The sequence below is a fragment of the Phyllostomus discolor genome, chromosome 8 (genome assembly GCF_004126475.2).
Source record: "Phyllostomus discolor isolate MPI-MPIP mPhyDis1 chromosome 8, mPhyDis1.pri.v3, whole genome shotgun sequence".
NCBI classification, from domain to species: Eukaryota; Metazoa; Chordata; class Mammalia; order Chiroptera; family Phyllostomidae; genus Phyllostomus; species Phyllostomus discolor.
The window spans coordinates 580279-721942 of NC_040910.2; the positions used below are offsets into that span (position 1 = coordinate 580279).

Below are 141664 nucleotides of genomic sequence, written 5' to 3' on the forward strand. Positions count from 1 at the left end.
TGTATGTTTAGTTTAAATATATATTGTCTTAAATCATGTAGTAATTACCAGGAAAGCGTCAGTCCGTCTACCACACAGCCACTAGCAAGGGTACCGGGGGGAGGCGCCGTGAACGCAGGAGCTGGGGGGGGGCAGGGCCGCGGGTTCGTCTCTGCGGGAGGGCGGGGCCGCGTGGAGGGGCCCGTGTGCTGCGGGGCGTCCAGGGTGCGCGGACCCCGAGTGACGAGGGGTGAGACACAGAGCCCGGCGCCCCCGTCACCCGTGGGGCTGGGGAACCCTAACTCCGTGCAGGGGCGTGGTGTCGCTCGGACAGGCAGAGATGCTGAGAAGCACACGTCACGACAGTCGGGTGCAAACACGGATGAGAGTGGAAGCGCTCGTGGCCTCTCTGACTTCCGACAGCAGCCACGGGGAGGTGCCCCGCCCCTGCTGCCTGGGTCCCCCCTGGGGTCTCCGTGTGCCAGCTGGAGCCCCACCGGGACAGCCTGTGCCGTCCCAGCGGAGCTGCTGGGGGCCCGAGCCCTTGTTCTGCCTTCGCTGTGCAAACTGCACCCTCCCCGCTCCCCGCCGTGGAGAGGAGGCGGAGAGGAGCATGGGGGGAAGCCAGAGGAGGACGGGGTGAGACGGGGAAGCAGCAGACTCGAGAAACACAGGACTCAGTCCCACGACTGAGTCCCACGACTCGTCCCCCAGCGCGGAGACAGCGCCCCGCCAGTGACCAGCAGGGGCGTGACGGGGGCTTCCCGCTGCGGTCTGACCAGAACGACGGGACTCTGGGGGCCGCCCCCACCCCGTCGGGGGACGGTGCCCCCAGTGCGCCCCGTGGGCCAGCAGCGGCGCGTTCAGGCAGAGCCCCACCTTAGCCGGGGTCTCGCCGGGGCACAGGACGTGCCGCTGCCCTTGTTGTCAAACAAGCCAACACAGATCAGCAGCGAAGAGTTTTTAAAAATTTACATTTTCCTTACAAGCCGTCCCCGTGAGAACAGCCGTGGGGGTCTGTCCAATCTTGGCATCGACAGAAGCGACGAGCAGGCTGGAGGGCGGGGTCCGGGCGGCCCCTGCGGTCTGCACGGCGCCCGCGGCGAGGCGTGGACGCGGGCGGGAGGGTGGCGGCGAGGCGACACGCGTGTCCCGCAGGCCCCACGTCCAGCCCCCACGCCTCACGCACGCGAGCAGGCAGGCAGGGGTGTCCAGGGGCCCGGAGACACGACGCCGGCGTGGCACTGCGGACGCTCAGCTGCGGACAAAGGGGCGGACGGAGACACGGGTTAGACGGAGCAGCCACTGCTGAGCCCGGCTGCGGCCTCGCAAGCTGGCAGAACTCGGGGTGCGAACACCTGGGCGCACTCAGCCGGCGACCGCCGACAGGCAAACGCCGTGTTGAAGGGAGACGGCGGGGACACAGGGGCCCGCGTCCCCCCAGCGCTGAGCTGCCAACGGGCCGGGGCCAGGCTTCAATCACAGGGTGGCTGTGAGCCCGACCACACGTGGGAGCCACAGACTCGTAAAGTCCACCAGCAAGTTCACAGTGGACACAGCTCAAGGTCAGCCCGAGCGCCTGTCCTCACCCGTAGCTCCAGGTGCCCTGACCCCGTGGAGCCCTGGCGGGGAGGCTCACAACAGAGCCACACAGCCCTGAGCCTCCTGCCTGGGGAAGCAGCAGACCAGCAACGGCACGGGCGTGCATCTGACCACGGTCAGCACTCAGCTGTCCTCTGTAGCTGCCCACTGGGGAGCTGGAGATTTCGGGCAGATGAAGGGACAGGCCGGCCTTGGCCAGAGCGTGTCGGGATGGGAGGATGCAGGGGAGCCCCAGGGCCCGGCCCCAGCGAGGCCTGGACGGCCAGAGTTGCCTGCATGTCCTGGCGGCCGCACAGCAGGGACGCCCGTGCAGCCTGAGCGCTGCGGCTGGGAGCCCGGGGCTGCCGGGAGCCCGTGCGGGGACAGCCACACTGCTGATGGCACCTCGTCAGCCTGGAGCTCATGCAAGGGTGCCGGGGGTTCAAGACCCGTCCTGGTTCCCAGTGACTGTGAGGTGGAGGAAACACCCTCGAGGGGGAGAGAAACAGCACACAGCTCCCCAGTCGCCCCACCCCCCGCCCCGACCCCAGGCACCACGGACAGGGTGCCGCTCCCAGGACCTCGGAGAAACAGGTTCCTGCCCCAGAAAGGTGCTCACTGGCAGGCCGTCGCTGCCACCAGGGACACAGGGAGGTGGGCCCACTGGACACACGGGGGGCCCAGGGACGGGAGAAGCCCCGCTCAGCCTCCGTGGCACGGGGGCTGCGTGCAGGGGGCTGCACCCCAGGGACCTGCGGGTGCTGTGGGGCCGCCACCTGGCTGCATTAACAGGCCACCTGTCCTGCGCCTCCCTGGGGTGGCCAACACACAGGACGGGGTCTTCAGGATTGTGTTCCTGCTGCCTCTCATGCACGTGCTCAGCTATTGTTTTAGACTGAATTTCAACCTCTTGTTTCTTCCTGGGGGCGCACCTGCCACAGGTCCAGCTCTCAGTCTGTGTGGGTCGTTGAGGCCACGGAGCTGGGCGGCCTGGGCAGCTCTCTGGAGTGAGCTGAAGGGCCACTGTGGGACCTTCGCTGCCCCCACCCCAGATGTCAAGGGGCGAGCCTGGTGAGGAAACCAGGGTGGGAGCAGCAGGGGCCACACCTGCCCCGAGAGAACCACCCTCTTGTTCCTCATCAGCTGCGGCCCCAGGGACCCCGCCCCCCCCCCCCCCCCGGCAGTGGGGCCAGGACCCCACACCGGGCGCCGTGCCTCCCAGCCTGTCCCTGGCCTGGCCTGCCCCCCCGCCTCCGTCTGCCTCATCGTTTGGGAGCTGCTCTGGGGTCCACGGCGCCCACGAGCCACGCCTCCGCACGGCTGCACGCGCTCTGCCCCGCGCCCCACCCCCCCAGCCGCTCCCCTCGGGCCGAGAGATCCCGTCTAGAGCCACTCGCCGCTCTCGGTGGCTTCAGCCCACAGGGGGCCGGCGGGGGGGCTGCCCAGAGAACCATGGGCCACTCTGGGCGTCTGCTCCCGCCAGGGTGGCCGGGCGCTGTGCGCGGGCCGAGGGGACACCTACTTGGTGGGCACCGTGGGCGACCCCGAGCGATGGAAGTGCACGTTCTGCCACTTGCCGTCCCGGCGGTGCCACACGCGGGTCTCCTCGGACTGCATGGTCCGGGGCAGGCCGCCGCCGTCCAGGTACTGGGTGAGCCGCACGTAGGCGATGCAGGCGGCGTCCTCGCCCACCAGGTGCACGTGGGGGTTCAGGATGATGGTGTGCACCGGCTTGCTGCTCTTGGACAGGGCTGCGGGGAGCAGGGCAGCAGGGTCGACACAGCACCCCCCCCACCCCCCCAGCTCGTCTGCAGCCCCCACCGCGCCCTCCCCGGGGTGTGCTCAGCCGACACGGCTCTTCCCGCAAAATCAGGTGTTGTTTCAACACACACTGACGCCTTTAACCCCAACAATGCTTTTGTTTCAAATACTACAAATCCTCACTGCGTCAAGGAGCCAAAGGATAAGCAAACTGGGGAGAAATTCAAGGAGCATGTAGAAAAGGCACGTTATTAAATTTGGAGTACACATACCATTTTCAAAGTAGAATCGGTGGAAGTCCATTCCTTCCACTAAATTGCCCAAAGCCTCAGGTTCGAAAGCAGTAAGGCCTGGGTCACAGATTTTTCTGTGGGAAAAACCAAATATGATCAATAAGAGAGTGAATGGATTGTTCACATGCATCCATTCCGGCTTGTCTGACATTCAGCGAGGAAAACAGTCTCTAAAAAGCATGAGAAACATACAACTTCTATCGCGGGCCTTGGCGAGGTGGGCGGAGGGGCGGACCCTGAACCGGCATTTTCCGGACAACTGCGCTGTTACCGCCGCGGCGGGCGCCCTGGGCCCTCCCGGGTTCATCCCGCTCTCAGCTGAAGCTCATCAGTTTTTAGACGCTGCCCAAGCCCAAGCCCAGGCCCTCTCCAGACCCCGCACAGCCGACCGGGCCCGACACCCAGCACTTGCGGGGGGACTGCCGGCACCTCCACAGCCGGGACCACGGCCGCGCCTCAGCCGGCCAGGGGGCGCGCACGTCCTGCACTTCCTGGCGACGGCCGCACACTCAACTGCCTTGTGGCGGAAGTTTAACTTTTAAAACAAAATTAGCAAACAGTTCAGATGCACATGAGTTTTCTTTTTAATCCCGAAAACAGGATTAAACAAAGAAATGCACCGTTTTAAATACGTCTACAGAGAGAGCCGATGGTTTTCTCTGTACACGTGCACTCAGCAAAGGCTCGTTGAACACCCGTTTTGTGTGGGTGTTCTCGGGAACAAACGACTGTAACACGGCAACTGACCCTGTTCTAGAGCTAAACGCAGCAGCTTGCGAACCAGGAGACCCGAACGGGAGGCGGGGTCCGGGAAAGGAAGGGGCGTCGCTGGGTCTTCGCGGGCCGTCCCCGGCGTGTGTGGGCGTGTGCGCGCGCGCGCAGCCCTGGGCCAGCGTGGAGCCCTCGAGGACACTGGGCGGCCCCTCGGGACAGGGACGGGACCCCCGGAGCAGGGACGGGACCCCGGGCTGGCAGAGTGGGAGGCCCACGGAGCGGAGGACGAGTGCGGACGGAGGGCTCCACTCCGCCGGGTCTGCCTCTGAGCCCCGTGTGGAAACCCCCTCTTCGAGAGGGAGAACTTTTCAGCTGTTCAACAGAAACAGTTTTCAAACGGCGAACTCAGAACACGGGACCGAGGTTTTTGTAAAACGCTTTGAAAGTAGAACGTACTTTTAAAACAAGAAGTCACAGTGGCTACTCTGTGTGGGAAAGAAAGCCTCCCAGGGGCGTTGGGGGTGGGAGGGGGCTTTAAACTTCGCCTCAGACCTTCTGGGGCCGCTATTTTCAAGCTCAAGGTCAAATACACACAACCTCCTTCCAGGGGGCGAGCTGGGAAAACGGCGACCCTGCGGCGGCAGCGCCGCCCCTGCGGGCCGGGGCTCCTCGGCAAACGCGGCGCTGGCTGTCGCGTGCTGCACCGAGAACAGTCTTCCCGGCCCACGTCCGCACCAGCCCCCGGAGAACGGCCGGGCTAGGTGCAGCCTTCCGCCTGACCGCCAGGAGGCAGTATATGGCAAAACCCGTTCGCGGGCTCTTGTCGCGCACGCGCATCCCCATCCCGTGACAGGCTCCGCCCCGAGAGGCGGGTCCCGAGGACGCACGCGGCCTGTGGGCGCGCCTGCTCTGAGCAGGGTCTCGGGACCGGGCACTGGCAGAGCTGCCCGGCCCCTGCCCAGGGGGCTCCCCGGGCGGGCTGGACACCATCGGGCCAGACCACAGGCCGGGGAGTCGGTGAGCTGAGGGAGTCCCAGGGGACTGCGCCACTGGAAACACTCCCCTTTGGGCTACGTGAGAGCACGGCCACCACCACCACCAGACCGCGCCCGTGCCGCCCCTCGGGGACGCCTCTGCGGACGGAGCTTTAAAGGAAAGCCCTGCTCCTGAGCCTGGAGAGTCGTCTGGTGCGACAGAGCCACGCCAGCGACGCGGCCAGGGGCACCTCACAGCCGGGCCCACCGCCGACGCCGCGGACCCTCGCGCCCGCCCGTGCGGCTCTGACCCGAGGGGCGGTCCTGCGCTCGGCTCGGCGGCGCACCGCTTCCCTCGGCCGCGTTCCACCGTGGCTGTTTGTGGCTGAGGGTGGAGGCGATCCCTTCTTCTCAAAACGCGGAAAGCAGCAGGTAGAAACCCCGACTGTTCTCCCAAAGGCGCCGTCTGTTTCCCCTTTCCCTCCCTCACAGCGACCGTGACTCAGGCGTCGTTTCCAAGTGTCCCGACAGGAGCGTCGCCTCTGCTCACCCTCTGTCCGAGGTGCGGACGCAGAGCTCACGGCCACACTGCATCTCGGCCAGTGGAGTTAGAGGGCGGAAGCCACAGGACCCCCATGACGTGCTCCTCGCCCCGCCCCCCACTTCCCAGCGGGGGGTCCTTGCACAGGCACGGGCTCCTGAGTGCCCCGCACCGTCTCCGGCCGGCCGTTCCTCTCCCAGCCTCCTTTCCACGGGCGGCCTCGCCACCCTGGCTTCTCCCTGCGATGCCCCATCCTCCGCCCTGAAGCTCAGAGGCCAGCCCCACCCCCTGCACTCCCAGCCTTTGCTCCGGGGGCCAGCGGCGGGCACAGGGAGGCTGAGCCCGACTCCATCTGCGCCCGAGCCACAGCGTGCAGACAGGAGGTGCCCCCGCCGCCCACGGGACGCTGTACCCTCGCCCCCCTGCAGCCCAGCAGCACATCGAGGACAGTCCTGAGTGGGCGTGTCCTCTCTGGGGGCTTCCTGCCCCCGTCTCTGCACAGAGGCATGGTGGTCACACTGCTGTGCACTGAGAAGCCAGCCCCAGTCCTGCCCACAGGCCCCCAGCTCGCTGACATCTCGAATACATGTATTTTGTCCTGGGGCCCTTAAGTCCTTCATATCTTGAAATAAAGCTCCCGCTGACACATCAGGCCCAGGGCCAAACACACACACACGAACCCCAGGAAGCAGAGGAGGCGTTCCCGTGGAAACACCGCCACGGGCTCGGGGCAGGGTCACGGGTGAGTACTCACGTGTACGCTTCGAAGTCCCCGTTGTTGATGGCTTCGATCAGCTGCTCGGTGACTTTGATGATCTCCTGCTTCCGGGCTGAAGGCAAAGGCACAGAGTTGGTGCGGGCAGAGGACACAGCCAGGAACAACATCAGGCAACGACACTCCCCTGACGGGGGTGGGGGGCGTCTCAGCCGGCCCCCGTGGGAGCGGCCGCTGCCCCTCCACCTCCTCGTGCTCACAGCTTCCTGAGCCCGTGGGACCCGCACCACCCGGGGCCGGCCGAGGACCCCAGGGCAACGTGTGTCTCAGAGGCCCACGGTGCTGCTGCGTGCCGGAGGCCAGCCGCCCGCAGGCCCGGGCTCCGTGGTTCTTCAGTGCCGATCCCCGCGGCACCAACTCTGTGCATCTAAGTGTCGCACTTCCCACTGCACACCCCACCGGCTCCCCGAGAGGACGCCCACCCCGCACGGCTCAGCGGCCTCCAGGGAACCGTCCGTGCAGCTGGGTGCACGGCCGAGCCCCATCCCAGCCCACACCGCAGCCACTGTCGCCGCCTCGGCTCAGGGCCCACCGGCGGGGTGCCCTCCTCTCCGGCTACACCGCCCACGCGCTCGCCCTGCGGCCCGCCCACTCGGCAGCCGCGAGAGGCTGTGGCCCCGGCCGCTGCTGCATTCAGCCGAGGGACCGCCTGCTTAACCTGCCCGCCAACTGCGCTCGCGGTGCAGCCCGCCTTCCTCCCCAGCGCAGAAGCTCCAGGTGGGCAGGACATGCGTTCTTTCTTCGCACGCTCGCAACAGTCTTACCGGACGTGTTTAGTCAAGTGAGTGCTAAGTAACTCTGTCAATTTCGTCAGTTGACATCCATAACCTGTTCTTGATTTCAGAGTGCTGTTCTCTCATTGATGAAATTGATGGATGAAATACTTTTAAAGTTACAGGTCACTGAACTTTGTCTGAAGAACCCTGGGATACTTTCTCAAGTCACTGGCGGTCACCCGGGTGGTCACCCACCGCCCGCCCACAGCCAGCACAGCCTCCTTCCCGCCGGCCCCACGGTCTCCCACCACTCCCGTCCACAGACAGTGCAGGCCCCCCCACGGCGCCCCGCCTCTCTCCACCCCAACCTGCTGCACACAGGCGCCCGTCAGCCCCAGGGCCTGCCCCTCCGGGCGGCACGTGGCGCGTGGGCCCTGGCGTCCAGGGGGACTGCCGGCCTCACAGGCTCCTGCTTCACCGCAGGACGCTCACGCACCTGACCGGGACTGGACCGTCTCTTGCCTTCAGTGCCCGGGGCCAAGTGCGCCCCAGGGACTTCAGCGCCTGGGGCCAGGTGCGCCCTGGGGAGCACCCGCTAGATGCCAACCACCGGGGAGGGCGACCAGGCCGGGCGGCAGGGCTATGGCCACGCTTCCTGAGAGGCCCCATGGCTCCTGCCCGCCTCAGAGCAGCAGCAGGACCCCCGGGGGCGAAGAGTCTCCTGTGACCTGGCTTCTTTTCCACAGAGCCCCGTGCGGGGAAGAGCCCGGCTGCTGGAGGGGCCACCGGCTAACCGGCTTCCCCAGGAGCCCGGTGGGTCTGGGACAGACCAGCCGTGACCATGACGACGCCAGCAGAGCATCGCACCCCGAGCTCCCTGTGACCTGGGCCCACGGAGGCACCTGCCGAGGGTCCAGGCTGCACAACAGACGACAACTGAAACGGCTGTTGAGCTTTTTGCAACATATACTGGCCGCCCCTTCGGACAGACGCAGCGACAAGCTGGTGTGATGCGTCCAAACTGCCACCAGTGATTTCAAGTCACAGTGTGCCTGACCACCGCCCCCCCGCCCCCCCACCCCCGTCTGTAGTTTTAACGCAGGAGAGAATGTCGTGTGAAAAAACCCCAACGAAACCCATATGTAAAATCAAAACACCAACACAGCACGAGCAAGGAAATCCGCCGAGTGTCACAGGGGCCCGGTCCCTCAGTGTGGGAGTGGCCCGACATGAGCACGCCTCCCCGACACGCGGGGAGCCGGCGGCCTCACGCACCTTTCACGTCCTCGTCCTCGATCGTGGTGTTGGAGCTCTCCGTGGACTCCTGCCGAGAGGAAACACACTGTCAGTGACGAACCAGGAACGGCGTGGCCCTTTCTGTTCTTACAAATCTGGCGTGTGATGCTCACATCATGCAGAACTCCTCAGCAGGCCGTGTGCACACTGACATGCAGGGGGCCGAGTCCCCATGGCTCTGCCAGAGACAAGGGCCACGTGCTGCAGACACGGGGTGGGGTGGGGGGGTGGCGGCGGCTCTGGCTGCCCGAGCCCCGAAGCAGCGCAGCCCCGGGGGACTGCAGGTGCAGCTCCGCTGGAGCGCGGCCTGAGGGCGTGCTGGTGACAGGGCGCCGGAGGGTGTGCGTGTCCGTGTACTCAGGAGAAACCGCCGCCTCTAGGAGCTGAGAGTGCTGGAGCCCCCAAAGAGCACGGTCTGCACTCTCTCTCGGAGCAGCCAACGGCCCCTTCTCTGGGGGAGGGCCCTCTGGTTCCCCGAGGCCGCCCGAGGCTCTGCTCCGCACAGAGGGGAAGCCGGGCCCAGGGCGGCCCCGGGGGAAGCAGGGAGGCGAGGGGCTGAGACACAGGATGCCTGCGTCTGTGAGCAGCACAGCGAGGTTTTAAGGAGTCCTTCACTTTCACAGACAATCAGGGCTTTTCACTCATTTCCGAGTCAGAACGGCCGATCAGAAACCCGTCCCCTCGACAGGAAGGCAGGGGGCCCCCTCGGACGACCACTGCAAGGTCAGGGTGCACACCTGGGAGGGCTCTGTCACCAGCAGCACCCAGACTCGCTCCTGGAAATGGGTCTGATGAACTCTTCCACTAGTGATGTATTTTCTAGCAATGAAATTCTGTTAACATTCATGAGGCACAATTTTCTACTTTGAATGATTGAACGCTAGAGACAAAAAGTTGGAAACAGTCTTCCAATCAGTAACTGTGTGCTCAGCGACAAAGAACAGGCTTTGCAGAACGATGCAGACGCCAGTCAGTGTCCTTCCGGAGACTCAACGCTCAGAAAAGCAGTTGAGTTGTCCCTGTCCCGCCGAGTGTTTGAACCCCACGAACAGACCACACGTGTGCCCGGAGTCTCCCTCCACACAAGACCAGGGTCTCCATGCACGGAACACGGCCCAGAGCGCACACGCCAGCTCGCGACGAAGTGGACAGGCACTTACGGACAGACCGGCTCCCGCCAGCGGGCGCCTCAGCGGCAGCTCCCACAGGAAGAGCCGCGGCTCCCGAGGGTCCCCGGCCGTGCGCCCGGGCCGCCTGGCTAGCACACGGGGCAGGGTGTGCTCCTGGGGGTGGCTCCTCGCCAGCTCACGTCTTTAGGGGCCGAGCCCAGTGATTCCCAACCGGCGTGCACAGGATTTGTAAGACATGCAGCACCCACCCTCCTTTCCTTCAGATCGTCAAACATAAAACCTGACAGCGGGCAGCACAACAGCAGCCATCTAGGGTGAATGAATCAAAATCATCCCTATTTTTTGGGTCAGATTGGCACAAAAATTTTTTGGTGGGCGGCAGAACTTCAGTGCTTGTCTTACGTGTGCCGTGAGACGAAAGGTGGGGGGCCGCTGACTCAGAGCACCCCAAGTGCCGCGACTCTAACCACCCAGGGCGCCTCCTGGTAGAGGCTGTGACCAGTGCTCTGTGCCTTTCACTCCGATGACCTTACCACTGACCGACTACGTGTCACAGCAGAGACACTGTGTCTCCTGCCTGAAACGCTGCGACAACGGGAAGGAGAGGCAGACAGGGGCCTCGTCTGTGAAAGTCTGAGGACATACTGGCCCCCCCCCCCCGAAATACGGTAACGTGTGCGCACACCTAAGTGGACGCAGGGTGCGTGTTCGGGAGTGTCCCCTCCCCTGCAGCCGTGCACACTGGTGTGGCAGCGCCCTGGGCTGCTCTCAGCACGGCCAGCTCGGGGTCTGCTGCTGAAGGCGCGACACCCAGCAGCAGCACAGCGCACGAGCAGTGAGACGCCCCTCCTGTCTGCAGATGCGTGCCAACCCGCGAAAACACCACCAGCACCAGCGGATTGAAAGGAAACAACATGACAACAGAGTAAACAAATACCTATGAACCCAGGTTGGTGTTTGGGAGCCAGTGGGAGGTACAGCAGAAACTCTAACGTCTCATGCGGGGCACACGTGAGACACACGTGAGACACAGGGAGAGGCAGGCGTGGGCAGAGCGGGGCCGGGGGCCCAGCCCCGGAGAACGCTGCCGCCACGCGAAGACGTGGCCCCCAGCCCTTGCTAACGGTACGCTGCACTGCTCTCAAAGGTCGCCACCCTTCCTGTTTCACAAGGAGCGTGGGTGCGGTTCTAGGGGGAGTCGGGCCCACGGGGGAGGGTGCTAGACCGAGACCGAGGGTGGGGTTCGCCCCCGTGGCGGGGTCACGCGGTGAGCTCTGGCTACGGGGAGCCGTGCGGCCCTGAGAGAGCACGCGCTGTGCTCTCCGCATACCTTGTTTCCGTCAGGGTTGTGGATTACAGTGGTTTGGGGCTCCTGAGTGAGAACAAAATAGAGAGAGAAACAGTTTGCATGGTGAGAACGTTCCGACGGGCATGGGCAGAGCAGGGAGAACAGCCCCCGGGACCGACAGGGACAGAGCGGAAGCCGTGGCGCCCACAGCAGAGGCCAGGATGGGCAGGCCTCAGACGACGGTCTCGGGGGGCCCCGAGGGGACCCCAGAGCCCAAGAGCAGCATGCAAAGACCTTATTCCGTCAGCACACAGACCGGCTTTGCAGGCTGTGGGCCTGCAGAGGCGCCACTGTTTCACGGCCCAGCGCCGGGCACCGCCCGCTCCTGGGCGAGGGGCCCATGGCCAGGGGCACGAGGGATGAGAGCGCTCTGAGGGGCCTCAGGTTCTCCGAAGATGGCTTTCCAGCTGTGGTGTCCTCGGGACTGATTATGGCGTCTCACCATGACCCACACACAGATGAGCACCCTTGGAGAATGTAGAGCCACTGGACTTGACATTTAGGTGTCCACTTAGAGGGCTCTGCAAGTCCTCGCGGGGTCACACAGTTTGCTGTTAAGTCCCATGTCAACTCGTATCAAACAGGCTTTTACTGATGTACTGCACACCTAGAAGATTTCTTTGTAAAGCCATGTTTTTCCATAAAGAATTATTCTTCCTACTTTTTTCTACCAGAAAGTTTAAGAAGTATTCCCAAGCGGGAAATGATACTCCAACAAGTGACGTAAAAAGCCTTCACTCCCTCCCCTGGGTGACACGCTGACTCTCGTCCCACGAGGCCTCGTCGGGAGGAGGTCGCCGCAGCCTGAGCGTCGGTGGCAGCCACAGGCCCTTCCCAGTGCGGCTGTGGAAACCCTCTGGCCACCTGCCGGCCCCTCCTCCCTCCCCGCTGGACCTGGGATCTGCGCTGTGACCAGGAGATAGCCTGCCGTCCTGACGTGTCCATCTGTCCTGCTGACATGCTGAGTGGGCCCTGCTGTGTCACTCAAGTGAAATAGTCTCCAAGCCTTTCAGATTCATTTATGGTATCAGGACACAGGACAGTAAGAAGCCAGACACATTACTGGAAACCCTAAATCCAAACATGGAGCATTCTGGAGAAAATAACGCGAGGCTCAGAGCATCGAGCTCTAGCTGCCACACCTCACGCTCAGCAGTGTGCCCCGAGGTGGCAAGCTGGCGCGGCTGCTGCCAGTGCCAACGCCCGCGCGACGCCCCCTCTGGTGCCGGGGGCTGGTGCTCTGTGCTGCGTGGTCTCGCCCTCTGGGCTGGCGTGAAACAGTGGCCTCTGACCTGGGAGACAGCAGACGGGAGGCCTGGACGGCCCAGGGGCTCTCCGTCTCGCCGCAGGCCTTGCAAAGCCGTGTCAGTCAGCAAGCAGGCGGGGGCTCTGAATAAGGTCTGCGCTTCCGGCTCAGCGACCGGCCCTGCGCCCCCGGCGTCAGGGGAGCCGGGAGCCACCAAAGCGCATTCGCAGCAGGTCCAGGCACATGCAGAGCCGCGGCAGGGAGCCCGGCGGCGGCGCTCAGCGACGGAGCGCGGCCTCCTCCCGCGCAGACACGCGCAGCTCGACCGACAGCCGCCTCCGAATGCAAAGGAGACGATGGGCTTGTCACGTCTCAGAGAGCAAAGCGAAAAGAAGCGGGGCCCAACAGAAAGGGTGCGGGCCGTGCATCCACGCAGGGCGCACGCGGGGGAGCGGAGGGCAGCCAAGCGCGGGGGGAGGTTACGGAGTCCAGCTGTACCAGCGCCGGGGGAGGGGCATTTTCTTTGGGGCTAGTTACCACGTTGGCTTTGTTGTTTATCTGTGGGTGCGCAGAAAATAGAAAGAGACACCTTAAAGCCCTGGCAGCAAACTCTGCGCGCAGTATGTCTACTGGAGACGCCGACGCAGACGTAAAGATCGCCGCGGAGGGCGGGAGACGCGCAGCGCCGTCCGGCAGCAGCGCCCGAGGCACCCCAGCCTGGCAGGGGCCTGCCCGCCGCCCCCACTCTCCTCGGGCCCCACTCTCCTCGCGCCCCCAGTCTCCGCGGGGCCTCTGCCGCCGGCGCCACCCACCCACCCACCTCCAGGAGCCCGTCCCTGCGCTCTGTCCGGGAGGCTCAGCCCCCCGACCGGCTTTCTGGGGGGCCTCATCCCTTCACTTAATGGGCATCCAGTGAAAAGCTTTGTCTTCTGACGAAATGCAGGCTTTATAAATTTGTTCAAAAATGGTACGTCTGGGTCTCCTTTAAAAAATGCACCGTCAAAATAAATAGGCAAACGGGCCTCACTGCCATATTCCGGTGGCAAGTAACTACCCTTCACTGGGTTTCCCGCCAAAGCTCTGCTGCTGTTGCTGGAGATCGCACCGGGGACGCCGCCCCTGCTCTGGCGTCACTGGTCCAGCCTCACAGAAGAGGCCACCGTCCGGGCGGAAGCCCCCTGTGCGAACGCCCAGAGAAGGCTCTGCACACAGCGGCCCCTGGACCGCACAACCGAGCCTGGGTGACCGAGTCTGGGCGAACAGCAGCGGCCGGCACCATCTAGACTCACACGTGGCGGCTTACGCTGTGGCCACCAGCTCGTCGTCTGGTACGACGCTCTCTGGGTCTTTTCTTCACGTACCGGCACTGTCTGAAGGAACACGCCCCGCAGTTGTAGTGTAACGTGCGTAAGGACTTACGGAGAAAAGCGCCCGCCCTAAGAAGTGAGTACCCAAGAGTATAAGCAGTCACCCCAAGGCACGCGTGGCCCTCTGGGGGCTGTTCTCTGACTCAGACCCGGGCGACCCTGAAAGCAGCACCGAGGGGAGGGCAGGGGGCTCAGCGGCTGATGTGGGCCCGTGACGTTTGGCCTTTCTGTCCGCCCACCTGCGTGCCCAGATGGCACAATGTCACGCTGTGCTCGGTGACACGCAGGAGAAGGCGGAAGACTTCAGGGCCCCTGACAGGAACACTCCTAAATGTCCCTCCGTCTTTGGCAGGTAGGTTGTTTGAAACGGCTCTTTCAGTGAGCGTGTGCGGACTGGAGCACAGAATCTGTGCTGCAGCCCCAGCCAGAGCGCCCGGAGCCTACAACGGAGGGGCGGGCGGGTGCAGCATTCCTGCACACAGCGAGCATCTGAGGGGGCGCAGGCTGCCCCCCGCCCCCAGGAGGTCAGAGGGGTGACCTCCCCAGGGTCTCGGGGCACCGTGCACACGCGCCGTGAAGACGAGGCACCCATCACGCTAGCGGATGCAGACGACGAGAGAGGAATTCTGTGTTTTTATTTGTCGAGACAAAAGAGCTGTGTTCTCCCAGGACGTGGATGCCAAGAACTGCTTTCCTTTAGCGCGTGTTCCACACACAGCCACGCACACGTGAGCACGCACACACCCCACACACACACCCGCGCACACGGCGACGTGGACACTGTGCTTCCAGAGCCCTGCCCTACCCCCGTGTGACGGGCTCCGGGGTGCGGCCTCTCCCGGGAGAGCCTGGTGGGCAGGCCACTCTCCCCACCCAAACACACAGCCCGGACCCCTTTTCTGGCCTCACCGGTCGGAGGCGGGGAAGAAAAAACAGAGCCGGCTGCGCTTCCGGGTACCACGGCGCGGAGCTCAGGACAGCGCTGCCCTCGGGAAAGCCGCCAGGGACGTGTCTCCACCCGAGGGGACCGGTGGCGGCCGGTGCCGGAGGAGCCGTGGGCTCCGCGTCCGAACGGCACAGAGCAGCGCAGGGAAGGCCGCCTCCGGGGGCGGTAGGGCCCTCGCATTCCCACGTCGCTAGCGGGGAAAAGGCGGACCTCTCCCGTGACCTGGAGTTCACACGGGCCCTGAGCGGGGGGAGGAGGGCCGGTGGCGACGGGCGGTGCAGGGCGCGGCTGCCGCGTGGCAGTCCGGTCCCGCAGGCAGGTGGCAAGGACGGGCGCGGGCAAGGACCCAAGGGACCCACCATCTCCTGCGTCACACTGTCAAAGTGAACCGAGCACCTGACTTCTAGTCAGGTTCCAAGGTTAGAATAGCAACTAGTCCTGAGGCTGCTGAGGTGCTCGTGAGGAACGTGTGCCTCTGCCGTTGGGAGAGAGGGGAAGGCATTAAAGGAGACACACAGGTAACGCTCTGGGGGGAGAAACAATGCACACACACGGTTACACTCCAGGGTGCCTTCCCACGAAACACAGTGGAATCAGCAGAAAATCAGCTGTATCATCCCGTTTAGAAACCCAAGGAAGTGAAAACACCCTATTCCTTCCTTGGGAAGCTTACAGAATCTGTTCCAAATACTCCCCCCGAAGGGTCTCGGCACCTCAGACAGGAGCACAGTGACAGCTGGAGCCCCCGAGAAAGGTCCCGGGCTCTCGGCCCCCAGACCCACCATGTGGCCCCTCAGGCCGCACGTGTCGGCAGTGTCGGCGAGTGTGTGTGTGTGTGGGGGGGGGTCAGGCATCACAGGCTTCGGGTGACGGGATCGTGTCTGGGACCGCAGGAAACCAGAGGGGCCAGACACCCCGTTCCCACAGCAAGCCCACACAAAAAAGTATTGCCTGTCGGGACTGAGTCACATACAGTGAAACAGAAAAAAACACAGCTTTTCTCGGCATAAATACCACTCATCTCTGTGTGTGAAATTAGTTTGCCCTTCAGCCTGATTCTCTGCAGGAGCTGGAAAACCGCTCCGCAGAGACCCAGGGGTCACGGGAGACAGTGCGAACTCTCAGAAACGGTTCTGGGAGCGCGCAGGACGTACCTTCACTCCGTCCGGCTTCTTCAGCAAACTCTTGGCTGCTGCAGAACGAGAGTGAGACCACGTTAGCGCGTCACGCACAGGCGCCAGGGCCCAGCGGGAGACGGTCCCAGAGCCTCCCCGGCGTGCTGAGCCGCGGCCCGCCCCCCGTGCACCGCCGAGCTGGCTGTGACGGCCGAGCATCCGGGGCACGGGAACGTGGCGTCGCTGCACGAGGAAGCCGCAGCCCGGGCCCTGCCCAGCTCCCTGCACGGTCTCCCTAATTTTGAGTGATTCACTAACTATTGGGCCACAGTGAAACATCAGTTTATTTGAATAAAGTCTTCATGGGGTAACATTTAATGAGATGAACTGAACCCACCCCTGTAAATGTCAGCCGTTCCCAGAACAGGTCACCTGCCAAAGGCAGTGACAGGGGACCGAGCCCGCCCGGCTAAGCCGAGTCCCGAGCCCTGGCCCCCTCCCTGCACGGCTCCCGCTGCTGCTCCCCAGCCAGGGGACGCCCCTGGCAGCCGCCCCAGCTCACACTGTCAACCACGCAGCGCAGCACAGCGCACGGGGACAGCATCTCCCCCCAGGGTCACACTGTGGCTCTGGGCTCCGCGGGAAGCAGGACAGAGGCCCAGACTGTGGGGTGGTCTGACGCCGCAGACCCTCCTGTGAGCCGGAAGCAGGTGAAGGGGCCCCAGTCTCGGGGCCGTCGTTGGACAGCTGTCCCGGGTGCCGCTGGCCTGACAGGAAAGTTACCAAGAGCGGCTTTCCCACTGCTCTGGGCCTCCCTGTGCTTGAGGGGCCTCCCTGTGCTTGAGGCTGATTGGCAGTTACCAAAATTCGACTTGGACACTGGGTCCCCTGAAGTGACCAGTCGAAGAAGGGGGCCCCAGAATGGAGATAGTGCTGGAGGCAGTGGATACTTGTGTCCGCCTGGGGCAGTGACCCTTGCCTGAGAGCCGGCCCAGCTTCGCGCTGCGGACTGAGCTCGCCCGGCCGCAGAGGCGTGCTTCCCGCACGCCCACACGCTGCCACGGGCAGCTCCCCTGAGCGGAGCCTGGGCCCCTTTCCTGGAGCCCGGACACGAGAGTGCTTTCAGAGAACTTGGCCCTGGGAGCTGAGGTCCTCGGTGACGGCCTTCTTTTAAGGGTCACCTGCATGGCGCCCCCGTGCACAGCACCTGGGGGTGAGGCCACAACCCCACTGCCATCCCCAAACACCACACCGCTGTTCTCCTAATCATTACTTTTCCTCTGTTCCAAAGAGAGGGAGGAGGAGGACACTGGAAAGTGGGGGTCAGGGTCCTTAACTCACGTACCTGAAAAATTCCTCGTGGCCAGCATGGTGGTCAGGATGGCGCCCTGTGAGACGGGAGGCTGGGTGAGTGCCGCCCTGGGGGCTCCGACCGCACACGCCATCCTGGGCCCCAGCCTCCCGCCCAGCCCGGGGGGGGACCCGGCTGCCCCTCTGCTGCCAGCCACAGGCCCCCGGTGCCCCACCACGGGGCGACGCCCAGTGCACCCCAGCTCGCGGGGGCCCAGGAGCCAGGCCCACAGGCTGGACACGAGGAAGTCTCCGCGAACAGAGCCTGCTCCTCGCCCCCGCCCCCACCCGTGGCCCTCCCAGCAACGCCCCCACGCACCTTCAGCTTCCTGCGGGCGTTGAACTTCTTCAGGCAGTCCACCGTCTCCTGCCTGTGCATCATGGAGGCCACCGTGGAGCGTTGCTGCGGGACGAGGAGAGAGCTCACACCCCGCATGGCACTGCGGGCCGGCCCGCGCGCGGGAGTCCACCCCTTTCCAGCCCCCTCCACGCCCACACTCTGTGACCATGTTTCTGCAGGGCTGCCTTCCGTGTGCTCCCCACCGCGCACCCCCTCGCACCCGACACGCATCCCTAGAGAGTCCTGTCGTCTCCACGTCCCCCGCAGCGTTCACGGACTCAGGGCTCACACAACGTCCCCCGCAAGGTGCCCTCCGTCCGGGGTCTGCTCAGCCTCAGCCCACCAGCCTTTCCTGGGAGGAAAACTCCCTCCCAGCTCCCAAACCTCGTGCTGGTTCCTAAAGCTGCCTGACCGCACACACTAGACGCTGTGTAGCTGCTCTCCGCCAGCTGGCGTGGGGCCTGGGTGTCACTCTGCACTGCGCGGTGACTGTCATCGGTGCGACCGGCAGCGAGCGCGCACGCCTTTCGAGGCCGGGCCGCCGCGACCCGGCCACCTGCGGGGGCAGGCCCTGCACCCAAATGCGCGTTCACCGCGACACCGCTCACTCTGCTTGGCACCTTGAGTCACCACCCACGCACTCGTCTCGTCTTTTCCTGCGAGCACTACGTCGGCCCGTGAAAGAGGGGAAAGGCGAGCCCGCCCCCGCCCCCGCCCCCGCCCCCGCCCCCGCGCGGCACGCACGCAGATCCAGGGGTGCTTGAGCGCCTCGGCGGCGGTGATGCGCTTGGCGGGGTTGATGGTCAGCATCTTGTTGATGAGGTCTTTGGCTTCAGGGGTCACCGTGTCCCACTCCGGGGACGGAAACTTCAAACACAGAAAAGTACAAGGAGTGTGAGAAACAGGCTCCCCCTGCCGACCGAGGCAGAGCCAAACACGCTAACGGTCTCCGTGGCACGGGGTTCCCGCGCAGACGCGCCGTCTGCACGGCCGGACGGCGTCCGGGAGCGTCCGCACAGGCGGGAGCCGCGCCCCTCGCCCCTGTGCCTGTTTACTGGCTGCACGAGCACAGACAGAAACCAACACGGACAAACACGGACTCCCACGCGTGCATTCTATGTACTGAATGTTTTTAGAGCTCAGAAAAGTAAACTTAATCTTTAGCCCTGGAAGAGAAACTTTACACACTCCTTCTCACGAGCGTTTGCAAAAATCATGGAGGCGGCAGCTGCCACGCGTGTGGGCGCCACCACGCTGCCCCGAGAGGGCCCCCCGAGGCCCCGCAGGCCCCCCGTCCCCGCAGCGACAGCAGCGGTGGCCCAAGGCCTCGTGTCCTGGGTGGGTCACGTCCATCGGTGGCCGCAGCTCGAGGGAGCGGGCCGTGCAGGCTGTGTGCTGCGCCCCCGGGGCTGACCCAGCCATCGGGGCCCACTGCCGCTGCGTCCGGGCAGGACCGGCTCCCACGGGGGCGACCAGAAGCCCACCCCCCGCCAGTGACCTCCCAGCACAGCCGCTCGTCCCAAGCCCCTCCCAGTGGGACGGCTGTGGACGGGCACGTGACCTCACTCCCACCCAGTCGGCACAGGGAGCAGAAACGCTCTCAGGGAAGCTTCAGAAAAACGGACGTCTCGTTGGTTTCTAGACAACAGAAACTGGGCTCTTCCCCAGTCTGCGAAGCTTTAAAGAAAGTCTTGGGAAAAGCTCTTGTAACTGTGCCATGGACTTGTTACTTTTTGTATACAATGGGCAGTTTGTGACCCGCTGGCAAAATGAAACCCGAGAGAAGCATGCTCTTTAGCAGTTGTAGAGTTTGCCCGTTGAACGACTGTCACTCTAATTCCACATTTACTTCGGGCAGCTGCAAAAACTTGCGAAGGATTCCGAACGATGAAACACTCGAGGCAGCAATGGGCCCTGACCAAGGCCCGGCGGCACCTGCCCGGCCACACCTGCGGCTGCTCCCCCAGTGGGGCCTCGCTCTCGTCTGCAGGGGCGGGCAGGTGCTGCTGTGGCCGCCGAAGTAAGTCTTCCCATTAGTCTGCCTAGATGGAATGCGTCAGCATGAAGAGAATCATTTTTCCCGTGACGCGAACTGCCGCCTCACCAGAACATGCTACCAGAGGCACTGGGGAGTTCATGAGGCCTGGCAGAGCATACTTCAGACTTTCAAAAATACACATTTATTTATCCTGGAGAGAGGGGAAGGAGGGAGAAAGAGAGGGAGAGAAACATCGATCGGCTGCCTCTCGCACATGCCCCGATGGGGACCAAGCCCACAACCCAGGCAGGTGCCCTGACCGAGAACTGAACCTGTGACCTTTGGCTTTGCAGGACGACACCCAACCCGCTGAGCCGTAGAGGTCAGCGCCAGTTCGGGCTTTGTACGTCAGTGCTCTCTCCTCTACACGCAGCTCCTAATCCGGGCACCAAAGGTGGACCCTGTGTCATCCGCTACTCAGTCACCCCACTGGCTGGCATGGGGGAGCAGCTGCGGCCCTTGCACGCTGGCCTCCGGGGGCCGTGGGGGGAGCCCGAGGGACTGTGTGGCTCACAGACGCTCGGCAAGGGGCGGAGAGCGTCCCGAAGAGCAGAGTGCAGCTGGAAAGGGACAGCAGGTGAGACCTCCCTCTTGAGACCCAGAAGTTAACTCACGCGCGTGTGCGCGTGCACGTGCACGTGCCTGCTCTCAAACACTCCGGCTGTGAGTGAAACGCTCTGGGACCGAAAAGTAGCTTCAGCCGTGAGGCCTCTTCTCCCGAGCGGAGTGCGCACGGAGCCCCTGAGGCTCCGACGAGACAGAAAGCCGACGCGGCCCTCGGAGCAGGGCTCCGCCTGGCGCTCAGGCCCCTGCCGTGCCGCCGGCTCGCGGCTTACATTCAGTCACGGCACAGGCACCCGGAACCCAGAGAAAACACACGGGTGGGAACTGCTTCTGAAGCAATGTGCTGTCACTCCCAGGAGTTCCAACGCACGGAGACCCAAGCATTCTGACAAGCCCAGTCCCTCCTTGGAGACTCCACACTGCCCTCCTCTCGCCCGCCGCAGAGGTGGGCTGGGAGGGCACGAGCAGGGGGACATGCGCACCTCCTGATTCCCGGCTTGCTCCCCATCTCCCCCCAAGACGCCCCGCCCCCCCCACCCCCTGAGAGGAAGACCACAGGGAGCCCCCGCAGCGCTCTGAGCCCTGTTACGTACGTCGTAAGCGCCGGCCTTGATCTGCTGGTAGAGCCTGTGCTGGTCTTCGTCCCAGAACGGGGGGTACCCCACCAGCAGGATGTACAGGATGACGCCTGCGGGGATGGGCACATCGGCTCGTTAGGCCACCGGGCCGGCAGCGAGCCCCCGGACGCCCACAGGACACGCGGAGGGAGGGGCCGGGCCGTGGGGGCGCCCCGGGCAGACGTGTGTGTAGGGGCAGTGGAGCAGGGCCACACCGTCCGGCCATCAGGCCTGAGCTGCTGACCAGCCCAGCAGGTCACCTGAGGACGGCACCTGCCTGCCCTTCCGGGCTGCACGCTCTTTGGCGCCCCTGAACGTTTCTGTGTGCGACCGGCCTGCAAAGACTGCTGGCACCTCTGTTCTGCCAGAGTGGCCGAGCACCAAGACTGCGTGTGCGCCCGGTCACGGCTGCAGGGCTGGGGAGCTGGGGGCCTCCCTCACCCCCACACTCGCCGCCCAGCAGGCCCCTGGCCGGGCGGAGGGAAAGGGGAGAACACAGGAACTAAGTGAGGCGTGGGGAGGGGCAGGCAGCGCGTGGCCCAGGATAAAGTCGGCAAAGACTGCAGGCCATCTCAGGGTCCCCGGTCACTACCCAGTCTGCACCCATGGGCCCACCCTCCCGCGTCCAGGGCTCCGGAGCAGCCCCCCAAGCCCCCAGCCCCTCCCCACAGCACCCATCTCTCAGTGCCCGCCTGCTCTACTCAGCAGCGGAAGCAGGCCTGGTGGTGGCTGACTGTGCAAAGAAATCTGCGTTATCGCCGTCGGCATTTAGGTGTGAACAAGGGCACTTTGGGATAGCACTCTGACCCCGAGGCAGTTCAGGGTTCACGCTAAGAAGTCACCCTCAGGGAGGTGGAGAGAGGCAGGGTGGGAAAACACCTAGGATCTCACACGCTAACGAAGGGAAAACCCCAACGGCTTAGGATAGCTGCTCGTGTTTCAGTGAGTTTGCAAACTAGGAAATGTCCTCATCTAAAGTGCACAGGGTTGCAGAAGGGCGCCACAGCCCCACTCGCAGGGGGAGAAGCCACCGGCTCGGAGACGAGCAGGGCTGGGTGGCAGGCGCCCTGCGCACACAGGACGGCTCCCGGGGTGCAGAGGGGCCCAGAGCCCCAGGGCTCCCCAGTCACAGTCCAACAGCACGATGCTGCTGCCGCCAAAGTGACGACAGACAGCGGGGGACGACCCACCCCTACGCTGTGGCGGTGGAGCACTTACTCATGTCTTCAAGCAAAACCAAATCTGGGAAGCTACCTTCCGAGCCAGGGTCTGGGACCAGCTCCTTGCAGGCCCCGCGGCCGGCACCGGAGGCAGAGGGGCCCCGCGAGGCAGGAGGCCCCGCCCTCCCCGACAGCAGCCGGGGCCGCCCACGCCGTCGCCCCAAGGAAATGCTCTGAGCGCGGTCTCACCCCTTTCCTCTCCATCTCCCTCCTGCCTGAGGGGGGTTCCCAGACAGGGAAGAGGTCCCGCGGCAGCCACTTTGGGGGACACAGCAACCCCCAGCCCACCGGCCGCAGGGGCCTGCAAGGAGCTGGCACAGCCGTGGCAGCCGTCAGCCCCCCGGGATGGTCTCCTCCCTGCTTCTCTGGACGCAGCCACTGCCTCCCCCGCCCAACACTCTGGGCCAGCCTCCCAGCTGCGGGGATGCCGGGTGAGGCCAGGAAGGGGCACGGGCAAGGCCTACGGGGGACCCCTGCCCTGACCACATGGCCCTGGCGGCGCCCAGGCAGAAGGACGGCAGCCCCGCAGCCCCACGCAGCCCCCCGGGGGGTCCTTACCGCAGGCCCACATGTCCACTGGCTTCCCGTAGGGGTCCTTCCGCAGGACCTCTGGGGAGAGGTAGCCGGGCGTGCCCGCGAACCCTGCGGAAACAGATGCCCGTGAGCCGGCGCCGATGGGACAAGGCCCCGAGAAGTGGGGACACCGGGTGAACCTTGTTGGGCTCTGTCTGGGTCGTCTTTGCCCCACCGCTCTGGCCTCAGGGGACCGCAGGGCAGAGAGAGCCCCTCCGTCTGTGCAGGGCCTGGCCAGCCCGCACTGTGGCCGGCCCTCTCCCTGTGGGGGCTGGGGCCGCTGTGGGAAGCGGTGCCTCCCCTTACATTACTTCCGGACTCTGCCCTTTGCCGTAGGGGCCATGAGGCGCCGAGAGGCTCCGTCTTCCCGCTGGCCGAGCGGGTGGGAACGAGGTCCCCTTCTCCACGGCCAGGGAGCAGGGGGGTGTGGCTGGGCAGCGAGGGCGGGACCTACTCACCGAACCATGCCTGCTGGTCTCCTTGAACTTCTATGGCCAGGCCGAAGTCCGCCAGTTTCACAGCCGCTCCCTTGGATTTGCTGGCTAAAAGCAAATTCTCAGGCTTTATTTAGAAATGAAAAGAAGAGACTGGAGTGAGAACCTGTCTGGAGGGACCCTGCGCCACCAACAGCACTGTGTGCAAGACTGGGGGGCAGGCACGCACCGCCCTCGCCCCGGAGCCCCCCCGGCCCCGGGGCCGACGGGGTCGGGAGGACAAGCGCTGCCACGTGTGCAGGTGCCGACAGGTGCGCTCACCCCGGACGGCCCTGGCCGGAGAGCGTGCGCGTGGCTCAGGTCCAGGGGCAGGCGTCTGTCCGGACCTGCTCACGTGCTCCCCAGGGCCGCCCGGGGCCCCCACGCGGCCACCACAAGGGCTGAGAAGCCTGGCAAAGCGCAGGCACGGGCGGCAGCGGGAGACGCGGCAACGCGAACGGGAGCTGGACTGATTCACAGACATTTGGCAAAGGAAACTGTGCGAATTAAATCCTAGCTGATTTCAAGAGTTGGGACCCAAATGTGGTGATTTTGATTCCTCAATGTTTCCAAACAATTTCTGTACAAATTTTGGAGTCTTGTTCTGAATTATGTATTAAAATTGCAGTCTTTAAGAATCCGTTTATTCTTAAAGGCAGAAAGAGTACGCTACTATTTGCCAAATGTTATCGTCAGCTTTTCTCCCTTCAGAGGCCGGCTTTCTGCACCGGAACTTGCACGTCTTCAGAGTGTGATCCTAAGCGTTCCTTAGACTCCCGTCTTCACACCTCGGACCGAACGCTGCCGGAAAGGAGCGTTCTCACTTCCCGGCTTTCCCCACTGCTCGGGACCGGCGCCTCTCGTGACAATCGGGCTGTTTCTCCCCCACCCAGTGCCCCCCGGCCAGAGCCCAGGGCACGTGGGGGCTTGGCAGGCAGGCACCGGGCCTGAGCCTTGCGTGGGCCCCACCACCCTGCAGGCCTGAGGACACGGCAGGGGAAGCCGGTTGGGGAGGGCGGCCAGTCCGTGTGCTTGGTGCCGCCCGCTCCCTCCCAGCGTCTGCACGCACGCACGCCAACTAGGCTGGGGCAGACACACCTGAGAGGGCAGCTCACGCTCCCTTCCCCCCGGGACAAGGCCCAGCAAATGCAGAGGTGTGTCTCAGACCGACTCAAAAAAGGTGGGAAACCATGGACCAAAGAAAAGCCAAGACAACTGTCTGAAAATCTAAAAACCGAGTCAGTCAAATTGGTTCTGTTTATATACTGACAAACATCTAATTTCACATTTTTTTCATAAAATTGGATACACCTTTTTTTCTGAATTAGCCAATTCTGCTGGTGGTTCTGACCTTGTTTTGACACAGCCTAAACCAATATTTAATTGATTACTTAAGCGAGCCATGCAAACCAGCAAACGACTCATAACCACACGTGAAGGAATCAGGGGGAGGCTGCAGGAGGAGCTGTCGGCCGGGAGCCAGGCGAGCCCCGGTGGCGGCAGCATCACCGCCATCAGACGCAGCACCAGCAGGACAGCTGAGGCTGTGGGGCCGGCTCGGGGACAACGCCTGAGGGGTGGGCGGACTGTGAGTTACCCCGACGCCAAACTGGGATAACTGAGTTCGGATGCTGGGAGGAAGATGTCTCAAGAATACGAATGATCTTCACGTTGAAATAAGTGTTAGCAGAACCTAACATTCCAGAATACTTGGGAGTCTGGTTATCTCCCAACAGAGTATCAAACCGTGGCATGCTGTTCTTCGACATTGTATTCTTATAACTAAAAAGTTTCTAACGTTAATCAACAGTCTCCAGATATTAATTTATGGAACAAATGGCTGGGAGGAGCCCTGTCAAGCTGTCCCCAAAGTTCGAAAGCCTGGGGGTGTCAGAGGCCCGCGTGATGCTCGCTGTCCTAACTCGCCGCCAGCAGGCCTGTCTGGGGGGGACTTGCGATCGCTCGCGAAAGCGCAGCCACTGTCCGTCTCTCAGGTCGGTGGCAGTGACGTTTGTGGAGCCAATGCCAGTGTCACCATGAACTAACGTTTACAAGCTTGGTATGGCTTCGTTCTTATCGCTCAGTCAAAACACCCTGGGCAGCGCTGCGTGCTTCATGCCCTGCGACAGCGGGTCCCCTCCAGCTGAGCTGAGGTGGCCGCCCCAGGCCTCGCTGGGCAGGCCCGCCGGCCAAGACAGGCCCTGGGGCTCCCCGTGTGCCCGTGAGTCATGCAGGAAGCCACAGCCCCGCTGGCCCCGGGGTCAACCCTGACACCCATGATGGCTGCGCCGTGGCAGTTACATGCAGGGAAAGGCTAGGCAATGTCAAGGTCACTTTATAAGTTTAAACATTACCAGCCCTGAAATGGCTTCATGTTTATGCGTATCTTTTAGGCAAACCTAAAATATGGAATTATGGAATGCAGCCTGGAAAATTAGGATGATTGACTTTAATGAGATTTGCTTTATATTACACAGGCGGCAAACACAAGGCCCGCGGGCCAAACCCGGCCCAGCACCGTGTTCCTACCCGGTGGCAGTGCCGAGCTCTCACTTAACGGTTAAGGGCAGTCACGCCCATACAGGCCTGAAGTTACACTCGGCCCTTGGAAGGCAACCACAAGACTCATGTGGCCCCCGGCGCAAATGAGTTTGACACCCCCGCTTATAAAATGTTTCATCACAAGACTGCTTCTAGTCAATGGCTAGCTTCAATGAAGCATTAGGAATATCACACAGATCTGACTTACACACAACCTCTGGAACATACCAGCCTGACTAACCCCATCACCCTGTCCCACGACCCGTACAGCCCCCACCTCCAACACACACTGCACTACCAACGGCCAGTGGTGAGGGGGCGAGTTCAAATTCTGAGTGACGACAGGAGGAAAATTCGTCTCATATTCCAAAAAAAGCCGAGGTAGGAACACCTCTCAGCTACCGGGGGTCACGCCCTTAAAAAGGGCGCCTGCTGCACCCCGTTGGCTGCTATTCCCGGACCTGGATTTCCTGCCGCCAGCGAGGAGAACGAGCCCAGAAGCGCGGGCCTTCCCGAGCGGCGGTGGGTGAGCGTGGGCCCCGCACCCTGCAGGACACGGGCCGCTGATGGCCCGGAACGAGGGTGCGGGCCAGGGTGCGTGCCCGGGCTCAGTTGCTAGCACGCGGGCCCTTGGAGCGGAGCGACTAGTCTCTGTCCCAAACACCCGTTCTAAGGAGTGGCACCGGCCGGCAGTGCACGGGGACCGTGCCCGCCAGGCTCTCGAACGAGAACCCGTCCGAATCGGCGCTCCTTTATTCCCTGTGACCTTGTGGTCGTCACCTGTCACCGCAGCCTGTCTCCGACCAGTACTTTCCTGGTTGCGGTGCTCGCCCGAGGTGCGGCCTTCTTTCCGCTGGGAGGACGGCAGCGCACGCTCCGCACGGTCGCAAGTGGCCTGCAGAACACCTGCACAAGCGGTGTGGCCCGCAGGCCCGCGCACAGAGGTCTGCTCGGCCCCGGCTCCGACGGGCCGTGCGGGGCGGGACGGCCGGCAAGTGTTTGTTCTTCGCTCTTCGCAGCCGACAGCCCGTCACGGCTCACCGATGACCAGCGGGAGTCGCAGCGGCTCACGGACAGTCCGTCTGTTGGCACCCAAACCCACCGTCGGGCTGACGGGGCCTGCGTTAGGGGCCCGGCGCCCTCCGCTGCCGGAGCCTCCCTTCCGGAAGGCTGTGGCCGGTGCCTTGCCGGGCCCTAGACAGGGCCCTGTTACTTCACACACCAGCCTATTCCCCAACTGCGTTCCTCCCGCACTCCACAGGAGAGCTGGAAGCGACCTTGTTCTCTTATTCCCAGCTCTGGGAGATCTATGGGTGGGATTAAAAGGAATCCTCTGGTTAGCTAAACCTAGAACCATTGCCCACCTAATTCTTAATATTGCTGGCAAAATTATTTCCCACCACTGTTGACCTCTTCTTTGGTCTCTATGAAAGTTTCAATTCACTGAGCTGAGCTGAGAAGTAGCAGTGACCCCGGAACCAAACTACGTGGGCACACACCTATGGCCTCCCCGAGTGGCAGGAACAGGTCCTGTCCATCAAGGTCACTGCAACCCACCCTGGGCAACCCACGGCCACCCGAGTGCCCTGCACAGGAAGGGGCTGTGAGCATCCCTAAGGGAGATCAGCACAGGGACATGGAGGCTGTTGGACAAGGGGCAGGCATTACTGGTTTTACAACTAAGGCCCTGCCTTGATCCCTACCCCTCCAAAGGGGCAGGTGTGGAAACCAGGACTCGGCCCCGGGAGCTCACTTCCGTCCTCCCTCGTGTCACAGGAGAGGGACAGAGACGCGCCCCTGGAGAGCGGTGTGCCGGGCGATGCTGCAGCCTGTCTCCAGGCAGCCAGCCTCCCTGACGTCCCCCGCCTGAGTTTTTAATTAGCGGCTTTAGCTCATGTGTCAGAAAATATCTTCTTCCGCACGGCTCCCCTGCCGGGCCTGCTGCCATCTTGGATTAGAGCCCCGGCCAGGGCGGGCAGGGCCTGGCTGAGCTGGACGCTGACACCCGTCCACAGCACGGCCCGGAACCCGCGACCCAGGAGCCACTGGAGGAGGGTGCTCGCTCTCCCCACGTGAGCTCTGAGTGTGCTAGTGACTGCACGGCATGCAGAAACGTATTTCCAGTGACAGACCCATCGAGCAGAGCGCCTGGTAAACGGCACAAACGCGTGCACGCCCACGCCCACACACGTCCGCTTACAGAGAAAACTGGCTCTGTGGTTCTGAGAAAGTGAGAGCAGAAGGGGCTCTGACTGTGCGTGGCTTGAAAGGAATTTTTGAAGTGATCACCAAAAAATGAGTTTTCAAAGGAACACACTGTTTTTCCTTTTTTCCGGTGGGCAAATTTGGTAAGAGTTAGCAATGAGCACGGGCCTATTTTGGCTGTCCAAAGGAAAACACCACTAACCACATCTTTGCTTGTGACATTTGAGGCTCTCAGATTCAAACTAAAGACGAAAGAAGACTCCAGACAACTAAGGCAATGTTTTGCTTACGAATCGCATCTCCAGTAACTCACTACGGACCTCAGCGACAACTCTTCTCGGACACGCTACACGGATGTCCTTGCGACTGGAGGGGTCTGCACGTGAGCAGCCGGCTACGGTCCCACTGAACACGCACAGTCGGATGCTGGGGCCCTTGCTGGGTGAGCTGTGCGCACCCCTGGGAGGGCCGAGCCTCTGGACTGAGAGCCACAGCAGCACCCACGGTGCCCCCGTGCACGTGCGGCTCACCCACCGCCGTCTCCTCTCCTGCTTCCAGGCCTTCCCTTCCTCCCTGGAACCCCAGGCCAAGGCTAGAACGCTGAGAGGTCTTCCCCACTCACTTTCCAAATGATCCAAACTCTGCTCATTGGTGATATGAGAAGCTGAGCAAAGTCTTTTGTTTTACTTTTCTCCATCTGACTCAAAAGGCACGCGGGTCTCGGTCCCGGGAATGTCAGTAAATAAGGAACCAGGAAGCCTCAGGGTCCTCCGAGCTCCTGGGGCTGAGACTCCAGGGTCCGGCAGGCGGCTCTCCGGCGCCCAAGCACAGGGGCCGAAATCGACCCAGTAACTGAGTTTCAGCGCACCTCACAATGTGGTGACCGCTGACATCACGCTGGCTGTGGAGCACAGGCTGCGAGGCAGTGTGTGCGACCAGCGTCCACGGGCAGGTTCGGAACGAGGAGGGTGTCTGTGCGACCAGAGCCCCACCAGAGGCCGCCTCCGCTCTGGTTTAGGGACGAGCTCCTCCCTGAAGGAAACGGACCAGGCGTGCCGTCCCGGCGGGAGAGGGACTGCGCTGCGCCCTGAGCAGCGTGAGGGCACCCAGCGCGCGGAGCGCCTGCCTCTGGGACACAACCGCACTGACCGGCGTGCGGGCAGCACTCACCTGCAGGTCCCGGTGGACCACGCCCACCTGCTGGCAATGCAGGGCGGCCTCCAGGGTCTGCTGAGTGCAAGGACTGCATGCAAACACCAGGCGCATCGTTAGTCCCAGCCGCACGGAACCCGGGGGCCGCCGCCGCCGAGACCGCCGGCGGTGCTGGGACGCCCGCCGGGAGGGACACATTGCTCCTGCGTAGCGACCGCCGCCTCAGAACAGGCAGGGTCCTGCCGGCCAGGGGCCCGGCTGGGGGTCCCCTTGTCCTGAAAGAGCCACCTTAGAGAGCCCTCGTGTGACCCTGGAGCTCTCTCCCAGGCGCTCTTGGGAGATAAATCAGGACACAGATACACTTCTCTCTAGAGCCGCTGTGCTCCCCCCCCCGGCCCCCCCAAGCAGCTGCCCACTCTCTCCCGCTGTTTTCTGCGTGTCCCTTAGGAGCCGTCACCTGAGCAGTCGGGCTCGGGTGGGGCCAGGCCAGAGACCTCGAGGCCCGGCGGCTCCGCCCCCTGGCGTGGCAACCCCCTGCCTGCGGGCCCGGCCGACTCAGGAGCAACGTGCAGCCAGTGCTCCTGCCGCGGCCACCGGCAAGTGCACTTCAGTCTGCAGGCGACACGCATCACGGGCCAGGTCTCCGTGGGGCGTTCGGGAAAACCTGCCCCCAAACCGCCTCTCGGTTCACGTTCACCGCCTGGACACGGGACAGGCGTGCCCCGCACCACCCTCCCCCTGCTGCCGTGATGCATGTTTGGCCTGCAGACAAGCAGCTGAAGGGGCCTCATGCATCGTCACGTCACCAGCCAGCCAGTGCAGGGGAGGTCGGGAGCAGCGAGGGACCCCTTTCAGTGCCGCCCTCTGCCCTTCCCCAAACACCCCCACCCCCTCCAAGTCAGATGTGCAGACTCCAGGACTGACCTTCAGGTCCCTGTGCACAATGCCGTTCAGGTGACAATGGTTCACGCTTTCTAGAATCTGCTGTATGCAATGACTGCAAAGACACAAGGGCAGGAGAAAGGGACAGTGTTGTGAGGCACCTGACCTCTCATTAAACAAACACAAAAATTACACCTTTTTTCCATTGTTTGGCTTGGCACTGCAATTAAGTAAGCTGAATAAAGCTAACTCTGCTGCTAACGACAATGGTGTCCAGCAGGGTCGGTGGTGCATCCCCACAAAGCAACCTGGGCTGCACTTTGTCCACCATGACCACAACCCCACCACGGGGGGGGGGGGGACGCAGGTCCAGGTTTCCGTTCCCGTTTCGGAGAGGAGGTGCACCTGCTTCCCATCGTGCTCTGGGAAACTCTCCAGGGACAGAAAACGTGTGGGTGTGTCTCAGACACACCTGAGCTCTTCCCAGCCTGAGGTCACAAATAAGCTCAGGTGTGGAGACAAGAGGATGAAGCGGCAGGAGAAGCGAGGGTCGACAGAGGGACACGGCCACCCGCTGCCTCGGAAACGCCGCCCCGTGTGGAGCGCGTCGGTGGGGAAAGCCACACGAGCCCGTGGCGACGGGGGGGTCAGAGTCGGCCCCCGGGGCGCGTCAACCCTGTGCAGCTGGGCGAGACTCTGGGGAGGGGCTAGGGGTGGACGGAAACAGACGTGTACAATGTAAGCCCCTGTAGCACATTTCCATGCGGGTCTACCGCCTGTTGCATGCACAGTTGACGCTGTTCTTAGTACAGGTCCCCTGATGTCAAAGGGACTGCCAAGTAACCTGGAGGGAGACCACCGACTGACGGCCGCATGGTCCCTGCCCTCTGACCGTGTGGGGCGCGTCCACCACGCAGCGGGCCTGGGCTCCGTGCGCTCAGGCATAGTGACCACGGCTGCAGTCATGCCGTCCCAGGTGAGGCCCGCAGTGCAGTGGGGACATGCCCCCCCGCTGAGTGTGCAAAACAACAGGACTCCAGAGTGAACTCGCGAGTGACGAGAGTAAGTGCCTCTAGTTTTCCACACGCGTCTGTCAAGAACTGAGGCGGACAGAGACCCCGTGGAAGTCTGCTGGGGGGCACCCGCGAGGCCTCACACTGGCTGTTCCTGCTGCCCAGCTCCCCCGAGAGCTGGCAGTGATCTAAGTCACTGGACACTCTGTGATCACATTCGCTTTGTCCCCTTTTTGAGGAATTTCGCTTCTGTTTCTCCAACCACAGGCACAGGTCACTGAGCCTAATGACTCATAGAAAACAAAGAAGTAAAAAACGGTTCTTGCTAAACGACTGCTGCCACGTTTCCTAGTGAGAATGGGCTGCGTTCCTAGCTTCCTGAGGGGCCCAGGCAAGAACAGACCCTGGCAGGGTCCTGGCGGCAGAGCGCGCTCTTCGTGCTTGTGGTGGGGAAGAGAACGTTTTCTCCTTCGCCCTGCGGTGAGCTCCCACGCCTCCAGGAAGCTCCCCAGGGCCCCCCTGCTGTCTGTGGGCCTCCGGACAGGGAAACGGCCTCCCAGTGGCAGCCCCAGCCCACCCACAGCCCCGTGCACGGCCTCGGGAGAGGCGCCCCCCCCCCCCCCCCCCCAGGGCACGGCATTCTCCCTCAGCTGCTCGGAAGCCCCTCCAGAGGCCCCTGGGAGGACCTGGGGGAGCTGAGCCGGTGACGATCCCCTCCTCAGAGTGTGAGTGACACTGAGCTTCCTACTCAACTTTGGCAGTGAAATCCCATGAAAAACCCAAGAGCGCGGTCACACGCAGAGGAGACGCACAGGTGCCACAGCAGCGCACTGGAGCGGAGTGCGGACCAGAGACAGAGGGAGCTGTGCAGGTGCGGGCACCGCTCTGGGCAGGGCCGGCAGGTGGGCTGGACCGGCCCGAGGAAGCCCTGAGAGTACCGGAGGCCCCTCCCAGGGGCCTGTTCTTATTGCTACCCGCGAGCCGGGCTCCCGGCCCGTTTTCAGAGTAAGCGCCAGCCCCACAGCTCCGGGAGGGTGCCGGGGAGCGTGCACGCCACCCGGCCTCAGCTCTGCCTGAGCACGGAGACCAGTGCCCGCTCACGCCAGAGCACCGCCCTCCTGCAGCCTCGGAGGTCTCACAGGAGACCCAGTGTTGGCCGTCCTTAACTCCACACAGAGCAAGCGAGAGCTCCAGGGCTGCACAGCTGACAGTGACCTTCCAGCTGGCGACGCTCTGCGGGGCCCAGGCGCTCGGGGCCTGCTCCCCTGCCCCGGTCGCAGCCGCTGGTCACTGGGCATGTGCTGGCTGCGACCCAGGAGCCGAACTTGTCATTGTGTTTCTTCTGATTAACTGACATGGAAATGAAAGAGCCTATTTCCTTTCCTCTCCTTTAATTCTGCACGAAAGTGACCAGGGCACACTGGGCCGCCCAGGACCTAGAGGCCAGGGGAGGCCACCGCGGGTCTCTCTCACTGGCTAAAGGAGTTTGTGTCTGTGGTGGGAGTCGTTCCAGTTGGGCTTTAGTAAAATACAGTGTGCGTTCTGACAACAGACACTAGGTGCTAGGAAGCTTTAGACCAGGTTCACAGATTGTTTTCCCCAAAGACTCATCCTGGAATCCCGAGGAGGGAAAGCGTCTGTGTTGGTGAGAGGAGGCACGGCCAGCGCCGTGCTCCCACGGCAGCGGCAGGGCCTCGCAGCCGTGCGGGGGTGGGGTGGGGGGGGTGCTGGTGTCCCCGGTGCCGGGCACTCACCTGGCATCGGCCTCGCTGTAGTATTCTCTCGCCACAATGTCTTCAAACAGCTCTCCCCCGGTAACTCTGTGAAAGGAGAAACAATTAGACACCCACGGTTTTGAACCCCGTTCATACAGAATTTTTGTTTTCAGTTTATTTAAAAAACCATTACTGGAACGTGTAGTGTGTTAAAACACTGTAAGAACAAGATTCACAAGGGTCGGCCTAGGAGCATGAACGTCTCCACCTTGTCTGCAGGCCTTCCCTCGCCAGACCCAGGCACACAGAGCTCCCTGCACCGCGGACACGTCCCGGGACTGATGTGCAGAAGGTGGCCTCAGTGAGACTCTTGCTCAGGTCCTCTGGGGTCCTGTCCTCCGAGGGGAAGGCCGGTGGCCCTGTCCACTGCCCCAGGGTGCCTGGACCTCGGTCTCTGTCCTTTAAGCCGTGGCGGGACCGGTGGCTGCTCTGAGCCCCCACACGATCGAGCCTGCTGGGCGCACGGCCAGGACCCCACAGAGGCACCCGGCTCTGTCGCTGCTCTGGTGGAGGAGCTCAGCCACCGCGTCTCACCCACCTCTGCCCCTCGGGGCCGTGCAGCCACGTGGAGGCCGAGCCTCCGCACGCCCACACCGGCCGTGTCCTTCCCGGACACGGAGACCACGCAGGTGCGTGTGCCGGCGGGCGGCCGAGGGCACACCGCTCGCGTCCCTGCTCCTCACCTCACGCGCTCACCGCCACGCCCCGTCTACCCGCTGAGACGCTGCTTCTGCCCTCTCGGCACCAAGCCGTCACCACGTGGCCCCCCGACCATGCGCCCACGTTACACGGAACCCATGGAGCACAGCGGGCTCCAGATCCGGAGAGGCTCTGGCGAAGGGACAGGCTGTCCCGGGACGAGGTTCCCCACCGACGGAGCGGGAAGACTCCGAGGCCCGCCCGCCTGCTCTCCGCTCTGCCAAGTGCCAGCCGCCCGCCCCCGGCTCGAGGTCACAGGGGACGACTCCAGCCGCCCTCACGGTCACCGCGGGGCTGTGAGGGTTCCAGGGGGTTCTCACCGCCCCTCCCACCGGGCCCTCCAGCATCGAGGCGCGTGGCAGGATCCGTGGGCTGGGGTAGGTGGTTCAATCTACCGCTTTAGTTATGCCTCAGTCTTTAGTTGGCTCATGTTAATTTATAAAAATACATATAATCTTGGCTAGTTTTGCTCAGTTGGTAGGTGCTGAGAGATAAAGGGCAGTCAGATTTTATGATTCAGTTTCAATGTGACATCGTAGACCAGGGACTGTACTCCAGTCTTTACAGAAAGAACTGCGTACAGAGCCGGACAGAGCCCTGCACAGAGGCTGAAACTCCCACCCCGGCCCCTCCCCTCCCAGCCCCGGGGGCGTCCACAGTGGAAGACACCGTCTTCTTTTCCGAAACAAGGGACCGACCTCCTTGCATTTTGTTCTGTTTTACGGCCAAACACCATGGCCGTGGTGACTCAACCTGTGTCCGTTCAGGGTTCTCGGACACACGCAGCCGGCGCGCACGGTGGCAGAGCACCGGTGCTCAGGGGGTAACTGCGCCCCCGGGTTTGGTTCTTCAGCTATCGGGGCGTTCTGTGCTGCCAGCGTTGACGGGAGGTGAGAGCAAGCACGTAACTGAACGTAAACAGAAATGGTCTTTCACAGCACGTTCGTTAAATCGCTGCAACACGTCAACATTGTAAACGTACCAGAGAGGTGCTCTGACAAAGTTCGCACTGGTTCTTTAAGACCACGTTTTCTTAAACCTGGGTGTCACTATTTCTCTAATCAGACGAAGAGCCAAAAAGCAATTAAAACCTAAAGATGCCTGGGTGTTCCTGCCTCAGCTCACACGGACTGAGGTGCTGCTTGCTGTGTTCAGGTCAGGTGCAGGGCAGGTCTGCCTGAGCTCGGACTCGCTGCCACGGGGCCGCGGGGGGCCGACAGCCCAGGACAGCCCCCACCCGGGGGACGGGCCCCGGCGGCCGTGGAGGCTGAGGAGGGCCAGGCGGTCACGGGCAGGCCCCGACACAGTGGGCACTTACTCCAGGCTGACGAGAGTCAGTTTTCCAAGATCTGCCCGACCCCCAGGAGGAAGGCTGTGCTTCCACTTTTAAAAGGTGTCAGTCACCAAACACTCAGTGTGAAAGTAGAGGTGAGATGCTTTCCTCACAAAGAGGAAGGAGCCAGAATCAACCACTACGACGCTACTGACCTCCCGGCATGTGAACAACGCTCCATGAGGGGGGAAAAGAGGGGCGAGTCACGAGTCACATGCCAGGCTCTCGCTCAGAAGGGACCCCACGAAGAGAGCCTGGAGCCTCAGCACGCGCTGAGCCGGAGGGTGCAGCTCCGGCCTCTGCCCGAGTCCATGCCTCTCCCCTGCCACGAGAGCTCCGTGCTCTGGGAGAAACCAACGGGTGACGCCGTCAAACATCTGGTGCTGGCCTGGATTTGCTAAGAGCCGCCGGGCGTCCCTGGGGAATTGCCCAGCACTCTGTCTGCAGAGCGAACTCGCCCTGGCTCCGCTGAGTAGACGTGCGGGGAGCAACGCCAAAGAGGCCAGGGGCACGCTCACCCGGCCTCTGAGACACCGGGAGTCCCGGGGCTCGGCCTCCTGCCCCGGCACGGCCTCTCTGGCCGGTGCTGCTGCCTCTACGAGTCCCGAAACACTGACCTGACCTGCCCGTGGCTCTCAGGGAGCGCGTTTTTGCTGCAGACCCCAAATCTAGAAGGACCTGCAGCTTCGGCCTGTCCTTGGTCCCCACGCAGGCCGCCTGGCTAGAGTTGGCTGGGCGTCCACACCTAACGCAGCAGGCCGTGCCCAGACGGGCAGAGCCCGGTGCTGTGCAGGGTGCTGGCTGCTCCCCAAGAGGACACCGGCAGGGCAGGAAGGAAGCGTGCATGGGAACAAACAAAGCTGCCGGCCAGGGGTCCCGCCTCCGGCTGAGGCAGCGCCGCACCCTGTGTCTGCCAGTGCACACACGGTCGTGTCACCAGCACATGCGACCCAGGGAAGGTGTCCCTGTCACTCCCTCATGCTGCGCGCCTCCTGTATCACCCAGAAGCTTCCATTCAAACACTTGGGCTTCAAGGAAAAACAAGATAGAATATATTGATGCCTACACTTGAGAGACTGAATTATAGGAAAACCAAAGAACAGGAGCTGTCATTTAAATCAGCAACCAAGGGACTGGCTTAGGCCAGGACTGATGGGACAGCGCGTGAGGTCCCAGCGTCCAGGGAGCGACAGGGCTTGTAGGCGCAGCGCCCTACATGGGGAGCAGAACGTGCCGCTGGGGTGCCGGACAGTGCCCGAACTTGGAGCGCAGCCTGCTGCCCGTGCGCCCCCAGCCTCGGCCAGGGCAGGGCAGGAAGGCTCCCGAGGTCAGAGGTCCAGCTTTGCTTGTGAGGTGGGGGGCCGGGCCCTGCCCGGGGGCAGCGTGGCCCTGCCGTCCTGCCTCCAAAAGCTGGGGCTCGCCACGTGGCCTAGAGCGGGGTGGTCTCGGCTTTTATCATGGGTTCCTAACGCTCAACAGCTGGGCGGCCACGCCAAGTGTCCTCCTGAGGGCCCACGAGTCTCCCTCGTCGGGACAGGGGCCCCGCGGTTCTCGGCAAGGGCTCCCTGGCCGGGCTGGGACAGCTGTCTCTACTGTGTCCTGCACCCGCGACACAGCCTGCCCTGGGGAACCGGGCGCGGGGGCCTCACGTCCATGTGTCTGCTCCGCCTGCTGCACCTGGCTCCCTTGGGAAACCCTGATCTCTCCCGACACCTGCTCGGGGGACGGCAGCCACCAGGAAGAGCCGGCAAACCAGCACCGCCTCCTCGGAGACAAGGCAGCGGTCCCTGTGAAAGCTCCACCGTAGCCCAGGCTGCTCTCTGCCCCGGTCGCTATGAAGCTTGACTCCTCCCTCAGGTGAGACTGCCCAGACAGGTGCTGCCAGACCACTTCCCGCTGGGCCTGAGATTTTAGGAGGAAGTCACGCTTCTGGTTTCCCTTGTCCTAGCCTTGCCCCTGCTTCCCAGCAGCAGCTGGGTGTCCAGGCTAACACAGCACGCAGCTCGGTGAGAGAGAGGTAACACGGTCTTCGTTCCCTGAGGACGTGACTGTCTACGCAGAAAATCTGAAGACAGACCAAAAACTTCTGGTACTAAGCAGTCATGACAGATTGCAGGATGCAAGGTCAACATGCAAAAGTTCACTGATCCATAGTAAGTTACATACCTACTATAAATTAGTGAAATTGAAATAAAAAACACTCTACCATTTACGTTACACCCCCCGAATGAGACGCCTAGGCATGAGTCTGGTCAGGTGTGTGAAAGAGCTACAGGGCAAAGCGACCCCACTCCGACGAGACATCCCCGAGAAGACCCACACGCGGAGGGGCTTCCATGCCAATGACAGGGAGACTCGTCGTCAAGACGCCAGCTCCGACCTCCACCTGCAGATTCCAAACAGCTCCCGTCACAACCCCGGCAAGGTGCGGAGTGGGCCCTGACGAGCTGACTCGCAGGTCTGCGTGGAGAGGCCCAGGCCCAGAGCGGCCGCCCGCACAGCAGGGGACAGGCGGGCGGGGGGCAGGGCGCCCTGGCCGGCTGCCAAGCGGCAGTGGAGAGACAGGCAGCGTGGTGCTGCCGAGAGGACGGCGCGCAGCCCCACAGGTGCAGCGACTGCTCTCTGACGGCAAGGGGCCGAGGCCACACAGCGGAGCAGGGACTGTGTCCCGCACGGGGCTGGAGCCGCTGGATGTCCGTGGGCAGCAGCACGAGTCCAGACACAGGCCTCACGCCCTTCACCGCAGTTAATGCAAAACGGATCGAGGGCCCAAATGCAACACACAAAACCCTGCCACTGCCAGCAGGTGACCCAGGAGAAAACACAGACGACCTCAGGTCTGGCAGTGCCTTTCACAGACAGCGTCAAAGGAACACCCGGGAACAGAGGAACTAACAAGGCGGTTACAGTAACAGCAGAAACCTCTGTGCCGCAAGTGCCGGCGCGAGAGGCGCAGTGCCGGGCTGAGAGGAGGCCCTGGCAAAGGCGGCTGACGGAGACCTGCTACCCCAAGTGCACAAACAACTGTTAAAACTCTGCAGTTAAAAAAAATGAGGGAAAGGCCTGAAGAGATACTCACCAAAGAAGACACAGAGAAGGCAATGAGCACATGACAAGATGGGCCACATCACAGGCAACTGAAACCCCGCACAGCTGCCAGGCCCCCCCAGCCCGGGGCGCTGACCACACCGAGGGCCGGGGGCCCGCGGAGCAGCAGGAGCGGCAGGAGCCTCCCTCGCTGCCGTGGGACCCGACGTGGCGCGGCCGCGGGGAAGGCAGCCGGCAGTTCCTTCCGAGACGAAGCATGCTCACACGACCCAGCGGTGGTGCTCCTTGGTGTTTGTCTTTGCAGGGGATCTGAAAACTCAGGTCCACACAAAACCTGCACACGACGTTTACAGCAACTTCATGCATAATCGTCGAATTTGAAAGCAACCGAGATTATACTACATAGGCTTTAAGAGGAACAAAATGTGCTTGAATGGTAGGCAGAGCCCTCGACCCCCTGAAAAGGCTCACTACTCCCTGGAGAACACGCGGTGCAGGTGTGTCCTGTGAGGTGCAGGACAGCACGCTCAGCGCAACGGGGGGCTCGCACCGCACGCCCGCGAGGCCGACCGAGCACCTGGGGCACCCGGAGCACCCGGAGCACCCGCCCGATGTTCCCACGGCCACCGTGGGACGGGCCCACCACGCCTGCGGAGTCTGGACGCCCACTGCGCACCCTGCGGGAGGCAGAGGACGGCCGGCCCACCCGGGGCAGGAGCCTGCGGTCGTGTCCGAGGGCGAAGGGGCCGTCCCCCCTCCCATGAGCTCACGGCAGGCCCGGCACGGGGACAGGCCCGGCACGGGGACGGCGCGCCCTGTGTGTGCGTGTGCTGACTGAGGTGCCCCACGTGGGACTCTGTCTGTGCACCCCGGCCCTTCCCGTGCCCCCGACATCCCGGACCCAGTGCGCGTGGCCCTCGGGGCCTGGAGACTCCGTTCGGAGCTCTCCGCCGCAGGCCCACACCGTGGGGTCCTCAAGGTGGCCCAGCCCCTCTCCGGCGGAACGTCTGCAGAACGGGGTGCTGTCCGACTCGGACGGCCCTCCAGTTCCGACACGACCGATGAAACTGTCGGCTCCCCAGGCCGAGGGGTGCAGCTTGAAAAAGCATGTTTCGTATCACAGCAATGCCAGAATGTGCAGAAATGAAAAATACACACAGAAGTACGAAGCATGTATCTTGACCTGGACTTCCGTGTGGCACCACAGGCTAGGAGGGGCGGGCGGCACCACCCCACGCCCCCCGGAGTTCCTCCCCGAACGGGCCACAGTGGGACGTTTACTCAATCCTTTAAAGTCGTGCAAAACACTGCTTCCCCCGAACATCAGGCACAGCGCCCTACACTCTGGAGATACACAGTGTGTGTCTAATGAATAGCACATAGCACATCTCACATGGGGAAAACACAAGTACTTCAAAATGGAAAGAAAGAAGTACTTCATGTACCAAGAGGTGCTTTTATTAGGGGGAAAATGTCCTTTTTGAACATGCAACAACAGCATTTTTCTCTAATAGTTTGGAATCCTAGGAAATTTCCTAATGCTTAAAAACGGCACCAGCAGTCTCACTAACCCCACAGAACTCTCAGGCCGCAGAGGACAGCGTGGCAGCCCCCACGAGAGGAAAGGGACCGAGAGCGAGCGCGCCCCGGGGTCACCCGGTCCCGGGGCCTCCCGTGCGGTGCGCACGGCAAGGCTCAGGGCAGAGGCCGTGCTCTGCGCTCAGCCCTGGCCTCTCCGGGACCCACACCCCAGTCTTCTCGCTCTGGGTCGGCGCGCTTCCCGGCAACCCTCAGCCCGGCCTGCCGACTGCCCCACCCCCCACCGGGGTCCCGCCTCACGCCCTGACTGAGAGCGCTTCACCCTCTGCACTCACAGCACTGAGGGGCTGCACTAACCCAACCCCGCACTCACTCACCTTCAGACGTCTGTCACACGACAGTGTGTTTCTTCGCTGTCCCCAAACATCATGCAGCGATGTTAGAGACTGTCCCTTCCGTGAATTTACTGTAATTATGTACAACTATTTCTCTATTATTGGGCCCTTAAGCATGGACTGTAAATTGAAAAAAAGCATCTTTAATGCAAACTAGCCTCCCCGCGGGCAGGAGCAGGACGGGAACGCCAGGGCGCGGTACTCACAGGTCAAACACCAGGTAGTGGAAGCCTTCCTCCGAGATGCTGTCGTGCAGCCGCACTGGAAGAGAGGGGAGAGAGGGCGACCATGTTACCTGGGCACCGGCGACTGACCGCAAGTCTCCCCGCCAGCTGCCGCCGCACCCCCCCCGCCCCAGTGCGGCCCCTGCTGGGTCAGTATCCCTGGCAGCCGGCGGGGGCTCCCAGAGACCCTGGGAATTGTCACCTGTGTGATCACAATCGAGCTGATAAACTCCAACCCCCAGGCATACAGGCCTCCTGCCACGTCCACTCTAGAAAGGCAGTCCCACCCCCTGCAGATGCCACCCTGGGCTGGCCGGCGGAGCCTCTTCCAAGTCCCCTCCAGAAAGCTCTCCGAGGTGGACTCTGCATCTGCACCCTGTGGGGGCGGCTGGCTGCGGGCATGGTGCAGAGCAGGCCCGGGCCCTGGGTCCATCTCCCTCCCCTTGCCCTGGGCCCCCAGCAGCCTGGGCCCAGGGGGACGGGGGGCAGGGGGGACAGTGTCCCTTCCTCTCAGTGGCTGACGCTCACAGCCCAGCTTCCTGCTGCGCCTGCAGCGCCCTTCTCACCCCCACACCGAACGGGAACTGCTTTCCCAAGTCTGTGCGTCCACACTCAGCACAGAATGGCTGGTCTTTCAAACAATCACTTTAGAGCATTTACCATCTGAGGTGCTAGGTGTTCTTTTGAGGTTTTGGACAGAAATTTCCACCTGGTCTCAGGATACCTGTTTTCGTCCCCAATAAAACAACAGCTGCACAGACGGTCCTCCGGGAACCCGAGTCATGGGAGGTGTGTGTGAGATGCCCGCTCCCTGCTTGAAACTTGGCCCCCACAGGAGGCCGGAAGTCTGGCTCTGCCCACAGCCCTTCAGCCCAGCACGGAATGACGGGCGGCTCAGTGGCTCTCAGGAAAGGCAAGGTCTTGCAGACACGGCGTCTGGAACGGTCTGCATTTCGGGAAGCTCACACAATGGCACGTCTACTTAAAGAACTCAGTCACTCTGGGAAAACAAGATGGATTGCCACACTGTGGAAGCCAATGTGGCAGGAAGAAATGAGTCCTTCTTCCCACCTGGAGGATGGTGGGGGGGGGACCCAGGGGCTGTCGAGCGACGCCGGGGTGGGCATGCCAGGTACCACTGGAGACTCAGGACTAAAGTCTCATCGTAGCTGGGACACGAAATTCTTAGTATGACTGCCACTGCCACCTTAATACTTGGGAAGAGTCGTCATTTCAGGGTGAATTATTTTTTGGACAGGTCAAGAGTTGTTCAGATGCAAACTGGATGACCAAACACACAATACACTGTTTCTGGCTAAAACTAGTTTCACAAAAGCGTCTGGCCAGCCAGCACGTGACAACAATTAGAGACGAACCACTTGGACAAGTGCACTGCTTCTGCCCCACCCAGTTCCAGGGCGGTCTCCAGGCAGCCCAGCCAGCCAGCGGACCAGGGGACCAGGGGACTGCGGTTCTGGATGAGTGGCATCCTGGATGCAGCAGAAAACCCAGCACCGTCTTGGTCTGGATGAAACGCAAAACAGAACGGAAAAACAGACCCGGAAAAACAGAACGGAGAGGAAGGCCAGTTTCATTTGCTGACCAAACTACACGGTCCAGGCTCCACATGGACGCTGCACACGGCCGCAGTCGCCTGGGGGATGGGCTCGCTTCCTCTCACAGCTCTGAGCGCCCGGCGGCGCGCCCGGGCACGGACACACCTGATTCCTCTGTGAGTCCTGCCTGGCCCTGAAAAGCGTCTGCCTTCCAGACTCTGTTTCAGATTTTGTCTGGGTTGAAAGTGTGTTACTTTTACAAACCAGATGTTCATTTCTCCTTATAAATAACTGTCCATTCAGGTTTCCTTTGAAAGATTTTATTTACTTGTTAAAGTAAAGAGGTAGAGAGAAAGATGGGGAGAGAAACATCAGTGTGTGGTTGCCTCTCATGCGCCCCCTACTGGGGACCTGGCCTGCACCCAGGCCTGTGCCCTGACTGAGAATCAAACCAGTGACACTGGTTCACAGGCAGGCACTCAATCCACGGAGCCACACCAGCCAGGGCTCCATTCATTTTTACACCAAAGAAACGACAGAGGTTCTGCAGACCACGTGTTAGCAGAGACCCCAGCAGGGCCAGCACGAGCGGTGTGGTGGAGGCCGAGACGCACCCCACCCGCCCCTTCGGGCTCAGCCCTGTTGCCGCCCCCGTGGCCCCCGGGCGTGCACTGGGCTGCTCGCCCTGTTTCACAGCAGGCACCCGCTGCAGCCACCGCAGGCCTTGTGCATCGAGGTCCTGGCTGATTCAGTAAGCACATGCGTGCACTGGCCTCCGCCACGAGAGGCCGACGGCACTGCCCGAGAGAGAAGCAGTCTCCACAGCGGCTGGCCCTTGTGACAAAGCCGGTCATTTCTCGAGAGAAAACTCGTCCCACAGAAAAGGAGGAGGCGGAGGCAGACCAGCGCACATGCCCTGTTCCTTCCAGCGCGCCTCACGGCACCAGGGCGGGTGCTCCCTCCAGGGCGCCGGCGGCCGTGCCCGTGGGACGTGAGTGCTCTCTGCTTCCGTGACCTGTGAGCGGAACGCAGGCAGGGAGACTCAGGGAGTTCTTCGGTCGCTACTGCTGTCAAGGTCCGTGGTCTCACAGCATTCACACTTCCCTTTTCTTCACTTGTTTTAACCCAGTGTGTTTGGGATCTGAACACAAAAGCTCTGGGGATTTGGCTCAGCTGGAGAAGGCAAACGAAGCAGCTGGTCAGGCAAAGAAACTACAGTCTGTTCTCATTTCAGATGCTTGAACACAAATTGCTGAAGCTGCATAAGGGATATGTATTTTGACAAATACTTAGCAATTGGTCCCACTACTAAATGACAAATAAGCCACTATTCGGTACTCAAAATTTAAAATAACTTCAATATCAGGAATAAAACCTGTTTTTTAAAATTAAATTTATTGGGGTGACACTGGTTAATAAAAGTTTAAGTTTTTTTCCTGTAGCGTAGTAACAAGAAAACCTTGTTAAACTTAATATTAATGAACATTAAATTATATTTAAAAACAATATTGCTTATACTTAAGAAAAAGGAATTAAGAGCTTTTTGGAAAAAAGAGCAAATACAACTACAAGAAGAAAACTCAGTGGGGAACCCATATGAATTTTGACAGTATTCTAGAAGCACATAAGGAAGTCTACGGACCCCAAGACCCAGAGGCTCTGCAGAGCAGGGCACAGGCTGGGGATGCGTGTCTCAGCCCGGGGACACGGTCTGCCCCAGGCGCAGGCCAGCCCCACGGTCTCCTGAAGGCAGTTCGTGTCCCACAGCCTCTGCTCTGAGCGGGGGCACCTCGGCCTCGTCAGGACACCTGGCCGCCAACTACACAGCAAACCTGACCCAGGAACATGCTTGGAGGACACGAAATGCAGGCATTAAAAGGCGCCGTATGTTAAGGGCTTCCGTGGGCTGTAAAGCTATGAACGTACAAAAACACGCTTTTATAAAACCGTGGACCTCCTTGCTTGTCCACACCTGCCTGCTCGCCGAGCCCAGCTGCGAGGTGGCCGCCCAGGCAGGTTCTGTGTGTCCCCACCCGAAGGCCACGTCGCTGCAGGTGCCACGGCTATTCGTCCCCTTCGGGGCGTGCGTCCCGAGGACGCGCTGGGACGGCCTCACTCGGAAACACGGGGACGCAGGGAGGAAGACGCAGACGCACCGACAACGGCGGGATAGTGGGTCCCACACCGGCGGCCATGGCTCCACACAGTGTCACTCGCAAATCAATGAAAGCTGCATCCGTGGAAATCAGACACTCGTTCACTTTACCAAACATAATCAGATTACTCTTCTGGGGAGACTGATGTCACGGTGCACTTGGCCATGACGCGGCTGTCACTTCCAGGAGGACTCTAGCATCCCCGCCGTCCCAGCGTCCCGGAGGCCCGACGGCCACGGGCCAAGGTCTGCACAGGCGGGGCGCCAGGCACATCCCCCTCGGGGCCGTCTGTGCAAACGGACATGCCCACGCACCGGCCGGCACTGTCCCTGCCAACGGGAGCACGGGCGTCGGGCATGGGGCACCACGCCCGGGGCAGGGCGTGCATCCCTCAAAAGTTTGACATGGTCACGATTTTGAGAATTGAGTTGAAATGAAACTCACGATCATGTAACAGTTGGACCTGTGTTGGACGGTTTCTGGACAGAGTCTGCTTCGAAGGCTGGACAGGAAGCACAGGCAGGGGGCAGAGGGCGATGGGGGGGGTGTGGGGTGTCCCTGGCCGCCTTCTAGAGCAGTCACATGGCAGTGGCCCCGGCAGCCACCACGCTCCCACTGAGGGGAGGCAGCTGGGGTCGGACACTGTCACCCAGGCTCACGGGACAAACTGGAAAAGGGACCTGAGGCTCTTCCGAGAGGAGACGGACGGAGGCAACCAACCCAGCCCCCTCAGGAAGGAGGGGGAGAGAGGGTTTTCTGCGTCTCTCTGGGGCAGGGAGAGCGCGCGTCAAACCCACTGGTTTCACACGGGAGGAAACAACAGCAACGCCGATCCCAAGAGGACGCCAGCCCGAGACCAGCGGCAGCGATGGCTGCAGGCCAGGCCATCGGCCTCCAAAGGGACGCCATGCCCAAGGGCACGGCTGGGACGCCCGGGGACCAGTGCACTGCTGCGCTGCTTGTTTCCACGTGTCCGCTGAGCAGACACTGCTTGAGCACCCAGGTGTGCCCGGGAGCTTCCTAGACAGTCTGACCTTGCTGCCCCATCGGGGGGCAGCCCAGGTGACACCCCCGTGTGCCTGGAGCAGAGGCGCGCTGAGGACTGGGATGCAGGGTTGGATGTCTGGGGCTCAGAGGCCCCCCATCCTCTGCCCAGCCCAGGGGACCTGCCTGCCCTCACGCGAGGGGGCACAGTCCCGGGCCCGGACACGCGGAGCCGCCGGCAAAGGGCAGGGCTCGCCACCGCCGAGAAGGCGTGCCGGGCAGACACAGGCACGCTGAGGGCAGAGGCAGTGTGAGGAAGCACTGCACCCCCGATTCCCTGGCCGGTGAGGAGAACCGGCCCGGCCAGGGTCCCCCCCAGAGCCGGTACGCTCCCCCCTGCAGCCGCCTGAGCCCCAGCAGGCCCGAGTGCAGACCGGCTCCGGAGCCAGCGCCCAGGCAGGACAGTGTCTGCGGACCTGAGGACCTAAGGACCTGACTGCGAGTCAAGGGAACGCAGGAGGGGGTGAGACCCCCTCGAGCTCTACGGTCGTGACTCACGTGGGAGACGGTGCCGTGCGGAGAGCCCGTGGGACGGGGCCTCAGCAACGTGAGCTCGTCTTGTGCTCAGCTCCCCGGGTTTCGTTTTCGGAAAGGGAAGGAAAGGGACTCTCTGCAAACCCAGGTAGTCGGGTGGAAGGCCAGGACCAAACACAGGTCAGCCGCTCTCCAAGGCCGTCACCTGTGGACCGGTCTGCAGAAGGACGCTGGTGGACACGTGTGTTTGGCCCCTGAAGGGAAGCAGAGTGAGCCTGCATGATGGGTGCGGCGAGGAGACAGAGGACACGCCTGACAGGACGTGTTCACGGGCCTGCACACGCAGCTCTGTGCGCGAGGCCGGCGCCGACCTGTGAGAGCGAGGCCGTGGAGGTGGGAGGGGCGTCTGTCGCCTGGCCCCCGGGACCCAGGGTGCTCACCCCACGGTGGTGCTGCTGGACGCCTGCGGGCCACAGGGGCCATGAGGCACCCGGAGCCTCTCCCTGGTGCAGCTGTCGGCTGCCGACTTCGGGGCCGGGCCTGCTGGCCGCTGAAGGCCAGATCCCCACCCAACGACGACCTGACCTCCGCACGTGAAGTCTAATCAGCACCCCGAAGTCCTCGTGCCGGGAATGAACCCCCACCTTCCGTCCCAACGCGCCCGGTTGCTGCACCACCTCCACCCTCCCGGCTGCTCGGGGTCTCCCCTGGGGCCACCGCAGGCTGGGCTCCGCCCGCAAGCCTCCCGCGTCCGCCCGCCGCCCGCCCCGCAGCCCAGAGCGACCCTCTGAAAGCACCAGCCACCTGGGCCCCTTCCCTTCTCGGGGCGTCCTGAAGCTGCTCACCCTCTTCGCCAGCACCGGCCACCATGACCAAGCGCCACCGACCCTGGGCTCTGACAGCCCCGTGCGCCCCGTCTGGAGGCCGGAGGCCCGGGGCCCGGGTCGCGGTGCCGGTGCTTCAGCTCTGGGGACGGCTTTCTCCTCGCCCTGCGGTCGGCCCCTCTCGCCGCGTCCTTGGATGGAGAGGACGTTGGTCTCCTCCTGGTAACAGAGCGCAAGCCCACCATGGGGCCCACCCTCTCGACCTCACAGAAACCTCAGCAGCTCACAAAGGCTTCCCCTTAAGTACCACCAGGTGGGGAGCGAGGGCTTCCCTGTGAATTCAGGTGGCAGCACCATCTTACCTGGGCGGGGGGCGGGGAGTAAAGACCCACGCACCACCCGCAAGCCCTGTCTCCTCTATGGCGGCCTCGCCTACAACCCCCCGGCCGGGACGCCGGGCCACGCCCCACCACGCCCCACCACACGGCCTGCATGCTGCTCCAGCTCAGCCCCCCAAAGGCCCCCTCTCAGCAGAGCCCGTCCGCACACTCCCGTGGGCCTGGCTCACTCCACAGCAGAGCGTCCGCACCCTGTCGCTCCGGCCCCGGTCCCGGCCCCGGAGCACGTGCAGCAAGAGCACAGGGGCCGTGCTGGCTGTGTTTGCCGCCTCACACACAGTCTGGAGCACCCAGCACGGGGGCTCTCGCCAACATTTGCTAAGGATGAAGGAAGGAAAGGGGCCAGATTTGCAAGCCAGCGCCATGTTAAATCTGCAACGACCTTCCTACAATTCCTGAAACAGTTCTACAGCCAAGACGGAGCTACCCTCAGTCTTGTTTTGTTTCTCGGAATAACGTAAAATCAAGCACATCAAGTAGAAAAAGAAAGCTGAGCGAGAGTGAGTTATGAAAGGGGTTATTTACAGTCCGCTGGCGAGGCAGGAGCTCGGGAGCCCTTATCTCTCTCCCCGCGGTTTCATTCGGGTCTGGTTTCAGAATCCCCGTGTAAGCAGCTCAATGCGGGCTTTGTTGGGCTCCGGGCGCCCGGGGCAGGGGCGAGGATGTGTCCACCAGGGCAGACTGGGGTCAGGGCAGCGCCCCCCAGGAAGTGGGAGGCATCCTTCTGACCCCACGCCCCTGCTCCGGGGCGTGCGCCCTGGGCCTCCCGTGGGTCAGAAGACATACCGAGCAACCTCAGACCGCACATGGAGCCGGGAGAGTGGCACCCGGGAGCCGGCGTGACCGCTGCGCTGCAGCCTGTGCTCGACGCAAGGACCACCTGCGGCCTGGCCCCTGAGGACCCAATGCGAACGAGGTCCCCAAGCCCAGGGGGCGCAGCTTGGGTGCCGGGGTTCCGTGCTACCCACACAACACCCTGAGCCCTGCACGGCCAGCCCCAGGTCCCTCGCAGGTGACGAGGAAAGCTGAGGCGTGTCCTCAGGGATCGCCCCACAGAGGTGGAGGGAGCAAAGGGCCGCTTCCCGCCCAGAGTGTAAGGGAAAGGCCTTAAGCAAAGACGAAACTTACACACAGGGCGAGGGAGGGGCTGGTCCCCCAGGCAGCAAGGAGGACGCCCTGGGAGCCGAAGTGGATGGAGCTTGCCAGTCGGGGCTCTAGCCTTTAGCCCCAGGGCTCAGGAGCCTGGCCAGGGTCTGGGGAGAGAGGTGAGAGACCCCACACGCACCTTTAAAAGCCCGTCTCAGAAGCAGAGGGCAGGTGGCACCTGGGCAGAGAAGGGGGACTTAAAGCCGTTCAGGCCGCTGGCATGAGAGGAATGCTGGTGACTCTTGTCACTGGAAGGGTGTGGGCAGGGTGCCACGAGGCTCGGGCTCCGGCCAGGCTGTGGGGCAGGGCAGGGGAGCAGAGGAGCAGGTCTGGGTGGGGCTGGGAGCCAGGGGAAGGCCAGGCCCGCTCACGCACAGGCCACGACTGAGGAAGGGCCACTGTACCAGGCACGGAGAGCCGGCTTGGGGACCAGGAGCATTCCTGAGGTGCTGGGGTGGATTACGAGAGAGGCAGAGCCTGAGAGTTCAGGGAGGAGCCTCAGAGACAGAGGAGATGTCTGGAAACACTGGTGTGACGAAGCCACGGTGGGTGACCCCAGCCGTCGCTGCAGAGGCCTCGGTCGCTCAACGTCCCAGCTGTGAGACCGAGGACAGAGTTTCCAGCGAACGTGGTCAGGAGGAAGGGACGTTGGGAACAGAGGCCTGAAGGCAGAGGCTGGGATGGCACAGAGCCCCGTCTCGGGCCTGAGGGGTGGACTCGGGGGACGAGAGGCCCTCACACACTCACCTAAAAGGCTCAGAGCCTTTCAGAAGGGGAGGGGATCACCCAGCACTGGCCTCAGAACCGACTCATTTCGGCTTTCATAGTCTGGGGCAGCGCTTCCCCTAAATCTGGCCCTCGAGACCCACGACCTGCCTAGTGTCCTGCACAGAACACCCACAGTGTGAGCCCCCCGCTACCCTCCACACATCCACTGGTGAAGAGGAGAGCTTGGCCTGAACGCCACCCACGCAGCTGTGAACGGCGGGCGTTTCCGGTGGACGTGCTATTGTAACGTCGGCCTGAGGAGGACCCCCCCTGCCAATGGCAGAAGGCGCTACTCGGCCACAGGCGGTGCTTTCCCGAGACACGAGCCCTGCACAGGGTGGGGGTGGGGGGGGGGGCTCGGAGTGGGGCAGGAAGTGAAGGGCGGGAGGCTGCAGGGACAGGCGTGAACTTTGGAATCAAACAAAGGGCTGTGACCCCCGGTCCCGCCCTTCCTGACCTGTCATCTCAGGCAAATCAGCTCACCTGTGAGGCTCAGCCGCTCCGCCCGTGCAGGGCGCAGGGCGAGGCTCAGCGCTTATCTGTTGGCTGGGAAGTGGGGTGATAACCGCCTACACGAGGCTCTTGGGAAAAAGAGAGAAGATAACCAGGATAAGCACACAGGCCCGCCCTGTTGTTCTCGGGGAGTGCGCGCTCACACCCTCCGTGGAACAGTGCCCTGCGGGAGGTGGATGAAGGCCCTGGAGTTTCGGCTTCCCAGAGCCCACGTGCTCGGCTCCTCCTCGTCCAGAAAGCCACGGAGCCCGTGGGCCCTGTGGTCGCGGCCCCTCGTTAATATGCCCACCCGACCGCAGTATGACACCCAAACACTGAGCGAACTACTTCCACACCCTCTGAGGACACCTTTCGGTAAGAATGCTCTTTTTAAGGATAAAGCATTGCCAAGAGCCTCTCATAGTGGTGGACAAACACGGAGGCGGTGAGTGTGCTGTTGGCGGTGCAGGAAGCCGTGACCCCATCCCCGCTGGCTGAGCGAGGACTCACCCCGGCTGTCAGCAAAGCCCTCCGAGCGCAAAACAAGCCCAGGGCCAGGTGGAAACGTGCCTGTGAAATAAGAGACACGCTGCAACTCAAAATGAGAAACAGGAAAAGGAGGACACCTGGGCAGCATTTCAAAATCATTTCAAAAGAGACCTGTGATCAAATTACATGATTTCACCCACCAGGAGTTATCTCTGTGAAACTCAAGGGTCAGGCACTGGACCACGGGAACACCAAGTGAAGGAGTCACAGAGGCGCCAGCTTCCTCAGCAGAGCAGACCCCTTCTCCCGCCTGCCCGGGGGCAGCGGCCGTCTCCAGGGCTCCGGGCGGCTGCAGGGCAGCCAGGGGGTGGGGGAGGAAGGCCAAGGCCAGCGCAGCGGTCACAGGGGCGTGCGTGGGTCCCACGAGCGCACAGCTGCCCAACGCACGTTCGCCTGCGCGTGCGAAGCCCCTGATGCTGAGGCAACGGCAGCTGTGGGCGTCCCGGGAGGGAGCCGCTTCCGCAGGGCGGGTTTCTGGTCCAGCACCTGAACAGAAACCCTCCACCTTCTGAACAGCACGGGTGAAAAACAAGGACTCCTTTGCTCCGACAGGCCGGCTCGTGGCGGCTCTGCTGGGACCTTGGGCGACCCGCTCTGTGGCTACAGGCCTGCCCTCCCCACCCTGACCTCTGGGTGTGACCTCTGGGGGAAGCGCACGACGCACCCATCACTGAAAACTGGACGTGACCTCTGAAGAGTGAACTACAGACACCACTGACCTCAACACCACGAAGTTCCCAAATCTTCCCAAATAATTTTTCTATTTTTTCATAGAAAGCACGAATTACAACTACAGTCCAAAACGTAAAAAAAAAAATTAACAGAGAAAGATTTCTAATCATATCACTGTATTTCCTCCCTTTCCTTTAACATAAGACATTAACTTTTCAAACTAAAAGTCAATGAAGTTAATACACCACACAACAACCTGGCACAACCATCGCCCCACAGCAAGCTCGTCAGAGCGGGGACTGTCTCTGTGAGGCAGATTCACCACAGACCAAATTCAGAGAGCAAATGCTGCTACCTGTGGAACACTTTTAAAGACAAAAGAAGCCCTATTTCCAAATTTATAAGAAATGGGTAGACAGAGCTACCTTTCATAAAGTGGCAACTTTTCTACCAAAGTAAACCACAGCTGGCCTTATAAAATGCTGGAAGTAAATGCTATGATTGAACTCTAAACTACACTTTCAAAACTTACCTCAGAACTCTAAGCCAGTATTCCTGTGTATATGCTATTAAAATTAGGTATAATCAACCATTAAATCAACTGAGAACTATCCAGACTCCTCCGCCAATGGCGCTGCGCTAAATGAACGACAGGCGGAGAAGCTGGAGGAGACCGTGAGGATTTTCGAGAACGCTCGTCTGCTGAAGCAGCAGCGCTCTCCGCGGTGCCCCACACGTGCTGCTGGGGGGGGGTGGGGTGGGGGGGGGGCCGGCCCACGGGCAGACCGACCGTCTGGGAAGCGCTAGAGCAGGGCGGCCTGCAGGCCGTCTGCAGCCCAGGACGGCTGTGAATGCAGCCCAACACAAAACCGTAAATTTATTTAAAATGTCATGAGATTTTTTTGTGATTGTGTGTCACAATGGACTTTATGTGTGGCCCAAGAGCTGCTCTTCCTCCAGTGCGGCCCAGAGACGCCACGAGGCCGGACAGCCCTGACAGCCTTCCCAGCAAGTGCTCGAGGTAAAAAGGTGAGATGTAATCAAGTGAAAGGTGAGCATAAAACAAGAACACTTTGCTTCTCACCACTGAATAGTGTTAAATTACCTTCTATCCAAGAGAGAGATGACTGTGTAGCAATAAAAGTGACCTATTCTTGTCTTATCACAAACGGATGGAATCTACAAAAATGTTAATTACGTCTAGTGAAAAGTAGAGAATGACATTTGGCCCAAGGATTTCTGGGAGAACGAGGGAGACGGAGGCGAACGCATCAGGACGCCACGCCCGCAGCTCAGGGAAACGAGGAGACGCTGCACGCCCCACGAGGCCCTGAGCAGGCGTGGGCCCCGCCCCTCGGCGGCCTGCACGTGACCCTGGGCCCCTCGCTTCCCTCCTGGAACCCCCTCTCCCACGGGCTCCTCCAGGCTTACACTCAAGGGAAAGGAAGCCCCAGCTGCTGTGAGTTACCACCCCCGGGCCCGGACACCTGCTGACACCGGAAGTCCGTGCGTGAACCTCCGCCTGTCAACTCCCGTAACTCCCGGCCCGTTTCGTCCAGCAGGCCCCAGAGCCCGCTCAGCGGAGCCCCTTCCTGGGAAGAGACGGCCCCACAGCGGGGCCCGCACGTGCGGGGGGCAGGCATTACTTACGCTTTCCCAAACGGACCAAGTGTTGCTTTTTTGTGTTAGCATTAGAAGTTTTTAAATCAGACTCATTTGAACAAAAAACAACTTCAAAATTCTGCATGAAAGGGAACGGGAACCGTAGTCCTTTCAGTCTTGTGGGGGCAGGCCAGGCTCGCTGCCCACCGTGCCCCTCGAGGAGAGGGGGTCGAGCATGTAGGTCTGGCAGGTCATCGATGACCTCTGGGTCAGTCGCATGGACTCAGAACACTTTCGTGTCCTTGATTGCTGAAACGCTGAGACGGGGGAATGACGGGCCTGGGCTACGGGTCTCGAGGCCTCTGCAGCCGCCGACCCAGACCCAGCACCTGCTCTGTCCGAGCGCTGCTGTGCTCTCCCTCTGGGCCACACGCCCTGAATTCAGACAGCTGCTGGGGCTCTGTGCTTCAGAGTCCCCAGGTGTGTTGGGGAAGTGCCCGGACGGACAGACGGACGGCGCAGGAGAGGGAGACTTCCCGGCGGGAGGCACAGCTGGGCCTCTGTGCACAAAGAGGGCAGCTAGATCAGCACCCCCCCGGCCCCCACCCCCCGTCGCCCCGGGACCCTGCGGACTCCCCCGCGCTCCCACCCCACGAGGACCTTTCCCAAGGTGACTCGCAATGCTGCCCAGCGTTCGCCCAACCATCATTCTTTCCTTCTCTTTCTTTCGTTTCTTTTTCTGCATTTCTTATAGTCACCAATCTTTTATTTTGAACATTACCAAGCTCTTTTAACATTCACGAGGGATCACACTCTAAAATAGTCCGCCAGGTTCTGGGGTGGGACCAGAGGACCAGAGAGGAGAGGGGAGCTCTCCTCAGGGCAGGCAAGAGCAGTTCAGGGGACTGGAAAAGTGGAGTGAGCGTCTGCCCAGCTCCGCCGGCAGGGCCGGACAATCGTGAGGACACAGGAAGGCACTCACCCAACTAGGAACGCCTCGTACCACGTTTTGAAAGTCAGTATATGCAGGACTGCTATTTTTGGAAAAACTTTAAAAAACTTTAAAGAATCAAATGTAACCAAGACCAAAAGAAGCCTATTTCATAATAGTTGCAAATACTAGATTATTAAACAAACACTTCATATAGTGGCAAAACCACATCCTATAAAGCTTTAAAGTGGTACTTCAGTACACTGGGGGCACGTCCTTACCGATATTGGGGTGCTTCAGAAGACGGCAGATTCTAGCTTCCCTTTCCAGTTTCTGATGATCTGTTATAAAAACAAAAACAGGAAAATAAGTGACAACTTTGGCAAAGAAGAGGAAAAGACAATAAACAGCGTACCAGAATGACATACAGCCTGCACATTTACTTATCTTTTGATTTCTTTTTAAAAACTCAACTTAAAAATCTGAATTTGGAATTACATGAACACAACACCGCTTTTAACTGTCTGATTTCCTTTCCTCCTCACTGGCCTGACGCTGGACAGCAGCGGACATGTCAGAGAACAAGCGTCCTCCTGTCTCTCCGTTAAGTGCAGGCGCCACCACACGGCACAGCAGCAGCTGCACAGGGACCCGCTGCCGCACGGGGCGCGACCTGGACACGGGGAGCCAGCGGGCCAGGGCAAGCGGGGGCGCCACAGCCCGTCCCGGGGGAGACCGTCCCTGTGCCGCCACCGTTCCCGCTGGACACTCTTCACACAGCCGTCCCCTCCTCCTCCCTGGGCGACCACGCTCCTCTTTGCACCACGGGCGTGCCTCCCCCAGCCTGCCGGCTCTTCCCCAGCCTCCCCTGTCCCCTCGCCGCTTCTGGGGAGGGCCGTGGGCCCTGGAACCCACATCTTAAGAACCTCCTGGTGTTGTTCGTCTTTGGTTCCTTTGTCATGGGCTGTGCATATGATTACAACCAAAGTCACGACCCAAGCACACAGTAATGGCAGAGAGAGGCAAGAACACTGTTAAGACCCAGTGGCTGACGGCAGCCCCGGGGAGAGGCCCTTCCCGGAGAGCCTCAAGCCTGGGGGCAGCCCCGAGCGGGCAACGCCACTGCGCTGGCTCACGGGCGGGACCGCCGCGGCAGAGGGAGGCTCCGTCTCCCAGGTTACAGACCAGGAAGTTACCGCTCAGCTCCCGCTAGCCAACACAGCAGCCTTGAAAGGGTGGAGGGACGCCTGCCTGACCACCCAGCGTCTGCACCCACGGTCCTGCACGCTGGCCTCCGACCCCAACCCCAGATGCTCCTCACTTGACCGTGAGCCCCAGAGAGCCTTCGTTTACGTGAATTAGATCTCTGAACAGTTACTCTGGTAGAGATACAATACACCGAGGAAACTTACAACATACACTCAACCCATTTAACAACAATAACTTTTTATTTTTGTTCACATCAGCATAAGTCACTGCATTTAAACGTTAAACTTCTGTTTGGAAATAACCACGAAAAACTGGGAGAGAAAGAATAGTTTAAAAACACCTGCACACGACGATCCAGATACATCCCTTAACACTTCGCCCACTTCTAATCGTGTATACTCTTTCCACCCCGTGCACGTGTGTGCACGCATACACACCCATTTGTTGACACGTGCATATATACAAACACACACGAGTATATTTATACCTGAAACAATCCTCTCTACACTGTGTGAGGGTAAGGAGTGTAGCACCCTGTTTTGAACGAATGCGGTGCTAATGACCGCCCAAAGAGAAGTGCGCCTGAATGGGCGCGGCCGCAGCCGCGGACACGGCAGACACCTCGCCCGCGCTGCCGCCTGAGACCGCGCACGCCTCACGTGCACGTGAGCGCTTCAGCCCCCGCCCTCGCTCTTCAGGCAAGCCCCTCCCGGGACCCCGTACTTGGAAGCACACCGCTGAACCCAAACGCAGGTTTGGGGAGTGCACCTAGCCCCCTCTTCAATGCTGTGAAGAGTCACACGTAAGCACACAGCACAGCGTGCTTTTAGGACTCGAAATTTTGTGATGGAGAGAGGGACACGCAAGAGTGCGAAACCAGGAGACAGAATCCGACGACCGACGTGGAGTGACGCACGCTGACGGCCGTTTCTCGTGGGATGCCGCGACACGGACCAGGTGGCGGGAGGCCGTGCAGACCAGAGCGGTGGGACTGCCGCTGGGAGCCACGCCCTCGAGCCACGCCCCCTCGAGCCACGCCCCACAACCCTGCGCGCTGAGCCCCGGCCCCGCCCTCAGAGCAGCACTGCGCCTGGAGAAGGGTGTTTGGGGGCAGTCACGTTAAAATGCGGCCAGGAGGGCGGGCCCTGCTCCACCCCGAGTAGGAAACGACCTCAGGGAGGCCCCGCGAGGACGAGGCAGGGGCCCTGCGAGCCAGGGTCCCTGGGAGCCTGGGAGAGCGGCCTCGGGCGGAGCCACCCACAGCGCCGGGGTGGGCTGCAGCCCCCAGCGCTCCAGATGCTTCTGCTGCTGCCGTCGCCGCATCTGCGCGCTGTCGGGGCAGCGCCCGGCTCACTGACACACCCACCCACTGTCAGGGAACAGGTTGCCGCAGACGCAGAATCCTGAAAGAACACGGTTTCGGGAGTCAGGGTGTGGGCACCCTTAAACTGAGCCCTTTGAGGGGTCTCTCAGGCGGTATGGAAGGCACCGGCCAGGGGTCAGGGCTGGGGTGTCCCCCTCTTGCTGAGAAGGGCGTGCCCCAAGCCCACAGCCCGGGGGGGCCGTACTCAGGTCCTCCGGAGGGAGCGGCTGAGCTGAGGGTCCCAGCTCCCTGCCAGGCTGAGGACCAGAGGGCGGGCGGAGGCTGCCCTGGGTTCCCAGGAGCTGCCAGCACCTGGCAACTTGCTCGCCAGAGTCACCAAGGGAAAGAATCTGCTGGCGACAGCACGTCGTCCCTGCCCTTCTTATCTGGGGCGGCCACAGAAGTGACACCCTGTCATGGGAGCCACATTCCATCGATTCCACGCAAGCCCCAGGCAGGCCCCCTTGGAAGGGGCAGGGCCGGGCCACCCGGACCACAGCCGACTGCTCGCCGGGCTCCGAAACTCAGTGACCCCCAGGACTCCGGGGCAGCTTGCGGCATCCCAAGCACGACGACAGAACTGAATTTTTCATGAAAACCAAATTCATTGATAACGGAAATGCTTCCCTTTCAACATCCAGCTCCCAGCTGCACGCCAGAGGGAGCAGGCGGGGGTGGGGGCGGGGGTGGGGGCGGGGGGTCACTTGCCGGTCACCAAAGCGCACCTCTGCATCCGTCCTGCGAAGACAAGGGTCAGGTTCACGCTTAGAGCGTCCTCGCCTCTGGCTCGGTGCCCGCGGCAGTCACGCCGCCTGCGCCCGTACCCCCAGCTGCACCCCCAGCTCCCACAGCTCCGGGCAGACTGCTCTCCTGCCTGCGCCCCGCAGCCGCTGCACCGCAGCTCCCTTCCTCGCTGTGTGGTCACCCCGCTCCTCCCCAGACGCCCAGGCCCACCCAGGAACAGAGGCATCACCCTCAGGCCGCCGTCTGGTCGGCCCCGCGACGACACAGGCTGGGACCTGCCCTGGGAGCCGCGTCTGGGGGAGACAGCGCCATTCCGTCCCGTCCGCACGGAAGCCGCGGGGAAGAGCGTTACCCGGCACAGGGAACGCTGAACCCGGAGTCTCTCAGAATTCTGACACATTGTACTTACGTCTTCCCAGGCATAAGATGCTTTTTTAACTGAAGAAGATTTTACTCTGAATGCGGTGACACATGTGAACTCAAACCCCCTGCTGCCCTGAGTCCAACGGCTGCCTTTACACAGGAGGACCCTGGCCCGAGGGGAGACCGGGGTCGCCCTCCCAGCGCAGCGGGGTGTCGCCCAAGCCCCTAGGGATCGGCCGCTGCGACCGGACGGCCTCTCCCGGTGGCCAGGTCAGCAGCATGGCCTCTCCTGGGGGAGCCGCCCACAGCCAGGACTTTCTCAGGGAGGCGGCAGCCCATCGCCATCATCGGCCTGGACTGTCAAACTGCCGGAGCTCCATGAGGCCCCGGGAGGCCATCAGCCGCCCCCCACGCAGAGCTGCCCTGTCAGTGCAGATGGAGCCAGGGGCTCGGGCAGCAGGCCAGTCAGACGCCCAGGCTCGGATGCCCACTGGAGTGCACAGGTGCGGCCCGAGGGAGGTCAGGATGCCCCCCACGGGCAGACGCCCACCCGGGGCTCACAGGGCAGTCCCAGAGGGGCAGCCTGGGTCCCTGAGGGCGGGAGCTCAGTGGCAGCCCCAGCAGACAGGCAGCCCCTGCGCCCAGCCTGACATTGTCCCTCAGACCTGCTGAGTCTGGAGGGCGGCTCATCCTGCTCCTCTGGCTTCTGCACGACAACCAGCCCAACTCGATCCTCAACTGGTTCACATCTGTTTAGTTTCTGAGAAACTCAAGACCAAGCGAGACACACTGCCCCACCCGGGGACCAGGCGTCTGGCCATCCCCGCACAAGAGGAGAAGGACCTGCACGTGGCCAGGGTGTTCACTGCCGGCTCTACCTGCGGGGCGCCCCCAGCAGAGCGTGCATGCACACCAACCTGTGTCCAGTGACCACGGGTAAGTGACTGCCCTTCCCGGCATCACAGCTGCTGCTAATGAACCGAGGAAGCAGAACCATGAAGACACCCCACAACCACATGGCACCCGGCACCCAGGGCCTGGCAGGCTTCTGGAGGGGAGGCCGGTGTTCCCTGCACGGGCCCCGGAACACTGCCGGGGTGCTGGGGCCACACCCCACACACATCTCGTCAGAGAAGCGACTCCCTGCTCAACAAGGCAGGAGAGGAGAGCCTGTCCAGCTCATGGGCCAGGCTGAAGGCCGCACCGCAGGTCACTAGGGGCTCCTCAGAGGGTCAGGGTGTCATTAAACCTGAGCACAGTGCGTCCGGATTTAAAACTGTCATCTTCGTTAAGAAAAGGGGTTTAAGTTGATAATTAAATATGATTTTCATTTTGACCTATGCTTAACCCATGACATAAGTTTGATATGTAACCAACCCTCAGACCTGCATTCCCTCTGATGTCAGGTGCCGATCACCCACCACCCACGGACAGTCCAGGAGGCAGATGGTGTCAGAGCCTGTGAAACCCGCCCCAAACCCCCCCTCGCTCTCCCCCACACACAGCTCCCCAGGCCCAGACCGGCACCACCCGGGGACAGTGGTGCGCCCCTCCACCCTCCTGGAATCATGGGACCCCTGAGACGCAGGTGAAGCTCCTGGGGATCCTTCATCACCTGGGGGTGAGCACTGCTCCCTGACATGCGCCCTTCCGCACCCGCCGGGGCCCCTCCTGCACCCGCCGGGGCCAGGCCAGCGCACATAGCGGCCACGCCCCAGGTCACCCACTGGCGTTGGTCCCCCCGGACTCTGAGAGGAGGACGGCTGTTCTCTGCGCATGTAGAGCTGTCAGGCAGAAACTCGCCCTGGACACGTGTGCAGCTGCCGTCCACGCCCCGTGAGGGGCAGACCACCGCCCGCCTGCCAAGTGCTTCCGCGGCGCGGCCCTGACTACGATGTGTGCTAATCCCCAGGTATGATCAGAATCAAACCAGGCGCCCTGGCAGCTGGGGCCCCGGGGGGCCGGGAGCCACCATTGCTGTGTCGCAGGGGAGTCTGTGGCTACCACCACTCAGGACGAAATGCACCGGGCTGGGCAGAGGAACCCTCAGCATTTGCTCCCGGAAACCTGAGACTCTAGGAATTCTGTCGACCGAACTGGAAACGGGGGCTGTGACCTGCACCTCCGAGGGGCACCCTGCTGCAGCCGCAGCCGCAGACGAGGCCACCATCCACCGCACTCCACCTCTGCACGTCCCGACCGCCGGCCAGGCACGGGCACCCTCCCCAGAGCCTGCGTCCATCCTCGCTCTGCCTCCTCCTTCCCCCACAGGATCTGTTCCCTGAAAAACGTTCCCGAAAAATGACAGAATCCAACTGGAAAACGTGTGTGTGACCTTTTTCAGGAGTCTGCTTGGTACAATGATGGCCGGCTGGCCAGCTGGACACATAAGTGAAGAACAAAAGGTCACAAACCTGAACTGGGGACAGGGCAGGGGGGTGGGGCTCTCAGGACAAGACACGCCCCAGTCACAGCGGAGGACGTCCCTGCACAACTCTGTCAAACACATGTGACCACTGGCTCCTCAGCATACTTCCGTAAGTGGTGGGGTCCCCGCGGAGTTAGAGGAAGACAATGGCTCTGCCACACGGGCAGCGAGCGTGCACTGGAGCCTGCGGTCCCCGAGGGAGGAGCCAGCTGCAGCTCACGGAGCCCGGGCTCCTGTGCGCTGGGCTCCACAGCCTCCCTCTCCGCCACCACGCAGGCTGCGTCGCCCACACGCTGTCACTGCCCTTCCTGCCCTGGCCTGACCACCACCCAGGGCCCGGAGGGGGTGTGCTGGCTCCCTGCCTGACGGAGGTGACTTCTGTCCCCTGGGAATTGGCAGCCCAGGTGCAGAAGCACCTGTAGCTGGACTCCACTCTAACACTGCAGACACAGAATGAAAATGTGGAAGAAATATCCAAAATTCAGGCTCACTGGCACACAAGCCCCTCCCACCCCATGAAACACTGACCTGCCCTGAGGTTCTCCCACCCCGCCCCTGCCCACGCCACACCCCGAAGCTGACCCCCTTCACTGGCTTCGCCTCCCCAGCGCCTGCCCACCCGGAGCCCCTGCAGCAGCCTGCCCCTGCCTCTGTGCCTCTACGACCTTCGCGCCAGGCCCTGCAGTCCCCCGCTCTCGCAGCTGCCCCCTGCAGCCCGCTGTCGCCCTGCAGAGTCGGCAGGCCAGGCCCCGTCGCCCACCTCTGCGGGTTCCCTTTCCACAGTCTGCTCAGCGTCTTCTAGTGACAGGCCTCCTGCGAATCGTCAGGACCACCTCCGCCAGCCCAGTCGTCCCCTTCCCCGTCTACCTTCCTGCACACCCAGACGCCCTCTCCTCCACCCACACGGCCTCCCTGGCCTCCTGAGAGGGGCCCCGAGTCCTCCAGCCCCAGGGCCCTGTGCACGCTGCCTGCGCCCTGCTGGAACACCCCCCTTTGTCCGACCCATCTCTCTGGTTCCACGCCTGCTCCCAGGATTCTTCAAGGTCTACGTGGAGGCCAAGTGCATCCAGCCCACGGGTGTTTCCCTAGCCCGATATTCTCACACTGAGGTGCAGACACACACAGAAGACGGCAGTGACCTCCCCGCGGTGAGCACAGCCTGCGACCGAGGCCGGAGCTCCCAGCCCAGAGAGCAGGGTCCTGGCTTCCGACGGCACGGAGTTAGCTCTTTCTCTGCTTCACACAACAGGGATGATTCAGCACGCCCTGTGGTCGGTTTTATTTTGTCCCAGAAGGGAGTCCATCCTAACAACTCCTCTGGGGGTGCGGTGTAGCAACATTCTCAAGAGACAAAAACAAGCTAGGATGTAGGGACGAGTAGGTGAGAAGGTGCGGGAAGTCGTTAAGGCTCCAGAGCTCGCTAAACTCACAGAGTCTCCGCGCAGCCGCCAGGCACACTGCGTGCAGTCACTGCTGCCCTCGCCTCTGCTCACTGGGCCCCGGCCCTCACCCCGGCCGCTCCTCTCCTCCGGCTCCCCTTAGGTGGCTGCCTCACGGACCAGCCCTGTTCCCCAGTCTCCGCCTCTACGCTCTCGGCTCGAGACGAGCAAGAGCACAGAAAAGAGACACTAAGTCACATCCCTTAGCCACGTGTGGGGAGAAGTCAAGTTTTTAAAAAGATACATATTTGAGTTCTGATGACTCTTATTTCAAAATATTAAACAATCTAAGCCAGATCATCTCTAAATGCAAACTGGGAGTTAAGGCACAGCGAGGAAGCCCCAGCCCCGTTAGAGCACCAAGTCCAGCACCAGCAGGTGCCTGCCCGTCTCGGTGGCTGTGGGACGTGTGGGTGTTGAAGACATGGAGCAGCAGACCTGAGCCTGTGGGAGGAGAAAGGGAAGCAGGGGGGAGGGGGGCCCTCTGTGACTCCCAGCCCGGCGCATGTGGGGGCAGCTCCCACCTGCTCCAGGGTGCCCCTCAGGTGCACGCGGGAAAGAGAGCACATCTGACACTTCCTTCCACAGACGAAACGACGTCCACGAGACAAAAGGGTTAAAGAAGGTTTACTCTGGAACACAGGCTGGTGATTAAAAAAACACGAACTTACTGCACACGCCACGAACACAACTAAGAACTGCACCTGCCAAAGGCTTCACGCCCAGTAAGAAAGTCCTGTACAATGACCATTTACAACACACATTTTACCCCAAACCGAGCGGTGACTGAAACTCCCCTGTTTGGGTGTGCTTTGTTTCAACGCACAACACTGGTTCCTAAGGAGTAAACTGCGGCCCTGCCGCAGGCCCTGCTTCCTCCCCGTCTTTCTGCCCAGGTCTTGTCAGCGGCCGGCCATGCGGGTGGAGAGGCCGGCGCGGCGCTCAGAGGTGGCACTTGGACAAGGGAACGGGAAGGGGCGGCCTGGCCAGGCGAGACGACCCGTGAGGCAAGTCCTCCACGCCTGCCCACTGTCTCTGCAGCCCAGTCTGACCCTGACCCTGACCTGACCGCCTGCCAGCCTCCAGCAGCACAGAGCTTCCCGACACCCGGGGGGCCGAGGAGCACACGGCACAGAGATGCGGGGTTCTGCAGCTGCTTTCACAGAGGGGCCCCGAGGTCCACGGGGGGGGGGGGGCATCTGCCCGGTCACCCAGAACCAGAGATGAGTGCTCCCTCTGTGGGAAGGGCAACCTGTCCTTGGCCTGAATGCAGGGACTCCGTGAGGACCTGGAGTGACAGCTGTGTGCGGCGGGGGCAGGAGCCCAGCAAAGACTTCCCAACGACAGGTCTGAGTGATGGCACCTTCCCCTGGGGCAGCTCCGGGCACCCGGCCAGCGGGGTACAGCCGGCCTTTGCTGCCTCTCTGAGAGGGAGGTGGGTCACAGAGAGCACTGCCCGAATGGCGCGCCAGAGAGAACAGGGCGCAGAGGGATTCCTGAAACTCCCCTGCGAGCTCCGGGTGAACCGAGGCGGTGCCAGCAGGAGCCCGGCCAGCGCTCCCAGGGACTGCGCTCACTGCAGCAAGGCCGGCCCCACTGCTGGCCGCAGCAGCCTTCTGCCGCACTGCTTTTCCTTTCCTGCCCCTGTCAGTCATGCGTGCTACTTCCATGTTAAAAATGAAGAATGACAGGCACGGTATACTCTGCACGTAAATCAGGGCCAAGATGGTGAGTGGCAGGGCCAACCCAGAAGCATCATCCTGGAGCCACACAGGCTCCGAGGTGGCTCTGGGGAGCATCTGATTCCAGACTCTGCCCCAGCTCCCGCCGAGCTACGGGGGCACGTGGCCGTGCACGAGGGGCAGCAACCGGAGACAAACACCCGGGCAGCCCGCCCTTTCATCAGACCCTCTGCTGAGACTTAAGTGACAACCGAAATGTGCATAAATCTTCTACTTAGATAACTGCTGCTTAAAACACGCCAAGTGACAGACTCAGTACAAAAACAGCTTTTTCCAGTTTCCACTTGGTGACTGATCAGTTCTGTGACTCCGGTGTGGCTGCATCCCCAGATCAGGGGTGGGTAGCTATGGACAAATGAGAGGTTCTACCCAGTGATAGCACAGGGGCGGGTGGGGGGGGAGTCCCCCTGGGCCCAGAGGTCCCCGGTGATGGCTCCGCCCCCACCGAGCTCATGGGGGGGGGAGGGGCACTCTCACAGCACCACCACAGGAGCTGAATCGGTCGGGTTCCAGACAGGGAACCTTCGACCACAGACTCGGAGCTCGTGTTTCAGCTGCTTTGATTCAGGAGGAAGAGCAACATGGTTTTAATGCGTTAGGTTTTCTTTTAGTAATTTCTAATAGCAACTGTTTTGAAACCAGAGTAAGGTACATAAGAAAAATTACACTCATCTTTTTACAAATTTAAAAATATAGTTCCATTAATTTTTCTTAATTGTAGATTATCATTCACTAGTTTGACTCGTTTTTAAACTTATTTATTTTTAGAGAGGGGAAGGGAGCGAGAAAAAGAGGGAGAGAAACATCAGTGTGTGGTTGCTTCTCACGTGCCCCTTACTGGGGACCTGGCCCACAACCCAGGCAGGTGCCCTGACTGGGAATTGAACCAGTGACCCTTTGGTTCACAGGCCAGCACTCAGTCCACTGAGCCATAGCAGCCTGGCTAGTTTGACTCATTTTTAAAGTCTGTAAGTTCTAACTGAAATCCCTAGTTGATGTCAGTGCCGTCCAGCCCCGACCCTCCCGTCGGACCGGCACAGACCCGAGCACGGCACGCAGGCGGCCCAGCCCAGCGCCTCCTTGCCTCCGGCCCAGGCCCAGGGCCCCCGGACAGCCCCCGTCTCTCACCCTCGGCTGCGCTGAACTCACGCAAAGGCCTTTAACCCGGTGCTCATTTCACTCAGAGTTAGAAATGACACCATCTCCCAGTTCAGTGCAGTGGGCACATGAGAGTGCCCCTCCACAGTGACTACTACACAGGCGTTAGACCCCAGCGTTCTGCAGCGACAGCCGCGGTGAGTGACCCAGTCGGACCGACCGCGCCCGGGACAGTGCACACGCCCTGACATGGGACCACGCCTGGTCCCGCCGCTTCCCTTAGACACCGAGACGCTGCAGCTTCTCCGTGTTCAGTCCTCCGCCAGCTTCCCTGCACGCACGTGAGCTGGGTGCCCCACAGCCAAGAGAACAGGATAAAAGGGGGCTGGGAACCAGTCACTGCTCACAGGCCTGGAACCACTGTCTCAGCTAGGCTGAACTGGAGACCGAGGAGCAAGCTCCCTCCCACGGCCCACCGTGCTACCCTGCCCGTCCAGGACAACGGACTGGCAGCCACTCCCGGGAACGGGAACGGGCGGGTGCGCTTGCCCTCCCCGCCCACCTGCCAGCACGCACGCTGAGACACTCCGTCCTCGGGCGTGGTGGCCTGGCACCCCCGCCCCAGCTGTACAGGAAATGCCGGCTGCACCCCGGCGGCCCGCAGAGCGGCACCCGGGACGTGGCAGAGCGCCCAGCCCAAGGCTGGTGCAGGCGGTCCCGGGAAGGTGGCGGTGGGGGGCGTTCTGCTCCCGTGGAGGGCGCGGGACCCTCCTCTGGCCAACCCAGGACCGCGGCCAGGCTCGGCGTGCCTCCATGTTCTTGCAGAGCCGGGCGCAAACTGACTCCGTGGCAACTTCAGGGCAAGGGTGGCAGCATTCCCCTGTGCCACGGGCCCCGTGCTGGTGTGCTGGGGCCTCAGGAAGCTCCGCGGGTGCGGAGGGAAAGCCCTGGTGGAGAAGCAGCACCGAGTGCGAGGGGCGCGGCACGGGTCGGACGCCAGGTGCTGTGGGGAGGGCGGTGCGAGAGGAAAGCCACCCGCCCCAGGGCGGGGGGAGAGCGAGTTCCCCGTGGCTTCGAAGGACAGCGGGGTTCCCAGTCGGGGGTGAAGTAGGCTCTGGACAACAAGGAGCGCAGGAGGGACACACGGGGGCCCGGAGGGGCAGCGGAGTGTCTGGGGAGACGGAGGCCAGTGCACCTGCCTGTGGGCGACGGCCTCGGCGGCGAGCCGGGTGGGCTTCAAGGGCAGGGCTCCCCACGGCAGGGGGCTGGGTCCCGCAGGGAAGGCCGAGGGGACGAGCACGGCCCAGGGGGGAGGGCCCGCACCACTGGGGTTCCCGCGTCAGCTGGGCCGCTCCCGAGTCCGTGCCCTGGGGCCACGACCCCTCTGGGCCTCAGTCTCGTCTTGGATAAAGTGGGGAATTGACAGTATCGACTTTGTGGAGCTGCTGAGGAGGTTTTCACACACAAAAACAGACGGGTGCCTAGCGGACAGTGGCAGAGCAGAAGTGCTGGCTAGCACTGTTATTTTAGAGAAACACAGTGGATCGTAGGGAGGGTGGAACTGGCGAAGGAAAGGTCATAGGCAAGGATTCCAGCTAGGAGGCTAATGGAGACCGTGCCTGTAAAAGGAAGGGGGCCTGTGACGACACCCCTGGGGCTAGCTGTCCAGCGAGAAGGACCGTGCGTCAAAGAAACGAACATGTGGTCCACACTGGGGCGTGTCCAAAGCTCTAGACGAATGGAGAGACGGGCCCGTTCTCGGCTGTTGACCTGAACGTCCTCCCTAGGCGACCCAGGAGGTCCGACGTCGGCAGACGCAACTTAGAACTCGGGGACTGGGAAAGGAGGCGGCTGGCCCGAGTGTGGCTTCTCCCATCCCCACATCAGGGACACGGCAGGACAAGGGACAAGGACACGGCTGACCAGAGAGTTAGAGACACGGGAACACCAGTCCCCACCGTCCCCTCCTGCCCCATGGGCCCTGTGTACTGGAAGAGCTGCAGCAACAGTTACCAAAAGTCCATTGAAAATGCCCAGTCCTGTTCTCAGAAAAGCAGTGCTCGCTCTGTCCAGTCCAGAAATGCCGTCTGGGCCCCAGAGTGGTGTCCTGGGCCTGCGGCGCCGCCCTCGCCTGCACGGGGACCCGCCGCCACCTACAGACCGGAGGCCAGAGAGGGACCCACGCAAGGACACGGAGAGTGCAGTGTCTGCTCAGTGTGAAGACGCTGCGATCAGGGACGCTGTAAAAAAGGGTTGAGTAGGTCATCTCATTTTTATGTCAATATAATCATGAAAACTGTCCATTTTTAAAATAATAAGTATCTTGGGAATCAAGAAAAGCACTTGATATATCCCCCATTATTTTCTTTCAAAATTAGAATTTAAACAGGAAACTTACTGGGTAATGAATGAAGCCTAATCATGAAACTCACTTGATGCTAAATAACACCTTTGACACTGAAATTTAAATGCCCTTTTATCTTGAAGGTAATGGGAAAAAAATTATCAAACTCTTTCCAAGTGACAAAGTCTACATAACAGAGATTTATCTACCTAAAAAGTCACTCAGTCCTGGCTGGGTGGCTCAACGGGTTGGAACGTCATCCTGGACACCAAAAAGGTTGCAGGTTCAAGTCCCAGTCAGGGCACACATACAAGGTAACCTCTCGCTCTCCCTCCCTCTCTCTCTCTCTCTCTCTGTCTCTCTCTCGTCCCCCCCTTCCCCTCTTTCTCGAATCAGGACAATGTATTCTTGGGCGAGGACTACAAAACTCGCCCAGTTGCACCTCTGCGACGTCAGTCTCTGCCCCCTTTCCCGGTTCTCTGGAAAAATACCCACAAGCGCTGGTTCTAAAAACATCAAGTTACTTCTCCCTTTTTTGCTAATAACAAAACAGCCAAGTCGGAGGTTATTTTTCTAAACGCCATGATGACTCCAGCATGTCTTCAGGATCTCGAATCTTTTTAAAAGAGGGTGTTTATTACACCCACGATGCATTCACCTTTAAATTTAAGAAGGAAGTATAAAGGCCACTTCTGGAATCACTTTCTTGAGTAGATAAGAATTTTGGAAATTACACCTGCAAACATTCCGCACCACACTCCAAGAATCCACAGTCCTGTACGGCTCTGGATATACTTTACAATGATCACTGAGAACAGAGCCTTGGGCCCTGACTTCTTAATAAGAGAACCATCCTCATCCCACTGGTTAGTGAGGGATTTTATGTCACAAGTTTTAATGCAAACATAGCAAGCCCCTTTCTTGTTTTCAATAAATATGCATGCAGGTACATATACCAAACAGCTCAAACAGTGATTATCCCTTAAAATAAAAGTGTCTTAAAAAATAACACGTGGAAGAACAAAAAAGAGTAGTTTCACAACACAGAACTCCAAGATCAAGGGGTATGTTTCCCAGGAGGGAGATGTATCAATTATGTGCACAATAAAACGTCTGGGAAGTGTCCCGGGGAGTGAGCCAGAGACTTGGGTGGTCTCTGCTTTGCATCTGCTGTGGCCTCTCCACGGCAGCCCTTCCCCACGCCCCTCCCTCACGGACGGCAGCAGGCGCCGCCCCGGGCCAGCTCTCCGCCGCGGACGCGCACGCGGAGACAGAGGCACTGCAGAGCCGCTCGGCGCTCTGCGTCCCACACGGCACTGCCGACAGCTGGGTGCTCAGACCGAGTCTGCACCGATCGGCCCTGCACGTCCCTGCCTGTGGCCTGTGGTCACAAACCCTCCGCGTAGGGGCAGGCCGGGCCACCCACAAAACCCAGGGCAAGCGGCTGACACCACTCGCCTGTCGGCCCTTCGGCGGGGGCACCAGCGACTGAATGGCCAGCGGTCACTGTGCCCCTCAGAATACGTGGCTCAGCAGCTCGCTCCGAGTCGCCGCCGCCTCTCTTTGGCGACTAGATGAGGAAATGCAGTCTCTCAGGCTTTCCCCCCGGCACGTGCTTTGTAAGGAATGAGACCCAAGAATTCCTCAGACACCCACCCAGCAGCTGCAAATGAGTAGCTCTGGCTTCCCTGTCAGTAACATAAAAGCGGCCACACATAGATGGGGCACTTTCCTTCACCCTTGACCTTCAACATGATGTATTACATCATCCCGCCCTCGCCTCCTACGGACTTCTCGGTTCGCTCGGCACAGAGAAGCCAATGCCCCGAGGCAGAGAGGGCTCCTGCCATACACCGGGTCCCGGCCTCCCTGGCCAGGCAGGGGTCTGTCTGGGTGAGTCTCCAGGAGCAGCCACCTTCCGGAGAGAGCTCCGAAACCCTGCGGGCGGGAGGTGCCCAGTCTTCAAATACGCCGAAGTGAAACAACTTCCCACCAATTTCCAGGTAAAAGACACGCCTTCTGTGACCGTCTTCTCCATGGAGGCCGTCGGACGTCCGGGCCTGCCGTCTGTCCGACCTCTGACCTCTGGACGTCTGGCCTCTGCTCTGCCTCCCACACAGCTCCCGCTGCCAGAGGCCCACCTTCCCCCACTTCCCCGGGGCGGGGGGGGGCGCCCCACCAGGTGCTTCAGAAACACCTTCCCCAGACCAGAGCGCGCCCTGGCTGGGTCCCGGCCCCGTCAATACTGCAGGGGGAGGGAAACCTGGAGAACACCCATGTCAGAATGACAAAATGAACCAAGGCAGAGAGACCAAAGGAAGGAACATAACCATGTGAGGTTCAAACTGTGATGACAAGGAAGGCCACACGAGATTCCCCTGCAGCCTAGGGTTTCCCTCCAGTGCAACCCACCCACCCGTGAGTTTACCCTGGTGAAGGCATTGATAAGATTCTGAGTGGAGGACAAAGGTCAGAGGTCCATAACCCCTGGCCAATAAAGTCTCTCGCCCGAATTCCCGCAGCACCCGGCAAGGAGTCCCCTGGGAAGGCCCAGGATGCCGGAGGGGCAATCTGTGAAATCGAGGCAAGCGGCTCCCAGTGGTGGGACATGGGTCTCCTGAGCAGGCCTGTGCCTGCACTGACCCCTGCCTTATGACTCCAAACAGTTGTTACCTGGGAACGAACGCACGAGCGGCACTGCCAGTATCATTCAATGACCCGAGCCGTACTTGTCCTCAAACTGCCCGCTGGGTGACTCCCACAGAGCTGGCGTCCCCAGCTGCCTCGCCTGGCTGTGCACTTGACCAAGACGAAGCTCTCCCCACTCCCAGCCTTCACCCCGTCTCGGGGCGGGGGGGGGGCGGTTCCGGACACAGTCGCCGGCCCCGCCGTGCACCATTGCTGGGCCGGACGGTCAAGCCACCGAAGACACAGAGTCCAGAATGGGGTCTGCTGGTGCTAAGCGTCCCCTCAGTACTGGGCGGGCTCCGTCTCCGATACTCCTCTGTCTGCGCCGGTGAGAGGCCGCCGCGCAGGAAGTGGGACAGGAAGTGCTGCGAGCGCGAGATCAAAGCCCCCAGCCGCCAGCCCCAGCGCAGAGCTCACTGAGATTCACTGCTGGCTTGGGGTTCACCACACAGAGTGTTCCTCAACGGAGGGCTGCCCCGTGTCCACGCGGCCCCAGTGTCACTGTCAGCAGGAGAGACTCCTACCGAACAGAGCCCTCTCCACGAAAACGTCCAACACGCGGATGGATCACCCATCCCGGCGCTGCGAGAACTGAGACTGAGAGGCTGGCCCGCCCCGCACAGGTTCCGGGCGGGCGCAGGTGCCGCACCGTGCCTGCCCCGTGGAGAGCTCCGAGCCCAGGCCACGAGGCTTCTTCGAGTCTGAAGCTGATCGGCTCCCCAGCTGGGAAAGTGGGGACGGAGGAGCGTGTGGTGTGGCAGTGAGAGCAAGGCCAAGAAGCCCTGGGCCGCTGTCCCCCGAGGCTGCGCCCGCACTGCCGGGGACGCGTCAGCGCTCCGCCCGGCTGGGACTCCCGGGGGCGCTGGCGGCACTGCCGGGGCGGGTGCTGAGGGAAACTGGCCACATCACACCGACTCCTCTGTGCATGCAGCGTGGCCACAAACAGAGTTCCGGTTCGTGCTTTAAAGAAATTTCCGGCCTGCTCCTGAGAAAGGGACAGAGGAAAACAGCAATTCCTGAGAAGAGTAAAGTCAACCATGAAATAATTACATAAGCAAGTCTTCAAAGGCTGCCGACAAAATCACTGAATAATTTAAAAGTCCCTGCTAAGTGTGTCAATCGCCAACCTCTTGTTCTCTAAGAAAAATCTATCCCCGGCACTCTGAGGGCTGCATGAGTTCCTGCCGTTGCCCAAGAGTCATCTGCTGGCCACACTCCTCCATTCACATGGGACTTCGATCCAGCCCCACCTGACCAGGGTGAAACGGTGTCCCCAGTCCTCCTGATAAAATACATTTAAAATAAGTCAAAGCGATTTGATATTCTCATTCTCTAAATATATGTCCATAATCTTCAGTTCGTGAACTTTTTTGAGTAACGTTAAATTTAGACGCTGCACATTTACAGTGTTAATTCCCGTTGCACCAAATACAGAGAACACACATGCACTTAACATCGTGTATATACTACAATATTGCCTGAATAACGTGTGGGTAAGAGTTACACCGTTCTCAGGAACATTGTCTACACTGACCATCGTTTAAACAACTCTTGTTTCAAGTCGTAGTAACATAATTTGCAGAACTACTCAAAATGGTTTTCACAAAGTCACAGGGTTCATGAAAACTTTCACTTCCTCCTTCAGGCAGGAACCACAGGAAACCATTCACAAGCCCTCTGACACCCGGAGGCGAGAAGACTAAATAAAGCAAGTCTGCAGAGGCCGTAAGCTGGCTCTGTGCTACCTTTATGACAACGCCATCTGCCAAGCAGAGGGGTGGGCGAGGAAGAATTCTGAGTAAGAGGCCCGATGAGAAACTCCACGCCAAGCAATGTCCTGGGGCAGCAGGCCTTCCAGCACAACTTTATTATGTTGTCAGAAGCAGCATTTGTAAGATGCATGGGCTCCAAAGCTCCCATAAAAATTCCTAGGAGACCAGTTTCCTGGAAGTCAAGAAACCAAAGGAAGACTTAGCTGGGTTGGCTAAACTCCAAAGTGTGAACAGACTTCCTGAGACTTGATGGGGATGAGGTGTCTGGAGAAGACCCAATAACATCCTGCCTTTTCAGGCAGCTTCGGTGAAGCCCTGTCCCGACCGGTTCCTCGCTTGCTGGGACTCAGCCCCTCCTCTGGTTCCGACCCGAGAGAAAGCGGAAGCATCAGCAAAGGAGGCGAGCGGGAGGAGAGGCAGGATCAACACCTGGTGCTCCCTTCTCCGTGGGCCTCCCTGTCACTCATGTCCCCTGGGTCCCACCTGGGGTGGCAATGTCTGCCTCCTCCGAGAGTCACGGGCTCCCCCGGAACCCACGGCCCAGGGCCCCGAATGTGAACGTGGGCTCCGTGAACTGTGCGGCTGGATACGGCTATAACCACGTGTAAGTACGGAAATGAGACAGAGTCTGATTACCAATAAAAATGTTCTCACTCTTCTAAATTAAAGCTGTTGGAGGATTATCCAAAGGAAATGTTCTAGACTTTTCTTACACAACCTATACAATTATCTTCTAATTTTGAGATCTACCACAGCTACTTTCAACTGGTGTGTGCTGCAAGAATTTTAAAACATGCAACACCTGACTATTTGGTCAGGGGCACTGACCTCTTTCCCCCTGGAGTGTCAAATAAAAAGTGACCACAGCCAACACAGCAATAGCCATCCTGGTGTGAGTGAATCAAAATTACAACTATTTTTTGTCAGATTGGCAACAAATATATTTTTCTGGTGTGCTGCAGCATGTTAGGAACTAGTTTACCTGTGCCATGAGATGAAAAGAGTTGAAAATCGCTGATTACAATGAGCCCAGTTTGGAAGACATTATCTGCCGTTCCATTAAGCACTCCCAAGCTCCATGAAGATGGGTTTTCCGAACTCGCCTGACCCACTTTCCCTCACGGCAGAGCAGCGTTACCAAGCAAGGCCCAAAGCTCTCCCCTCTAGACACACACCTCTCCTATTTGTTGGTCTTCCAAACCCTATGGGAGAGGAACAGGTGTATTCACCACCCACGTCAGCTAGCTCGCCCATCCGGCACAGGTGGGTTCGTCCAGGGGTGGCAGAACCAGCTGGTCTGTCCGGAGAATGGAAACGCCACCTGATACTGCCTGACCTCAAACGTTAGTAGTTTCCTGACCCTCAGAAGCATGGAGCTACATTCAAGTCTTCAGGAAAAGGGAGATCTAGTTTCTGAGCCACTGCTGATTTATTAATGAAGCATTAATACAAGCTTTTGTTAATGCTTTCAGCGCTTGCAATTAAGTGCCCCTGATGTGTCTATATTTTGAGAAGCTAAAATTCAAGAATAAGAGGCAGCCTGCAGCCCACTACAAGAAATTACTTCTCCAGAAGCAGGAGTCTCTGTGAATGAGGTCCTCCTTTGGGATGGGTGCCCCATGTTCGTGAACCTCAGTGAGACAGAGCCAGCTGCTCTGACTCAAATACCTGTCGAGGTGTCACGAAGACCCTTGGGCACCAGACAGACAGGAGAACACTGCCAAAAATATCCAAAGGTTAGCTCTTACCAGCATTTCCTCCTGCTGCTGTGCTACCTGACCCAAGTCACCCTGTATACCGCCTGCCTCTGTGCTCTCATTGGTTCAGCAGCTTCCAGACTCTGTGAGCTCATTGGTACTCTCGTGGCTTCTGCAGCTTCCTGACTCTATGATCTCAGCTGCCTGACTCCGTGTTCTCATTGGTTCAGCAGCCATCTCGCTCCATGCCCTCACTGGTTCAGCAGCGTGAGTCCGGGTTCTCAACGAGTAAAAGTTCTTCCAGGCCAGAACTCAGAGTGACTCTTCTCTTCTGTCACCCACGTGTGTGCAGACTGACTCCTGGATGCACAGACCTGGACTCACACAAGGCTGGCACAAAAATAAATACTGCCAACAAAAAATGAGGAAAATAAGTTTCCAGCTTTCTATCTGGAACTGATCTGATCACAGCTGGAGAGTCACTGAGAAGAATCCTTCACCCTCAATGAGTACTTGTCTGGTTCCGTCTCAGACGACAGAAGAAGAGTAGAAGTCCCCGTGCCCCCCTAAGCTGATGGTGACTGCCACCACCATGGCTGTTCTGGACTTCGTGGGATGGGAAAAAGAGTGAGAACATGAGTGAAATATAAACAAACTGAAAGAAAAAAGACGCAGGAAGGTCAGGAGAACTTCCGAATTATCCACTGCGCAGTCTCGACACTTCCACACCTCCTCCCCCGTCCCCAGGAGGGTGCCTGAGGCCCGGGGTGCGCAACTGTGCAGAGCGACGAACTCCTCCCTCTGGCCTCTGCGTGGGTCTGCAGACTTGAGAAGCAGGTGACTGCTGCGTGCTCGCCGTGGGCCGGGCACCAGTCTCAGCCCCGCTGCCCGGGCAGGGACCCAAGTGGAGAAGATGGCTGCCTCCCGGGCACGTACACTGAGAGTAAAGCACAGTACACGTGGAGATGGTACTGAGGGCTGTGGGAGAAATGAAGCCAGAGAGGTGGGCTAAGGAGTCTGTGTGTGTGTGCGTGTATCTGGGGGTGGAGGCTGCGATGTTAATGTGGGGGTTAGGAAAGACCACTCCGCTGCAAACCCAGGGGAAATAGTGGAGGCGGGAGCACCAGCCTCGCGCACACCGTGGGAGGAGCTTTCTGAGCAGAGGCTGGGGAGGCGCAGAGGTCCTGAGGGGCAGTGTACCTGGCATGTGCGGGGGGAGCAAGGAGGCCAGGTCCTGGAGCAGAGTGAGTCAGGGAGAAACAGGCTAGGTGAGGGGGCGGGCCTGGGCCACAGGAGAACCCGCCACAGCGAGACCCCCCGTCTTCTGTGCCATGTGAGACCAGGGGTCCTTGAAGAGGGTGTGCAGGGTGGTGACACTGGACTCGGGATGTGACGGGACTGCTCTGTGCCGAAGGCAGATGGAAGGCAGCAGGCAGGGGGACAAGCGCAGGCTGCGGAGTGGTCCAGGTTCGGCCCGCTGTTGGCCCGAACCTGGTGCCCACGGTGGAGGTGGTGACAAATGCCGGGTTCCGGTTGTGTGTTGACAGCAGAGCCATTAGGAACTGCTGGCAGTTGGAGACGGGGTATGAGGAAGACGGCAGGCGCGGGAAAGACATGAGGGTGTCATGACCGTGATGGGGAAGGGGAAGTGGACGGTGGGTGCGGAGGGAGGGACGGCACTGAGCTGGGGAGCAGAGGGCTGAGCCTGCCCACGGCCCGGAGTTCAGGGAGAGGGCAGGGCTGGGCACCTGGGGGCAGAGTGAGTGCGTTCGCTAACTCATCTGCTCAACAGCCAGAAGTGCGTGCCACAAGCCCTGTCCTCTGTGTCAGGGCCCTGGGGACACGTAGCCTCTTCTGTGCTGGAGGAGCTCACCTCCCAGAAAGGCAGCGATGGGGACCCCGCAGAAGCCTGCAGAGACCAGCTGGGGCAGAGCAGTCCCTAAGGATCAGCCCAGGAGGAGCTAACAGATGAAAGGGAGCCAATCACGGAGGGTTCTGAGGTCAGAGGGGTTTGCATTTGGTTGCAAAGACACATTCACTGTAGGTTTCTGGGGCACACAAAAAATACCTGTTAAATGAAGGATCACTATTCTAAAATGCATCCAAAGCCCTGGCCTAGAGCTATTTTTCTCCTTTCCATACTTGGGTAACTATTATAAAAGAGAAAAGCACTTGTTAGCATCTCTCAATCCACTGATAATCCTGGAAAATATGAAAAGGATTGCTTCTTACTATCCTAGGCCAGTTCTAAAGAGAAAGGAGTCATATGATACCTCTCTGTTTTGCAATACCTACAAAAAATCCCAAAGCACAGCTGATTTTTCCCCCAGAAGTGATTTCCTCAAATACAAATATATCCCTGGAATGTACTGAACAGCCCATTTTCCCCTTGAGAACTCCCAAGAGCCCCTGGGAAGTCACAGGATGAGAGGACACACCTCCACCTCCCTTCCTGCTCACAAACTGCAAGCCAGGGTGCTGAGCCTCCCCGGGCACCTGAGGGCCAGCCACACTGGGCGACGCCGGCTCCAGCCCGCTCAGTGGGCTCTTCCTCACACAACCGGGACACGCAGCCCCAGGCCTGTCGGTGCCTCTGTCACCGTCACCGTCACCGTCAGTGAACCGGGCGTCTCCGGAGGCCTGCCAGGCGGGGATCTGGGGCAGGCCAGGGAGGAGAGCGCGGCAGCTGTGCCGCGGGGCCCAGCCCACTGCAAGCGCCCCGCCCGCCCGGGGAGTGTGGCCTGTCGGTGTCACTGCTGTGTGCAGGCTTTGTTCTCTATCAGGGCTTTCTATTCAAATTTGAACTATTTTGCCAGTACACTCACTGCAAAACCAAATCAAACAGTCCATGAAAGAGAAAGGAAGCTTTGTGTACATCCCCTCCTCCCCACCCCACCCCACCCAGGCGGCGTCCCAGGCGGCGGGTCTGAGCAGACAGAGTCTGAGGCAGGAAGCAGCTCCACAGCCAGACGGTTCCTCTTCTGTGAGGTCGGCGAGGCCGCGCCACGGAGACTGTGCTGCACCCGGCTCCCCGTCCACGTAACACGTCCTGCCCAGCTTCCCTGCGTGTTTACATCCCCTCTCACACGGCGGCCAATGGTCTGGAAGCACGTGTGCCATAGTGTGGTCTCCGGCCAATGGGCGCGGGTGGCGTGTCCAGCTTCTGCGACTAACAAGCAGTGCTTCAGTAAACACCTGATGTGCGCGTCCGTGCCCCTGGGGGTGATGTCATTCTAGGGGTGAGTCTGACGGGTCAGTGGCCATGTCTGTGCACGCTCCAATGGATCGGTGTTACCGAACCGCCTCTAGGAGACGACACACCTCAGTGGTGTATTTTTAAGGTCTGAAAGGTTGCACTGATCCAGTGAGAGTAGAAATGCGGGGACTCCACCCACTAAGAACACCCATGCTATGACCCCATGCCCACCTTCTGGGGCAGGCAGCTACGGAGACCGAGTGAGAAGCTGGCCTGGAGAGACGGAGGTGGGGGGGAGAAGAGGGTGCTTTCTGGGAAAAGGCAGAGGCAGAACCACCTCTCTCACATGCACGGAATCAAAGACCTTCCCACATAACACCACTTCTCTCCGCTTACCTGAGGGCCTGTGCGCATGCACTCTGCACTGCCACTCACACACCTGCACAACGAAGACTTCCTTTCCAGACACTGTGTTCTCGGGAAAACACCACCACTTAGGTACGGACTCCTGCGTGTTGTTATGTGGCGGACCATCCAGCACACAGCGCACAGTTCTTCAAGGGGCTAGCTCCGACCAGCCATCGGCCCCCGGGCTCCAGAGTAGGGGACACGGCACACCCCTCCCTCCCACTCAGCCTTGCGTCCAAGCTCCCTCCGAACCTGAAGAGTGACGGCACACGGTCGGGGCCATCCTGTCCCAACCCTGACGAAGACAGCGGCCAAGGGACGGGGACCACACGCAGGACTCCCACGGGAGAGCGCACACAGGGAGTTCTGAATGCGGAGACCAAACTGAGAAACTCATTCCCATGCAGCTGTACTTACTAAAGTACATACGACTTCCCTTGTGCTTTGGTAACGAAAAAGCCCAAACTTTTAGGGACAGTCATTCTTTTAAGAAACCTGAGTAGGTGCTTGCATAAGGCAAATGCTGTTTGAGATCACGAGCCGGGCAGAGTGCTACTTCTGTCCACCTCATTTCAGACGACCACATCCCTGCCTGTCCACGACAGCTCCGCCCGACACTTCCTGCGTATCGGATTTTACGAGACCGTTTCTGTGAAAACACAAGTGTGTCGTCCTCAGTGGGCCGCCGAACTTGCATTTACTTCCGAGAGACTGACCGACCACGGCAACCAAGGCTGAGGCTGCTTTTTATCAAACCTGCCCACCCTCAACAGGCAACCGTTCCACTGCCCTGGCAAAGGGCTGGCTTTCATCAGCTCCTGGTCACAGGTGGCCCATCTCTGGTCCATCCGTCAGTCTGGACACTGAAGTAAAGTGAACCCCATGGGTTCGTGCCCAGGCCCGGGGGGAGAAGTCCTGCTGGGCTGAGAGAGTCAGCACCCACAGAGCACCTCCCTGTCCTGCGGGCTCTGGGCAGGAGAGCAACAAGCCCCAGCAGGTGGGGGGGGCTGGCATGGGCTGTGTCCACATAATTCCAAAGCCCAGTCTTGCCCCACACCCCCCTGGGGGCCCTGGGAACAAAGGCTTCCCCACCTTAGCTGGAAATAGGAATATCAAACAACAACTCCTTCAGACCCAGAGACAGCAGCGAAGAAGGAAAACACTTCCCTCCAACCAGACACACACGTGTAAAACTTCGAAGGAAACACACGAGGCCCTAGGTAAACTCTGCCGCCTGGCCATCCCCCAGAAAGGCCACCCGAGGCCGTCTCCCTCCTGACTCTGTACAGAAGTGGACGGCGCCCTTTCCCTGCACAAGGGGAGGAGGTGGTGTCAGCCAGCCAGCCGGCCCGAGGCAGCCTGGCTGAGCCTCTGGCCTGTGGAGAAGGTGGAGTGGGGGACAGGCAGCCCTCCCGAGGAGCCGACACCCTGCAAGGGCACTGACTGCTCTTCCCTCCGCAGGCACAGACAGAAGGCGGGGGCGGCCCTGCCCCCAGAAAGGACCCAGGAGAGTGCACTGCTGAATGATCTCAAGTTCTTGAATCTCAACCAGATCATCACTTACGGAGCACCCACAAAATCAGGCACTGATGAAAAACTCAATAGAAGTGATGATTTCTTTTGAACAAACTTGTAGACTTGTCCTATAACCCACATTTCTCTTTTCGAGGTGATTTCCCCTAAAGCACTGTTTTCTTCATGTCACACCCATGCTCAAAAAGCTTCTTGTTTTCTCTAGGGAATCTTTTACTTCTTTTTTGAGGTTTATCTTATTTTCATTCGAGAGAAAGGGGAAAGGTGGGGTAAGAGGTGGGAGGGGAGAGAGGGGGAGAAGGGAAGAAGGGAAGAAGGGGGGAGAGAGGGAGAGAGAGAGAAACATTGATGTGAGAGAGACACACAGATTGGCTGCCTCCTGCACTCGTCCCCACTGGGGATCGAACCGGCAACCTTTCGGTTACAGAAAGACGCTCCAATCAAATGAGCCATGCTGTCAGGGCTCTCCAGGGCATCTGCAGCCTATCATTTCAAACAAACACTCTGAATTACCCAGGTCATTAGTGTCACTATCACCCAACATTCTTGCTTCCCACAAAGGGAATACCATGCACCCACCTGTCCCATGCGGGCCAGTCTGTCCCACGCAGGCCATGTTCCCTGGCTGCCGCCCAAGGGCGTACAGCATGCCCACCCCTCACTAGGGAAGGCCCTCGGGGTCGCCCCTGAGGAAGGAGGGGAGGAGGCGCAGGGGGCTGCACGAAGAAGCCAAGCTAGGAGGAGGCCCAAGGACAGCCACAGCCTGTCCTCCGAGCCGGCTCAGGTGAGCTGGATAGGGGAGACCTCTCCACTCCGCTCTGCTCCCTCGCTGAGTGTGGGCCACCTGGGGAGGTGTGACCATGGGCCAGGTGGCTCTCTGCAGAGACTGAAGACAGTGCCACCAGGTCAGTCGGCAAGTCCTTCTCTGCCAGGGGATGTGGGAAGGATGTCACACGTGCAACACTCTTCCCGCCTGAATCACCTTTCTTCAAGTCTCAGCCTGCGCCTCCTCCATCGAGTACGAGACACTCAGGACGCTGTCACTGAGTGAGGAGTCAGCTGTGATGCGTCGCATCTCGAGACGGAGATTCCCACGAAACGGCACGCTGCTGTGGCACGAGAAGCACGACTTCTAACCCTCGTATCTTCTTTTGAACAGGGATAAGCGGACTTTTTATAGTAAAGGCCACGCAGTAAATAGGATAGGCTTTGCTAAACATGTGGTCTCAGCTGCATATACTTTTTTAAATTAGTAACGCTTTAAAAATGTGAAATCACTTTTATCTCATTGGCCATATAAGATAGGGCAGATTGGGCTCACAGGTCATCACTTGTCAACTTTATTTCAGAACAGGACTGTCAGACGGAAATTTGATATAAGCCACAAATACACGCCACATAAGTAATTTTAAACTGTCTCGCTGCCCCAGTAAAAAGCAAAGAGAACTATGTGGCTCAAGTTTAATGTTTTCTTTAGTCAAAAACATAGCAAATGTTCTCCTTTCAATGAGTTCATGTGAAAACAGTAACAAGCTACCTTACATTCTAAGCTTGTGAAGTGTGGTGCGTGCTGCATGTTTATGCCCAGGTTCAGCGGGGACTAGGCACGGATTGAGGGCCCCTTCCTGGACCGCACAGCCGACAGCCTGAGCTTGTGGGGGCAGGGGTGCCAGCCCCATCTGTGTGCATGACCCGGCTACCTAGCGCTCTCTGAGTGCCAGCCGTGGAGGTCACAGCCCAGCCAACCCCAGAGGGCTGAACGGGCCCGGGCTCCCTCAGGCTGCAGTGGGGCACTGACAGCAGGGTGCCCTGGGCGGCGGGAGAACTGGCCACGGGACCATCAAGAGTGAGGTAGGTCTCGACTGATCACCAAACCTGTGAGAGCTCCACTGCACCACAGAGCCTTTGAAGACGACTTTTTTACAGCTGCTTTCTTCTAACCAATACCCTCTGCACGCGAGCCAGATCTGGGGTGCGCAGAGCCACGGCCCCCTGGGGCGAGCGCTGGCTTCCCAGCGGACTGGGCCGCCCGTGGCAGAAAGGGCTGCGTGCTGCCTCCAAAACACGCCCCCAGCTCCTGCCCAGGCACGGCTCTCTCTCTCTCACCACATCGGTTTTCTGGAGGACCAGGTGCTGCACATGGCAAATGGTGCTTTCTGAAATCTCAAACAGCTGAGAAGCTTTTTCTGCTTTTGTGCAAATTGTAAGGTTCCCCAGAAAATGTAATTGATATAAAACAGACTTAGAAACAGGATTGTTCTGAGAGAGAGGAGACAGGGCATGCTTTCTCCATGGGAGTCAGAGGGTACTAAAAAGAAAGAGTATCTTCTATACATATTTAAGATGAACATTTCCATCATGTTCCCAACAATCTTGCAAGCTTCCAGGCACATTTGTCCTTAAGCTTTCTAGCATAAACTTTGCGCCTAGTGAAACCTTGTGGTTTTAAGCTATTGATGGTGCTGGATACTCTGGTCTACTTCAGTAAGTATAAAAAATAAACTTTACTGCTATAATAAAAGGGGAACATTAATTTTCTTAACAATTTAAATTTCACTAATCTAAACTTATTTAAATCAAGTCCATACTACATTTTATCCTTAACAGGAACATGTGTACCTTGATACACGCTGACAGAGACTACACCTACGCTTGAACCCCAGCAACAGCTGGGAGAGCCAACCCGACGTGCACGGTGTTCTCCACGCTGCCGGGGCCGCCCCTGAGGAAGCACGGCTGGGGCAGGGGCGACGACACACACTCCGGAAAACCTCGTGGAGCCCAAACACCCTCTTCTCAGGAAAACTCAGATTCTTGCACACACTGGAAAGCCTACAATAAATCTGCTGCAGGCAACAACCTTCTCACTAGACAGCTGATCAAGCTCATCAGTGAGTATCAGTGAGGCTTTTGTCCAAGTGTGGGGCAATGCACATCACAGCGAAAAGTCTCCTCCATGAAATCACAGTGTCCCACGGCCAGACGAGTCTTGCTCGGTCAACGAGGCTGGCCAGCACGTTCTCCACATTCAGTGGCCGCTGTCACGTGCTCGGAGATCAGGGCCCAAAAAGACCTCGTCCTTGTTAGCAAGGGGGCGACGGAGCCTTGCAGCCCCCCCCACCACCTAGTATGTTCAGATGCTTCGACTCCCCTCGTCCTGCCTGCAGCGGGTGCCCCACCTCGGCACCCACAGAGCCCGGCCACGCAGGCTGCGTCTGGTCCGCAAGCAGGAGGCACCGGGAGCCGTCCTGCCGCTAGGAGCTGCAGCTCCGAACTAAGCGACAGGCCTGTGAGGACAGTCCCTGCGAGTGACTCTCGCAGATGCAGAATTATCTCGCGTAAAACGTTCCAGCACGGGTGCGTTTCTGAGACTGTTCGGGGCGGCTTCTGTCTCCTCTGCAGACCTGCCTCAGCTGGAAACTTCATTTTCTTGAACACCGAGGGTGAAGGGCGGGGCACGGCGCTTGTCCGACAAGCCAGGAGGTGGGGGGCCGTCCGTCCCCCAGTCTCCGGGGGGGCCTCTGCGAGGAACGGTGCTGCGCGGTGTCGGAGGGACCGCACCCCGCTGACGGGGCTGACGGGGCGGCGGGCGGAGACCAGAAGTGAGCAGACGCTTCACTGTGCGTCTCACGTGAAGGTCGAGGCTAAAGAAAGACACCGTGCTTTTGAGACTGTCTGTCTTAGTGGGCTGCTCATAAGTGAGCGGATGTCACGGACTGGTATGAAGAGATTTTTAAATGCTTTTCCAGTAACCACACTGACCTCAGGACCCATTTCATGGTGAGAAGCGGCCTTTCAGGAGGGGCTGGGCTGGTGCCACTGAGCAGCCGATGAACGCCTCCTCTCAAGCCCCTCAAGGGGCACTGGCTGAGGGGGCGTGAGTTTTCCTGAAGCGGGGGAGCGTGCGTGAAGAGCGCCAACCCCCCACACGCAGCTTTCCCAGACGGTGGCAGACGAGCCGGCAGGCCTGGACACAAGTCCCCGCGCTGAAGCGGGGTGAGCACGAGGCACTCCCTGCCTGAGTGAAGACGGTGTCTGTGGCCCTCGTCCACCACAGAAAAGTGAAGTGTGGGCACAAAGTTAAGTAACAAAAGAAGCAGATCTGAAATGGAAAAAAATACAACAGTGACTCCTTCCAAGAAACAGCGACTCTGTGAACCACAAGCGTTCTGCAACGGCAGGAAAGGGGCTGGCGGCCCCGACAAAGGATGCGCAGTCGGGAGTGAGTTCCGAAGGGCGGCACAGGTAAAGCTTGGCCTGGCACCCAACGCTGTCAGTAACACAGATAATCTAATAGGGAACTCCTTCGGTCCCCATGGGCAAACAAGCTAACAGAACCTTGGCAGATTTGAGTAGCCCCCAGGTGCGACTGGAATGTAAGAAACCCATATATAATTAATTAATTGACTCAGGCAACATTGTGGTATCAACTGTTTAGGGTCACAAGAAGTAATTCCAGGTCCCACTGTATACAAAGAACAAAACGTTTTTAATAACAATCGCTTTGAGTACATCAAAATCTTTTAAAAGCTTTTTTTTTCCCATCAAAGTATTCTTCATACTTAATGCAGGTCTTCTCTGTGATTTGGCGAAACGGGGCGTTTTGGAACACAAGCGGCCGCACTCACGGGGGAGGCTGGTGGCGGGAAGCGCCTCGGCGGACCCACGGGCGAAACGCGAGAGCGAGCCACCATCCCTGCGCTTCGAGCCAGCCCCACCAGGTTCACAAATAGAAACTTAGTTCAGAAGCTCTGAGGTAAGCTGCTGCTTTTACTCCCGCGCCTGGCTCCCGCCGCAGGCCCCGCCCGGCTCTGAAGTTCTCCGCACATCCGAGGGGTGCGGAGACAGGGAGAGGAAGGAAGCCCACGGGGACGCGAGGGCTGGAAGGGGAGAAGATCAAAGGACAGGAGTGTTCTGGCTGTGAGGACGTGTTCTGATGTCCCTGAAATATATCTGGGCTATTATACCGAGAACGGTCCCCAGCTGTCCTCCGTCTCTATTTAGGACAAACCAGAAGAAAAAGGCTTAACTCAGAGCAGTGACACATTGAGGTTACTAAGGGAAATCTCGGAATCTTCTCCAGAGCTACTGAAAACCGGACACTTAATGCTGCATCCTCTATCAAGACAGACACATTAGAATGCGGAGAGGGAACCGGGAGCTATGACTGAACACAGTCCACTTCTCTGCGTTACAGGAGGCGATGGGCAGGAAACTGAGCGACCCCGTGGCCCGTTGGGCACGACTGTCAGCACCTCCGTCCGCACGAGGTGCTGTGGCAGAATTCGCCCGGGCACGCACTTCGAGGGCAGACTGGAGGCAGTCCTGCTCTGTGGAGCAGCCAGTGCGGCTCCCATACTTACTGGCTGCCCACCTAATGCAAGCCCCCGGCATTCTCTGGTGGCTGCAAGGCACGAGGCTGTCATTTTGTGAGAGGAGCAGATGCAATACCGAGAGACTCCCTGCAGGTCTGCGCTGACCACCAAGAAACACCTCTCCCTGGCCCTGCCTTTCCCTGGCACGTGCAGGCCTGCGCCTGACTTTGGATCTCCCCATGTCACTGCATCACAGGCAAATTACAGGAAACTGACAGGGCCCCCCGGGTCTGGTTGCTGGTCCTCGAAGGTCACTGTGTAAGACGCCTGAAAGGTCAATGCTGCATCTGGAGGCTTCTGAGGTATTTCTGCATTCTGAAAACAAAATTTGGGGACAGATTCTCCATCAGGAACTAATTCCTTAAACTACCTCCAGGAAGGAGGTGGAGGGCTGTAAAAAGGCCCCACCTAGAAAGGCAAGAATAGCCAGCAACCTGGCCAGGCTCACAACCTCGGTTGCTGTGTGTTGCCTGGCAACGGCCTACTCTGAACCCTGAACCGGACCACCGCACCAGCACCAGAGTAAAATCGCTGTATTGCTAAATCGTCCAGTCGTTTTCACATGCGGAGTGGGGGAATGCTGCTTTCACAGCTCAAGGGACAATCTTCTTAAAAAGCTAAACCTTTCTGACAGGCTGTAACCTACCCATAAAACATGTCATCAAATTCAGCATGTTTTATTCTCTTCAAAAGCAAAGAGCTTTTTGATTTTTGTGGATTTTTAATGGAATCAAACTATAGGAAATTTAAGTACAAACATTGATAAAAGCAAACTGGTCTGGCTATAAAAACAGGGAATTATTTTCCTATTTTATTTTTAAGAAAAAAAAATCACCCTATCATCTCTGAAACAAATCACATTCTCTTAAAATCATCTCATTTCTCTAGACACCTATATTATAACCTAATTTTTCTTTCAGAGAAATTTTATATGTAATCAAAGTGTTTTTTAATCCAGAGAAATGAAGATTGGTGATCATTTTCTGTTATTTAAGATTACATACTTTTAATTTAAATAAATGAATAGTTACTGACTAATACCAGGTAATCAGTTAGGACACAGGACAAGCAGAAAAACTCACAGTGAAGACCAGTTGCAAACACGGGTGTGGGTGCCTGGAAGGGAGCAGGCGCCAGGTGGGGTCACTCAAGCCTCTGGGGAGCTGGGGAGCTGGGGATCTGCACCCTGAGCCTAGGGCACCAGTTGGACGGCCTCCGAGGGCACGTGGCCTGGAGCCCAGGGTGAGAAAGGCCCGGCACCACAGCGAAGCAGAAGTGTGAGCACAGGGCAACCTGCTCTGCCCCCCAGGATGGCGACACCACAGGAAACACAGGCACACCCAAGGGCACCTTCAGAGCAGAACACAGATGCCCAGAAAACCCGGAGTTAACAAGCGGCACTGCCTGCTCATCTGCGAGCAGAGGCAGCCTGGGGTTCAGGGTGGCCTCATCTCACTTTGCTGCCACGTCAGGGGAGGGCAAACTGCACTTTCATCTGTGACTCTTCTTATGGCCAAAATGTGAGTTCAGTTTTTAAGTAAAACTAAAAGACATATTTTTCATTTTCACCAGTAACTTCATTGAACAACACATTCACCATTTTGTTCCACTACCTTCTGCCAAACTTCAGGCAACTTCATAATCCATCTTCCCAAAACTTTTCAACTTTTTGAGCAAAGAATTGTTCCAGGTGCCCTTTACAGTTTTCCAGGGAATTGAAATTTTCCTCCATTAAGAGAATTTTGTAAAGACAAAGATAAATGGAAATCAGAAGGTGCAGTGTCTGGTGAATACGGTGGATGAACCGGAACTGCCCAGCCGGGCTGTGACAGTTTCTGCCTGGCCACCAGAGAGACACATGGTCATGTGTTATCCTGAGGGAAGGTTCTGCGTTTTCTGCTGACAAATTTTGGACACATTTCGGTGAGCGCTGCTTTCAGCTGGTCTCACTGGGAACAGTGCTTGTTGGAAGTAACCATCTGCTTTTCCAGAAGGAGCTCACAACAGACGACTCCCTGCCAACCCCACCACACACACAACGTCCCCTTCTCTGGATGGAGGCCAGCCTTTGGTGTGGCTGGTGGTGGCTCCTTTCACTTGCCCCACGATCTCTTCCATTCCACGTCACTGTCAAGTATCCACTTTTCACCTGCTGTCACAATTTGTTTTAAAAACAGAATGTTTTCATTACCTTTCAGTAGAGAATCATATGTGGAAATACACTCAAGAAGGTTTTTTTCTGCTTAATTTACCTGAAACGCAAACATCAAAGCAATTGATTCTCAATGCTTGATTTGGAGAATCTGAGTATGTTGGCTAGCTCTCCTGTGGCCCAGTGAGAAATCTCCAGCAAGAAACTTCACAAACCATTTCTGATACATTTGATCACTCAGAGCACCTTCTCCATACACTGCACAAATCTTTTTTTGGCGTTTAGTTGTGTTTTTGCCTTTCTTCAAATAATAAAGCATACTATGCTGAAAGTGTTGCTTATCTTCTTCCACCTTCAATATTAAAACGACTACACAAAAGTTCACTAATTTTGAAAAGTTTTATGCTGATATCACAGTTGTCACAATACAATCTAACAAAATTGTTCCGAATGAAGTTAAAGAGCACTAAGCAGTACAGAAAACTGAATGAACTTTCTGGCCCACCCAACAGAACAACACCAGGGTATTTGACAGACAACAGTTTAAAACTCCAACCATTCTGACTGTACGAGATCTGGTAACTACAGATTTTCAGAGACACTTAGATTTCAGGGTATTTAAAAACTAGGACTTTGACAAGACTTAGATATTTGTGAGCACATTCTTGCCATTTTTTAAAAAGTCAGAAGGGATTAATGACATATATGTAGGCTACAGCAGGTGAAGCCATATTTATTTGCCAGGCTACAGGACATAAGCTAAGACTCATCGTTAAGGAGCCTGATGAAGGAGGACAGTTCTAGAACTTGTAGGCTGTCATTCCCATCCAATCTCTGGCACAAAACCACCACAGCAAGGGGTCCTTTAAGGCTGCAGGAACTAAAGCTATAAATAAGACTTCTCAGCTCCCAGGGCACTCGAGGCCATGTGTCTCTGCCCCAGAAGACAATAAACACCTTGCTCTTTGGCGCCCACCTGGCATTACTGTTCAGAACACACGCACACACACAATCAGTCCCAACTGTCAATCACTTATGCCTTTCCCTAACTTATTCAGGGATTATGAAAACAGAGGGATTCCAACGAAGGACAAACAGTCCACTGACCCCAACAGCAGGCCTGGTGGACTGAGCTATGTTCACCAGGTCGCAGACAGGCTACCTGGCGCACATGTGGCCACAGCTCCATCCCCCTGGACGACTGGACCAACGCCAGCTGCTGCCTCAGCTGCTGCGGCCGCTACTGCCAGAGCAGCGTGGCGAGGAAGGCCCGCACCGGATGGCGACTTTGTGGGATTCCAGAGGAAACACAGGACTGGAGGCTGCTGGCTAAAGGCAGACTGAGTTCCCACCACAAGACAGGAAACGGCCTTAATCAGCTCTCCGGGCACCGGTGAGGGCACAGCTCCTGTGTCAGGTATCCGCCGCCTCCCCAGTGGGCTCACGAAATGCACACTGTCTAGCTCACACCCTTTGAAACTTGAATCCTGAGGAACCATCAGAAAGTTTTGTTTATAATAGTTTTAACTTCTAAAACCTATTTGGAACTTTAGACTTTAACAAGTTCATCACAAATATAGTTTCTATTTTATTTAATATAAACATGTAATATATAGTTACTTCTACATAAAAACATATTTGTAAATAAAAATGTCACATTCACATCTATTATGTTTTATCAATTTTATCATCATATATATTTAAAGGTGAATATATGTACATATTAGAATTTCCCAATTTATCCTTTGCATTAAATATTAAAATTACTAACCTGGGCATGGATAATGCCATTATCTCTCCCATTTTTACACAAACTGTCTCAATAGACACTGTAGCAAACTTAAAAGAGAAAATATTTAATACTGAGAAATTCAAAATCGATACTAAAGCTAAAATATCTACTTGTGTAGGTGTGAACATATTTCTGCTTAGAAGTTTGTGCATATCTGAAGTAAAAGAAAAGTTTAAATGAGCTCATGAAGTTTGACCCCTAGGCAACTGCAAAACTGCACTGAAATAGTAATACTGATGCACAACAGAATGGTGATTCCCGGAAGATTCCTATCAGCATGGCACTGGCCTTCGCGCTGCCCTGGGAAAACAAATGCTCTGGAAATGCACTTACTACCCACCACAGTGCAACAGGCCCTGCAGCCAGCTGCCGGAAGCCTGCCACTGGGCCGTCCGTCACTCACTGTCTACACTGTCTCCTCCTTACCCTGCGTCCTGTGGACAGAAAGAACACCTGAATACTAAGTATCTTTCAGAGTGAAGAGGTTGTGTGATTCCTAATTTGTCATTTTTAAAAATAACATTATCATTTCCACTAAATAAACTTCTTTCTCATTTTATCTTCCCAGTTCAAGTGCTTACTTGCCTCCTTAGCATAGCATGTACTCTCGGGGTGAGGGATTTCAGAGGTCACATGAAGGTCACTGTCAAAACATCTACTTCCCACCCCAGTCTGCTGAAGGAGCCCTTAACTTCCTCTTTCAGAAAATCATTATTTTCACGTAAGTCTTCAAACTTCTTAAAATGCAAGTACTGTTTGGAAATGAAACTCATTCTTCATCCTCATGCAATTACACTTCACGTGTGTGACTTTATCAGCTCAGATGCAGATGCTTGGAGGGCAGCCTGCAGCCACCAGCTCCTGAGGGGTCGGGGGCAGCTGGAGGGAAGGCTGGGCTAGCCAACCATGAACTCCGACTGACTTGAGTGGGCCCTGGAAGGGCCCAGGAGAGTGAGGGTCAGTTGTGGCCTTGTGGTTCCTATAACAGGCTGGCAGGAGCAAGTGCTGCCCAGGCTCAGGGCTGACCTGGAAACCACGCACCTGGCCCCTGAGGCTCCCCTGTGGATGAGAACCATGGACGAGACAGGCCTCACTTCTGCCACCTCAGCGCAGATGGCCTGAAAGTTTCCAGGTGCATCCAGCATGCTGGGTGACAGCGACTTCAACTACCTGGGCAATTCAGAGTGTGTGTTCCAGTGGAATAATCATACCTTAAGGGTATAGTTAGGTAACTATAGGAAAGTTATATTCAGAAGACTTACCTCAGTTTAAAAGAAAACTAAGAATATTACATAGTATATCACAGTGAGTTATGTTGCTAATCCTCAACTGGTAAGTCTGTCCTTGAGCTTCCATTATCTTTTTCTCAACATAGTCTTCAATAAAATTAAGGTTGTTACAGGGCATAACTTGGAGAGAGGACTTACATTTTTAAAGCAACCATGGGAAGGATTTCTCAAGCAGAGCGGGAACCAAACACAGATATAATACAATTTTAGACAAAAGCACATAACACCAAATTATTTCTTTTTAGAAAGAAAACTAAGTATCACTAAGTATTAAGAAAAACCAGTGAAGACTTAAGGACATAAAAGCTACTGGTAACAATTTAAGAAAATGACACGCTAACCTTTGTCCTCAGGGACCCGCACGCCCTGCGCAGGAGCCGGCCGGGGCCCTGCAGCCCCTGGGCCCGTGCAGCCCCTGGGCCTGTCCTCCGGGACGCCTGGCACAGCTGTCGGGCTGGACAGGGAGTGGCACTGCGCAGCCCCCGCGCCAGCGGACCCCACTGGCCACAAGGGCTCCTGGGGGGCCACCCAGGTCCCGGCCCTCTTTTCTAACCTTTAGTTCAGCTCCTAACTGTGGTCAGCGCCATGACAGCTCTTCCTCTTGTCACGGCCTTGATCACTGTAAATGTCCCTCTACAATCCCACTGGCTTTGACTCTTCTTTCACCAGTGCCATGCCAGAGCTGCTGTACAGACTCGGACACGCTAAAGCTGTCTTTCTGTTCCTTTTCCTCTACTTGGCACTTCGTGACTAGGTTTTCCTCCTCGGGGTTTCTGATACTCTAAGGATCCATTTCTGATATTCTAATTCATTCCTACTATCATTAAATGAGTGAATTAAAATCCTCTTTAATAAGCTTAAGACATGGTTTAAGAAACATTAAGTGAAAATAAACCAGGTAAGAATTGTGAAGATGGAAAATGGGAGCGGACTGAGTAGTATCAACACCATGTGTAAATCTAGTTACTCTTTTTGTTAGACAGTAATAGTTGAAAAAGACAAATGCACATCAGGACTCTGGAAGATACACAGGTAAACTACTAACACATAATCAGTGACTGTTTTTGCAAAGTGAAACAAGTTTCCAAGAAGAGTTGTTTTCATTTTGTAATTCTAGCCCACTGAATCTTATTTGTAAAGCTGAATTACTTACTCTTAAGGATATAAAATATATTTCAAATATGTATATCCCAAATTTTTGCTCTGCATCCAATTTATGCTAATTGGAAAGGCACAAGCTCTCAGCCTTTCCGAGTCACCAGTGTGAAGCACAGCTCTCTTGCCCTAGATAGCTCACAAGCAGCTTCTGGTAGCTGCTAATAGGTTTAATCTGCTTATAACAAATGAGTTTAAAATTTGTTAGCAACAAACATTTTTGGAGTGGCTATGAAACACTGGAAACAGTTTTGGCCCTTGCATTGCCGATAACTTAACCCTTTTATACTGGCCTTAAACACTTTTAAATAACTGAAGGATGGTCTTCTTATACCCTGCAACACTTACACACACTGGTGTTTCCCTAACTCTATTAGGGAAAATAAATAAATCAGGGATTTAAAATAATGACCTAATAATGATGGTACAATAATAGTCCCCCCACCCATGATTTTGCTTTTCGTGGTTTTAGTTCATTGTGGTCAACTGTTGTCTGAAAATATCAAATGGGAAATTCCAGAAATGAACAAGTCATCAGTTTTAAACTGCACACCATTCCAAGCAGCGTGACAAGACCTCACCCTGCTCTGCCCCATCCCGCTGGGACATGACTCACCCTTTGTCCAGAGTGCATGCCCGAGCTGGGCACACTCCCCCTCCTACCCGCTGGTCACTTCAGTACCCACCCCACTGTCACCATGCCACAGGGCTCGTGCTTGGGTAACCCTTATCTCACTAATCCTGTCCCCAAAGCCATTCCCAGAACTCTAATTACAGTACGTTGTTATAACTGTTCTATTCGTTATTTGTTATTGTTGCTGTGCCTCATTTATAAATTAGACTTTGTCACAGGTATGTAGGCAGGAGAAAACACAGAATGTGTGTGGTTGGCACTATCCATGGTTTCTGGCATCCACAGGGGGTCTTGGAGTGGGGGGGTGAATGTTACAGTTAAACATTCAATTGGCTGGAGGAGCACGAACTCTTCTCTTTCCCTAAAGAGTCCCAAGGGTTCTGTCTTCAAAATACATTAAAATCCACCCATTTCTTTCTACTGAATGACTACCCTACACAAAACCATTATTTCTTGTTTGGATTCTTTCCATATGTGTCTTGGCTACATCCTTGCCTGGCAGGACAGCCAGAAGGACCTTGGAAAGTTGTGTCAGATCATGGAAAATCCCACAGTCAATGCACCAAAATAAATCACATATCCGCATGCTGATAATGAAAATGTGGACATTGAAATTAAAATACAATGCTATTTATAATTGCTAAAAAAATAACCGGATTACCTAGTATAAATATAACAAAACATGCACAGGATCTGTGTGCCAAAATTACCAAGCAGTAATGAAAGAAACCACAAACTTAAGTCATGAGAACACTCAATACCGATGTCAACTCTCCCCAAATCGATCTACAAACTTGATACAGTTCCGATCTAAATTCTGGTAAGTTGACGGCAGCTATAGACTCGATTATTCTAAAACCTTCATGGTAACGCAAAGGGACTGGAACAGCTAGAAGAATTCTGAGAAAGAAGGAGGGGAAGAGTCACTGCGCGTGGCAGCATTAAGACTCCCGAAGGCACGCGGCCCGGCACGCGGCCTGGAGAGCAGGCGGAGCTCAGTCAGTGGACGGACGGAGCGCCCAGAGCCAGAGGCGCCCACGGCGCTCAGAGGACGACAGCGGCCTCGTCAGCAGGCAGCGCCGAGCAGCCAGAGGTACACAGGTCACTAAGTGAGCCCCACCTGAGCCTCACATGAGACCAAAAAAGAAAAAAAGAAAAAGAAAAAAAATCAACCCGAAATGGGAAACTTTTTTAAAAATAAGAGAAAAATTTCAGGATCTAGGGCTACACAGAGAGTTCTAGACTTGACATCAAAAGCATGACCCTGCCCTGGCTGGTGTAGCTCAGTGAATTGAGCGCGGGCTGTGAACCAAAGTGTCGCAGGTTCGATTCCCAGCCAGGGTACATGCCTGGGTTGCAGGCCATGGCCCTCAGCAACCGCACATTGATGTCTCTCTCTCTCTCTATCTCCCTCCCCTCTCTAAAAATAAATAAATAAAATCTTAAAAAAAAAAGCATGACCCTAAGGGAAAAACTGATAAATTGAACCCCGTCAGAATCAGAAACCTGCTGTGTGAAACCCCCGGGAAGAGGATGAACAGCAGCCCACGGAGGCAGGAGAAGACTTCTGCAGACCATGGACACCTCTGTTTCCCCACTGCACTGTTTCGGTGCCTTAAGTCAGCTGACATATACGTGTGGGTTGGTTTCTGGATTGTCCACCTTTTGCTCTTGACATGTAGGAATTCTTTATATATTCTGGATACAAGCTCTTCACCAGATAATCGTGTTGTGAATATTTTCTGCCAGCCTATGCGTTACTTGCTCATTTTGGTAACTGTGTTTATAACTGTAACTGAGCAGCAGGGTCAAATCTGGTACAAATCTAACTCAGGAAGTTTTCTCTCGTCATCAGTACTTTCTGTGTCCTGAAAAACCTTTTCTTATTTCAGGAGCACAAAGATTTCTCTTGTTTTTTTTTTTTTTTTTTCCCCCAGAAGTGCATAGATTTAACTTTGTGTTGAGGTCTGTCATCAATTTTTGAGGTAATGTTTATGGAATGAAGTAAAATTCAAGGTGCATTTTACACCACGCGCATAGCCAGTTGCTCTGCCACTGGTTTTGAAAACACCTTTTTCTTCACTGAATCACTCTGTCGTCTCCGTGGAAACTAAACCCCCCACATGTGGGACGGCTGCCGGACTGACGTGTGTTCTGTTGGTCTGTCTTACGCTAACTCCATGCTGCCTTAAACTGCAGCTACACAGTAAGTCCCAAAGCCATGCGGTCTTCCAAGTTTTTCTTCCCTTTCAAGACTGCCAGACACAAAAGAACGTACAGTGTTTGTTTTCATCCACATGAAGTCTCAGGGCAGTGACAAAGGGACGTTGTGCGGTGACAGACACGTCCTGTGCTTTGTCTGAGGAGGTGGCTACACAGGTGGGTACAACTGCCAAATTCATCGAATGGCACGTTTTAGAGCTGTGCATTTTATTATATGTAAATTGCCTCAATAAGAGACATGTTTTTTTTCCCCTTGTGTTTCAGCTGTGGTATCAGATAGGACCAGGTCAAGTCTGACTGCACCATTTCTGCTCTGTGCACACAACCTTGGGAGAGACCCTTTGCTTCTCAGCCCCCCGCTGTCCTTATCTTCCACAGGGAGACCCCACAGTGCCCGCCTCACAGGCTTATTGTTAAGATTGCGTGAGATAATGGGTTGGAAAGCACTGCAGTGCGTGCGATAAGAGCTGGCTCAAAAACCTCCACTATCACTAATTCGTTTTAATCAGTTTCCCAAAGAATATGCCCACCACAATCACAGGTAAGTGTATACACAGTTCTCCACCAAAAACTAATTTCTCACCACAGTGGGTTACCACAAAAAGGCTCTTATGGTACTGTAGTTATGATAAAAAACATGATTACTATAAAATGGCTTTTCAGTGGGCAATGGAAAAGCTCCGGATTAAATGTGCAGCCGTAAAAACTGCAGGTTATGGGAGAAGTAAAACCAAGCCCTCCCGGCTGCACAGAGCCCACTACCCATCCGTGCCCTGACTCGACCTGACCCACACTTCCCTCCGCCTGGAAACCACACTGACGGTTTATAAATTCAGCAGGTCAGGTTCCTGCTGAAGTCAGTTCCCTGGCTAAACACCGCCTCGAATAAAGCTCACGTTTCCTGCCGTGGCCCACAAGGACTCAGCTGTGCTTCGCCTGTGCTCGGGGCCGGGCCCCGCCTTCCCTCGCCACCCTGAACCGTGCCATCTCCTGGTCTCGACCCCGACGTCCCCGTGTCTGCATGTTCCCCACGCCTCCCCTGCTCTGGCTCGGCGACTCCTGTTCCCTCAGCTTCAGTTCACGTCTGTCCTCAGGGAAACCTCCCTTGGCCACGCTTCCTACAGCTGCCTCGTGGATCACTCTCTACTGCATCGCCCACGGCACTCGTGTCCGTCTCCAGCCACCAGACCGAGACTCATGAGGACAGGCTCCCCCAGCACCGTTGGTCCCTGGCAGCCAGTGCTCAGTGCTGAGCCGTCAGAGTGGTTACCGAACGCACAAGGGTGACTGCAAGTTTTCACCTTCTCAGCTGGTACTAGCAGCAGTCATTGCAGCCACACACTCAGTGTCGACTGTCTCCTCTCGGCTCGTCACCTCATGGCCTCTCCTGCCCCTCGCTCGGGCAGTCGTCTCCGAGTGACACGGTGGACTCCAGCAACGGAGGTGGCCGTGACACATGGTCTCCCAAGAGGGAGAACTTCACACGAGTGGCAGAAAGTCCTGCCAGTCCCTCAGAGACATCTCACTGAGGGGCTGGTGAGTGGCGTCAGCTGCAGACACTGTAATCCCATGTACACATGCCGTACAGACCTCCTCCCCCGAGCGGCACCCGCACTGCAGAGGACACGGGCTGGACCCGCCAGCACGGAGACTGGGGCGCTGGCCTTGCCGACAGCCAGGGTGACGGGTGTGCCCTTCCTGGCACACCAGCCCTCCCTCCGGTCCACGGGTCCCGGGCCTTCCTGCCGCTTCTCAGCTGCCTCGGTCGCTCTTCCCTCAGCTGCTTCCCTCTGCTTGCTCCCGGCCCCGCTCCCTGAGGCAGGGCTGAGCGTCTTCTACCCTGTGCTACCCACTGCACACACGAGTGCAAGCCCACACTCTGCCAACCCACATGGCATTACTTCACAACAGTGTGTGACACGGCTGCCGTGCGTCCCCACGAGTGTTTATCAGTGTGCATGAACACAAGGCCTCAAGTCACTCAGGGACAGGGTCCCAGGGCTGCCATCTGGGAACTTGTGAACTAGAGGAGTTGTCAGAACCCCCCATCCTGCCCTGTCCTGACTGTGACCAGTTACAAAAGACATGGTCCTATACCAGGGGAACACAAGCTAAAAGATACAACATCAATAGTCACAACACACGTCCCTGGCTGGTGTGGCTCGGTGGACTGAGTGCCAGCCTGTGAACCAAAGGGTCACTGGTTCGATTCCCAGTCAAGGCGCACACCTGGGTTGTGGGCCAGGTCCCCAGTGTGGGGCGCATGAGAGGCAACCACACACGGATGTTTTTCTCCCTCTCTTTCTCCCTTCCTTCCCTTCTCTCTAAAAATAAACAAACAAAATCTTTAAAAATGTATATTCATACAACATACAGCCACCCCCACTGGCAGGCTAAGGTTCAGAGCACAAGCTAGTTCTTTGGGAGCTTCTATTAAATATACTCCTTTTGAAAGACATGGAATTTTTCTTCTACAGCAATCTTTCTTTGGCCATCTTTGAAATGCAACTTTTCACACACTATTCAAACCAAATAAGCTCCGTCTGGGTTTTCCTCAGCCTCCCTTAACCCCTTCTGGCAGCGCCACCCTGACTGGTGCGGCTCAGCGGGTTGTGTGTTGTCCTGCAAACCGAAAGGTCACGGGTTCGATTCCTAGTGAGGGCACACGCCTTGGGTGTGGGCCAGGTCCTGGGTTGGGGGCACGTGAGGGAGACAACTGACTGATGTTTCTCTTCCTCTCTCCCCCTCCCTTGCCCTCTCTGAAAGTAAATAAACAAACTTAAGAAAAGAAAAAAGAACTGAAGCATCCCCACACAGAAATGTACGTGAGGTCACTGCGCAGTCTCCATGGAACTTGACTTGCACACAGGGTGAGGTTAACCTGAAGACACGGTGAGCACAAGAGAGAGAGGCTGTCCCCGGGACACTGGGGTCAATGTCTGCGGGGCGGGGCGGGGCGGGGGGCTGGTGGACTGGCGGGAGCGCGGCAGGAGTCTGGGAGCAGCAGCCGTGCAGGCAGAGGGCGGCGGCGGTGATGAGTGCCGCGCCACGGCCGTGCCTTCAGCACCCGGCACCCACAGCAGGGCCGCTTCGCGAGGCTTCACAGCCACTTCAGACGACACCTTCCTGGCTGTCCCACGCACCCGGACCGGCAGCTGCCTGCGCTTACGGAAGGCGTGTCCGCCCTCAGCATCACCTCTCCCGCACCAGCGCGGCCCCTTCGGTCCGTTCAAACTGGCGTCTGGGCGTGAGCTCCAGGGATGTTCTGGTCCGAGGCCCGGGCCGTCGGCAAGGACAAACCCTCTCCCAAAGGCTGAACTGAATATCTGTCTTAGTCCTAGTTTGTTCTCAGCCACTTTTATTTTCAATGAGTTAAAAATCCCCAAATAAAGAGAAGAAAACACAAGTGAGCAGGCCCAGGCATAAATTCAAATAAAATGCCAATAATGTTGAAATTCTCAAAGATTAATTCACCACTCTATTGAAGGTTTGGCTACCGTTCTTAAAGCAGAGCTATGAAAAAAAAGCTGCTACACATGTTTTCACATAAGGGAAAAAGGCAATTTCATTTTTTAAATTTAGCAATACAGGCTCTGCTCAAGCATGCAGCTCTGAGTAGGAGGAAATCATATAAATGGCATTTTCTTCGCGAGTAAACTGTGATGCACACATCTAATTATAATGGGCCTCTTCATAAGGGGACTGCTTGCCATCTGCCTTTTAAAATAAATACACAAAGTAACTCTGTTTATGACTCACCAGGGCAAGCCAAAGGTAGGCCAAGTACGTGCAGACGAGAACAAGTTTCCATTCTGCCTTTCAACAGAACTGACAGGAAAACTGGTGCTTAAGGAAAAACTAACTTCACTTTTAAGTATCAGTGAGACTCTTACCTGACTTCTACGACAGAATGAAAGAACAGGAACTTTGTTTGCCATTGTCATGTTTAACGACCTTCTTTTTCGATGAGGATACTTGTGCTCTAGGTTTCGGCTGTGGGTGTGAAGGAAACCCTTGCACATGAGACCGGTAAGAAGCACAGAGGACCGAGAGCAGCGCACACCCAAGCCCCAGATGGTGGTCACGGGAGGCCAGTGCAGTTGCCTGCACTTCCTCTCTGTGCCGCTTCGCTCCTCCTGGAGCCCACTGTGACGTGGGCATGGGGACGCGGGGTGGGTCCCCCACATGCGACCGGAGCTGGTGACTGGGAGAGAGGTCACAGAACCACTCACTGAGTGATATTCTGCTCCGGTCTAACACAGGATATTTATGTTGTTCTTTGGCACGGCCATAACAATCTCTTGGATTTTACCAATCCAGAAACAATTTTCTAAACAGGTGGCATCGATCCAAACCACTGAACGGGAGAGCAAGCCCAGTGTGCGCCGCCCAGCAGTAAGAGGAGGGGCCGGGCAGCGACACCGGAGCCACCCCCACTCTGCAAGAACCGGCTGGCCACCCAGAAAGACGGGCTGTGAAGACTCAACACTTTCGTGGCCGACAAGAGAGAACAGAGGTGGAGTGCGGCGGGAGACCACACTGCGCTGGGAACGGGTCTGTGTTTCCCTAAGTGCCGTGTGTGTGTGTGTGTTTGGTACAAAGGGCATCCTGAAGGAAGACAAGAACAACATGCAAACATTCCACTCAGTCTTCAAAATGCCTTGAAAAATCTAAATAGTTTTACTCCTAACAGCTTTAGGAAAATAAAAATAAATAAAATAAAAGATAAAGAGGGACAGAGAGGGAAATCAACTTAAATGAACCAGGATTTTTTTATTTTATATGATAAACTTCTTAGGCTTTAATGTATAATCTCCAAATTATGATGCAGATTCCAAAAATGATCCAAGAACTAAAACTAAAACACTCACAAAACAAAACACGACGAAACTGCCCACCAGGGACGCTGCAGCACCAACCACCCACAGAGGTCTGGGCGCAGGAAAACGCGTGTAAAACTCGGCCTGGTTGGTACACAGGGCGAGGGCCTTATTCCCAGCCTAACGATGAAGAAGTGGAGCTCTGGCGGATTAACATAAACCTGTAGTTACTTAATAAACAGCAGTTTCCTAAGAAGGAACCGAGTGGCTGAGGACGTTTCACATTCAACATAAACGATCAGAAGGGGAAGCACAAAGCAGACTCAAGTAGAGGTAAAAGTGAAACAACGCTAGAGGACACACACACACACACACACACACACTCATATGTTGGCACCATCACCTCTGCAAATGGCAGCAGAAAATAAAGAGTTCCCATCACTTTTCAAGAAAGAAAGTAGCCAGTACTTTGAACATCAGAAAAAATAAAAAGGAAAAATGTCCCTTTATCTCATGTGTTAGAGCATCAGAAAGACTTAAAAAGACTCCACCACCTTCATGCGACTCCTCAGCGAGGACACGGCAGCGGTCACTGAGGAAGAAGTGCTCCCTCGCCCACAGCCCCACCGCGTGAGGGGCTGGCCCCGGCCACAGGCCACAGGTCACAGGTCACAGGTCATAGGGAGGACAGAAGGAACCCCGCCCACGAACAGCCAGGTCCTTGTGTCAGAGTGTACTCGAGGTTCCTGTCCTCTTTGAATACTAAGCCCATCAGTCAGAAGCAACGGGACCTACAATCTGATTCACTGATCAAATAAATCCTTAAAAAATGCAAAAACAAAAACGAACAAACAAAACACAGACCTCAAGAAGAGGGCTTTTCAAAAAAAGGCTTTCTTGGCCACTCTAACTGTAATTTTACTTTGAGCTGGTCACATACAATCAGATCTTCCAAGTCATCCAATTTACTCCAAAGGCTTTTCAGGTGCTGTTCTTCAGTGCTGACACATTGTGCAGTGCTGTTGCATGTCGTGTCAGATGGTGAGTGTACATGCTAAACACGTCAGCCCTAGTGAAACACAGTACACCTTAACCTCTTCGCCTCCACTAGCCCTGGAACCAGATGTGCACCTACCACCCTTCAATATACTTATAGCATTTGAAAGATTATGAGGCAATTCACTGCCAGCGTCTATCAGTTGAATCTAATCAAAGTTTATTTCAGTTTCACTGTATTGCTTTAAACCAATGGAACAGGGAGAAGCAGGCCTGCCCTCAGTCCCGCTGTCTCTCTAAGTCAGCCCCTGCAGAGGGCTGAGGACACCTGGCAAGTCCGGGGCGTGGGCCACACTCGCGCCCTGGCAACGGGGTTCTCCGCAAGCCAACCTTTGTTCCTTCACCGCAGTACAAGGCATTTTAGACTTTAAAATATAATCACTATGGCCTGTCATGCGTATTAAAATTAACATGGCCCTGGCCGAGTGGCTCAGTTGGTCAGAGAGCATCACCCCATGGACCAGAGGTTGAGGCTGAGGTCCCCAGTTAGGGTACACGCCCAGGTTGCAGGTTCAGTGCCTGGTTTTGGCACATACGGGAGTCAACTAACTGATGTCTGTCTCACATCCCTCTCTCTTCCCTCCTCCCTCAACCTTCCTCTCTCTCTGAAATCAATACGCAGATCCTCAGATGAGAATCAACAAAGAATAGAGGATCATAGTATGATCAAACTAGTCAAGTGAAAAGTAATTATGAAAGCCAGACCAAGAGCAAAAGGAAAAACAGACACTGTTAAGCTGAGGATTAAAAAAGGCTAAAACGTCCCTCTGGCTCCTCCTGACTTATCGAATCACATCACCACACATCAGGAAGTCAGCACGCACGCCAGAGTGCAGGGTGCCACCCCCCGCCCCCCACGAGCACGTCAGGCCGGCGCGTCACGAAGAGCTCCGTCCCCCTCCAGGAGGGGAAGGTGCATCTGGACGCACGGCAGGGTGGCCCAGGGAGACGGCCCGCAGCACACAAACACCCCTACGTACAGCCACGGAGTCAGAGTTATAAAATATGCCGTTTCTATTTTCCTTCCCCCTCCCCACCTTTCCTTATTTTCGCCCATTAGAACGTTCAACTTAATGATCATGTGTGGCTTTTAGATAAAACCCTTAAACCCCTGCTGCTCACAACAGCTGAGAGTGCACGCAGCCCAAGTGTGTAGATGCGTGAGCGGAGGAACGAACGGGTCCCTACGTTCGATGGAATATCATTCAGCCTTAAAAAGGGAGGGATACAAGCAATGCACGGGTGATGTACCACAGAACTGTACACGTGAAACCTGTATCATTTTATTAACTAACGTCACCCCAATACATTTAATTTAAAAAAGAAGGAAACTCGGACACATGCTACAAGATGGATAGATGAACTCTGAGGATGAACTCCATGAAGTGACCAGTTTCAAAGCACAGGTGCTATGTGACTTCACTGATAGGAGGTTGCCAAGCCAGATTTATGGAGACAGAAAGTGGCATGGCTGGTGCCATGGGCTGGGGGAGGGAGGGTTGAGGAGTTAGTGTTCAACGGGCACGGAGGTTCAGTTTGGGAAGATGAAAACATGCTAGTGATGGACAGTGGCGAAAGCCGCACGACAGTGTAGCTACTCAATGCCAAAGAATAGACACTTAAAAGTGGTTAGAGCGGTAGATTTTAAGACAATGTGCCTTGCAGGTTCTCTCATTATTTCTCACAACTCTAAATTCGGCTTTCATGTAACAAAATATCACCCAAATTGCCTAAGGTCAGCTCACTAATGTTAAAAATCAAAGTTTCAGCCCTGGCTGGCGTAGCTCAAGTGGATTGAGCTCGGGCTGTGAACCAAAGTGTCGCAGGTTTGATTCCCAGTCAGGGTACATGCCTGGGTTGCAGGCCATGGCCCCCAGCAACCACACATTGATGTTTCTCTCTCTCTCTTTCTCCCTCCATTCCCTCTCTAAAAATAAATAAATAAATAAATAAATAAATAAATAAATATTTCTAATTCAGTATAAAAGAACTGATAAATCACAGCTTTTATTTATTGCAGAACAACAAGAGTGAGTGAAGAATTAAAATATCTCCTTGAAAAGTCACTTTGTAAGGAGGAATGGTTAGGTTACATAAAACAATAAATTAAATTCCTACTCATGAAATCACTCTACTTTGCTTCCCGAACACTCCACCAGGCGGTGTGGACCGGCCCCTACCGGTCCTCCCTGCGCCAGCGGCGGTGTCGCGGGGCTGTGCAGACAGGCCGTGCAAACCACGGGGGAAAGTCAGCCAGTCTCACGCTTCCAGCTTACCAACCTGGTTTCTCTAAAATGAAAATAGAATATTGCACAATCAATGGACACAAAAAATATTTGTAACGTGCAGTCATCCTACTTGAGCTCTGGCAGCACGTAAGTGGTCCTTTTCAGGATGCCCACGTCTCCTTCTCAGGACTCCGGTCTGTGCGTGGGCGTGGGCGTGTGCGTGGGCTCACAGAAGACTGTGTGACGTAGAGTTTTATACTTCCATCTCACTATTTTTGAATGGAAATGTAGTACTAAAAGTACAATGAGCTAGCATTAGTGTGTAATCACTGTCTTCAGTGTGAAGGCACACTTCCAGTGTGACTTTCTCCATGTCACCCAGTCAGTAAGCTCTGAGAGCGTGGGCTGTTGACTCAGCCTGCCCCTGAAGCTCACCACAGCTCTTCAGGGAAGACGTGATGTGGGAACGCTTCATTCGTTCGGAAACAGACACCAGCCCCGGCGCCCTCTCTTCTCCCGGCTACCGCGCCCAGCTGCGCAGACCCACTGTCCGCCCGGCCTTCGGCCTGCAGTGTCCTTCCCCTGTGTTTTCTCACGGCTGCTTCTTGCCGTCATCCGCGGAGAGGCCCGTCTAACGGGGCCAACTGCAGGCCCCGCGCTGGGAGCATGGTTTGCCTCCCTCCCCGCTGGCGGGGCCCTTAGCTGCCGGTGGCTCCTCCAGCCTCGCCCACGGCAACCCTGCTCCCACCAAGAGCGGTGCCTGCACATGGCAGGGGCTCAGCAAACGTGCGTTGAATGAAGAATGATGGGTGGTGAAGTAAGGGTAAAAGAAGACATGAGATCACGCAGCAACTGGGGAAACCAAGTCAGGGCTGGAAAACTTCAGCATACAAGAGATCGGATCTCCGCTTACTACAGACAAAAGCACACAACTGGCAGCGGCATAAAGAAGACGTCTTCTCGTTCTAGAACTTGGACGTCTGCGTCGAGACACAGCCTCGTCTGTGGGGCCTCGGCTGGTGCAGGCAGAGTGGGAGGGGCTAGGGCTGAGCACCAACGGTAACAGACGGCAGGGAGGTGGAGGTCGCTGAGCCAGGGAGTGGAGAGCACGTCACTCGAAGGGGAAACCGGGGCCGGTCTGCTCACACCGACCTCAGTGGGTCTTCTCGGGGAGCAAAGTCACCCTCCGCAGGGAGCGCAGGAAGACGAACCGGAACCAGCACAGATGTTCAAGAAAACTGCTGATGGCCAACGGGCTTCTGAGCAAACCCCTGGCCATCCCAGTTGGCCAGCCCGAGGGGCGGCAGCAGGACGCCGAGCAGGGCCCGGGAAACAGCCCTCCCAACGGGGAACCTGCGCACCCTGCGACAGAACACCCAGGACCAGCCAGCTCACTCCTCCCAACACTTGACTCTTGTTGCTGGCCTGTGACAGCCAGTCCCCGTGTCACTGCTTCCTGCCGATGAGATCGTGCATAGCTCCGCATCAGTCAAGCTGCCTGAAGCCTTCTCCTCACGCAGAGAACGGGAAAGAACTTCAACAGAGGTTAAGGGAAATAGCTCACTTGGATTGTTGTGAACTGAAGATTCCCTGGGCTGTCCTGTCAGGTAGAAAAAGAACTCCACTACCAGACATTCCAAAATGATGTCATTCTGGCTGCCGTTCCTGTAGAACAACATTCTCTCCCCAATTCTCTGCTTTCTAATCGCCTCCCCCCCGCCCCCTCCCGCTGGAGGCGTGCATGCATCCTAGAAAGAACACAACGCAGGGACAGTGGCCGGGCTTTTGCTATTGCCTAGCGTTACGTCTGAGATCTAGCTGCTCTGTTCTCACAGCCTGCACAAGTGAAGGAAAATTAATGTAAAACAAAACAAACAGAGCTGTTCTCCTGGACGTGTGAAAAGTGGCAGGATCCCTGTGGTCTCGCCTCGTCAAGGCCAGGTTCCCGGGGCCCTCCTGGCAGGCCCTCTGGGGCTAGAGCCGGCCCCGTGTCACTGCGCCCGTGAAAGGCCCAGCACAGGCAGCGCTGACCCCTCTCTGCAGCCCCAAGACCGGAGCACATCTGCTGGCCCCGCACTCTCACCCCCACTGCTGGCCTCCGGTCCCGGCTGAACAGGACTGTCCTGTGCATCCCAGCTGCTCTCCTGTTTGCTCTCTCTCCCTTGGGCCCTTGGTGGCGGGGGGCGGTGGGGCAGAGCTCTGGGTCCTGCTCAGGCCCAGCAGCCTCCGGGACTCTGCCCAATTCCTAGGTCCACTCACCCCTCCATAGTCTCTCTGCTCCTCACTGATTCTTCTCCTCTTCCTCCAAATAAGCTGTGCTTTTATTTAGCACCAAAATTAATTCCCTGAGCCTGGTGAGTCCCTGAAATTAGTCCTGAGTGTGTGTGTGTGTCTCTTTTCCTATTTTGTTAAATGCGTGAGAGTTCACCCGTTATCTCCATCTGCCCTTTGACTGCAGGGCACGGTCGTTTTCCTTTCCCCGCCCGGCAAATGTCTGCTGACCAACGACTAGGTTTCATGCCCTCGGCTGGTGCCGGGGGAGGGCTGGCTGGTCCCGGCGCTCTCTCCCCCGGCCTCCTGATGTCCAGCCTGGACAGCCCTTTCCTCCCTCTTCACAGCTCTCTGGGTCTGGGCACCACTGAGCCCAGCAGCCCCTCCCCTCCCCCCACCTTCCCATGCAAACTGACAGGGCAAAACCCCCTCTCCCGCCCTTTCTCTGGAAGCAAGCCCATTGCCTCCTCATCCATCTGCCATCAGCAAACAGGCACCCCAGCCACAGGCCCAGGCTCCCCTCTTCCTTTCCACAGTCTCTCCTTCACGATATTTCCCATCACCTCCGTGAAGACGGATCGCCAATGACGGCAGCTAGGGGGACTAGCTGTTTCATAGGCAAGGAAGCCCAGGTCTGCAGAAGTTGGGAGGTCTGCCCAAGGTCATGAGGACTCAGAGGCAGTGGGGACAGGTCTGGAGGCCCAGCCCCCTGATTTCAGAGCCCGTGCCACACAGTTTCCAGGGTCCCTTGCTCGAGGGCCACGGCCAGTGTGCAGTGGTCTTTTAGATACCTCAACCTGGACAGATGCTTGCACCACAAACACATCAATTTGTCACCTTCCTTCACCAAAATCAGTTCTTGACTCCAACTTCCCAACTTTACAAGACGTGAGGATCACAATTTCCCCCACCTCAACACTGGAAGCTCATCATCCTGCATCACCCGGGGGCCCAGAATCTCTCTCAGCCTGCCGCACCCCACCAACCCACCCTGATTCTTCAGCACGGCCGTGCAACGTCCTGGGCGCCCTCCTGAACCACGTGTCCACCACGTGGGGACCAATGGCCCCAAACCTGGCAATCAGAACCTTTAGTGGGTTGAGTTTTTCCCTGATTTCCCGCAGCTTCTTTCTTTTGCCCAAAGAGGGATCTTAGCTCTTCCCCGACCCCCACAAACTGTCCTTCCCTGCATCCACGGTAACTTCTGCCTCAGCGTTACCTTACTCGCCACCACGGCCACAGGCCATCCCTAGGGGCACCTACTCACCGTCTCACGCTCCTCAGCCACCCCCTCCTCCCTGCTGCCATTCTGCGGGTCTCCCGTCCTCCAGGCGGGCTCTGAGACTGCCCTCAGAGCTGAGGAACCGACCCTCCTTTCTCACCCCACGCCCCCGGCAGCTCACTCCAGACAGGAGTGAAGCACATGGCTCTGTCCTGACTTCTCCTGGGGACAGTGCTGGCCTGTGTCCCCCACATCTGAGATGCAGGCTGTCTCATGCCTCAGGACTCAGTGGTGAGCGCCCAAAGGTGCATCCTCACACGGACGCAGGAGGAGGCAGAGCTCGTGTTCTCTGGGACACAGCAGGCGTGGAGCGGTGGAGAGAGAAGCCCCTCAGGATGAGGGTTACTGACACAGAGCCCCAGCCAAACCCTGACCCGGGCACTTCCCTCCGTGCGCCCCAGGCCCCTGCCATTTCGGCTGGGAACGCTGCCTCGCCCACTCGCTGGCAGTGCAGGGAAGGCGATGGGCTCCGAGAAGCAGCTGCAACGTGCCACGTGGGGGTGACAGGCCCGCAGCACCCGCACACACAAACGCCCTGAATACCCCTCACCCACACCCAGAAGGGCCGTGGGGCTCATTGAGGAGATGTCTCAGACCCCGAGCGGAGTGCTGAGTAAGCAGCGGCGTGAGCTCCAAGACTCTCTCAAGACTCACTCCCCACCCCCAGCGTCCCCGGGGCCTGCCGCAGATGGCCTGCCGGGGCCGCAGACGTGCAGGCTGGGAGGCGCGCTAGGCTCTCCGAGCTCAGCGCTATTTTTAAAGCTGACCCTGTGTGTGTTCACTGTGTATTTCCAGCCCTGGTATCTCTAAATTTGGATTTTTTTTGTTTGGTTCAGTTTATTAAAAACATATTTATATCTTAAAGTCTTTTACCTAAAATAACTTCTTAAAGTTTAAAAACGGTCAACAACTATTTACTGCAATAAAGTGTTAATGCTTTAAAGTGTGGCCGTCTCAGCCACCCTCGACCATCCATCCGGTCTACATCCCGGGGCTTCCCTTTGCTCCATCACTGACAGACAGGCGGTCACGGCAGCGACGGGAGGGCAGGGCTGTGGGAAACCCACCGATGGGTCCTCTGTTCACCTAAAACATGCTGTGTGTACCTTTTTCTTTCAGACAGACTGAAGGTTGCCAATTAAATTTTGTTTTCTCTTTTCCTAATCAAAAAGATGCATAGGACCCAGGAGGATAAAGTCAACCCAAAGAATGTGTTTCTTCTCAAAAATAATTTCCAGAGCACGCAAATATTGGCGAGAAGTAGGCCTCAGTCCAGTTTGCAGGAGACAAAGAGCCCTCTTGGACGGTTCTCTCCCTTCTCCAATGTAGCAACGAAAACGGGCCTGAAGTCAGGAGACCTACACTCAGAGAACAGCGGTGAACTTTGACTCTGAAATCTTGCCTGGTATCTGGGACGTAGGGTTTTCCCAGCCCGCTTGCCAATGAGACCAACCCTGAGCCACTCTAAGACTCTGCTCTGCACACAGAGCCCCCCTCACCTCAAGAAGACCCCACTGAAGTCATGTGCACGTGTGGAGCAAAATAATATTTCCCCTTTAAGCTAAAGTTACATAATTACTAATATCAATAAAACTGGGAAGGAGCTTATAAATTAATTTTTATAGCCTCTAAGATCTTTTTACAAATGGGGGAAATATTGCATGTCAGAGCCTTATACAGAGGTTAAATGCTATTTAAATTGAAATGTCTTCAAGTAAGCGAAAGATTTTTTCATTATTTAAGAAAGCAAATGACTATTTTCCAACCATCAGCTTGTGCTAAAGTATATCACAGAATTCATCTATTAAATTTTGATCTTTTCTTAAAAGATATTTTTAAAGGCAACAGCTGGGAACCATGTATACAAATCTTACTGCTAAAAGTTCTAGGTCCTACATGTGTTCATTTAGCATAACAAAACATAGTTTTAGAGTCACTTGTTCATTCATTTACTCAACGAAAACCTGTGGAAAGTGCCAGGCAGCACCCCAGACGCTGGGAGTTCAGGATGCCGGTGAATGACATGAGGGCGAACCCGCTCTCAGACTTCTGATGTTTGGTTTGAACAGAGCCCTCCTGACATGGCAGCCGAGGCCCGTACCCAGCTCCTCTTGTTTATAAACACAAACCTGTTCCTTCCGCACTTTAACATTGGTTATTTTTCTAAATCTCTCATTATCTTCATCCTCCATTGATTTCCACTTAGTCACTCATTTTTGGATTGCCCAAAAGCTAAATAAAACAAAATGTGGGGTTGATAAGCACTTGCCCTTCCTCTCTTATCAGCTGTTTACCCCCAATGACTCAGGGCGTAAACTCCCACGGCCCACCTTACTTCCTGCCTTCCAGCAGCCGGGCGCCTGCCTCCGTCACCTGGGGAGGCTGGGAGCCTTCCTGAAACTTCATCTGGGGTGAGTAGGCCCTGCAGGGTGGTGAGAGCATTCGTCTGCTTTCAAATTCGCCCTGTCTGTGTGTATTCGCACTTTCTGACTTCCTTCTTTCTCACGAATGTTTTTTTTATACTATCCTATTCATTTGTATCTTTTCTTTCCATCTTCACACTCAAAACTGGTTATTTTTCAAAACCCAGCGCGGCATCAGCTCCTCCAGGAAGTCTTCCCTTCCCCTCAGCGGCCCAGTCCTCGGCCTGCCCTGGGTGGGGACACTCGCACCCGGGCCCACCGACCTGCAGTGACTCGCAGAGCCCGCAGCTGCTCCACCTCATCCGGGGGCCTCCGTTTGTCCAGGGCCCGGCAGAAGGTCTGGGACAAGGGGAGTACATGGGGTTTTTTGGTTTGTTTTTCAATTGAAATTGAAATTCAAATTGAAATTTAGAATCACTCCTCCCAAACTCAGTTTCATTAGGTTACATAAATGTCACTGGTGAAAATGTGTAAAACCTTCAGGATGAAACCTGACAACATTTATCAAGAATTCTGAAAATTCGATCCTTTAACCTATGAACTCTCCTTTATGAATATTTCCTAAGAATCAGAAATCTGAAAACAAACGTTGCTATTGTTGTTTATCATAGCAAAGAACAATAAAAAGAAACTAGCAATACTAAAATAAACTGATGTGTTACTCAAGAATAATTCATAAAGAATTCAAAGAATGTATATAACAGAAAATTTTACAATATTAAGCAGTACACAAAACTGTATATTTTAGTCCAGTATTCTGACAAATTTTAAAAAATGAAAGAAGACACAACATTAATTGTGCCTGGGGAAGCTGAACCATAAATATACTCTTGCTTCTTCCCCATTTTCTGTATTTCCCCAGATTCTATATTTTATAATTTTTAAATGTATTTATACAAATTTATAACAAATACCAAAAACATATTTCAGAGGCATGTTCAAGTCATGCAAGTCTCTCTGTGCCTAACCAATATTTATGTATCATCTTTAATATAAAAGCATATACAATTTGCTAATGAAAATAATAAAATATTTATCATGGCTAAAGTTTCTACAAAATGGCCAAAATGTTCAGCTGAACTAATTTTCACAAAATACTTATGCTACCATGATGATAGCTTTTAAGTTGCCATTTAAAAATACAAATGGCCTGCTTGGAATATGAAAAGAATAACATTTTCTAAAATTATATGTGTGCGCACACTGAACATTCCAGAATTGCCAAACCCCCTATTTCCTGCAACACGTCACACAAGGAAAGCTCCCCTGAGGAAGGACACGAGTGAGCGCTGTCCAGCGTGCACGGTTCCAGGAGCCGTCCGCACTAACACAAGCACAAAGCGGTCCCCTTTCCCAGGTTCTGAATCGACAGACGCGGCAGCTGCAACAGCTGGTCCCTCACCGCCTTTACTAAAAGATCAAACAATCTCTATAAGCAAATAATAGCCATCGTTTGTGTACCCAAAAGTCTATCAAGTATCACCAAAATGCTTTTAAAAATGAATTTCTTGCCCTGGCTGGCATAGCTCAGTGGATTGAGCGCGGGCTGGGAACCAAAGTGTCCCAGGTTCGATTCCCAGCCAGGGTACCTTCCTGGGTTGCAGGCCAGAACCCCCAGCAACCACACATTGATGTTTCTCTCTCTCTCTTTCTCTCTCTCTCTCTCTCTGTCTGTCTCTCTCTCTCTCTCTCTCCGTCACTTCCCTCTCTAAAAATAAATAAATAAAATCTTAAAAAAAAATGAATTTCTTGAAAATGTAAGTGTGAAAGCAAGCACCTCTGGAGGATGGACCAAAAAGTAAGTGACCGTGAGTGGAGGCTGCGTGTCAAATGGTGCACACCAAGTCCATCCGTTTGGCTCACTTCTAATCCCCAGCTGTTCCCTTCTCCCTGGGGGCCAAGGGCTCTCTGCTGTGCGCGGGAGCCTCAGGCCCCTCGGTTTAAAGAGGAGAGCACGCGGTCTGCCTGGAGGCTGTGGTGTGGACCAAATGAGACAAAGTATCTGTAGGAACATCCCTGCTGCCTACCAGCTTCTCCTAAAACAATGACTGATACTGTTTTGATTTCTTTATTATCGTTATTGATTATGGGAGAGATAAAGTCTCAAGACGTTAAGAGGAGAATGTAGTCCCAGCAAAGGGCTCATCTAAGTCACAGAACCAGTGACAATGTTGCTGTGTTTAGGGTAGTGATACCAGCTGTCCTCCCTCCCCGCACAGCCCCCCCAGCCCCCCCGCCCCTCCCAGAGGGAGGGGCAGGTTCTGGCCCATAAAAGGCCACGGATCTACCTCAACAGGCCCTGTTGTAGCTGCCTGGAATGGAGTCACAGGATTTCCTCACCTAAAACACTGTTCTACTTCATTTACATTTTTTTATTCTAAAAATAACTTTATAATGATAGTTGCAGCAAATTTACTGCAACTATAAATAAAATGATATTTTCATTATAGTCAGGCATGTAAACTATTTTGAGCAATCTTTCCAAATCATTTGTTTACATTTGGTGCTTGACCACCATCTGCATTATGGTTTTAAAATTTTATTTAAATCCATATTGTATAAAGTCTTCCTTCATCTCCCTAGGCAGAAATAATCTTTCCCTCCTTTGAAAATCCACAGCACTTTTTCATGCCAGACTTCAGCACCATTTACATCTTCCATGGCATCTATTTGTGTAGGTAAGCTTTATTTTTCCAAATATTTAATATTTCCTAAATTTGTATTAAAAATATTCCCTAAATATTTATTAAATAAAAACACACAAAATATGTGAATGTGCTTAATAATCTATAAAGTAGTATTAAATATAAGTTACTATTATAAAAGTATTATGTTTTAGATTAAAAATATTGCTAGACTCCATTTAATATATCACAGTAAAATGATACTAAATGATACTATTATAACTTAAAAGATTTAATACATCTCTTATGTAAACAATCATTAATTAATTGCCAATAATTTATTTTTTTAAAAACCTGTACACACTAGACCCTAAGGGATGGGAAAGGACAGATGTTAAGAGCACCAAGGACTCACGGACATGGACAACAGGGTAGTGATTGCAGTGGGGAGGAAGATATAAGGGGCGTAAATAGTACTGGAAAAACATTACAATAAAAAAAGGACAAAAAAGGTTAAAAAACATTTTGGAAAGGAAATATGTGCTAGGAGTTCTTAGTATTCTATACCACATATTATAGTCTAAGTAGTTGCATAAACTCTGAATGTATATACTGTTTAAAAAAAAAAAGAAAAACCAACCCAGTCTTAGAGACCACAGCAGTCAGCATGCCTCAGTATTAGCCCAAAGAAAACTCACAATTAACACTAAAAGACCCCACAAAAAGTAATTAACTACTAAAGTTTAATTTTTGCATCGGGGTGATTCAGTGTGTCGATGGAGATGACAAGCACAGATCTAACTGTATACACAATCACGGCTCTCTGGGTGTTCAGTTTCTCCTGCATGATCAGTCGCACAGAAGCTGACACTAGCTGTCAATACCACAACCAGGTGCTGCCAGCGGTGTCCTTTGCTCCGATTAATCACGCTGGAAGACAGGAAGGATTTTTATCCTTTCCTGGAAGTGTGGATATACACTTTTATTTCTATCTTCTACTTGGTTTTGAATACTATTTTTCCTCACCAAAAAAAGGAAAATAAATGTCTAATACAAGACCCACGTAAGAATGTGAATACAATTAAACGTAACTAAAGAACACAAAATGAGAAGGATGATACATGACACTTTGGGCCCAATGACTGAAGAGTTGCAGAGGTTCTATGTACAAAAATAAAAATGATTTACTAATTTTTTTAAAACATTATGGGAGCCAAGAAACTTTTTAAAATTAACATTAGCCTGTCCAATGAGTTCCAACTTGTCAAATCAATAATGTATATTCAGAACAAGTTTGCTCACCTATATCGTCTCAGACCTACTTCTACTTCAAGACAAGTTATCAAAAGGTTAGGAAATTACAATAATTTCTGGACTGTCTAAATGCCAAAAAAGAGAAAGAGAACAAGAGTCAGTTATCGACATCTCTATTGTAACATAAAAAAGAAACTCAGGGACATATGTGCAACTTTCAGATTTCATAGCTGAGACTTAATTTTGTGTTCGTGGTCAAGTAGTTTATTATAAAGTCACCTACTTAGGAATTAACAAAACTAGTAAAATCAAAGACTACCAAAATGATTTAGCTGCATTATATCTGAAGTTTTACAGAAATATAAGAGGAAACCTTTTTCTAGTTTTTGCAACAGAGTAGAGGTAAAAGATACTTATTTTAGCACACGTTATTTCAAGCTCTTATTGTAATTCACTGCATTCCACGAACCAGTGACTCCTGGCATGTCAGACTGTATGTAATCAGAAGTGGTTTCTAATGATCAACAAACACCCTTGGAGATGACATCAAGTCACCATGACACATCCTTTCACCACAGGGAGGCTTCGACAGGTGACAGCAGTCCCAGGTCCCGTTTCTGAAGACCTGTGCCACTGGAGCCCGTGGAAGTCACCAGCTCTGAATTCAGCCACAGCCCTGCACGGACCTTCCAGAGCCTGACGATGCCCCACACTTCCAATCACGTCAAAACAGACAAACTACCAAGACAGCAGGCCAAGTGAGCACTAAGTACGAACCCAAAGGTTTGGGATCAAAGTATGGTTTCCAATTCTCATGGTAAGAACATGAGATAAAATTCCAGTATCACTACTCTGTATTACCAAGCAAGCTTTTTATTCCCAACCCAAAACTTCTTGGAAGACAGAAATCTCATATAAAATATGAGACGTTTCTACATTATTTATTTTTAAAACAAGCCAGAGTGTATGTGAGTGGCCTTATCTGATCGGTATTGCATAAGGAATGCCCTGTGCACACACATGTGTTAACGCAAAAGGAAAAAAATGCTCGGAGCCGGCGAGGCTCCCAAATATGGCGCGGGTGGCTGACAGCTGCGGGAGCGCGTGGCCTGCGGGAGGCCCACGGAGGCCGCGCACAGAGCAACGCCCGGCCACGCCACCCGGTGGGTGATGTGCCGACTCGGCAGGAATGCAGCCATATTTTTGGCAATTCCCTCGCGGTTTTGGATGACATTACTGACCACGGCCTTTCTTTTTCAGTTGTAATCTTACATTTAAAGAATATTATGAGTTGAAGGGCCCGCCTGGTCTTTAAAACAAATAGACTTAAAATTTGTATTTAAAAAGGCATGTGGTAGTTCAAAAGAAAACAAAAATCTACACAAAAAATTGTATGTTCCACAAATACTGCCATATGCAGCTAAAGCAAAAGAACTAAACCCAGAACCTTAGAAAAAAATAAGCACACTACTTTACATATCATTCTACATTCCCGTTAAATACATCACTTAACATAGCAGCAGCGCATTAGGGTCATTACGCCCTGAGCATGAAGGGTCTTGAAAGCCGAGTCCGCTCCCAAAGCACCGGCTCCGGACGTGCGTTCCCAGACCCCGGCGCCGTCTGCCGGTCCCCCGGGAGGCCCCGCTCCCTCCCGAACCGCCGAGGAATCCGCTTCACCCGCCGCTCTACCGGGCCACCCCTACCGGGCCACCCCGTGTGCCCAGCGCAGGGGAAAGCTACACTACAAAGTGAAAGTAATCATTTAATTTGGGCATAGACTGAACAAATGCATTCCTTCAAAGGTACGAACACTGGTCACCAGGTCTAATTGTTTCGGTGATACTAAGTAAATCGAACATTGTGAAGGAAAAGTGCGGTCCCATTTCACAGGTGGCTGGCCCGGTTCCACGCACGCAGGAGCAGAGCCGAGGCTCACGCGGCGCCCGCAGCGAACAGGGCTGCCCTGCCTCTGCCACTGACCGCAGTCCGGGGGGACGGCAGCCGCCCCCGCGACCCCCACTCCCCGAGCAGCCACTGCTCATGGCCCCACTGCGGCGGAAACGTTCGGGTGTCGCCCCCTCCCATGGTGAGGAAATCGAGGCTCACAGGAAGCACCCTCGCGGTTCACAGGCGGCAGGTGAGGCGCCTGTGGGAGCCCCGCGACCCGCCAGCTGGGCGCAGAGGCCAGGCTGCCGACCCCCTCCCACCGCTCCCACCGCTCCCACCCGGGACCACGTTAAGGGGCGGGCCGTGAGGAGGGCGCAGGGCCCTCAAGGACGCACTGCTGGAGGCGCAGGCCAGAGGGGGCCAGCGCGCACGGCCCACTGGCCTCCCTTCCCCGCCCGCAGCAGGAGTGCGAGGGGCGGTGCCTGTGCGGACACAGCTACCGCGCGGGGCACAGCGCTCCTGCTCAGAGAGGAGCCTGCAGCAGCACAGCGCCGGCTCTGGAGGAAGCGGGCCCCCCCCCCCCCCCCGCCCTTGCGTGGATGTGCCCCACGCACAGAAAGAGATCGAGCGAGCCCTGGAAGAGCTGGGTCTCGAGTGCGCTGTTTGTAAAGGAGAAAGTCATTCCGGGTTTAACAGCCCCTGCTCCCCGTGGAAAACCTCCCTCTGGGTGAGGGCGCGGGAGGGGGCCACACCTGGGCCTCGGCCCCGCCCTGCGGCCGCCTGAGCACAGAGGCTCCTCTGAATCACCCCCCACCCCCATGGGTACACTGAAACGCCAGCCTAAACCTCAAGTCCGTTTCAAAGTGGAATTTGCAACACAAAAAAATCGAGGCAGAGACCAAACACCACCACACCGGGGCCTGGGCAGCGGTGCCATTCTCAAGACAGATTAAACCCTCAGAGAATTTATTACTTAAAACAAAATAAACCAGGCCACTGCGATGGGCTTACACTATGGCATTTTGTTCATTTTAATTTCCTTTTTCTTTCATTAAACCATAAGTTCCCATGGAAATACCTTAAACACGTGCTCACAATAACTGGGATACTTAACATTTCAGCAGAAGTATTTTTGCATGAGTTGAAAGAAGTAACAAGAGTGCAGTGAGGGCCCTCCAAGTTTTTTGCTTATGTCAACAGCTATTTCACGAGCATGAATTATCTCTGAGGCTACTAAGCATGTGCAAAATACATTCCAGGTCTGTGAGCAATCTCCGCGCGGCAGGCCGAGTGAAGAAGGTCTGAACTGCACGCGGAAACATCGACATCAGCTGAGCTTCCTAGAATATAGCAGTCAGGCTCGCCTCCCAGAGCCATCAGTGTTACATGCACCTTGGTGCCTTAGGTTCAAGTGTAACTACAACCGAAATACATGATTCACCCAGCTCTGACCTATTTTCCCTCTCAAAAGCAAAAGGAATGACAGTTATGAGACTCACACTTCCCGTTCCAGCGTTTTTCTGGAAGTTATTTCAGAGTAGAGCTAAGGGCAAAAGGCACTTGGTGACATTTATTTGCTTTATAATTATAGTTATTTATGTTATTGCTCATGCAAGATAGAATTTTTATAACTTGTTAAATTATATTTGTGCACTTATTTTGAAATTGTACAGACCAAGAGGCATTCAGAAGGAACTAATCTCCATACATTCAGTTACAACAATCTGATGTACTCACAAGGGAACTAACAGTGGGCATGAGAAACACCTACCCCTGGCAGAAAGCTTCTTGGTATTGATGATTTTGGCAGCATATTCTTGACCAGTAGGGATTTTCATACATCTTCTCACCACCGAAAAAGCCCCCCTGAAAATGAAAAATTACCAGGTCATCAACATAATCAGCTCTGATAGTCTATTAAAAAATTATAAGAATCTGAGCATTTTAATTAAATTTTGTAAATTTTCAAGTGTCAGTGCACTACCATAATATCCAGAAAATGACCAATTCTTCCTGGAAACCCAGACCTTCCTTAACACTGAGAAATAAAAGTAAATTTTATTGAACTGGGAGCACACATTATTAATCAACAAAATGAAAGGAACTGCCAATTATGAGGCTCTCGTTTGCACATGAAATCTGAGAAGCTTTTACAATTCACACTCACACAGCACCAAATGCTTGGAGAAGAAACCCTGCAAAGAGCAGAGCTGAGGAAGAGCAACAAAAATCTGCTATTTATTTTGCTAGGAAAAAAATTAATGTCGCTCCAAGTAAGTAAACATGGCGATTGCTTTTATTAAAATACAAATATTGGGAACGTTTGTGTGGTCTAACATCCTGGTACGGCGGCGATTTCTCTGTGCCCTGTTTGGGGCTGGGGGAGGGGAGAGATTTGAATTAAGCTGCTCTTCCGACATATTCTCCATGTTTTAACAGCAAACAATGCAGAAACATATAAGGATAGAATGTTCATTCCCTTTAAAAGATATTTCCATTTCCTCTAATTCCGCGGCATGAAACACCCCATACACCGCACCCTTTCAACAGTAATCGTGGAAACGGGTTTGGGTCAGATGCTGCATAAATCGTAAATCAGCATCTCGGTCGCCCGGGAGTCCCCGTGCACAGCCCGACCCTCAGCAGGTCCCTGTCCCTCCCTGCACACCTCCAGCCCCTGGATCCCCAAGCACTGGGCTTCAGCAGGTCCCTGTCCATCCCTGCACAGCTCCGGCCCCCGGGTCCCCGGGCAGGGCCTTGGCGGGTCCCTGTTCAATCCCTGCATATCTCCAGCGGTCCTGCAGGTCCGCGCACCGCTAGGCCACCCAGGGGGCTCCCCAGTGTCCTATGAGCTCTCCGCCGCGTGTAAGTCCCCCGGGGACGAAGGGGATGCGAGGGAGCACCGAGAACGAGTCACCCGGGCCGAGGGTGACAGGGGCACAGGCAGGGTCGGGCTGGGCTGGGCGGCCCCTCTCTGGACGTGGAATTCCGGGCGTCAGAAACACGGCACCGAGGGGACAGCGCGACCCGTCCGCGAGTGGTCGCTCCGCGGCTCTGGAGGCATCTGCGCTTACACAGAAGGGTCTGCGCTGCGTCCACACGGGCTCTCGAGGCGACGGCTCTGAGGCGGGCGGGCGGGCGGAGGCGGACAGGGCCCCCGGCCCGACCCCCCCACCCCAGACAGCACCCTCCCCGTCCCCCGCCTCGCGGCGCCGCGCTTACTTTCCGAGCTCCTCGAAGAGCTGGTACTCGTCCGTGAACCGGGTGCAGGTGGTGGTGGAGGCCATCCTGGGGCCGGGCTGTCCCCGGGCCCGCTCGCCGTCCGCGTCCGAAAGTGGCCGGCCGCGGGGATCGCGCGGGGCGGCGGTGACCGCAGAGGGCGCCTCCTCGCGCGCTCGGCCCGGCTGCCCCTCCAGACGCCGCGCCGCTCTCCTGCAGCCCCCCTCCCGGACGCAGGGGCAGAGCGCTCAGGAACAGGGGCCGGGAAATGGCACACAGCCGGCGCGGGCGAGCCGCGAGCAGCCAGCAGCTGCGAACAATCCGAGGGCCGGCGGGCGGGGCTGAGGAGCGAGGGAGCCGGGGCGGAGGCTCGGGGCCGGGGCGGGGCTCCAGCCCTGGGGGCGGGGCCTGGGGCGGGGCGGGCCCGGGAGCGGGGCATGGAGCGGGGGCGGGGCATGGAGCGGGGGCGGGGCATGGAGCGGGGGCGGGGCTGGGGAGGCTTGCGCCGGGGGACCGGCCGCCTCCAGCCTCGCGGCGGCCCCCGCACGCCCCTGGCGACCCCAGCCCAAGCCCCCGCGGGCCCCGAGGGCGCCCGAGCGAGGAGAGGCCGGGACGAGCGGACTGGGCAGAAGACTGAGCGGCGCGCGACCTCCAGCGCGGCGGCCCTCCCGCGAGGGCGACCCCTCTGGGCCGCGCCCCCCTTCCGCAGGACTGCCCCCGGTCGCCACCTCCCCGCCTCTTCCAGGTCGGGGTGCTCCCACGCGGGCAGCCCCCCTAAAGGCGGCGGCTTGGGCTCTCACGTTCAGGGAACGAAAACGAGAACACCGCCCCTCGACCACACCTCCGCTCCCGAGGGACTCCTGTCAGCTCAGCAAGTTCCGAGGGGAAGGCGGTTCTCGCGAGAGTGTCGCGCCGCCTGTGGGCGGGGCCTCTGGGGGGGGCGGGACGTGGGTCACGCGACCCGCTGGGCTGACGTCACCCCCACACGTGAGCCCGCTTCGCCTAGACTGCACAGCGAGGCGATGGAGCCAGTGTTCTCCCCGCTGGCCGGCGGGCCCTGCGCCGCGCTGGGTCGTGCGGCGGGTGTCCCGCGCGAGGGCGGTTCCGACTCACCCGCAGTTCAACCACGGCCTGCTCGTTAGCGTCCGTGCTGGGGTTCGCAGTGAGGCGAGAACAAGCACAGCGCTGAAACCACCTGGGCCTTCCCTCCATCCCGGGGGTGGGGAAGAGGGGCCACGTGCCGAACCTGCACCCTGCCCGTCTCTGTTGGCCTGTCCGGGGCCTCGTGCGCCAGGGGACGGGAAATGGCCACGCAGGAGGGTCTGAAATGAAAGCTTTCTAAACTAAAATCAGTTGGTGGCCGGCAGTCGCATAGTGGGCAGGCACCTTTCCGGACGAGGGTCAATCTTGACCTTAGCCGAGCCTGTCTCTTTGCCCTTTTCAATCTAGGATAATATACCTTAGGACCGCCAGACGTTTCAGGGCCCCAGCCAGAGACCGCAGAAACCCTCCGTGTGGTCATGTTAATTGTAACTGCCCTAAAAGAAGTGTGTGTCCTTTTAGTTTGATCCACTCCCAGAGGTTTCCTCTGCTTTTCTTTATCCCACCTCCCTAATCTATCTCCAATGGACTTCATGTAACCCCCGTGGCCTCCTTCTTTGATTCCAATGCATCAAGTAAGCTGCAAAACTGCCATTCTCTAGTGTTGGCTCAAGTCTGTTGAGATTTTGCTTCCTAGCAATTGTCAGTTTGACTCAAATAGGCTCAGAAAAATTCTCTACAGGTTTGAGTGTTTCTTACATTGACAAGTGTTAAATTTGCTTGGGAATGCTAGACTGCCAATAACTGAGCTTTTACCAAAGTTCTCAAAATATTCACAATTTTTAACACTCATTATAACAAAATTGAACTTTGTACCCATTTTGATTACCAGAGGTAAAAAGCAATTTTAACACTTGTCACTGTAAAAAACTTTCAAACCTGCAGAGAATTTAATGAGTTTATTTGAGCCAAACTAATGACAATTGCCAGGAAGCAAAACCTCAGTGGACTGAGGAAATGCTCCAGAGAATGGCAATTCTGCAGCTTATTTTAAACATTACAGTCAAAGGAGAGGATGGTAAGTGGGTTACATGAAACCCACTGGTGATAGATTAGGGAGGCAGGACAAAGTAAATGGGGGGACCTTTAGTACTGGATAAAAAGTAAAGTTATAGACACATATGAGGTCTGTCCAGAAGGTATCCACTATGAACAATAGAGACATTTATTGAAGAAGATAAAAGAAACATTGCACACAGGACAATGATGCCTCAGTCCCCTTCAAAGCAGGCACCTTGGGATCCCAGTAGCCATCAGCCACCCCATCATATTTTCCTGAATCTCATCAATAGTCTGAAATCTCTCCCCTTTCAAAGGTGATTTTAGTTTTGGGAAAAGCCAGAAGTCACAGGGCAGCAAATCTGGGCTGTAGGGGGACTGACTCACCTGGGTGATTTGATGTTTTGCCAAAAAAAACTGTGCACTAGAGTTGATGCATGGGTAGGTGCACTCACGGGATGAAGCTGTCAATCACCAGTTGCCCATATCTGTGGCCTCCTGAATCACCTGAATAGTTTCCTCAGGGTAATGTTCAAGCTTAAGAGAAAATTTGATGCAGATTTTTTACTCTACTTGCTCAGTAACTTGAATGTGATGGCTACACAGTACACACGCTCACTCATTGGCATCTACCGCCCCCCACTGACTAGTACAGTGAAGTCGTCATTGTTCACACATGTGCATTCCAGTCCCCTCTCCTCGGCTGCCAGGTGACATTGATGTTGTGCAAACTGTTCTCATTATGTTAACAACGGCTGCACTTTTTCCAAACAGATCCGGTACTTCTTTTACATAGATGGGTCCAGGATCGTTAACAGTCCATGGTTAACACAATAATAACAACGAGGGCTTTCACGGTCTCCATGTGGGTACTTTGGTGCAGTTGAGGGGTCCAGAGAAAGGAAATTACTTTGGCATTGCAAAGGTAATGTCAAAAATTCAAAAAGACAATAGACAAGCTCAATTAAGATAAAGAATGACCTTTGTCAGGGAATATCCTAGCCTAGGACACACCTACCTGCTATGAACTGCTTGTAGTTAGCAAGTTTTAATTTCAGACCATTCTTTATGGTTACTTTAGGTCTCTGAGTTTTTAAGGCCACCACGTAGGCCTCCCCTGTACTGGTCAGGTTAGTATGTGGCCCCTTTTTGTCCACACATTGGTACAAAAAAGATGATACCAAAAACTACATAAAGGAAAGAAACAAGTTGTCTAAGTATTAACAAATGGGCTATAAAATGGAAAACCCAATTTGGTCTAGGCTAAAGATTTTTAATATATATCTTAAATATTTAGCAATATGGTTCAAGTTATAATCTAATATCTCTGAATCTAAAATTAAAACAAAAAGTAAAATTAAAACAATAAATAAAGTTAATACAAAATTTTACAACTCTGGGGAATGAAATTGTTCTTTAAATATTCACAGAATGAGGCCTACATAATTACAGCATTTCTCTCAGTTACTTAAATTACTGGTAATTGGAAATGGTTATGACAATGAAGGAAACATAATTGAGTGTTAATACCGATGTATCATTAGACAATAAAGGTGTACTTTCGAAAGCAAACACTCTCTGCTTAGTCTGTATTTGCACTGCTCCTTGATCTATTGTGTAGGGTAAGAGCAGAGCCGACTTTGTGGACACTATTGACAATCCAATCTAGAGTCATGTCAGCCATGACAGTTATGTCAAATGCTATGTCAAGACTCAGGTAATGGTGTGTAAAGGGAACGCCCGAAACCACAAATCTGTACACTTGGATAGAGACTCCACCTGGACAGCGATATGAGTGGGACCCCCACCCCTGGTGGGCTGTAAGAACTCAGGGCTCTGACCACCCAGTGCTCAAGCTGGACTTCCACTCCCTCCTGGCTTGAAACCAACACCCCTTCTCCATCTGTGGATGCCGCCAGGGACCCGGGCTCCTTGGGCTCGCTTCTGTTGTGTGAGTCCCGTTCTGTGCGTGACCTGCCCATGACTCTGTTGGCTTGTTGGGAAGGTGTCCCCTAACATGCTGGCATTGTGGACAGACACCAACGTGCGTGAGTGACTCCTTTCAGAGATGCTCCTGGCTTGTGGCAGCTACATCTTGGGCTAATTAAAATATTTGTCTTATTTAAACAAATATTGACAGCGAATTCTGAAGTTTGGACCTCCTTAAGGCAGTACTCCTTCTACAGATACAGAGAAGTTGCTCCGTTTGAATTCGAGCCCTGCCTGACCCCCACCCTGCTCTCTTGCTCTGCCCTTGCCCCCTTCCTTGGAGTTGCAGCCCAATCACCAGAACTATCTCCTTAAAAACTCAGAACCACCGTCCCTTTGCTCAGAGCCTTCTGAAGGCATTCTATCTCAGAGTAAAAATCAAAATCCCGAACAAGGCATACAAGGCCCTGAGTAGGGCATCTGCCCACTACCCAGGCTCCATCAGCCGTCCTTCCTCAGTTTGTGCCGGGCCCCCTCTGCACTGGCCACACTGGCCCGGCTATTCCTGGGCAGGACCGGACACCCCAAATGAGGGCTTTTGTATGCGCTGTTCCCCCCTTCCAGGAACGTTCGCCTATGAGTTACCCTCCCATCTGATTTCCTCACCTCCTTCCATTATTTTCTCAAAGGTCACTCAGCCGTGTGGCCTTCCCCGGCCACTTATCAGTTACTGCGCCCCTTTTCCTCCCTGCCTCCTGCCTCACTTTCCCTGAGTACTCATTACCATCTAGTATACTGAGCATTTTATTTTTCCTTGAGAATTGTTTATATTTTACAGCAAGACAGTACGCTCTCCAAGGGCATGTGTTGTCATCCATTTTGCTCACTGCTGTAGTTCCAGCAGCTAGAATATTGCTCAGCACATAACAGCTGCTCGGTGAATTCTGTTGAACAGGCGAGTTAATTACTTGGGGGTTCAGATTATCTAATTACAATTCTCATATTATGTTAGAGTTGTCATTGATAACATACCAATGAGATGTTTTACTGTGTAATTGTTTTTGATCAGGACGGTTATCATATCCCATTACTAAAAGTACTTATGCAGAAGAATGGATTTAAAAAATACAGTAGTAACTGACACCAAGGGAAAAGGATCTAGTGCTGATTTTCTTGCCATTGATGTCCATAAAGAAAGTGGAAATTTCTGGTTTTTAGCTATATTGGCCTTACCAAAATTTTCATTGTAATAAAAGATGCCAAAAGTTCCAAGTAGACCTCATGTGAAGACACGAGTCAGTGTAAAGGAATGAAAAATGTGGTTTGCTTTATTTGTTTATTTCCTGTCATCGGATCTGAAGCTATCTTTTTTTTCTTCATTTTTTTAAAAGATTTTATTTATTTATTTTTTTAGAGAGGGAAGGGAGGGAGGGAGAGAGAGAGAGAGAGGGAGAGAGAGAGAGAGAGAGAGAGAGGCATCAATGTGCAGTTGCTGGGGGTTATGGCCTGCAACCCAGGAATGTACCCTGACTGGGAATCGAACCTGGGACACTTTGGTTCCCAGCCCGTGCTCAATCCACTGAGCTACGCCTCAGTGGGCCTCAGTGGGCCTATTTTCTTCATTTTTTAAATGAAATCAATTGGGGTTAATAACGTACAAAGTTCAGGTGTCCAGCGTCAGAACACGGCATTGGGTGCTCTCTCGTGCATCCCCACGGCAAGCCTGGGGTCAAGGCATTAGGTTACCCCCGAGCAGTGCGCGAGCATGCGCGCACACACACACACACACACACACACACACACACACACACACAGTTTCCGTTCTGTCGGGGAGATGGAGTTTCAGAGGTTCTGGAGCTGCAGCGACACCAGGCTGAGGACCGTGCGCATTCTCTGTGACCCTCCCAGAGTTACTGCTCTTCTCGTTCACGCATCGTATCTGGGCGGAGGGGAAGGCCTCCATTAGTCGCTTACTACGAGCACACTTCTTTCTGACAGCTACTTGGTTGATTTAACAAAGAATGTGTGCCCTCAAAATCAGAGTGAAAAGTTGTTTCTGAAGGTGCAGGCAATTAAACTGGGTGCGTTATCAACACAGAAAACAAAACACAGAACCCCTGCGGCTTAAATGTGAAGGATTGTGCACATAATTTTGCACCATGTGTTCTAGAAACTGCATTTGCGTAGGAGGCCAGGCACTCCGAGGAGGTAAAGCAGAACAAAACCGGCAGTTTCCCCACTTTCTCACAGGGGCAGGCACTGATGAGTTATTCACAGAAATTTACGTGCAACAAAGGAAGGATGTAGAAAGCTATGAGAATGTATTCTATTTGTCTTGGTGGGGTAGGCAAAGGCTTGTTTCTGAGAAAAGATGAGCAAAATGAGATTCGAAGGGTGAATAGGAATTACATAGATAACAGAGGGTCCAGGGAACTTCATTCTAGAAGGTGGAACATGGTCGTTCAAGAAACCAAGAGCCCCAGCGGGGTAGGGCACAGTGAGTGAAATGAGGCCGTTCCAGGGACGTGGAACAGTGTGATGGGAAAGATTTAAGGAAGAGCGTGACATCCGGACCATGAAGTTCATCTGGCTGCCTCGTGGAAAATGAGGATTGGCCATCTAGAATGACTGGCTCACAGCAAAGTGATTGAAAACAAAGATAAATGAATATTTAAACTATATCTGCGGAGCCCTAGCCAGTGTGGCTCAGTTGGGTGTCACCCTACAAACCCAAAAAGTCACCGGTTCGATTCCCAGTCAGGACACAGGTCTAGGTTGTGGGTTCGGTCCCAGGTGGCAGCACGTACGAGAGGCAACCAGTCAATGTTTTCTGTCTCTCACATCCATGTTTCTCTCCCTTCAATGTTGTCTCTATCCCTTCCCCCTCTCTCTAAGATCAATAAGCATGTCCTCCAGTGAGGAATAAAACATATATATATATATATGAAATAAAATATTGACAATGGACACCATCTGTGTCCATGTGAATTAGAGAAAACTATAGACTCTCTATGGCAGCATCCTCGGAGTCCGTCTTGTTTTTCGGGGAACCCTGCCCAGGAAGCACAGTGCTGTTGTGTGGGGCTCAGCGACAAGGCCACTTCGAGACCTGCGTTGTGGGGTCACGCCCTCCTTGTGCACACAGCACAGGGCCACTCACCCCAACCCCGGCAGTGCGGCCTACAGCGCCTGGGCCCCAGCCCTGAGCAGCACGTGACCACACTGAATGCTGTAGGCGGCTGTAATGCAATAGTACGTATCCGTGTGCCCACACATGTGTGAGCACAGAAAACACTCAGACCTTCCAGGTGTCGAAGGTAAAACGGTGTACCTGCACAGGGCACGCACCGTGAAGGGCACCTGCAGGGCACGAGGGGAGGTGACGTGGAGGCCTAGGACGCCACGGTGCATGACTGGGAATGCGAAGGCAGGGTTCATGTTCCCACGGGTTCTCTAAACAGCTGCCACTGCCACGTGTGTGCGGCCATGCCCTCTGCCTCTGCCCCTCCACCGCCGAGGAGCCTCTGACAACCACGGACTCCAGTGGCCGAGTCCAGACAACCTCACCCTCACAAGGAGCTACACAAACCTGCAGGCCAGTTACCCCCCTTCTTGAAACTGGCTTCACCGGCGTGCCCCAGCTCCACTCCTCCTGCTCTTCCGACTGCTGTGCCCTGTTCCGTCGTCACTTGTTTTCTGCCTTGCTTGCCCTTCTTCCCTCCTTCTGTGCATTCAGGAGCTTCCTGCTCCCCTGGGGCAGAGAGCGCTGCCCCGCAGCGGCGCTGGGCGGCTGCCCATGTGTAGGTGGCGCCTGCACCGGGACCCCAGCCCCCAGCGCTCTCCGGTGCTTCCCGCTTTGATGCCAAAGTACATCCTTTCCGAAGCCTCAATTTCTGTTAATGATATCATTTCCCCACTTAGTCAGATTCAATCCTTCAAGTAATGTCGGCTCTCTTCCTTATTGTTCCCATTTCTCACATTAACACACCTTGTGGATCCCATATTAAAAATATTTGTGTTAAGAATTCCATTAGAACTCACTCCTTCCCACTTACAAGTCGTCAGCCGAGTGGGAGTCTGTGGTCTCGGTGCTCCGTGACTCAACGGTCCCCCCACTCCGAGCTGCCAGCCCACGTCTCCTGTCTCCCACGATCCCCCTTGGTCATCTTCTGTGTCAAAAACGAGTCCAAGTTGAAAAACGAGAGCCTCAAACGCAGGCCGCCCTGACCTGCACTCCTGCAGTCCTCCCGTAGCACGGCGCAGCACCCATCCGCAGGGTGCCCACCACTGCGCTAACCACCCTGCACGATCGCTCTAATCCCTCCAGCACTTCAAAAGCAAGGCTCTTCACGCCTCTCGGGCCTTTGAGCAAACACGCTTCATCGGGCAGTTTGTTTGCTTTGGCCACACACGGAGCCGTCACTGACCCGGGCTCCTTGGGCTCCAAAGCTTGTCCTAGGAATTAGTATCTGATTGTGCATAGGTGCATAAAGTTGACCATCACTGGATAAACATGACAAATTTTATTTTATATGTGACGAATTTACAAATCAACCCAAGGAAGGCAAGGAACTACTCTTGGAAATGGTGTTGGTATAAAATGAGATTAGGCAGAAGTACAAGGTAGTAGGTACTACAGGTTTGACCTATTCTAGATATCTTAGCTCAGATTCAAGCAGTGGTAATTTCTCGGATGGCCAAGTATTCATCAGGCATGAATAAGTAAACGGTGACAGGTTGGGTATAAATAACTGCAGGAAGGAAAACCTCTGCCGTGCACCCAGCGATGGTGGGGACACCCTCCACAATGCTGTGCCCCGTGGGCACTGTCAACGGGACCACACAGAAGAAAAAGTTAACTCCCAGGAAATCTCTAAGGGTCAGGGGTCAGTTGGCCGTTCGAAAGACAGGAACGTAGAGGTAGAACTACTCTACCCACCGGAGTCTAACCAGTCCACACCTTCTGAATCACAGCTCCTTGAACCGGGATTGGGGACCATGTTCATTGTCTTCGTGTGACTGGACCTGAAACACCCAAAACTGCGGCCACCTGACGGGTCTCCACTCGACGTGGGGCACGCTGTGCAGGGTCAGCCCCCTCACAGGTGAAGTCTTCACTATACTCCAGACCCCTGCAGCCACCTGCGGACACCACTTCCCTTGCTGGCCAGTCATCAGACTACCCACCCACGCCCTGAACACGTCCTGGGGCGTCGGCATCATGCAGCGGGTGACAGGTAAACAAAACACAGGTGCTGCCCCTGTGGAGTCTGCAGCCCAAGGTGACCGTGTGCAGACCCAAGCAGGGCAATGGGCGCTGCTTACCCAGGGCTGCAGAACTGGGACCAGATGGGGATTCAGTGTCCGCATGACTGAGCCCTCACCTGCAACCTGGGAGCTGCTGGAAGTCAGATTCTGCTGCATCCCCAGCAAGGCCAGGGGGCCAGACCACAGGGAGAAGACTGAGGCGCAGAGCGGGCGAAGACGCTCTTGTGGTCGCCGACACCCTCACCTTGGCGGGTCCCAGTCAGTCCTCCCGGGGCCGGGCTGCATTCGCCCTTTTGTTCCTGGAGAAACCCTGTAACACTATGATAGACTCGGTTTCCTAATGTGTCCGAGCTACTTCGTTGCTGATGCTGCTACTCGCAATAAAATAAACACAATCACTGATCTGGGTTGGATGGCGAGGGCGGCAGGGCCTGGGGAGGAAACTGGCTCTGGGCTGAGGGGTGAGAGTTAGGTGAGGATTTGTAACCTCGGAGGGTGGAGTGGCCTCTTCGTACGGTTTGCACAAACTAGAGCCACAATATCACAAGACCTAGAAGCAGCACCCCCTTGATCACGACTAGGCCACTGGCGCTGAGGGCAGTGAGAGGCCGCCCTGCGTCCACTGGTTCGGGAACGTGTGCCGTGAGCCCTTTGCAAGCGTCTGTCAGGCTCCGAGTCATCGCCCTGCTTGTACCCACAACTCAGTCCCCAGGGGGCATTTGCAGGGAAGTGCATGAGGACAGGACGCCCCTCCCACATTCACACCTGATGGGACTGTGCACGCAGCACCTACTGTGTGCAGGGCAGTGAACCACACAGGCCCTGCTGTGGCTCCCATGCGTCGTTTAGCCCAGACGGAGGGGCAGCTGATCCAGGATTCTGAGCCCAAAGCTTCATTGCAGATTCTCTCTAATCCACACAGCAATTTACAAAGTAAGTATTATACTTCTCCCTTTACAGGGACAGGAACTGTGCCCCCACCCCTCCCGGGAAACTGAGTGACCATAAAGGAGTGAAGGGCAGAGGCAGAGGACAGGACACAGGCCCCTCGATGCTGTGCCCTCCGGTCGCGTCACTCCAGCCCTGCCAGCGGGAACAGGGGCGTGGAGCTGGGACCCAGAGGCTGCAAAGCCCCCGCTTCTGCTGCTGGGACAGGAGGCTCTACGTTGGACACCTCCGTGTGGCGTGGGGCAGCGGAGCAGCTCAGAGGACTGCCCCCACTGGGGTGCTGTGCAAGTCCACAGCCACGTGTGCTGGCGACAGCGGGTTAAGGGGCGGAAAGGCTCCCTCCTCACTCCGCCGTCCACCCCACGCACAAGGACGTCTTGCTGTCAGCACCGGCGAGTGTTCAGGACCCAGCTGTGAAGGACTCTGAGGGGTGCAGCTTTCGGGGTTCCAGGCCGAGCAGTGACAGAGCCGGAGGGCCGCAGCCGGAGCTGCCCACCCCCAGGTGGCAGCCCACCCCCAGCTGTTCCCTCCCATCACGGTGCCTTCCCGACTCCACCCGTGAACGCTCGCTCGGAAACGTGACACTTCGTGTCCGAGAGTCTGGCCAAGCACGAGGTTCGCCTGGGGTCCTCGGGGGTTTCAGTCACCCCACATGTTTGTCACATGAGTAATTGCCTACAGCGTTAAAGGCTGGGCTGGACACCTGGAGAGGAGAAGTGAGCACCTGGGGGACAGAAACCTGGGGCTCCTGTGTGTTGTCCCTTCCAGGCTCTCAATAACCATGTCACCTTCAACCGGGCGGCCGGCCTCTCTGGGTTTTCCAGCGTCTTCTCCGCTGTCACAAGAATAACGTTCACGTCACTTCCCTGCCCCTGGGGCTGCTGTCAGAATTAATGAGCCACCGGGGTGAAAAGCTTTCCACCTTTCTCCCTCCGAGAACGCTGGATGCAAATAGAAGTAGTATCTCCACTTCGTGAACGCTTTTCCTCTGGCATGTCTTAGTAATATTGAGAAAAGGCTTTTTTTTTTCTTTTCTTTTTTTAAGCAGTAGCAATTACTGTAGGTGTTACACGTAATAAAGAAGCTGTATCTGCCAGGAAAAACAGAGTAGGAAACCAGAGCTTGAGTCAGAGCGTCTGCTCCTGGCTCCCACTTTAATGGAATCAGTGGGAGGCTGGAGTGATTGCAAGTAAAATATTACTGCTCAGAGAGCATATGAAAGTAGGAGTGGAAACCAATTAGAGCCGCCGTCCTAGAGCAGAGGGAAAAGAGACGCTGGCTGTTGCCACGGTCGAGGCAGGAGGTCCAAATGCGCGTGCTTTCGGGTCGGACTGTGCGGAGCACCGAGGGCACCACGGCTCGTCGTGTGCAGCTGGGAGTAGCGGTGTCTCGGCAACACCAGATTAATTAGGCAATGAATCGTCTGTGAGCATAGGCAGCATGTGCTGCATCGATTCTGCCACTTCAGTGAAACACAGTCCCCCAGTTTTGACTGATGTCGTGATGTCAGGAATGCAATCTTAAAAAGATTTTTTCTTTTCCGTCTGTAGATGACAAATTTCTAAATAAAGCAATGCTTGGGGACATAAAATAGCCAGCTCCTCTGGTGACTACGGTACTGTCCATATTTATAGCAAAATTGCTCTCTTCATTTAGACTCCTGTTTTTTTGTTCCTCAGTAAATGCTATGTGAACCTAAACACTTACGTTTAATGGTGGCTTCCCAATGCTCCAAGGAGGTGTATCGAGTGTAATTTAGTGGCGTTTTGGAGCTGTTTCGTTATCTTAATTTTTCCCTGGATTTTGAGAATGGAAAACACAAACAAACAAACTCTAAATGTCGATTATATTTTACAATATTACTTTGAAAGTGTCATCATTTAGAAATGAAGTCAATTAAGAGGAAGCAAATGGAAACGAAAGCCATGGTTTCTGATCACAGCACGGAGGGAGATTTCTGAGGTGGACGGAAGAACGAGTGTCCCCAAAAGGCAGTGGGAACCCGAGGGGAGCAAGAGGGCCCTGGGGCTGGGCTCTGTCCCCTCCCTGCTGAGCAACCTCCTGCTTCTCCCGGTAAGACTCCCTGTTTCTCCTCCTCATCTTCTCTCCCTGCTCACAAGTGGCAAAGCTGCTTCAGGTGGTCCAGCGTGGATGAAGCTGGAGTCACGGATGGTAGGAGGGGGGCTGCGGAGCAGGAGAGCAAGTCCGTCTCAGGTTATCTCTTCTTCTAGCTCAAGCTAAGCACAAAACCAAACACCTCCTTCCTTAAGAGGGGGTTGTGGGAGATGCCTGCACGGCCCAGTAACAGTGGTGCTGACAGCTGCTTCCTAAGGGCACTTGCCTTCCTACCCCCCAAATACGCGCACTGCTTCTGAGATTCCAAGGGATACGGCCGAGGGTCGAGCCCTTTGTCAAGTGGAGAAGGAAGGAAGCGCTGTGGCAGGGGCTGCCGGCTGAGAGGAGGAGAGCCCGGCTTCCACGCGGAGAGGAGGGCCCGGCTTCCACGCGGAGAGGAGGGCCCGGCTTCCACGTGGAAGGCTGCATCCCAAACCGTTCTGTGTGTGAAGACACAGTCTGCACACCGCAACTGGATTAAAGTGCTTCAAATGACAGAAACTGGAATGGAGTCAGGTTCACTGATATTTTCAGTGTCCTATCACGTCAAATATCCAAACTGGATGCAAGTGTATAAACCAATGGTGAGAGCCCCTTGAGATGGTCCAGCAGTGAGCTCCGAAGCAGAACCTGAGCGGGATGGGTGGGAGCGGTCACCCGGCTGCCCCCGCCGGTCACTCTGTGTAACGTGGCCCGTCCGGGCCTGGGACGCCGTGTTCAGACAGCACGTGCCCAGCTCTCCCTGCCAGGACGACGTGGGGGGGGGGTGTGGGCCTCCAGGTGGCAGATGCTTCTTGCTCGGCAAAGGCGTCTGCTTTACGCTGCCTGAGTAGGTTATCCAAGGAGGGATCATCGAAGACAGCAGAGCGACCGGCTGAGGAAACACAAACACTCAATAGACGGTATGTGGTCTCCCTCGTAGTTCATTTCAGCACGCACAGCGAATGACCTCTTTCTGACTAACCTGCCATCTCTCCATATTGGCGTCATCTCTTTTTCACACTTCATCCACTCGACACGCCCACCGGAGCGCCTGCTCTGCCTCAGACTCTGTTCCCGGCGCCCAGCTGTGCTGGGAAGGGCCCAGGCCCCAGAGAGCTGCACCCTAGTGAAGGGAGGCATGCATTAATCAAACAGTTATAAACCAGTTATAAAACAGTATGTGAAGAATATCACAATTCCTCAGAGAATGCCAAGGAAGGCACACAAGTGGACTTCTCAAGGCGTTGTCGGTGATGGTGGATTGTCTTATGACTCTAGCTAATGGTAAGTTCCCCCCTGCTGATGAGAGATCCCCCGGGGGCCCATTCCTGATCTGCCTCATCCCCCGTGCCTCACAGGTCCCGCCCGTGCTCCCAAGCTTGGCTCTCACCGTCCCTCCTCAGCTCTCTAGTCTGAGCTGCCTCCCCACCTTTCCAACCATCCCCACCCCTTCCACGGCTTCTGAGTCATTGTGTTTCCGGGAGCAGACAAAAGTCAGCCTTCAAACTGTCTCCCAAACCTTTCTGTCTCAAACAATGGTTAATGGCTTCATTCTTTGGGTTTTTGGCTCCTGAAGGGAAATACCCTCAAAGTACTGTTCACAAAGCATTGGGAGAGACAATACTTGGAAAATACACAAATTATTTCTTTGAGGTATAGCCCTGCCACCTTAGGAAAGCAGACAGGTAGACACCTGGCACAGAAGGAGGGGTGATGGGTGGAGGTGAGGCTTAAGACAGGGTGAGGTTCAAAGCAAGGAGCCAGAGATGAGCCCGTCTGTGGGGGTGACAGGTCAGGATAGCCGCAGGATGGGCCCGTGACTGCATCGGTGAAACCGAGTGGAGACATGGAGCATGTGCCCTCTGGGCCCTTGGGCGCTCTCCTGGATCGGGAACAGGTCGTATGAGCTTCCCGGGCAGACCGGGCCGGGCGGGTGTGGCAGGTGCGTGGCAGAGGTGGGAGATTCAGCAGAAACTCCTGCAGAAGAATTGTCATAACCACGAGGTCCCAGATCTTCCCTAGGGCGTTTGAAATAATCACACCTTTTAGTGCTGGGCTAGGCGTGTGCTTTGTCTGGAAGAGAGAACACACGAGGGCTGTCCTCAGCGATCACAGGACTGCAGGACTGGGACACGTCATGGCTATCACTCGGGACTGGGAGCAGAGGCAGAGGCCGTTCTGACCGCGCACGAGGTGACCTGGGGAGGCAGCAGTGTGGCCGCGTTCAGAGGCCGCGGGGCCTTCTGTCCAAGATGAACAGACCCGTGCATCAGCCGGAGGCCGGAAACAAGCTGCAGGTCCCTCCTGTTCCGCAGTCGCTGGATGAACACTCCCAACCGGGGAATCTCACGTGCGCCGTGGCGTCACGCCAGGAGACGGGACGCTTGCGCTCGGAAACCGCCCGGTGGGAGCCAGAGAGGAGCAGCTGAAGGAGCCGACGGCAGTCGCCACGGCCACGTAAGCTTCTCGGCGACGTTTCCACGGCGTGTGTGACGTGTGTCTGAGGACACGCCCCCCCGGCGCCCGTGTGAACCTGCGTCAGGGGCTGAGCGGGAGCAGGGTGCCAGCTGCGCTGTGCGCGAGGGCGCGGGTGCGGGCGCCGGCCCTCGGGTGGGGCGGGGTTGAGTGCGTGGAGCGAGTGGAGGGAAGAGCGCAGGCGCGCGGCGACCCCGTGGGTGCAGGCGTGCAGCACTGGCGGACAGGTGCGGGAACAGCAGGACACGGGGAGAGGCCGAGCGCAGATCCGTGAGGAGACCCACCCCGACTCCAGGCACGCGTCCATGGGCTGGCCCCCCGCTCCTCCGCGCAGCGGCGGTGACGCCGCCCCCAGGCCTGGCTGCCCATGCAGCTGCCTGGACGCGGCGGGTGTGAAACTCCGCGGGGCGTGGTGGACGGAGCCCCACGGCCACCACCTGCTCTGCGCGTGGTGTGGCTGTCGGGGCGGGGGAGCGGGGCTCCAGGAACGGGAAGGCGGGTCCTGTCGGCCGTCCCTGGCGCAGCCGCAGGAGCCGCCATCAGCCCGGGAGGTGCGTGCTTAGGCGGTGGCCAAGAAGGGGATTCAGGACTCGAGGGGCCCTGAAAAGTGTCAGGGAGACACGGGGACGGGGTGGGGAGGGGAGCTAGGAGCGGGTGCAGGGTCGGACTGTGCTGAGCTCCGGGAGAGGACGCGAGTGGATGGAAGGCTGTGTGGGGGGTTATGAGGTCGGCGGTACCGTTCCGAGGCATCGGTCGGAGAAGTAAGCCCCTGAGTGGTTGTGTGCGGCCTCCGGCTTCCTCCCGACCGCTGCCACGGCATGGCATTCATCACCCGCATTACTGCCCGCCCCGGGCCCGCACGTCCTCCACGCTGGAGCTGAGCCGTACTGTGGGTGGAGTCTCCAAAGCCTCCTCCGCAGCTTCCACCAGAGACGCCGTGACAACAGCCGCCGCCCCTCTGTTCCTTGGGAAGGAGCGGGGTGCTCGCACTTCGAAACCCAATTGGGGCGTTTTCTAGTTTGAATGCGTATTTACCTACACTAGTGAATTTTATCCACACAGCTGCCTTAGTGGGTAGGAGTAATGTTATGTTTTCCCATTTTATGTAGAAGGGGTCTGAACTTTCAAAATGTTAAAAAGCAAACAAGCAAAGAATTGGGGCTCAGATGTAATGCCCAGTCAAGAATTTGTGCCGGACCACATACTGGCCCTTTCCCTTCCTTATTTACCCTCTCTTTCTGTCTTTGAAATTGTTCCCTGTGTCCTCATTTAACAAAATTCTTCTTAAAGCATTTTTAAAAGATTTTTATTTATTTATTTTTAGAGAGAGGGGAAGGGAGGGAAAAAGAGAAGGAGAGAAACATCAACGTGTGGTTGCCTCTCGTGCGTCCCCCACTGGGGACCTGGCTGGCAACCCAGGCATGTGTCCCAAACCCGTGACCCTTGGGTTTGCAGGCTGGCACTCAGTCCACTGAGCCACGCCAGCCAGGGCTTCTTAAATCATTAAAAAAATTTTCCATTTCTTCTTTTATTCTTCACAACTGCCTTTACTTGATACCTCATGTGAGTAATAATTTCAGGGCAGAGATATAAGCCCTGGCTGCATTTCTTCTGAAAGGAAACAAAAATGATAACCTCTTGCCTGATTTTGGCTGTGATAAAGAAAAGACAGAAAGAGAAAGGGGGAAAAAACCACCCCATGATTAGGGGTTTAGCAAAAGCACCAGATAGTCTGGGTTGTCATGGAAACCACCGCTGTTGCCGCTCTATATGCAGATAATGTGTGGGAGGGGCGGGCAGGCTGATCAGAGGTGGATGCGGCTCCAGTGGTGGAGGGGCTGCAGCAGTGAGGGAGCCCCTGGCCTGGAGGGGGGGGGGGCGGGGAGGCAGGGAGCAGGTCCCCGGGGAAGGGAGAGCCGCTGCGGAGGTGCAGGCTGCCGGGCAGTGTCTGGAAGCTCGCAGGCAGGTGTTGCTGCTGTTTCCTTGGTGTTCGCAGCTCCCTTCCTCCAAAGCACAGACAGAGCTGTCACTCTGCACCTGTGTAGGTGGGAGGAGCCAGGTGGCTGACCTGGCCGGTAAGCCCGGAGCAGAAGTGACGTGTCCAGGCCTAACATTCCACCTCTCTGGGACAAGACCCTCCAGGTCTGCATTGCCTGCCAGCCCGGGGAGCGGCAGTGTCCGTCAGCCCGAGCACCTGGATGAGGGGCTCCTTGTGCCCCCACAAGTGTAAGGACTGAGATTACTGAGCTGTCTTTACCTCCATGTCACCTGCCCTGCCCTGGCCCACCAGCTAATGGTGGTCAGGGTACAATTGACAGGTCACAAGTGGGTCGTTTTTTCAGTTATTTATTGCTGTGTAATGACCCACCCCAGGACTCAGTGCCATAAAACATTAGTGTTTAACTGTAATCATGGATTCCGAGGGTCCGGAATTCAGAAAGGCACCGTGGGGCTGCCGTCCCCACCCCCCTCAACCGAGGCTGGGCTGACAAGGGTGCTGGGGACCTGCAGCCGTCTGGTGCCTCCCCGGTCACATGCCGGATGCTTGATCTGGGCGGCTAGAGGCCCGGCAAGGCCGGGCCTGTCCACGGGGGCACGTGCACGTGACCTCTCCCCCTGTGGCTTGGCTTTCACAGCCCGAAGCAGAGTTTGAAAGAAAGCACCCGAGGGTGAGAATTCCTGAAGGCCACACAGAAGCTCTGCGGCCTTTCACTCACACGGTGTCAGACCTGTCACAGGACAACCGAGGGCCCGGTGGGCAGTGGGGGATTAGACCTCACTTCTCCGTGGGAGGGTATCTGGGAGGGTGCAGCCCTTGTAAACACATCCCTGAAAGGTAAGGAAGAGTGTTGATAGTTGTGGGAGGAAACTGATGAGCATTGTGGTCAAATCACAGTTCATTTCATGAGACAAGGTCCTACCTCTGTGGCCAAACTCTGCGGCTTATCATACACCGCCACATGCCTGGCCCCCTCCCTATGCCCAGGCTGGAATGCAGCGTGGTTATTTTTATCCCTAGAACACAAAAGAGGAAGAGGAATTCTGAGAGGAACCTGAACTAAGTACATACTGCCCCGCTTCCAATGGACAGATATTTGCATCTGTCTTCTGATGTTTCAGACTGTCCTGTCCACCTTATTTTGGATGACATGATATTGAGTGCTCACGGGTGATGAGGCCCCTCCTAGGGGCAGTGGGCCCATAAGAAGACCAGTGAAGTCCCTCTGTGAGCAGGGGGAGGGGCAGCTTGTTGAGGAGGCGCTGAGGTCAGCAAAGGGGAACGGGGTTCAGGCCGAGCTCCAGAGAACAGGGCTGGTGGGCGAAGGAGGGCGAAGAGGGCAGGGGACGAAGAGAGGGCACCACGCACTGTGCCTCGGCCAGTCCAGCCTCAGGCTGTCTCCGCTCTGTCCAGGGCGTCCTTACTTTGAGGGGCAGGCAACAGAATGCATTCAATATTTCTCACGTGTGGATCAGATTTTGACTCTGGAGTTGACTCACTTCCAGGGAAGGCTGGTTACAAACAGCTTTTCTTCTGGAAGAATCTTTGTCAATCACTTACCTCCCCTTGTAGACTAGACCTGAAATTAATCATTATGTAGGTGGTCTTAAAACTTTCAAAAATCTTCTTAAAGGAATAAAAGATAATTATTGCAGGTGGAGGATTATTCAGTAATTTTATGGAGTCACTATGTTCTAACTCTAAAATAACATTGGAAAAATAAAGCGGCTTCCTTCCAGGCTGGTTTCCACATGGGTCTTTTCCAGGGCAGCTCTGAGCACCCTTCTCCAGGCGGCTCCCTCTCGCCCCGCCCCCGTCGCAAGCTCCTGCTTTCCTCTCCACCCTCGAATTACTCAAAATCCATTACCGATTTGTCTGTTTCCTGTCACCCACCATTAAATGCCCTTCTGGTTAGAACAACAGGGATTAAGAGCTTTGCACTTACAGAAAAATATTATCTCACCAGGACCTTGCTGTGTAACTTTTCATGACCACCAGGAGAGAGGAAGCCTGAAATGATTAAATAGAAATGACTCCGAACTACTGTTGCTAGGAGTGTTTAATTGAAAGTATAATGGCAGTGAGCATCTGGGTCTGATTTCATTTTATGCTCCAAACAGGAAATTACTCTCCTGCCTAAAGGCACTTAAACCCTTGTGAAGTCCCAGGAGCACGGAGAACGATGGTACGGTCCTGCAGAGGGAACCCAACAATCAAGGCGGAAGACCTGACCTCGTCCCAAGGAACAGGCGTCACCTCACATGGCCGGCACCTCAAAGCACACGTGACCAGTGCAAACCCTCCTGCAGAAATCAACGACTCCCGAGGAAGGCAGGCGGCTCAGTGCCTGCCACGTAACGGCACCAGATAGTCTGTTGAGAGAGAGAAAGACCAATACTAGAAGACTGTATTTTGGGCAAGCGCATATGCATAATGAAAACATATTAATAAGAGCCCCAAAGAAACAGGAGCCCCAGACCGAATTTAGCAGGACAGCAAACCACAGGGGACATAGAGAAACAAAACCATAGAGAAACAAAACACAGCCAGCAACGAGAGTCTGAAAAATCACCCAGTCTTTAAGAGAATGCACTACTGCACCCCGTCTGTGTGGCATGATACGGCTGCACGGAAAGCGTGGTGTACTTTTCATGGAGTGAGTTCAGTTAGTGTGAATGCTCACAGACGTCTTTGCCATTTTCATTGTGTTCACAATGACATAACTTACAGAGACTTTTTAATACAGACTCCTAAGTGCAGTGACTCAGCCCTGGCTGTTACAGATAAGATCCTGGTGCTCTGGTGTGCAAAGCCAGGAGTGAGGGGTCTCCGTGTCAGGTCTTTACGAAATGGGCTGCAGGTTTCCACAGAGCTCTCTCGCGCTGGAGGATAACCTGAGGCTCAGAGCGCACGGTAACTTGACTAGCGTGCTAGCTAGTGTTACCACGAGGGCAGTAAGAGAAGAACCAGGCTGTGGGTATCGATGGTCCGGCTCCAAAGCGTAGGCTGTTTACACCACCCGCTGCTGCTTCCAGGCTCAGGACGCGGGTCCTCGGACCCAGAGCCCGGCCCTGGGGAAGGCAGGCCCCCAGGGACTGTCCCCCCGGGCAGAAGCAGATTTCTGGGTCTGCTCACCTCGGAACCTTTGCTCTGGACATTGGCCCCATCTGACCTTTAGTTGTCATGTGAATACTACACAGTTTTTTGTTTTGTTTTGTTTTGTTTATACACTAATGATGATAGCCATAGGAATTCACAAAGCAAGTTGCTGAAAACAAAATCCTTCCCCTTAAAAATCTAAGGCAAAATGTGCAAAATTAGTATCTATTAGCATTCTTAGAGTCTTTTGCTGAGTGTATGACTGAAATGACATTCAGTGAAAACATTTGAAAGGGTGATGCATGTTACGAGTTTTCCAAGATGTCACTTCGGTTCAGAGGAGAGCGTCTTAGCTCCTGATCCCACAGCTCTGCCTACAGAGATCTGCGGGAACGAACAGGCAGCCACTGCTCCATCCTGGGAGTTAGGACTTGGACAAAACGCAGCTCCCAGGGACTCGCAGGACCTGAGGGAAATGGTTCCTTAGAACTGAAGAAGCCAATGTGGTCCAGGGGGAAGGATACCTTCAACCGTTAGCACTCTTAGAATTGGCATTGGCTTAACTGTTTTGAGACTGTTTACATGAAAGAAAATATATAATCGAATGCTTAAAGTAGTGCTTTTTCTCTAACACGGGCCTGCATTGAGGAGGTAGCTGGACCACAGTGATAAAGGACACAGAGGTAAACGGCAGCTCACCTGAGGGAACACGGCTTCTCTCTTCCACCCCGACAGCACCTGATTTTTTGTGGACATCTCTACTGTTAGGTCACCCCCTTGCTCTGTTCCACAAATGTACATGAGCGTCACAGAGTAACTAGTTTTAAAGGCATTTTTGATCTCTTGGGCCAAATTCTTGACAGATTTCTCTTGTAAGAGTCATGAGAACAATAGGAGGTGCATGCTGTTTTGAGGGCGGCTGGCCCTTTAGCAGTGGGGCTGACAGGGACAGTGAAAGGATTTCATTTATTTATTTATTTATTTTTCACTTTTTAAAAAAGATTTTATTTATTTAGTTTTAGAGAGGGAAGAGAGGGATATATATAGAGAGAGAGAAACATCAATGTGCCGTTGCTGGGGGTCATGGCCTGCAACCCAGGCATGTGCCCTGACTGGGAATCGAACCTGTGACACTTTGGTTCGCAGTCTGCACTCAATCCACTGTGCTAGCCAGCCAGGGGTAACAATTAAAGGATTTTAAAGTCAGGCCCCGACTAAAGTGGACACACCCGAACTGCCTTGCTGGATCTCACCTAGCTGATTCAAAACACGATCTAATGACTTAAGACCAAAACGTCCTTCCTGGTAAGAACGCAGTGGGACACCCATTTGACTCAGGAAGAGCATCGTCTGAGAGCATCTGAGTGTGTGGGCAGATCTCATGGGAACTGGGGAGGCACTGATGGAGACGTGCAAGGCAGTTCTAACACCAAATGCATCACTAAATACATCACTAAAATACGTTGGTTAAAGTCTTCTAGGCTTACGTATTGGAACATGTAAAATAAAGTGTGTGTGTACCTCAGTGTATACACACATACAATCTGAACACAAGTGCTGGTAAAGAGCATCCCGTGGAGCTAGTGTGAACTGGGGACGGGCCCTGGTTACAGAGACCTGACGAAGAGGAACAGGGGGATTCGGGTTCTCACTGCTCCAGAATACTGGGACGGGGAAAGGAAGCCCAGCCAGGCTGGAGGAAATGAACTTGGCCCGTGGCTGGCTTCCCAGCGGAGTGGCGGCCAGCGTCCAACGTGTGGTGTCCAAGGGGCGAGGAGCACAGCTTGAGGCGGAGCAAGGCAGGGAGGGTTCGTGCGACGGGACTCCAGCCAGCAGAGACGGCCACTTCCAGATGGCCTTGTCCCTGCGCCAGCGTGGCCGCGAGCACCAGGCCGCCCCTGGAGCGGAGCCGGGCCCCGGGTCCCAGTGTCAGCAGGGCACAGTGCCCCCACAGCCGGACACGCGGGGCCTTCGCTGCAGCTCCTGGGCTGGCTTGGGGTCGGCCGGTCTGGGCGGGAATCCTGGCTCTCTCCCCCACTCTCAGCTTGCGTGCAACCTTCTAAGCTTTGCCTGTGTAAGCCCGTGCTGTCGCTGGTCAAGTGGAACCAGTAACACCTCAGAAGACTTTCTGGGGCCTAGTGACTCCAAGAAAATCTGGTGGTTAAGAGCGTAGGACCGAGAAGATGAGGAAGGAAGGGTGGGTGGGTGGTCCTGTGCTGGCTGTGACTCGTGGCATCTGCCTCGTCTGCCTAGGTCTCATCTCTGCGGAAGGGTTGCTAATGCACCTGCTTCCAAGGGTTTATTGTTAGAACAGTGCCTGGTTCGTCCTAGCAGTTAGTGAATCATGAGTGTCTCTAGCGTCACAGAGACATACAGGAGATGTTTTACTGCTGCCGTTATTGGGGCTGACAGGCTAAGCACACAGACAGCTAAACGTGGGGGTGCACAGGAGAAGGTGGGGATTAGCAAGTGCCTGGGAAGCCAGGGCGGCTTGCTCTCGGTTGAAACCGCAGCTTGACCGGGCTGCGGGGGAGGAGTCTTCGTGTCCCTGTGCCGTTTGCCGTCACTGTCTGAGCAGGGTGGGCCGCTGCTCACTGACCGGCCACAGCCTGGCCCGCGCCAGGCAGGAGAAGTGACGGAACAGACCATGTGGCCAGTATTACACGTTTCAGGAGGAAAGCGTGTGTCCGGTCAGAATTGTTCTAGTTTCCTCAGAATCACTGCCTCGTTTCTGGCTTGTCCGTTCTGCTGAGAAGCTCCTGAAGGTGTGTCGGAACGAGCTAGGCCTGGCTGGGCCCATGGCTGTAACTGAGTTTTCCACATTTACGCTAGGGAACGTTATTCGACAGTTTCTCAATGGCCTGCTTTGCTTGGCTGTCGAATGGATGAGACATTGTGTGATGGCCTCTCAGTTCACACGTAATGTGGCTCTGTGGTCACGTGTGCTGTTTGGCGTCCCCCGAGGGCCACCCTCAGAGACCACCACAGGGGGAAGTGTAACCACATTCCCGGGGAGTCCTCATGGATCTTCATGTAACTAAAAACCACATTCCGTGGTACGGTGAGCCCCTTCTGCAGAGATGTGGCTTCACAGCATGCACCTTAAAGAGACTTACAATCAGCGAGCGCCTGAGCGACAGCTGACCAGTTTTCAGTGTGTCCCGTCTCGTGGTCTCACGCTGGACTTGCCTGAAACGGGTGTGGCCTTGGAAGGGATGTCAGAGGCTCCTGCTGGCAGCCCGCCTGCCCCCTTCTGTCAGCCTCCCTGCTGCGCTGGGTCCCGTCCCCTTGGCCTTGCAAGGGTGTCTCGCCGGCCAGCATCGCTCCTTCGAGAGCACTTCGCTTTTGTCGTCTGGGACGTGTTCTGTCTCGGAAACGACACAGTCACCGACACCTGGGCGCACAGTGTGGGCCGAGCTCTGCGCTCAGGGCGCTTTGCGTGTCGTCCTACTTGGTCTCCCCAGGGCCCCGCCAGGCTGCACCGCCACTGTTCCCGTCTCGTGGAAGAGCGACGCGAGGCTTTGAAGGGTTGAGGGTCTTGTTCCAGTCACACTCGGCTTTCTGATGAGCACGCGGGGCGGGGCTCGAGGACCGCAGAGGCCCTTGTTTAGACGTGTGACCTTCACTGACAAGGGCCCTCAGGCTGTGGGGCAGGCCCCGTCACGTGTTGTGCTTGTGTGGAGCTCAGGAGTCCGTTCTGTGGCAAGTACTTTGCTTTCTATGCGTCTGTCCACTGTATTCTTCTCAGACGGGGCTTAAATCTATTTTTATCAAAACTGACAACTCACCCATGCTTTTAGAAAGTTTGGTAATTACTCCTATCTGGAAAGGGCTTGCAAACCTTCCCAGGAGGATATTTGCCTTTCATACTTTGAAAAATAAATTATTTTGCATTCCCTCTGTCCTCAAAGAGCTATTATTACTAACTGAATTCTTAGCATCACAAACAGGCCAAAGAGTAAGAGGCTTTTACTGATACCATTCATTAAAATATTCATAACAAGGAATTTAAGATGTGTTTCCTGTTGAGTTGTAATCGCCTATTATTGTGTGCTTTCACCTACTTGCTCTTTCCACAGTACTTTTTCCAAGTATGAAAATATTAGGCGTAAGTGGAACTCGTCCTGTCCTTTTGGTGGGGGCAGAGGGGGGTGGGGCAGGGGAGAGGTGCGTGGAAGCAGCTGCCCCTCCTGTGCCCCGTCAGTGTCATGGTCATGGTCGTTCTGGCAGAGCTGTGGGGAGCTGGGGCTCCTGGGGAGCAGTGTGTATGTGCTGGACCGGCTCCGACTTTCTACCACCGCCCAGTGCTGATGACACCCTGGGCACAGAGCAGGAAATCAGAGGTAGTGGAGCAGGGTGCTGTCCATCACACCGCCAGCAGCTGGTTGCCACAGCAACAGCTGGAGCGCGGTGCAGCCTGAGCGGAGGTGCGATGCCACCCTGGAGACCGGGCCTTGCTGTGCGTCCCGCTGCACGCGGCTGGGCGGCAGTCCTCCGTGCTGCCTCCAGTGTGACTGTTTGCCACCACCACATCGCACGGAGCACCTGTGCACACGTATTTCCACCGGCGGGCGTGTTTAGGTCCCCGGGGCGTGCCCCCAGGGTGGAGTCGCTGGTGGAAAGCGCTCATCTGCTATCCCCTAGGTCCCGCCCCCAGCGGAGCTGTGAGACCCTCCTCCTCTTCGCGTGCGGCGTCGGGTGTCTGGGAATGACGGTGACCGGAAGATTTAATAGGTAGTGAAAGATCAGATTCCAGAAGCTTCTTAAACTTTAAAAAGAAGATCTCCATCTTGTTAAATCAGCATGCTTTAATTCCTCCACCTGCACATCGTCCATCGTCCCTGCTTGCAGCCGCGTCTCATCGGACCTGGGGGAAGGGAGGGGTGTGCTGCTTCTCCCGGAGGCAGGGGGTAGGGGTGGGGCGGCAGTGCCCCTTAGCTGACGGCCACAAGGCGGGTTTCCCTTGGCGCGAAGGGCGCCTGAGCCCTGGCTGAGACAGGAGGAACCACGCACCTGCAGCCAGCGTCTGCCCCAAAAGAGCCGCGGGAACCAGCGGTTGGTCCGGGACAGAGGACAGAGCGCGTGGTGGGGCGTGGAGTCAGGGCTGGGTCACAGACGTCCCAGGTGAGAAGCTGTCTCGGCGGCTGGAGCAGCCCTCAGTGCAGTGTCTGGGGCTCCCGAAGGACCTCCAGAGCCGCGCGGTGGTCCCAGCACAGAGGACATGCTCTCCCCGGCGCAGGGGAAGGTGGAAGGTGGAAGGTGTCCACATGGAACTGAGAGCAGGGCGCCCCGGCGAGGGGCAGAGTCAGTCACGTCCTCCCCGAGTTGTTTCCCCCGTTGGGCCTCCGGGACGTCACACTGCTCTGGGTCCGGTCACACCTTTGAAGATCGCATCGTCGTTTCTTCACTGGGTTGTCTGGGTCCACCAGACCTCTTCTGGATGGTGTCCTTCCCAGAAGATTAGGCTATTTTCCTGGCTCTAATGACATCTTTACTTTAGTTCCCAACTTCTCCCCTGACCTGGGACCTGCACTTGGATATTTCCACCTAAGTGTTGCCCTCTCATCCCTCATTCTGGTGCCCTGACCCCCTCCCACCGCCCTCCCACCTCACCCCAAACCACCCGGCACCGTGCCCAAGAGCTATTCGCGGCCCCGTGGTCCCCGTCTCAGTTCTCGGCGCCAGCACTGCCAGCAGTGAGAGTGGTTGTGATAAGCGAGCCCCGGAGAGCTGTTCTGCTCTCGCACACCTGGCACACGCTGTTCCCTTTCCTCTGTGGACTGGCCCAAGCTCGAACACCTCTGCCCTGCGGAGCCCCTGCTCGGGGTGGTGGCCACCCTGCTCTGTGCTGCTTGGTGCCCTGTGCACACTCCGTGGGGGCGTGCAGTGCCGTGCGTGGAGTGGCTCTCATGTGCGACCCTCCTGCAAGCCCACTGAGGGCACCCGGCGTCCATGCCTTGGCGTCTCTGTGGCCATCGTACTTAGTGGACTGAGTGGTTTGCAGCCATAGACACTGAAAACACGGCTGTTGAGATGGGCTCGCCTTACAGGCAGCCGGGTCACCGCAGCCAGTGTGCACGTCGGTGCAGGAGGCCACCAGATAACTGTTTCGGGGCGGGGGGGGGGGGGCAGCTCTGGCAGCTGGGCCAGGGGTCGGGGGAGACGGGAGAATCCGCTCGGGGGGTTTCTTTGTGATCCAGATGAGAGACAGTAAAGGCCTAGCAGTGACCGTGGACATGAGAAAGAAAGAATCGATTTGAGAGGTTGATACAGGCATGATTTTCGACCCGTGCAGTGACCGGACAGTGCGGGGAGGCCCGGAGGCGCACAGGGCCTGCTAGCGTCTGGGGCCTGGCTGGCCGAGTGAGGTGCGTGTGGCTCAGGGGGCTTGGCAGGGAGACAGACTTTGTTCGTGGGGGATACTTGGTAGGTTGGAACGTGTTGGGATGAAGGTGCTGAGTAGACACATCTGGGAAGGCGGCTGGAGATACAGGCCGTGTCTGTATTATTTATGCATTTTGTGTGTGTTATGTCTGTGTTATGTATATCATGCACGCATTTTGTGTGTTTGCATGCATTATGTATGTATATTATGTAGTGTGTGCATTTATTATGTATATTGTGTATGTTTTCTGTGTATTTTGTACATTTTTAAACATTTTTCTAAATATGTGCGTGGAGTCCAAGAACGCTCAAACAAGTTCATGACCTAGTCCTTTATTTTCTGCAGTGGGCGGCTTTATCTCCTCTCCACCGTGTCCCCACGTGTGCTCAGCGCTGGGTGTCGAGAATCAAGACTAAGCCAACGAGGCCTTGGCCCCTCCTGCCCCTCCCCAGGGAGGAGGGACGCAGGCTGGTCACCCGGGAGGCGACGGATGCTCAGAGTCCTACAGGAGGTGACAGTGGACCTTCACATTTCCTGACTTCTCAGATTTTTATCTCAAGGCAGCATTGGACAAGTACAGTTTGACCTTCTCAAGAGATGCTGAAGAGTCCATCTCTTCTCTCCCATCCAAGGTCTAGCAATAATGGACCCTTGAAGTGCTACCTTAATGGAGTTGTCTCCAGAGCGTCTTAGGCTGTCTTGAACACACCTGGCATTAGTCCTTTAGTTTACCTGGATTCTTGCCATTTCAGACAAGGCATTCAGGGCCACCTGTCCTTCGTGGGCACTGGTGCAATGGAAGAGGCACAGCGGTCCGTGTGACCCTGAGCAGGAAGGACAGAGAACCGTGAGGGATCTAACACGAGGCAGAGACTCCTCCCTGCAGAGGGTGGTTGCGTCACGCAGGTGGTGGGCCTGCTCAGCGTCTCCAAATGCAGACTTAATTGTCCTGTGACAGCATGTTTGAGCTCACCGAGGAGATAAGAATAAGCGATAGCTTTCTCACCGGTGAGGCGTCTCGTTTACCTAGTGCTCACCGGCTGCATAGAAACCGCAGGCAGTAAATCTCTCCTGGAGATGTGTGCAATTTCTTCTTAAAAATGCAGGAAACGTAGCCCTCCTATAGATTGCCAGCGATTCTAATCTCTTCACGAAGATTTCTCCTTAAACTTTTTGTGCCAAGATGCAATTCATTTTGAGTGCTCTTGAGCTTCTGAGGACCTTGATGAGTTTCACGGACGTTTGGCTGTCTGTTGTGAAGAGCCGCGAGCTGAGTGG

The 141664-nt window shown here is 56.3% G+C and overlaps 1 protein-coding gene and 1 long non-coding RNA gene across 8 annotated transcripts; both read right to left on the minus strand.

The window, feature by feature from the left end:
• Positions 1-897: 897 nt before the first annotated feature.
• Positions 898-114448, minus strand: CAMK2D (calcium/calmodulin dependent protein kinase II delta). Of its 7 annotated transcripts, none has more exons than XM_036031767.1 (20): positions 114090-114448; positions 112639-112733; positions 52657-52716; positions 39746-39800; positions 32505-32570; positions 29780-29852; positions 22943-23045; positions 22470-22553; positions 20668-20762; positions 18217-18339; positions 17452-17535; positions 17128-17170; positions 15822-15859; positions 12892-12912; positions 11091-11132; positions 8610-8658; positions 6598-6673; positions 3594-3688; positions 3083-3311; positions 898-1237 (listed from the first exon to the last, which is right to left on the minus strand). In XM_036031767.1, the coding sequence occupies exons 1-20, from the start codon at positions 114152-114154 to the stop codon at positions 1234-1236; spliced, it is 1500 nt and encodes a 499-aa protein (XP_035887660.1). In that variant the 5' UTR covers positions 114155-114448; the 3' UTR covers positions 898-1233. The 7 variants fall into 7 exon arrangements, with proteins under 7 accessions (XP_035887660.1, XP_028376029.2, XP_028376030.2 ...); XM_028520228.2 differs by having other exon boundaries at positions 12853-12912; XM_028520229.2 differs by lacking the exon at positions 12892-12912.
• Positions 95567-100899, minus strand: LOC118501911. The gene is made up of 3 exons (XR_004904562.1): positions 100885-100899; positions 100252-100261; positions 95567-95951 (listed from the first exon to the last, which is right to left on the minus strand). It is a non-coding gene; the product is annotated as an uncharacterized LOC118501911 (long non-coding RNA).
• Positions 114449-141664: the final 27216 nt, after the last annotated feature.

Coding starts and splice junctions, on each gene's coding strand:
- CAMK2D (XM_028520228.2), bottom strand. CDS start 114,154: ATGGCCTCCACCACCACCTGCACCCGGTTCACGGACGAGTACCAGCTC. Junction 18,340..20,667: donor TCAAGGCCGGCGCTTACGAC/GTACGTAACAGG, acceptor CTGTGTTTGAAG/TTTCCGTCCCCGGAGTGGGA. Junction 11,133..12,852: donor ATGCCCCTCCCCCGGCGCTG/GTACAGCTGGAC, acceptor GTTCTCACTCAG/GAGCCCCAAACCACTGTAAT.